Source organism: Sphaeramia orbicularis, chromosome 4 (genome assembly GCF_902148855.1).
Source record: "Sphaeramia orbicularis chromosome 4, fSphaOr1.1, whole genome shotgun sequence".
NCBI lineage: Eukaryota > Metazoa > Chordata > Actinopteri > Kurtiformes > Apogonidae > Sphaeramia > Sphaeramia orbicularis.
The window spans coordinates 53707392-53851570 of NC_043960.1; the positions used below are offsets into that span (position 1 = coordinate 53707392).

The 144179-nt window shown below is 35.9% G+C and overlaps 2 protein-coding genes across 3 annotated transcripts; both read left to right on the forward strand.

The window, feature by feature from the left end:
* The first annotated feature begins 9008 nt into the window (after positions 1–9008).
* On the forward strand, positions 9009–69410 carry adgrl4 (adhesion G protein-coupled receptor L4). Of its 2 annotated transcripts, XM_030133250.1 has the most exons (17): positions 9009–9079; positions 11344–11493; positions 24740–24889; positions 27449–27598; positions 27904–27974; positions 32975–33154; positions 36372–36555; positions 38409–38522; positions 41765–41964; positions 49574–49753; positions 52502–52705; positions 54740–54960; positions 61012–61078; positions 61226–61317; positions 63789–63957; positions 68935–69035; positions 69070–69410. In XM_030133250.1, exons 1-16 carry the CDS (start codon positions 9034–9036, stop codon positions 68995–68997), a joined length of 2241 nt encoding a protein of 746 aa, XP_029989110.1. In that variant the 5' UTR covers positions 9009–9033; the 3' UTR covers positions 68998–69035; positions 69070–69410. The 2 variants fall into 2 exon arrangements, with proteins under 2 accessions (XP_029989110.1, XP_029989109.1); XM_030133249.1 differs by having other exon boundaries at positions 68935–69410.
* An 11080-nt stretch (positions 69411–80490) lies between these two features.
* vtg3 (vitellogenin 3, phosvitinless) lies at positions 80491–119888 on the forward strand. The gene is made up of 26 exons (XM_030131627.1): positions 80491–80530; positions 80752–80772; positions 81532–81683; positions 83487–83738; positions 83826–83987; positions 86934–87079; positions 87160–87319; positions 90308–90465; positions 93756–93921; positions 94005–94124; positions 95684–95902; positions 97771–97988; positions 98070–98167; positions 99008–99132; positions 99227–99328; positions 99425–99544; positions 99630–99804; positions 99926–100001; positions 100919–101104; positions 104122–104242; positions 104340–104475; positions 104969–105069; positions 110650–110850; positions 117559–117689; positions 119553–119691; positions 119796–119888. The coding sequence occupies exons 1-26, from the start codon at positions 80491–80493 to the stop codon at positions 119886–119888; spliced, it is 3618 nt and encodes a 1205-aa protein (XP_029987487.1).
* Positions 119889–144179: the final 24291 nt, after the last annotated feature.

Here is a 144179-nt window from a genome sequence, read left to right on the forward strand (position 1 = left end):
TTTTTTGTTTGGCCAGGTGGATCTGGACGTCCTATTTTCACTTTTTCTTTCGTTAGGACTTATTTTGTGGTTTGTTTTATAGGGTTGGCCTGTCCAGTGCACCGTCCTTATGTTTAGTTTGCCGGTCCACTCTGGTCTTTTCTTTTGTTACTTTGGGCACGGGGTTCTAAAGGTTGTTTTTTTTTTTTTTTTTGCTTAATTAAAAACAGCTTGTTTTCATCAAGAAGTAAATCAACGAAGAACGAAACAAGATAAATCAAATACAATTAAATTTGTTCTTTTGAATTATACCCTTTGACTCCAGTGTCCTTTGTAAATATGTTTCACCTTCAGGTTGTAACAAAGATACTGAATTTTATGAAAGGGTCCACAACTTTTACCTTTCATGGGGTCCACACTTGTTAGCAGTGCCCCTGTTGCTATTGTATGACATGTGCATTTGATTTGTCTGCTTAATGCAAGATACATGAGTTTGTTTGTGTTTTGTGTTTGTCTCCCAAAGTACAATTTAAAACACCCACGCTGACAAAAATGTCTTTAAAAGTTTCTTTTAACTGGTCAGCTACACAGCTTGTAAAAGACCTCTGAAACTGTGGTGATTGGTTGACTTTATAAGAGGATATTCTTGATCCTCTTATCTTCCTCAGACTGAATGCTGACAAATAAAAATGGGGAGAAAAAAAAAAAATTCATTTTCAACCAAAATTGAGTTAGTGCCTTTTCCACTTGGGCTTCCTGACAGGTGTTATTTCAGTTTTCAGGTGGAGTTTTCTGTGTTGTTAAAACAGATCGACCTGCTCTTACAAACACTGTAAATGTTGCAGGTTCTCGACTTAAGCGCAGCAGCCGGCATCTCTGAACCTGAGCACAACGCTTACTTTGTCTTTTAAACTTGGAGCACTGAAATATTCAAGAGCTTCGAGTTTATGAGACAGTTGCTGACATCTGTGCCCCGACGTTCGGTCCTCCTATCACTGCTGAACATAAGGCTAACATCAGAGCAGGTATGCGTGAGAGGTGTCAGAATAAATCTTCCAGTCTACTATATTGCAAATCTCAATATTGCCTGAATAGCATAAACAATGCTCTTCTTTTGCTCTCTATCACACTCGCACACACAAACCCACGCAAAATTCTGCCACTGCGGAGTCAAAATTTCCATATCCATGAGGGAAGGGGAAGGAAAAGAGGAAACATTTACACAAAACTGCCTCCACACAGTTGAAGAGATCTTTTCTCTTAGGTGTCTCTTTTACAATGTCATTGTGGAGCAAGCAAAGCTCCAGTGAGCCTTACGAATTTCTGACTAAATGAGAGATTTCCTGAGACAAAAAAGCGGAGGAGGAAGCGTGCAATCAGTCCAGGTTTGTTCGAGACAACATCACTTCCTTCCTTACCGTAAGGAGAGTGTCAGAGCGAGACATTCAGACGTGGTTTTTCACTGAGCACTTTCCCAGGACAGTTCTAACGGTGTCATTCAAAGCAGCTGCCTTTCTCAGCAATAAACTGAACGCCTTGCCTAAGCAATTCAAACCGCCTCCACAGATTGCAATGCAGTCAACAAAGAACTTATCTTTCAACTGAAACTATTCATCAATGAATGTGTTTGTGTGGCAGAAGTAGAAGGCAGTTGAAAAGGCATCAGCTACACCTGAATGGCTACTTCTCTTTTTCCCTATTGTCGCCACCACTTGCATTTTAATTCACCTGTATCCTAACTGCCACCGCTGCATAATGTCTACCTTAAAACAACAATTGCTTGGATTGATGTTCACGGGGTGTGGTTGAGAAGCAAATTGTACCCATCTGTGCTTGAAATGGGTGGAGGTGGCTTTTAGCAGAGATGAAAAGCTTCAAAACTGACGTGCCAAGAGGTGAGCTGCTCCTTACAACTTTTGCTTTATGTGGGTCCAGAGTCCACCGACTGAAAATAAGCAACATCAAGTGTGCTCGTTTCCTTTATGGAGAGTTAGACCGGGATTGTTGCCAAAGATCTAAAAATAAAACGGGTTGTTTTAAAGTTTATATTCAAAGGGACAATCAGTGTATTATACCACAGCACGAAGGGTCTAAAGCCATAGAGTTTAGATTGTGTTTATCATTTAGTTGCTGGGAAGGGTCCGAACAGCTGCAGGAAGAAGACAAAAAAATTAAATTACAATAATCTACGCCAAACTTATATTTTTGGGTTGGGTAGGTAATTATTACCTCCGCCAAGGAGGTTATGTTTTTGCCGGCGTTGGTTTGTCTGTCTGTCTGTCTGTCTGTCCGTGTGTAAGATCACTCAAAAAGTTATGGACGGATTTGGATGAAAATTTCAGGAAATGTTGATACTGGCACAAGGAACAAGTGATTAAATTTTGGTGGTGATGGGGGGGGACACTGATCTGCCTTGGCGGAGGTCTGCGCTCTTCGAGTGCTTTTCTAGTTACTTAGATTTTCAGGAAAACGCATTTTGAAATGAGAAAAAAGTTGAGTTTTCCTGAGTGTGAATGTTTGTAAAGTGACCCTTTTTTGTGCTGTCATTCTGGGTTCACTTTATAAACTTTCATAAATAAACTACATTTATTCCAAATACACTGATATTTGACTATTATATTATTTATGTCATATTCTAAACACACACTGTTTAAAATTGATAAATGGCTATATCTATGCAAAATACATTTGAAAACAATGTTAATATTATTTGTATGTTGTAAATAAATGTATATTATATAATTAATTAAGATAATTGAAATAAAAAATATTTCATTTGATATTTACTTTTTGGTCCATCCGTGATGCTGCCATTTTTCAAAACTCTTGCTATTTAGGTTTGATCAAATATTTTTTTCCTCTAACCATTATAGAGGGTTTAAGGTTTACACTGAATACATTTGAGGATGAAAATGTCAGAGGAACTTCACTTTGTGTCATGTCTGCCACCAGACGTTAGTCTGGTTTTGTCTGTCTTGTGTGTTTTTGTCTGTCACTTCCTGTTTTATTTTGTTAAGTCCTCCTCATGTGTCTTGTCTGGTGTGTTTACTTCCTTTCACTAATCTTCTCCACCTGTGTGATTACCTGTCCCCGCCCTGATTGGTGCCACCTGTGTCTCATTGTCTTCCCTCCCTCTTGTGTATTTAAGCCCTGTGTTTTCCCCTGTCCTGTGCCAGTTCGTATCGCCTCATGTGTTATTTACCAGTGTTTTTGGATCCTGTTTGTCTGTTTTTGACCTGGATTGTTTTTCAAGACCTCTGCCTTTTGCCCGACCCCTGTCTGTGCCTCTGCTACCGTTGATTCTATGTGTGTTCGACCTACCTGCCTGTTTTACTGCTACGTGAGCTTGTCTGTCCCCCATGTACTGTTGCCTATCCGTTTGCCTTACCGTGTATGACCTGGTCTGTTTACTGACATCCCTCTGCTTTCCCCTAGTCGGATACCCGACGTGTTTTTTCGGTCCGGGCTGTGAGGGTCCGTCTCTGGTCCACTTCACTAACCCCGTGAAGAACCCTGAACTCTGTGACCTCAAGAATCTGTATACAATCACTCTCCAAGACTTGTCTGTTAAACCTGTGTTTAATAAACACTGTAAACTTTTAGGTCTGCTTCTGGGTCTTGCATTTGGGTTCAGTCACCGTACTCAGATCATTACACTTTGGAGAACTTTGGAATTCTGGCAAAAAATAGACGTTAATTTTTTGTCCATCTGTGACGCAGTAGTTTTTAATATCTTTCATTTTGAAAATATTTCAAACTAAATTTTGCTCTTTGAGTCTGTTTAAGATGGCATCTAACCTTTACAATTATGTGGGATATTTGTCTTAAACTTGTCTGGTTCAAAAGTTATGAATCAAACAGTAGTGGGCGGTCCATCCACTGTTAGTACTTGTATTTGGAGTGGTCGTGTTTGAAGGTATTTGGGCGAGTTATCATAGTTGAGTTTGCTGTGGATCCATGTGCATGAGTCTGGCTTAGACCACCTCTAAATGTAAAGTGTCATGAGATAACTTTTGTAATGATTTGACACCATATGAATAAAATTTGATGTTATTTTGTAGTTCGATCAACAACAGTAGATGGAGACACTTTTTTTCACATTCAGTTAAAACATTGAAAAATTCACTTTTTCTTCAGTTTTCTCTGTTTTTGATATAATGATCATCAACGTAACTCAGTGCTTTCATGAACATCTACATAATCAGTGAATTAAACGTAGGAAAACGCCTGATTTTACACTAAAAAACTCAAAATACAGAGGATGATATTGTAATAAATTGTGACAAATCACTTTAGAAGTGTCAAACATGCAGCCCGGGGGCCAAATGCAGTCTGCCAAAGGATCCAATCCAGCCTGTGGGATGAATGCAAAAATACATTTCAGATATTCACAAAAATGTTAGTTCAGGTTCCACATACAGATCAGGAAAATACAATCATAATGACCTATAAATTCTCACAACTCCAAATTTTTCTCTTTGTAAATGTGAATATTTTCATGTCATTTTCCACTAAATGTCCACTAAAACAAACTATCATTTCACAAAAAATGGTGTGTGTATTTGTAGATCCACTGTGATCCGTAAGTTATATGAACATGTGTAAATGACAAACTGAAGCAGAATATTATTAAAGTTGCACTTATTTTTCTTGAGAAATCATAGGTTGTTCATGTTATTCACATTGTTTTAAAGGACAGTTTGTAGATGTAAACATTTTCGTCATGCAAGGAAAGTTCGGACATCATTTATACATAATTATGTTATTATTTTCAGACTGATCTCATGAAATCGCGTTGTGACGCCAGTTTATCACATTTGCTGTGCTATATGTATGCATTTTCATCCTTTTTGTGTGTTATTTAACACCATTTGGTGGCGTGTGAATGCGCTAGCTGCTAATCGCTAACCAACCCCTAACCCTAACACCTAACCACTAATTGTGCAATGGCGTGTTATTTCACGCAGCGTAAATATACACGCCGAAAGCTTATAATGCGTACAGATAAAACACCAATTAAAAGTGGCGTGTTATCTGTATGCAATTCATGATATCGCATCATTATTTTACTGGTCCAGCCCATTTCAGACCAAATTTGGCTGAGTTTGGCCCTTGAACTACAATGAGTTTTGCTTTACAAAAAAAAATCATTTGAAAGTTGTAACAAAAATCATTGTGGCTCTTTAAAGCTTAAAGCTCATGTTAAAAGTCAATCAGTGTATCAAAACCGCAGCACAAAAAGCCTCAAACTTTTTTCTTTCTACACCTCAGATTTTCTGATCGACATACCCTGTAGTTTTAACCTTCTGCATCTGCACTGAACCACAAACAATGGAAGCCTGGAAAGTATTTCAACAGCTTTAAAAAAACATATGGCATATGGTGTGACGTTACATGGTTTTGTTGGCTTTAACCCTATAACGCCAAACGTATCATATTTGATACATGAGTTTTGAAGCCCTCTACATGATCAGTGGGATATTTTTTGTCTTGAAAAACCTGATGTATACAATTAGATACATGCAATACACAGATAATCCACCAGGGGGAGGAATTCATTCACCAGAGGCCTTTCCAGTGACACTATAAGACTGTCATTAATGAGGAAGGAGGAAGAACTGGGACCATTGTTAGACATGGTTGTGTTACATTATGATTTTGTTTGTTCAAAAAATAATAATATTTGAGCACTGAGACCCAATGGATCAAATATGATACAACATTGACACTCATACATGGAAATTAATATTTGAAAAAATTGTTTTTTCAGAAGGACCAATAAAGGCTCCAGTTTCAAAGAACTGGAATTTTCTGTCAATGATTTAATGGTTCAGGCTTTACAGGGTTAAGGCTTAAAGCTTATGTTAAAAGTCAATCAGTGTATTAACACTGCAGCACGAAGGGCCTAAAACTTTTTTTCTTTCTAGACCTCAGATTTTCTGCTAGAAATACCCTGTAGTTTTAACCCTCTGCATCTGCTCTGAACCACAAACAGTGGAAGCCTGGAAAGTATTTCAACAGCTTTAGAAATATCTGGCATATGGTGTGATATGGTTGTGTTGTCTTTAAAAATCTGATTTAGAAAACACGGTGTAAACCAAGGTTATTATCGTCAACGAAAACTAACGAAATGATGAAAACTGGAATTGAAAAAATATTTTCGTTAACTGAAATAAATAAAAACTATAATTAAAAGAAAAAACGATAACTAACTGAAACTGTATTGTGTGTTTACAAAACTAAAACGGATAAAAAATTATGGAAAAAATTCCCTTCGTTTTCATCTTTGTCAATGTCGGATTGATATGTAATCAATTTATTTCACTCGAGCAATTTTAGCTTGTGGCACCTTTTTTTTTTTTCAAGCCTTTATTAACATAATGCAGTATACAAAAGATCAATAGCAGTCAACAGTAATAAACATAACCTGGAAAACATAATGCTCGAGGTGAGACAGGAATAAATTAAATATAAATACATAGATGGGTAAGTAAATTAAATAAATAAATAGATAAAGGAAAAACAACAATTACAACTTAGATTCGTTACATAAGGCTTTAGTTTTTACAGCTTTAGAGTTCGTGCAAAAGTTAAGAGTGTCCAAGTAGGATTGAAAGACCACAAAGTTGGGAGCTAGTGGCACCATACGACACTTCACAGTCCGTCACTTGTGGTTTCCAGTCGTCTTCTGGTCCCCACTCTACCTGGAAACATGGAGACTAAAGCTGGGAGAAAGCAGCAGAGTCCTGTCTGGGATTTATTTGAATACGACGGAGAAGAAGAGAAAAGATACGAAAAAAATAGGACCAATGGCCCTGTAGCTTACCGGCCAAATTAAAAGCTTTGGGAAATGTATCCAGATGCCATTTATTCTCACCCAGTTCTGTGTATTTATTCTATTACAGAAATAGCCCATGTTTTGGTCATATTCCAATCAGATCTGTAAAAAAAATTCCAATTCCAACTTGATATCATTGATACTGATTTATTGGATCAATCCACTTCCTATCTGTTATAATGGGAAAATTTTTTAAAGTGGCACCAAATCCAGAATCAGATCTGGATCGAAATAATTTCAATACCTTGTGTTGACATCATCATACAGAAGCTGTATACCAAGTTTGAAGTCAATCAGAACTGGAGTTTGGGAGAAAAAGACAATTGAATTTTTTCCCTGTAAGAGCCCATGTTAAATTTTCCGTAAGTTCCCGGATCCAGAAGAAGATCCTGATCAGCATGTGGACATTATGTTTTGGTCATCTCCCCATCAGGGCTGGACTGTAGAAATTTACACTGGATATCATTTATATTTACTGAGTTATTGCATCGATCCACTTCCTATCTCTTATAATGGGGAAATTTTTCTTTTTTTTTTTTTTTTTTTCTCTTCTTCTTTCTTTATGGGCTCAGCTGGCTGACAGGCAGCTGTCTGTACCAATAAGGCAGCAGCCGACACCAACTGTACTCCCAGTCAAGATTGCCCATTTTTCTGACACCTTTGCTTGTGTATCCTCTTTTATTTGGACATTTTCCCAGGGAGTATCTCACACTACTTTTTTTTTTTTTTTTTTTTTTCTGCTTGTCTTGTCCAGCGTCCTAACAGAAGAATGGTAGTCTGGTTCCTCCTGGTGCTGAACCAATTTGCTTTGCCAAGGGTAACTTCATCAAGTATATGAAGCGCCCTTTGATATTCTACTGTGTTTATTATGAGTTTTGTTGAACCACATTTCGATGCCGGACCTGACATGGGGGGGGGGGTGTAGAAGAAGGGGAGAGAACAAGAGAGAAGAAGGTGGCGAAGACCCTCACAAGAAAGTATCAACAATACAAACAGGAACAACCATGGTGAGAATTATAATGGTAACAATAACTACAACCACAACTGAGTAAACTGGGCAGAAGAGAGAGAAAAACAACAAAAAACAAAACTACAAAAAAAAACAAAAAAAAATGAAATACATAAGACCTATGAGGAAATTTTTCAAAGTCGCACCAAATCCAGAATCAGATCCGGATCCAAATAATTTCACTAACTTTTGTTGACATCATCTTAAAGAAGCTGTATACCAAGTTTGAAGTCAATCGGAATTGTAGTTTCGGAGAAGAAGACGATTGAAATTTTTGTAACGGACGACAGACGACGGACGCCGCATGACGAAAACTAAAACTAAGCATTTAGAAAAAAAAAGGAAAGCTAATAAAATCTAGTAAACCTACCCTAAAAAATAATTAAAATGAACTGAATTAGAGAAAAAAAAGTCAAAACTAAATAAAACTAAACTACAGTGTCCCATAAGTCTCCATACATAGGAGACATAATACATTCCATACATATATGGTTCTAACATGTATTTCTTTATATTTCTTCTTTATAGTTCTTCAGCGGTGGAGGACACGCATTGAAATGTGTTCCCGACAAAATGGCAGTCATATAGAGCATATTACATAAATAAAAATGGTTTATGTCAAGAAACGTTTATTTTTCCTATGTATGGAGACTTATGGGACACCCTGTAGAATGAAAAATCCAAAACTACTATAACCTTGGTGTAAATAGACAGGAATTCAGTGTCAAGGAAGCGTCCGTCTATCATCCCTAAGTTCAAAAGGCCCGGAGGCTCTGCTTATATTTAAGCCTGAGAGGGAAGACACAGGACTGGAATTTGAGTGTGAGTTTGTGTACAGTCCTGTGCGGAAGGGAGGGGGTCGTCCTTCGGTCCAGTTGGATGGGGTTGTTTTTCAGGCTACTGTTCACATGAGAACAATGAAAGCAAAGGAGGCTTTAAAATCAACAACCACAAACACTAATACATTAATGCTGCTTTTATGTTCGGTTCAATATGGAGATGAATTTAAAAAAAAAAAAAAAAAAAAGTGTTGGAGCAGGAGAGTGGCTGGCAAAGAAAGGGTGTGTGTTTTTGAAACCAGATTAAAGATCAAGACAGGAAGGGCCAGGTTTAGAGAAACAGGAAAACTGATGCAAGGAAACGGTCCACGTCAGCAGCCGGCCCACCACATTGTCTGCTAAAAGTAAAACCCAGACCCAGTGCAAGTATGGAGTCTGTACTGAGGTCACCAATGAAACTTGTACTTTTAACAGGTACGTAATCTTATCTATGCTACAACATGGGGATGGCTTGGGCAGGTTATATTTTTGGATCTTTTGGGATTTTTAGCGATGTATTTGAGTTGGGGTTTGACATACATGGTGTGTTTTCAACATTATTATTAACCCATACAGAGCCAGTGCTACTTCTGTTTCAGTTTCCAAATTAATGTTCCCTCTATTGAACTTTTCTGAAGTGTTTTATCACCATTTATTATAATATTATCCTCTGTATTTTTTACATTTTCAGTGTAAATCATGTATTTTTCCCTATATTTAATTCACTGATCATGTAAATGTTCATGAAAACTCTGTAAATTCAAAGGTTATTATATCAAAACAGAGAAACTTGGAGAGAAAGTGACTTTTTCAGTAAAATCTCTGTCACTGAACATAAACCCAGAAGGTGACAGTGTTTCCACGGTAACTACGGAGCCTCCGAACGTCCAAACGGGTCATATCTGATGACCATGAAAAGATGAAGAACTGTATTTTACACCAAATATTAACATGTATTAATAGGTTTAACCCTTTCATGCATGAATTATGAGAACTTTAATCAATTTTTTTTCTGAATGTTTTTATTCTTCTTTAGAAATGAAAAAAACAATGTGATTGAAATTTTTTATGAACTTATTTTTTATGAAGTTACAAAAATGTCCACTCAGCTGGACAGCATGCATTTAATTTTTGAAGCAACATACTGTGTGGAAAACTATGAAATTAACCCTTTCATGCATTAATTATGACAACCTTAGTTAAGATTTTTCTCTTCATAGGCATGAAAAAACCAATGTGATCTTTTTTTTTTTTTTTTTTTTTTCATGGAGTTACAAAAATGTCCATGCATTTAATTTTTGATGTAAAAGAAACATGTTTAAAACCCAATATCAGAAATTGATATTAAAACAATGAAATAAAATCTGATATCTCACATTTTAATCTCACATTTTAACATATTCTAATGCTAATTATTACTCTTTTCATGGAGATAATATGCAAAAAAAACCAACAAAAAACTTTTTTATCCTTACAAATAACAGTTGATTTACACTGAAACATGTTACTGCAGATCAGGTTTATCAAGAACAGCAAAGTTACAGTAATGGTATGAATTACAGTGTATAGGATGATGCAAAAGTGTCCACTGTGTTTGGCTGATATGGAACTAAAATAACAAAACCCATGAATATACAAGAGAACAGCTGTAGAATAGCTGTCCACTGGAGTGACCATTATGCATGAAAGGGTTAAAACATTTTCAATACACACAAAGATAATATAAAAAAAAAACATCTTTTTCTTTAAAAAAAAAAAACCAAAACTGTTAATTACAGTCTAATAACAATTAGCAATTGATTTACACTCAAATATGTCACTGTAGATCAGGTTTATCAAGAACAGGAAAGTTACAGTAATGGGATGAATGTCAGTGTATGGGATGGTGCGTAATTGTCCACTGTGTTGGCTGATATGGAACTAAAACAACAAAACCCATGAAAATACAAGAGGACAGCTATAGAATAACTGTCCACTGGAGTGACCATTATGCATGAAAGGGTTAATGGATCAACAGGTACAGGGGTTGGAAAAAATAATGGAAACACCTTCACCTCAAGATGATAATGCCCCAATCCATACAGCTAGAATTGTTAAAGAATGGCATGAGGAACATTCTAATGAAGTTGAGCATCTCGTATGGCCGGCACAGTCCCCAGACCTCAACATTATTGAGCATTTATGGTCAGTTTTAGAGATTCAAGTAAGACGTCGATTTCCACCGCCATCGTCTCTAAAAGAGTTGGAGGGTATTCTAACTGAAGAATGGCTTAAAATTCCTTTGGAAACAATTCACAAGTTGTATGAATCAATACCTCGGAGAATTGAGGCTGTAATTGCCGCAAAAGGCGGACCTACACCATATTAAATTATATTTTGTTGATTTTTTTTTAAGGTGTTTCCATTATTTTGTCCAACCCCTGTATTAAACAGTTTAGATCAGTACATGCTTCTGGTCACCAGTGGCTGTTTGGGTTTTTATGGGTTAATAATTCAACATTTTTCTCTCGTACATACACTTTGCCTAACCTTACACCAGACGGAGGATTGTGTGTTGATGTGAACAGAGCGGCTCTAACACAGACACAGTTCTTCAGACTTCAGTTAGCCATCCCAGCAGCAGCGGTGGAAGCGTATCCGTTCAGTGTCAGTGTGGTCGTACCTGCTGCCCTTCATATTTGCTTCTTGTGTCTCTGCAGCGTGGCTCTCCAGTCTGATGGACCCATGCAGCCTCTCTGGCATCTGTGATTCTTGTCACAAACTCGCAACATGCAAGGCCCTGAATGGATCAAATGACGCCTGCTTCTGTAAACAGGGATATACTGGAGATGGAACCACGTTTTGTAACGGTGAATATAAATACACAACACTGTCCATATATTACTGAGCTGTATGGATGAGGATGATGCAAGAACACCAGCAATGCATCCAGATCAGGTGGTTCCCTGAGGCCGCCTCTTATATGAAGAACCTTTACTTTGCCATACAAATAAATCTACCTTACCTTGCCTTTAGCAGTGAGCAAAAGAAAAGTTAACAATGAACATTTTTCATTAAGTGACTTAAAGCAGTATTTTTGGGACTGGTCTGCTTACTGTTTGGCAGATGGAAACGATATTTCAGATTTACAGGTGCTATTTCTTAGCAGAAAAAAATATTAGACCACCTTTGTTTTCTTCAGTTTCTTGTTCATTTTAATGCCTGGTACAACAAGGTCCATTTGTTTGGACAAATATAATACCAATAAAAGTAGCTCATAGTAGTTTAATTTCAGAGCTGATATCCATCCATTTTTCATGTTTTCTTGATAATAACCAAAATCCCTTCAGTTCTTCCATCAACATTTGTCATTGTACTGACAAAAACAGTGCTTTTAGACATTCCATGTTTTCTTTTCTGTCTGTTTTAGTCACATGATACACACAGGAGTTAGGACTGGATTACATGCATTGTTTTTGATGACTTTGGATGGTCTATTAAGTGAACGAGTGAAAATGAAAATATAAAGCATATAAAGTGTGTGTGTGTGTGTGTGTGTGTGTGTGTATAGTTACGAGGTAGAAATAAGTGTCATAAATGTTTCAAATAACTTTTAACTTCGTTCTACTCCTTTTCAGTTGTGTAAATAACCCTAAAATTGTATTTCTTTTGTATAGTAGTGCACATTTATTTATTTATTTATTTATTTATTTAGTTGTCTTATGTTGATCATTTGCTTCAGGCTTTTGCTTTTGTAGGTAGTTGTATAAAACATTAATTCATTCGTATCTTATCTTTTCCTTCAGTGGCTCTTTAAAGTCATTTGAAAAAACTTCTCTTAAACTTCTCTTAAATTATGTTGAAACCTCGACATCTCTGCCTGATTGTGATGACTGAGCCCCCCCCCCCCCTTTTTTTTTTGTTTAAATTTTTTCTCTCGCTCTCCATTTTATTTTAGCTACTTATTTTTCTTAATTAGATGATTGTTGTCTGTATTCTGTGCTGATCACATGTCAATATTGAATTTACATTAAGAATTGTCTTCCTTCGGGTAGGGTGGGATTGTGGGAGGGATAAAAAGAAAGATGAAAGAATGGAAGTCCTTTTTATCACATTGTACTATCATGCTGTTGCCTGTGAAATTGCTTCCAATAAAGAAAGTTAATGATAATAAAAAAACCTTCACTCATATCATACAAACTGTGAACTAATGCAGTGGACCCTCATTGTACCCACGCATTAAGCAAATGGAAGCATTTACTGAGGTCATATTGGTTTGTGTCCAGACTTAAAGTATCATAACTATCAGGGGTTAGTAGAGAGTCTGCATGACCTGAGCAGAAAGACACAAATCATGTGGTAGAACTAGTAAATATTACTCCAGATAGCATGTGGTGTTCATTTAGTTCTGTCTGGATACTAATGTACAAATTAAAACATTTAAAAGTAAATTACATTTGTTCAACTTTTATTTAACAGAAGAAGTTAAATAACATTGAACGCTGACTGAATCCACAGGACCTGTTCCCAGTCTGTGGTTCCCTTATCACACTGAAACGGCCCTGAAAGAGGAACATCTGAAACACAGAAATAATATATTGTATTGGTTAAAGGAAGACGGATTAGTATTTTGTTGGGGGAAAAAGTTCACCAAGCTGATGGAAGTTGTACGTTGGTCATTTCCAGTGAAAAGTTTGATCATAATGTTTCAGACTGATACTGAAAAAATCAAACTGAACAAAAGTCTCTCTATAAAATATATATTAATGTTTAAACAGCTAGCAATTTATAACTAAACATTGCATAATGTGCAATATTTTAAAGTTGTTGCTGTTTTTTTTTTTTTTTTTTTCCACTCGTGGAGATTTTTTCCCTGAGACCCACGAAAGTCAAAGTTTTGGGTGTTTTTACATTCAATAATTTTGTCAATTGGAAACATCATGATGCAACAGTTTTTTCAGATACTTTTTTTTTTTTCATTTCTTTTAATGGAATGTGGTTTACAGTGGACAACATTTTTATGTATTTTTTATGCAAAGCTGTGAAACTCTTGTCCCCTACAGAAAACTAAAATCCATTGCTGGGTCTGAAGAGGTTAAATAAGTAAAATATGATTTCATCAAGACATAACCCATCCTTGGATCCAGTCCAGAGAAAAATAAGCAGCTGTTGGGACACACATACTAATAATCAGATCTGAGCTGGACATACAGCGCACAGTCTGAATTCCAAGTATTTTAATAAGAGGATAAGAGGATTTTTCCAAGACTAGTTTTACCATATAAATTTAACACAAATCAGTTTACAGATATTATTGTCAACTCAATGATGAAAAGATGGCAAATGAGCTTTTGAATACTTGTGTTAATTATACTGAGGTATGACAGCGTATTAGGGCCACAGAAGAAAATAAAAACGCTTGTCACTACAAGAATAAAGTCATTATATAACAAGAATAAAGTTGTAGTTTTAAAAAACTCATTATTTAACGAGAATATAGTCGTAATGTTTCGAGAATAAAGTCATAGTATGATGAGAATAAAGTTGTAGTTTAAAAAATACTCATTTCATGAGAATAAAGTCGCACTTTTAAAAAACTCATTATTTAACGAAAATATAGTTGTCATATTTCGAGAATAAATTCATTATATAACAAGAATAAAGTCGTAGTTTTAAAAAAAGTCATTATTTAACAAGAATAAAGTCGTACTTTTATGAGATTAAAGTCGTAATATTTTGTAATTTCGACAGAGTCTCCGGTTTTACAGCGAACGCAACAAGCAAAGCAGCAACTTTCACTTCTGTTGGAGCAGAATCCTCAGTTTTTTCAGAAACAACAAACCCTACAGTTCTGGTGGAACCACCGGTAGCCCTGCAGACGAACACTTCGTCAGTTTCTCCTCTGCAAAAGAGGCAATTTGTTACAAATCAGTGCGGTTCTTACGACAAAACAAAGCCAAACGTGTGCAAAATGTCTTCAAAGTCCTTCGACTAATGCTAATGTGTTGATGGTGGGCGGGGCAAATAGGCCCAGTATTTGGCATTTGTGCGTAAACCCCAAATGAAAGTAGAACCTCACAAAATGTTCCAAGTTCTCCATTATGTGATGAGTGGGTACAACTTTATTCTCATAATATAAAGACTTTATTCTCGAAATATTAGGACTTTATTCTCGTTAAACAATGACTTCTTTAAAACTACGACTTTATTCTCATAATATAATGACTTTTTTCTTGAAATATTACGACTCTATTCTCGTTAATGACTTTTTTAAAACTATGACTTTATTCTTATTATATAATGACTTTATTCTCGAAAATATTCCGACTTTATTCTCGTTAAATAATGACTTCTTTAAAACTATGACTTTATTCTCATAATATAATGACTTTATACTTGAAATATTACGACTTTATTCTCATAATGACAAGCGTTTTTTTTTCTTATGTGGCCCTAATACGCCGTCGTACGGAGGATAGAAGCTGCAACGTATTTTTAAAACATTTTATTTTGTTTAGATGACATTAATTACACAAGAAGTCATATTATTGGCCTGATTTGTGTTTCTTACAGTGTTTGAGTTTAGACTATAAAGTCCTTGACTGTTAAATATGTTGGTAGGGTGATGTGTTGTCATTTTATGACTTGTCATATAGTAATGCTGTCTTGAAAAAACTTTACTAAGACAGGATTTCCTCACCTTGATGGTTTTTCCACATTATTTTGCTGTTCAATGGATGGAAAACGTGCAGATTTTCAGTTTGATTGTTCACTTTATGGGACATAGTTTGTGTTTGTTGGACACGCTGCAACATAATTTAGATTTAATCAAACCAGTCTAGTTCTAATCATGAGAAAACGCTAATACTTAGTGTGAAAATAAAAAAAAAAATCACCACAATAGAGTTGTATTAGTCATGTTTGAAATGGCCTGAGTTGCCTTTCTGACACCATTGTTGCTTCTGTTATGTTTCTGGGCTGTTTTGAATTCCTGGAACTCTTTCTGTTTCCTGAAAAAATCGTGATCACATTTATTATACGACTTTCATATTGTACTCAAATAGAAACAGAAATGTGAATATAATATAAACACTGCAAGGAATGAGTTTAAACACACAATGGCACAATGAAGCTCAGGGTAAATGAAAGCGATGGGAGAAATTAATTCAGGAGAAAAAAAAACTTATGAAACAGAGAATTAATTGCTTTATGCTGTTTTGTATCATTTGCGACATTAAGGCTATGTTCAGACGCAGGCAAATGTGGTCCAAATCCGATTTTTTCGTCCATTTGTGACTTGTATCCAATCTGTTAAAGACAGTTTGAACAGCACTAATCTGACCCAGACCACTTTCATATGTGGTCCTAAATCTGACCCAGACCACTTTCATATGTGGTCCTAAATCTGACCCAGACCACTTTCATACTGTATGTGGTCCTAAATCCGACCCAGAACACTTTTATATGTGGTCCTAAATCTGACCTGGACCACTTTCATACTGTATGTGGTCCTAAATCTGACCCAGATCACTTTCATATGTGGTCCTAAATCTGACCCAGACCACTTTCATACTGTATGTGGTCCTAAATCTGACCCAGATCACTTTCATATGTGGTCCTAAATCTGACCTGGACCACTTTCATATGTGGTCCTAAATCTGACCCAGCCCACTTTCATATGTGGTCCTACATCTGACCTGGACCACTTTCATATGTGGCCCTAAATCTGACCCCAACCACTTTCATATGTGGTCCTAAATCTGACCCAGACCACTTTCATACTGTATGTGGTCCTAAATCTGACCCAGATCACTTTCATATGTGGTCCTAAATCTGACCCAGACCACTTTCATATGTGGCCCTAAATCCGACCCCGACCACTTTCATATGTGGTCCTAAATCTGACCTGGACCACTTTCATATGTGGTCCTACATCTGACCTGGACCACTTTCATATGTGGCCCTAAATCTGACCCCAACCACTTTCATATGTGGTCCTAAATCTGACCCAGACCACTTTCACACTGTATGTGGTCCTAAATCTGACCCAGATCACTTTCATATGTGGTCCTAAATCTGACCCAGACCACCTTCATATGTGGCCCTAAATCCGACCCCGACCACTTTCATATGTGGTCCTAAATCTGACCCAGACCACTTTCTTAACTGGTCCTAAATCTGACTTCGACCACTTTCATATGTGGTCTTAAATCTGACTTCGACCACTTTCATATGTGGTCTTAAATCTGACCCCAACCACTTTCTTATCTGGTCCTAAATCTGACCCAGACCACTTTCTTGTGTGGTCCTAAATCCGACCCAGACCACTTTCTTAACTGGTCCTAAATCTGACCCAGACCACTTTCATATGTGGTCCTAAATCTGACCCAGACCACTTTCATATGTGGTCCTAAATCTGACCCAGACCACTTTCAGATGTGGTCCTAAATCTGACCCAGACCACTTTCATATGTGGTCCTAAATCTGACCCAGACCACTTTCATATGTGGTCCTAAATCTGACCCAGACCACTTTCAGATGTGGTCCTAAATCTGACCCAGACCACTTTCATATGTGGTCCTAAATCTGACCCAGACCACTTTCAGATGTGGTCCTAAATCTAATACGTTAATGTGGAATATGAACAAACACACAAAAAAAAATCGAATTTCACCCAAAAATCCGATTTGTGCATTAAGACCTGCTGTGTGAACGTAGCCTAAGTTACTGACTAAAAAGAACGTATCTAATGATTATTTTTAATAAACCGGCCCACCAAAGGGTCCGATCCGGCCCATGGATGAATCTGTAAAAAGCAAAAATTACACTGAAGATATTAACAGTGAAGGATTTTAACCCATAAGGACCCAGTGGGACTTTTGTGGCAGTTCCAAAATATTTTTTTCTCTATATTTAACTTTTTAAAAGGGATTTATCACCAATTATTAAAGTATTGTTCTCTCTGTTTTTCTTCTTTTTTTTTTTTTTACTGAGAATAAGGCATTTTCCTATATTTAATTTATTGATCATGTAGATATTCATTAAAGCTCAGATTAAAGTTGATGGTTATTATATTAAAAAACAGAGAAAACTGTTGAAAAAGTGTCTTTTTTAGTAAAATCTGTCATCACCTGAACATAAACCCAGTGTGTCCGTCCACTGTCATTGATCCAACTCCATGGGTTTTACTGGTGAATCAATGTTGTAGAAGATGACGGTGATTCCACGGTAACTACGGAGCCTCTGAACGTCCAAATGGGTCATATCTGATGACCATGAAAAGATGAAGAACTGTATTTTACACCAATTATTGACATGGATTGATAGGATTAGTGGATCACCAGTTTAGGTTAGTAGATGGTTTGGGTTTTTATGGGTTAAAATCATGTTAGTTCAGGTTCCACATACATTTGATCCCAAGTAGATCAGACCAGTAAAATATCATCATAATAACCTCTAAATAATGACAACTACCATTTTTTCTCTTTGCTTTAATGTAAAACAAGTAAAATTACATGAAAATGTTTACATTTACAACTATCCTTTCACCATCACATGTGAATAACCTGAACAAATATGAACCAACTGAAATGTCTTAATAGAAGTAAGTGTAATTTTACCAATGTTCTGCCTGTTATTCAATGTTTTGTGTATTTGTAGATCCACTGAGATCCGTATGTTATAATGCACATGTGGAAACGATAAAATGCCCAGATGAGGAAGAACATGTTTCTTCAGCTTGTTCATGTTACTCACATTTTTAAGCAAACTTTGTATATGTAAACATTTTCATTATGTAATTTTATTTTTCCATTGTTATTATTTTACTGGTCTGACCCAGTTCAGATCATAGTGGGCTGAATGTGGAACCTGAACTAAAGTGAGTCCAACATCCCAGCATTAGGCCAAAGCTATAAAGACCATATTTCTGCATTTTTTTAGTCTCTATATCAAAATACACACAGCTAGAGTATTTAGGAAATATGGAAACAGCATTAAAAACAAAAATTACAGGGAAAAAAGGAACATTATAGAAGCTGTATGATATGTACGCCCTGCACAGACACCAGGGAGAAAAGACAGTTTAAGTCTGAGGAAAAAGGTTGGGATGTTTTGAAGGAAACTTGGTATAACACTGGTCTACAAGTCAAATGCTTCCAAAATAAATGGTGAAATTTTATCACGTGTGAGTCACTGAAAAAGAAAAATCCAGTCCTAAATGCTGGTTGGTTGTAGTTTCACAGATACAGTCTTGGGAAATTCGAGAATTAATGATAGAATGGGTTTAAGTCCAAAAGAATATTAGTGTCAGATCTACACTGTAAAAAATGACTGTAGAATTAACCCTTTCATGCATGAATTATGATTACCGAAATAAAGATTTTTTTCTTGAATGTTTTTATTCCTCTTTAGGCATGAAAAAAACAATGCTATTGAAATTTCTTTATGAAACTATTTTTCATGGAGTTACAAAAATGTCCCCTCAGCTGGACACCATGCATTTAATTTTTGACGGAAAGAAACATGTATTTACTGACATACTGTGTGAAAACTATGAAATAAAATAATTTTTAATGCTGTGAATCTGATGTTTCCTCACATTTTAACATACTATAATACTGGTTATTACTCAATCAGATAATATGCAACAAAAAAAAAAAAAAACTTTTTGTTTTAAAAGGAATTTAATTTACAGTCTAATTAACAATTAGCAATTGATTTAGACTCAATTATGTTACTGCAGATTGGGTTTAGCAAGAACAGGAACAGTAATGGTATGAATTGTAATGTATGGGGTGTTGCAAAAGTGTCCACTGTGTTGGTTGGTATGCAAGTAAAACAACAAAATCCATGACTATACAACAAAACAGTTGTAGAATAACTGTCCACTGTAGTGACCACTATGCATGAAAGGGTTAACACCAAAGCAAACCAAAGTTGTTTATTTGAAAAGATTTTTGTGTTAACAACTGAATTAAATATAGCTGTAGTTTTTCACAGAAAGAGTAAGTTAACAAAACCAGATTTATATGTAGAAATGATGTATTTCTATTGTTTTTAGAAAATAAAACTGTCCATTGAAAAACAGTGTGGTGCCGTTTAAATTGCAAAGACCATAATGTTGAATAACGGCCTATTTGCTTTTTTTTTTTTTTTTAATAAAACAGTTATAAAAAAGTAAACATTTAACAATTTAATATTTTAAATTTGTACATGAATGGGTTGGTGGAGTTGGTAGAGCGGCTCGTCCAGTAACCAAAGGGTTGGTGGTTTGAATCCTGACTCAGGCTACGTTTACACGGCAACACTAAGATCCAATTCCGCAAAGATTTCTCATTTGCGTTATAAAATCATTCCGCGTTAAGACGAAGCCGCTATGATAATGATCTGCGTTCACATGAGTCCGCGAGGACGGCTGAATACGCTGTAGTGGCCATGCCAGACCAGTAGCTGGCGATGTAGAGCTGTAGTGAAACAGTGGCGGTAAAACACGCGCCTGTGCACAAACGATTTCCGGTTTAGACAGCCTTTAAATGAGGAGAAGAAGAATAGGCGGACAACACTATTTACAAACAACAATGGCAAGTGGTAGAACGAAGACACAGGACTTCTTTGTCTGGACAGACGATGAAGTTGGGTTGTTGCCGGATGTGGCCCTGAATTATAAAAGTTAGCAGCACGTATTTTGTTCTGACACCGGCCATTGTTGTTGTGGTTGTTCCTTCTTTTTCCGCAGCTTTATTGTGTCATAGAGGCTGGCAAACCAGCTTGGAGGCGCATTACCGCCACCAACTGGCCTGGAGTGGGTTAACTGGCGGTTCTTGGCTGCACGCGCATGCGGTGACATCATATTTTACCCTGGAACGCTCCGACTCGCGTTAACACGGAGCTGGAATGCGGAGCGTATCGATAACGTTCCACCCTGGACCCTGGTATCAAAAGTTTTCGGATTCAGGCACTCTAGGCACCGTTTCCATGTTAACAGAAGGCTAATCCGCGATGAAATCTTCCCGGAGTCGACTGAATCCGACGCCGTGTAAACAGCCCCTCAGACTGTCCGTGTGTCAAAGTGTCCACAGAAGACACTGAACTCTAAACTGACCTGGTGGCTTTGGACACCATGAAGGTGTATACAATGCACTGAATAAATGCAGTCCATTTACCAGTTAAATCTACATATTTAAAATGTTAAATCTACATGTTAGTCTGTAAATATGTTCACAGTTGGATGTGTTTTTTACAGTGTTGTTCTGGAAACCACAGCTGCCGTTTTTTTTGCGTAAAAACAACAGGATTTTTTTTTTTTTTTACAGTGTACCAGATCTACTTCAAACACTGTCTACACATGACAATACATGGACTTTACAGGTTCTATCAGTGGAACATTTATAAATCTGTTGGATAAATGGACAGAAACCAACACACATGTGGAAGAACACACCATCACATACATGGAAAACAGCAGCAAACCAGCACTTTAGTTATTTGTTTTCAATTAATGTGATTAAAATAAGCAACATTTATACATTTAGGCCCAATCCCAGTTCACCCCTTGGCCCCTCCCCCTTATCCCCCCCCCTCCATTTTGCGCATTCACTTGAAGGGGTAGGGGTAGGGGTGTCCCGATTCTCGTTGAGTCGGAGGGGAAGGGCTAAGGGGGAGGCCTGTTTGACCCTTCAGGACCACACTTCAAATGAAGGGGTAGGAGAAATTTCCCATAATTCTGTTCAAATCATTGGCAAGATGGAGGTCAACACAACAAAAAAGTGCAGCAGTGACAAAAGAAACACACAAATGTACGGATTTTCTTCGTAAACACCTTAATCATTTGATCGACCATTTAATGCTGTTTCAGTGTGTTCTAGATCGCATTTCTGTGGTTTATAGTTGATAAGACGTAAAAAGATGACCAAAGCCCATGGAACAGAGACGGTTCCAGCTACTGACGGCATGGGGAAAACTGTCAGAAACACAGTTGTCGCATTTGTTTATAGCGACATCGATGACTGCTGATGACGTAACAGGTCGTGAAGGGTTGCACCATTTCATAGGAGAATGTTTCAACCCCTAACCCTTACAACTCCAACTCAAGGGGTAGTGCCAAGTACAAGGGCCAAGGGGGTAGGGCTATAAGAAAATATCGGTTCTGCAATATATTGCGATATTTCATTTCACAATACTGTATCGATATTTAAAAGTACTGTATCGATATTTTTAGGTATTTATTCCAATTCAGATATTGTGGAGGTTCATTTTAGTTGTTTCGTTTTTCTTTTTTGTTTTTGTTTTATTTATTATTATTATTTAACACTCTTTTATTCAATAATGTTCATTCCTTTGTTGGGATTGAACTAAAATGTTGTTCTGATGTTAGTTCTGAACTAATAGAACATGAACATTTGAACAGGATCTTAAACTGTAAAGTCTGTAAAACAGAATTTCCGTTTTAACAGGTAAATTTTGTGATATAGCATTAGATGCTGTTGTGATCAAATAACAATGTGTTTAGTATTTGTACAGATTTCTCATGTAAATCTATTCTTCAAGGAAATAATCATTTAACAAAAAAGAAACAAAAAAAAAAATTTGCTTTTTAACAGTATCGTGATATATATGTGATATGATCCTAGTATTGTGATTTGTATCATATCGCCAGATTCTTGCCGATACACACCCCTACAAGGGGGAGGGGCCAAGGGGTGGATTGGGATTGGGCCTTAATCTCTGAGGCGGATAATTTAAAAAAAAAAATTGTAGACCAGTGTAATCTGAATACTTTATTAAACCCCAGGGGCAAATTATTGAAATAAACCAAAAGATTGGTTATGAAAACTTCCAATCCATCTAAGAGAGTTTAAGAAGTCACATTAATTATTCACATTACCTGTAGAAGGCATTTCCATCTGAATGTGCGTGTGTGTGTGTGTGTGTGTGTGTGTGTGTGTGTGTGTGTGTGTGTGTGTGTGTGTGTTTCAATACTGTGCACATATTCCCTGGATTTCCTTGTTTGTTTTTGTTTGTTTGTTTTTGACAAAATGACTGAAAAATAAAATCTTGTAAATGCCTTAAAACCCTGAAAAGAAAAAATCTAAAGGTGACCTGACACTTTTGCACTGAACCATATAAACCACAGGTGCCAAACATGCAGCCCGGGGGCCAAAATCGGCCCGCCAAAGGGTCCAGTCCGGCCCACGGGATGAATTTGTGAAATGCAAAAATTACACTGAAGAAATTAACAATCAAGGATGTTAAAATAATTTTAGCTCAGTTCAGTCTAAAGTGGATCAGACCAGTAAAACACTATCACAATAACCTATAAATAATGAAAACCGCAGTTTTCCTCTTTGTTTTAGTGTAAAAGAAAAAATCAAATTACACAAAAATGTTTATATTTACAGACTAGCCTTTTACGAAAAATGTGAATAACCTGAACAAATATGAACAACCTGAAATCTCTTAAGAGAAGTATGTGTAATTTTACCAATATTCTGTCTGTTATTAAATGTTTTGTGTATTTGTAGATTCACTGTGATCTGTAAGTTATAATGCACATGTATAAATGATAAACTGAGGTGTAATATTGTTGATATTGCACTTACTTTTCTTAAGAATTTTCAGGTTGTTCATTTTTGCTCATGTTGTGTTCAAGTACAGTATGTAGATGCAAACATTTTCATTATGGAATTTTACTTTTTTCCCTCAAAAACATAGAGAAAACTTTGGAGATGACATTATTTCTAAGTTCTTATCCTATTATTTATATTGTTTTACTGGTCCGGCCCACTTTAGATCATATTAGGCTGAATGTGGCCCCTGAACTGAAATGAGTTTGACACCCCTGGTATAAACTGTTTACAACATAGAAACAAGACATCAAAGTAAACATGTGGGCGTGATGTTTGTGCAATAATTCCAGTTCAAGGGTCATGTCTAATCTGGAGGTATTTCCGCTTTCAATACGGTCACCTTCCTCATCAGGACAAAGGATTTCCCCTCCTGGACAGCTTTTTGTGCAAAAGGTACAGAGCAGAGGAAGAGCAGAGCGTCCATCACATCTCCATCGGTGAAAACAACAGTGGAAAGTCTGTTCCAGGTCATTTCCAAAAAGTGGGATGACTTTGAAAATTGATCTAAAACAGGAACATTAGTCACTTTTCCATTGGACATCTGCGCAAAACTTTACCGATATTTATTAAATTAAAAAAAAAAAACAGAAATGCGTATGGTCAGTTTTTCCATTAAATCAAATTAAAGCAACGCCCAAATATCCACCGATTTAAACTGGTCCATAAACAGATGGACTGGTCCCAGTACAAAGATAGAGGGTCCTAATACTGATGTTACATTTATATTCTGTCTTGTTTGGTTTGTTCCTTGTTTTTTCTGTGTTCGTTGATTATGCTTTGTTTGATTGCTGTTGTTGCTTACTTTGTCTTATTGTTTACTTTATTGTATATTCATCTGTGTTGCCTTCAAGGACTTACGTATGCATGTATATACTTATTTAATTATTTACTTTTCTGGTATGTCAATATGGGTGTGTATGCATGTGTATGTGAGGATGATAAGTGAGGTTCATTCCTTACAAAAGATCTAAGGGCCTTGACTCTTCATACATTCTGCTGATAGGAAACTAAACGATAGACTGTTGTATGGAGAAGGGGTGGCTTAAATAAGCTCTACTTCCTCTCACTCTTTCTCGAATGTGCAAATGAAGTCATTTACTGTATATGTATAAGTTTTGTTTTTGTTTTTTTCCATGACTTCTTTCAATCTGTTTTATTTCTAAGGGCTAAGTAAGATTACTTTGTCTTGTTGCATATTTGAAATAAAACAAATAAACAAAATAAATAAATAATTACAAATGCTATGATTTGGTTATTTATTATCACACAAAGTCACGAGAAGTCGTTCCATAAACATGGCAATGAACATAAATATCAGGCTGATTTACAGATATATTCATATTTGTCTAATTTCCAGGTAAATGCTCACATTTCTCTGTTATTTTGAATCTAGAATGTCCGTTACCCTTTATGTTAAAATATTCCATAATCACTTAAAAGTTTGTGTTTTCTTACAGCTGACCCTTTTTGCTTTCTGCTCATCTTCCAGATGACAACGAGTGCCAGAATGTGACCAACATCTGCAGCGACAGAGGAAACTGCACCAACACAGATGGGGGCTACTACTGTACATGTTTATCTGGATACAACTCCACAGGAGCCGTCCACTTCACGCCAAACGATGGCACTGAATGTACAGGTACCGTCCAACACATCTGGATGGACATCAGGACATTTCCTCATTTAACTTCACTTCATGGTCAATCTTATGAAAAAGACCCACAATGCAATTTTTGTCCTCTGTAGGGGACAAGAGATTAACAACTTTAAATAAATAAATAAATAAATCCTACCCACTGCAAAGGACATTTAGAAAAAGTTTGCATCATACTCTTTACAATCAAGGCAATTATTTCAGGTAAAAAAGACAAAACTTTCCCTCTCCTTGGACTCAGGACCATGTACTGTCTGATAAAGTAATGATGTTTAAGGCTGCGTAGAATCTATCATTTCATTTTAGAAGCTGATTTATCGATCAGTCTCTCCAGAAAAACATGATTATGTGATCACATAATTCAATGCATAATCAAGTAAATAACGCAGATTATGCAGGGGTCCACATTTTTTCAAAAAGGGCACATTTCAAAGTCGCACCAAATCCAGAATCAGATCCGGATCCAAATAATTTCACTAACTTTTGTTGACATCATCATAAAGAAGTTGTATACCAAATTTGAAGTCAATTGGAATTGTAGTTTCAGAGAAGAAGATGATTGAAATTTTTGTAACGGACGACAGATGACGACAGATGACGACAGATGCCACATGACGACAATAGTTTACGGCCTGTCGGCCGGTAAGCTAAAACAGCATCAATAATAACCTCATAAACTTATTTAGGAAAATAGCAACATTTTACTCACCAAAAATTCTGATTATTTGTACACAAAATCCATCCTCCTTTCTTTCCTCAAAAAGAGTTCAACTACACTCTTGTACAGATTATCTGTGCGGGTACCGGGGGTACCGGTTAAAGTTAGTGGAGTGAAAGTGATGGACAAATCCTTTTCCTTTTCCTGGTTGTGACCAGTTTACTAGCTTCGGAATTGTCCGACCTTTCTTAATGATGTCCAGCTTTTCTTGAAAAGTCTGTCTTGAAAATGGCTTTGACAATAAATCTGCATCCAAATCCATTTCTTCTCCTCCTTCAGCCGTTGTGTTTTGACAAAACAGCAGTTAAACCAACACAACTGTATTTGTGTTGGCGCAGCTCACTACAGATGCAGTTTGCTAGTTTTGGCTAGTGCGCTCTCTGACTATCCAGTCAAAGGGTGTGAATACGCTGACGTTACCATGCACCTGCAAGAGGGCCTTGGTGTTGCCAACTCCAAATCTGATTGGTTGAAGCAAAAGTTTCATTGACACTCATGCTTTGCTGTAGAGGGCTAGCAGTACTGACTGTGAAAGGCCTCCAGGCAGATTTCTTTGACTTTGACCCTGCCTGGCAACAAATGATGGCTGAAATGTGATTGGTTAAATGCGTTAATATGAAAATACATGTTTGGAAGCAGCACAACCAGGGGAAAAGCTATGAAAGGAAACAGACAGAGTATTTGGAATTACTTAATAAGTATTCATGGACAAAATATAATTAACATTAGACTGTGATTCAGATAATTTTTTAGGCCAGCAGAGAAGGCCTTGCAGGCCCTGACGGCCCACCACTGTACAAAGCAAACTATGGAATCACAATAATAATTAGAGCAAAAAATATGACTTACCACAAAATTATGTTTTCACTCAAATTTTGATGTGTCTGCCTCAAGGCACTACAACTTTCCTTGTGGACTAAGGACTAAACTGAGCATGTGCAGAGTGAATTATGTGAGTCCTAAGTTGTTCTTGATTGGAGCAATTGCAAGTGTTACAACTGACCTGTGTTACAATTGTCCCCGGTCTCCCCTACACTATTAATACCCAGGCATACTTGCAGAATGAAACTGTGAGGTAGACAGGAAGAGCACGGACATGGGTGGGTGTGTGTGTGTGTGTGTGTGTGGGGGGGGGGGGGGGTCCGTGATCTTTGGATGGTGGATTGCTACAAATCAGTTTGGTGCTTTCAACAAACCCAAACGTTTGCAAACTGTCTTCAAAGTCTTTAGACTAGTGATAATGTGTTGATGGTGGGCGGGGCTAATAGGTTCTGTATTTGTGCCATGTGTAAACCCCGAATGAAAGTAGATCGTCACAAAATGTTCCAAGTTCTCCATTATTCGATGGGTGGGTACGACTTTATTCTCATTATATTATGACTTTATTCTCAAAATATTACGACTTTATTCTTGTTAAATAATGAGTTTTTTAAAACTACGACTTTACTCTCTATATATAATGACTTTATTCTCGAAATATTCCGACTTTATTTTCGTAGTGACATGTGTTTTTATTTTCTTACGTGGCCCTAATACACCGTCGTACTATTATGAATACATTACTTGAAATTAGAAATGTTATACTTGTTAAATGAAAAGTTCTATAAATGTTGAAAAATTCTATAAATAAAGTTAGAAAAAAAAAAGATACCGGTGAGATAAAAGCATAATCAGTTTGTCAAACATGCATTTCAGTGACCAAATTATCCTGTGCTTCTCCTAACTCTGCTATTATCTCTTTTTTTTCATATTACTTAGACTAAATGTGTCTTCACTTGTCTTGCATTTACCTTCGACTGAAGTCAATCTTGTTTTGCATCTTTTAGACATAGATGAATGCAAGTCAGGACAGATCTGTGGACCCAACTCCCACTGCCATAATACAAATGGATCCTTCTATTGCACCTGTCAGCGTGATTACATCCCATCCTCAGGCACTAAGCACTTCTATCCAGAGAGAGGTGTAAGATGTAAAGGTCGGTATCAGGATGGAAGAGCACACGTGTGCACCAACAGCATGCACACGCTGCCACTTATGTCCAAGGTCGTACATCTTTTTCTCTTTTCACCCATTTTCCTTCTAACACAAAGACACAATACACAGGGAAGCGCTCGAAGATATGTCTTTATCTTTTTAAACAATGTTGGTGTCAAGTAGCAATGATGTTATTCTCTGTGCAGGTTTCATAATAATCCAGCATCACTGTAACACGTATCCTGGTGAAATTAGAACTGGAGAAATCAAACCGTTGTATTTGTTAATTGTTGTTTTTCTTTTCAGAACATCCCCAAAAACACTGCCATGACAACACCGGGTGCATCACAAAGGCGGTCAACAACACACTTGAATATGTAAGTAAACCTCCAGAGGGTTTGAGCCAAATATGGTGAAAACAGACAGGATGACACTGCCCTCTGTTGGACAGAACTGACATAGACGAGGCATGAAACAGTCTGTATAGAGGCCAGTGAATCGGAGCAAGGACACACAGCGTCAATGATACCAAACATCTGAAAGCAAGGCCATCAAAGAAGTACAGATCTGCAGCACAGCCAGATTAAAAGCAGCACTTTTGGGCTTTCATTTGAGGCAAACATCGAACATAGACAGATGGGCTAATGTGACCCATCTACAGGCAAAGACACGAACAGTTTGAGCAAATATAGGTTACCTGCAGGCAGGAACAGATCAACATTATTTTATACTTCTACTGGTGGTAAATAAATAAATAAATAAATAAATAAATCTAAATCCACAGGGAGCTGTAGCTTCAATGTGTCTGTTACTTTAGACACTGAACACAGGTCAAAGGTCAACTCCCACTTACGGAGAGCCTGCAGGCAGTCGTTCACACAGTACCACAGCCCACAGTTCTACTGAGGCCTCGGTAGGTGGAGGACTGGAACAGTCCGACTTCTGCATCAGGATCAACACAGTCCAAAGGTCAAGGCCTCTAATACACACTCAGAACGAAAGAGGATCTGCATTTAATTCTGGATGAACATGGACCGTTACATGGGCCATTGTGACTCCATCATGACTCCGTTGTGACTCTGTTGTGACTCCGTTCTGACTCCGGTGTGACTCCATCAGGACTCTGTTGTGACTCTGTTGGGACTCCATCATGACTCCATTGTGACTCTGTTGTGACTCCGTTCTGACTCCGGTGTGACTCCATCAGGACTCTGTTGTGACTCTGTTGTGACTCCATTGTGACTCCATCATGACTCAGTTGTGACTCCACCATGACTCCATTGTGACTCTGTTGTGACTCCGTTCTGACTCCATCATGTCTCTGTTGTGACTCCATCAGGACTTTGTTGTGACTCCATCATGACTTCTATGTTTTTGGCCTGTTATTTTTGAGTGTGTTTAGTTGGTTTATTCCTTCAGGGGTGGGGGGTGGGAGGAGTGCACAAAGGAGAACTGCAAAAAGTAAAACCCAGTGTCACTATGTTTGTGCTGTATCTGGATGATTTTCTTTGGTGAAATAAAAAGATATTAAAGAAAGAAAGAAAGAAAGAAAGAAAGAAAGAAAGAAAGAAATCTAGAGGAACACTGTTCTGGGACCTGCCACAGAAGTAGTTCAGGGTCTGTATGTGTTAATGTTGACTTTTTCTAGAAGATGATTGAGTTCTTACACTGAGTCACTGAGTTCAGATTTGTCTTTACTCTGCTGGTTTTGGAAACCTGAGTGTGTACATAGAAATCTGCTGGGGCCAGCAGAGGATACGTGCCAAACGATGACTGGAGTAAGCTTGGATGATCTGGACCACTTGGATGATGTCAGAAAGCTCAGCTCATCGTGTCCTTTGAATAATGGGTTTGTTTTCCTGTCATCATAGAGGAGGTTCTACTGACCTGACTGTGACACAAACACACACACACACACACACACTACTTCAGCTACTGTACTGACTGTGGAAGAAGTGTATAGATGTGTGATAGAAAAATTCTGTGATACACTCTGAGACAAAAGACGGAGTCACTGGATGCTGGAATCAGAAGATTTTACTTGTAAGGAGTCAAGTACATACAGTGAGATGCAGCAGTTGACTGACTAACAACAGGAAGTTTAAGATCTTATGAAAGAACATGAATAGTGATCCAGTTCACCATTGGCTTAGGTATTCAAAACACGGTGATGCATGGGTTCAGTGACTGCGTTTGCACTCTTCTCCCACCTACACTATGGCCTGATCCCCTCATGGGCAGCAGCCTGCTCTGGTCCCAAACTGGATGGACAACAAGTACGCTTTGGTCCCAAACTGGAACAAAACAAGCAGATACCCAAGAAATGGTTTACATATCCTGAGTGGATATGTCCGGGCATTCTTACAGAATATGTCATCATAATCCATCCATGACTCATGCTCTGGACACCTGGTGTTTACAGAATACAGTCTAATAGTCTAATATTATATTTTTCTAACAGTGTGTGTGTTCTGTTTATTGGATGACAAATGGATAACACAGGGTTACAAAAAAATGTTTTTTGCAAGTTGTCTAGGTTTTTTCAACTGAATTAGGACCATTTTGCACCGCTAAATCCAAAAATGACATCTGTTTTTCTCAATCAGGTCAGGTTTTTTTGCTAATTTGATTTTGAAAAATTTGATCTTCTCACAAAATTGATTACATTTTTGTGACTTTATCAGTTGATTTTTTATAAAGTTCTCACCCAAAATAGGTTTTAAAAGAAAAAAAATCATTTTCTAACAGGATTCCTGTTAGGTACAATGGTGTATTCACCGCAGATGTAGCAGAATACGTCAGGCTTATTTTTGCAAGATCTTCTAGTCGAAGCCATTTCATTCACCTGTAATATTAAAAAAAACATTAATCATAAATTGGCAAAAGTAAAATCTTCAGAACTCGTTTATTGCAAGAAATATGAAAGAATTTTGTATCATATGATGTGAAAATGCCCATAAATGTAAGCAAAAATGTTAAAAAGCCAAAATGTAGCATAGTTCAGAAAGTTGACCTGATTGAGCAAAATGAATGTGATTTTTGGATTCAGCACACCAAAATGATCCTAAATCAGCTCAAAAAACTTAAACAATAAATTTGTTGTTGACCAGTGTAATTTAACAGTGCTGTCTTGTCAGTTTGCTGTGTTCAGTATATTTGTGTGTAGTTTTTAACCCTGTCATTCATACTGGTCACTCCAGTGGACAGTAATTCTCCAGCTGTTCTCTTGTATATTCATGGGTTTTGTAGTTTTCGTTCCATATCAGCCAACACAGTGGACACTTATGCACCATCCCATAATACACTGACATTCAAACCATTACTGTAACTTTACTGTTCTTGATAAACCTGATCTACAGTAAAATGTTTTAGTGTAAATCAATTGCTAATTGTTATTAGACTGTAATTAACAGTTTTTGGGGTTTTTTTAAGCAAAAAAGTTTTTTTTTTTTTTTTTGCATACTATCTCCATGAAGTGAATAATAATTAGTATTAGGGTGTGTTAAAATGTGAGAAAACAACTGATTAGCAGCATAAAAAAATGTTTTTATTGCATAGTTTTCCATATCACTTTCTGATATTAGGTTTTAAATACATGTTTCTTTGTTTCATAAATTAAATGCATGGTGTCCAGCTGAGTGGACATTTTTGGAATTCCTTAAAAAAAAAAAAAAAAAACTCAATCACATTGTTTTTTTCATGCCTAAATAGGAATAAAAATACTCAGGAAAATATCTTGACCAAGGTTCTCATAATTCATGTGTGAAAGGGTTAACCCATACAGACCCAAACACCCAAAACCATCTACCAACATACGAAGATTAATACCTGTTGATCCACTAATCCTATCAATACATGTCAATAATTGGTGTAAAATACAGTTCCTCATCTTTTCATGGTCATCAGATATGACCTATTTGGACGTTCAGAGGCTCTGTAGTTACCATGGAAACACCGTCATCTTCTACAACATTGATCCGCCAGTAAAACCCATGGAGTTGGATCAATGACAGTGGATGGACACACTGGGTTTATGTTCAGATAATGACAGATTTACTGAAAAAGTCACTTTTTCTTCAGTTTTTTTTTTTTCTGTTTCTGATTCAGTAGCCCTCAGCTTTAATCAGTGTTTTCATGAACATCTGCACGATCAGTGAATTAAATATTGGAAAATACATTTTTACTGAAATATACAAAATGCACAGGATAATATTATAATAAATGGAGATAAATTACTTTAAAAAAGGGTTAAATATAGAGAAAACTTCATTTGGAAACTGCCACAAAAGTAGCACTGGGTCTGTATGGGTTAAAGTACAAGGAGGAAATAATTATTACTCATGGAAACATAATCACAAATCATTAACCTTCAACATCTACACTTACACTGTACACACCACACAGTTATTGGAACCCCTTTAGCCCTATCAGCCCGCCCACGGGCCGAAAAAATTATATTAATATTCATCTACTTTAAAAATATAATAAATCAGGACAATGGATGTTTTTTTCAACTTTTGCTCAAAGTTTAGACCCTAATGTTAATAAAAGTGCATCAAAAGCATATTTTAGTGCAAACTTTAATGTTCAAACATGATTTTCAATCTTTGTGGAGGTGAAATATACGCTATTAAAAATCTCTGACACGAACAATTAATTTATGCATATCGTCATCAATCCAGCCGAAAAAAAACAGGCGAGGATAAAAAAAATTCTAATTCTTCTTTTAGTTTGTTACAGTTTACTCAGGCATAGTAATAGATACAATATTTTAGACAATGGGAATAGATTCTGTGAGGTCTCTAAATGTCCATAGACACCAAGAACATCCATATGAACCTTATTATTATAAGTATTATAAGTAATTCTTCATTTACTTTGGGTGTGTCTTTTTAGGCGTTTTTCCCCTGAAAATATGGTCAGGGTTAAATAGGTTAATCACCAGTAAACTTAAAAGTTAATCAGTGACAGTGGATGGACACACTGGGTTTATGTTCAATTGTTGATATATTTGCTGAAAAAGTTACTTTTTCTTCATTTTTTTCTGTTTCTGATATTATGACAATGAACTTTAATCTGAGCTTTTATGAATATCTATATGATCAGTGAATTAAATACAGGAAAATATGTGATTTATACTGAAGAAATGCAAAATACAGAATATAATAAGAAAAATTCATTTGGGAACTGACACAAAAGTACCACTGGGTTTTTATGGGTGAAATTCTCATAGGACTGGTTTTAATTGGATGTATAAATGTTGTACTTGTACTTCTGTTCCTCATACATTTTTTTGTTGCGAGTAATTGTAGAGTATACGGCTGCATAAAATCACCAAACATCTCATTAGAAACCCCTGATTTTCTCCTCTCCGCAGATGAGTAACCTGACGGAGCCCCAGAGCCTCCTGAGGGAAATCGCCAGACAGACGTCAGGTGATCTGACTTCGGTGGAAGTGATCGCGTACGTGGAGGCCTTGAGTCAGTCGACGTCGATGCTGGCTGACAGCGAGAAGGATTACACCGTCAAACCATCTGTTATCAACTCGACTCTGACTGTAAGCATTGTTTATTATCGTGGTTTCTGATTTAACTTTTGGAGTTCTGCCCCAATGAAACTGAGGCTTTGAACCGGCTTAAGGAAAACAACCGCAAAATTACGCAAAGTCCACTTTTAGCAGATTCTACAAACAGGGTCGGATTTAGGTACAAACTAAATAAGCAACAGCATAACAGAGCCTCACCATCTGCAGGGGCAAGGCATAATGAGGGTCTTATTATCTACATTTTGCAAATTAATCATCTGTATCCTCCTGAGACCCAGGAAAGTGAAGGTTTTTGTTTTTTTACATTAAACAATTGTCTTGATTGGAAACTGTATAATGCAACAGTTTTTTCAGATACATTTTTAACCCTATAACACCAAATGTATCATATTTGATACATGAGTTTTGAAGCCCTCCACATGATCAGTGTCATATTTTTTTAACTAGCCACACCTAGCCAACAGTTAGCTAGGTATAGTCAGTTAACTTTGAATACACTCTCAACAATGTTACGTCCTCTTGCACTAAATATATAAGATTGTACGTGGTATATGCAAGAATTAAAAAAAAAAAAAAAAGAACTTAACCAAAGAAAACTGATCACTGATTACCTTTCAACATGTGTGCTAGAAAGGAAGAAAGGAAGTTTGGACAACTGAAGAAAGTCAGTGTCACACCACTGCCATCTAGTGGTCAATTATGGGAAGTAAAAAAAAAAATCCATAACCCTATAACGGCAAATTTATCATACTTGATACATAAGTTTTGAAGCCCTCCACATGATCAGTGTCATATTTTTTTAACTAGCTATAACTAGCCGACAGTTAGCTAGGTATAGTCCGTTAACTTTGAATACACTCTCAATAATGTTATATCCTCTTGCACTAAATATATAAGATTGTACGTGGTATATGCAAGAATTAAACAAAACAAAACAAAAAAAAAAAAAACTGTTCACCAAAGAAAACTGATCACTGATTACCTTTCAGCATGTGTGCTAGAAAGGAAGAAAGGAAGTTTGGACATCTGAAGAAAGTCAAAGTCACACCACTGCCATCTAGTGGTCAATTATGGGAAGTAAAAAAAAAATCCATAACCCTATAACGGCAAACTTATCATATTTGACACAGAAGTTTTGAAGCCCTCCACATGATCAGTGTGATATTTTTTTTCTTGAAAAACCTGATGTATACAATTAGATACATGCAATACACAGATAATCCATCAAGGGGAGGAATTCATTCACCAGAGGCCTTTCCAGTGACACTACAAGACTGTCATTAACCCTTTCATGCATACTGGTCACTACAGTGGACAGTTATTCTCCAGCTCTTCTCTTATATATTCATGGGTTTTGTTTTTTTAGTTCCATATCAGCTGACACAGTGGACGCTTATGCATCATCCCATAATACATTGTAATTCATACCATTACTGTAACTTTGCAGACCAGGTTGATGAACCTGATCTGCAGTAACGTGTTAAATCAATTGCTAATATTTATTAGACTGTAATCAACAGTTTTCTTAATCAAAAAGTTTATTTTGCATATTGTCTGCATGAAGGTAGTAATAACTAGTATTAGAGTATGTTAAAATGTGAGAAAACATCAGATTAGCAGCATGAAAAATGTTTTTATTTCATAGTTTTGACGCAGTTTATCACTTTCTAATGATGGGGTTTAAATACATGTTTTTTTGCTTCAAAAATTGGTGTCCAGCTGAGTGGACATTTTTGTAAATCCATGAAAAATAGGTTCATAAAAAAATTTCAATCACATTGTTTTTTTCATGTCTAAAGAGGAATTAAAACACTCAGGAAAAAAACTCAACTAAGGTTCAGGTTCTCATAATTCATGCATGAAAGGAAATGAGGAAGGAGGGAGAACTGGGACCATTTACAAAAGGAATTACCAATTTGTTAGACATGTTTGTGTTATATTATGTTTTTGGTTGTTCAAAAATATTTGAGCATTGAGACCCAGTGGATCAAATATGATACAAAACTGAAAATCATACATGGAAATTGATATTTGAAAAAAAAATGGGGGGTTGTTCAGAAGGACCAATTAAGGCTCCAGTGTCAAAGAATTGGAATTTTATGTCAGTGATTTAATGGTTCAGGCTTACAGGGTTAAAATTATTTGTATTTATTAGTTCAGTGGACAGCATTTTTTAAGTAAAACTGTAAAATGTTTGTCTCCTACAGAGGACAAAAATGCACTGCTGGGTCTCAGGAGGATATTGAATTCTAGGTGACGTGTGATATTTAGTATCAGTGTTCTTTGTGTCAGTCACCTATAGATGATTCATGGAATTATAGTGGATGTGATTGTAAACCTACAATGATCCGCCTGGATGGTTTCTTCTTATTTTGACCATAAAAAGGTCAGAAAATATGCTGTGAGTAAGTCCTTTTTCCCATTTTTCCAGAATCCAATCATCTTTCAAGACAAAGTTTATTGAGTTTTCCCTAATGTGGAAGAAATATTACGAGGATTTCTATGTCTGACGGTTCAAATAGTTCAGGAGAAAAATCATTTTACAGCTAAAGAGAATAAAAAATGAAGTGAGAGCAACTATGTTTCGAGAAAAATGATCTGTTCTTGTCGTCATGTGCATAGAAAGCCAGAAGTTGTGTAGCAAATCATTTGATGACATCATCAATGATATAGCTTTCGCGAAATCAAGAAAGAAAATGTTTTAAGTTGTAACTTAGAGGATTCTCTAATAGAATTTTTGAGATTTTACAACATGATCTTTATTATTGAATATTAATAAAAAGTAAAAGGCAGTATGTTTTGAATTGTTCATATAATTAAAAGGCATATTTTAAAGCTTTCTGGGACCAGCTGGTGTCATTTAAGGTGGGGGGCTCAGGGCTTTATATAGTTAAGGGACCCCCCAAGTCTAAATCCGGCCCTGACTACAAACCACTTCTTTGGTTAAAAAAAAAAAAAACTAGTGAACTCTGTGTTATTGTAAAGTCAGTGAATAGCCTCTAAAAGATCCTTAGAAAATCAAACATTATTGAACTTACAGTTTACATTAAATTAATCAACTGTGAAAAGAAAAGTAATGCAATAATTCTTTTTTTTTTTTTTTTTCGCTGTCTGTGTTCAAAGCGTTCATTAGACCTTGTTTAGGAACATGTGGCGGTACATGTCGTACACAAACACATCAGTTTTTATTTTGATGTCCTGGAGTACTGAATAATCTCCGTCTCAACAGAAATTAGTGAAGGCTGTAAACAACTTGGTGGAGAAGGATGAAGTGGTGGCTTGGAGACGAATCAAAGACGAGCGCAGGGAACGTACCATCACCAAGCTGCTGCACACGGTGGAGGAGAGCGCTCTGAAGTTGGCCGACGGCTTCAGAAATCCAACCCAGCTCCAAATCAAAGCCAGTGAAATGGGTGAGATCATTATGAACAGAGAGAGAGAGAGAGAGGAGAGAGAGAGCACTGACACACACTCAGATCACATGACACCACCCACTGTTCATACTGCACCACCCACCGTTCATATGCCACCACCCACTGTTCATATAACACCACCCACCGTTCATATGACACCACCCACTGTTCATATAACACCACCCACTGTTCATACTGCACCACCCACCGTTCATATGACACTACCCACTGTTCATACTGCACCACCCACCATTCATATGCCACCACCCACTGTTCATATAACACCACCCACCGTTCATATGACACTACCCACTGTTCATACTGCACCACCCACCATTCATATGCCACCACCCACTGTTCATATAACACCACCCACCGTTCATATGACACCACCCACCGTTCATATAACACTACCCACTGTTCATACTGCACCACCCACCGTTCATACTACACCATACACCACCCACCTTTCATATGACACCACCCACTGTACATACTTCACCACCCACCGTTCATATGACACCACCCACTGTACATACTGCACCACTCACCGTTCATGCGACACTACCTACCGTTCATACACCACCCACCATCTACCATTCATACTACACCACCCACCATTCATACTACACCACCTTCCATTCACCGTTCATACTACACCACCAACTGTTCATACTGCACCACCCACCGTTCATACAACACCACCCACCGTTCATACTACACCACCCACCATCCACCGTTCATATGACACCACCCACCGTTCATACTACACCACCCACCACCCACCATTTGTACTGCACCACCCACCGTTCATACTGCACCACCCACCGTTCAGACTACACCACCCACCGTTTATACTACACCATCGACTGTTCCTACTACACCATCCACCGTTCATACTACACCACCCACCATTCATACACCACCAACTATTCATACTACACCACCCACCGTTCATACTACACCACCCACCATCCACCGTTCATATGACACCACCCACCGTTCATACTACACCACCCACCACCCACCATTTGTACTGCACCACCCACCGTTCATACTGCACCACCCACCGTTCAGACTACACCACCCACCGTTTATACTACACCATCGACTGTTCCTACTACACCATCCACCGTTCATACTACACCACCCACCATTCATACACCACCAACTATTCATACTACACCACCCACCGTTCATACTACACCACCCACCATTCATACTACACCACCCACCGTTCATACTACACCATCCACCGTTCATACTACACCATCCACCATTCATACTACACCACCCACTATTCATACTACACCATCCACCGTTCATACTACACCACCCACTATTCATACTACACCACCCACCGTTCATACTATACCATCCACCATTCACACTACAACATCCATCGTTCATACTACACCACCCACCATTCATACACCACCCACTATTCATACTACTCCATCCATCGTTCACACTACACCACCCACCATTCATACACCACCCACTATTCATACTACACCATCCACCGTTCACACTACACCACCCACCATTCATACACCACCCACTATTCATACTACACCACCCACCGTTCATACTACACCACCCACCATTCATACTACACCACCCACCGTTCATACTACACCATCCACCGTTCATACTACACCACCCACCATTCATACACCACCCACCATTCATACTACACCACCCACCATTCATACACCACCCACCGTTCATACTACACCACCCACTATTCATACTACACCACCCACCTGTGGCCACAAAGTGACACTTTAACATCATTTTCTTTCTCATACTTTCAACGTTCTTCTTTTTGTCCTTTTTATCTCAAACCGCAGAATTAAAACTCTTCACCTTTGATGCCCGTCACACAAAAGCCAAACTGTCTGCTTCCATGGGAGGGGATACGATAAACCTGACTCCAAAACTGAAACCAGAGACAGAAAGAAATGGTAAAGTCACCTACAGTTACACTTCCAAATAACAAACGCCTTTTCAGATGTGTTAGCAGGTGTGTGTGTGTGTGTGTGTGTGTGTGTGTGTGTGTGTGGTGCTGAATAAGAAAATGGAGTTTTGACAACGTCAGCCATCTCCACATTTACTGTCATACTTTTTAGATTTATAATTGAATCATAATGAGCGTTTATTCGACCCTGCCTCAGCATCCAGTTTCCTGCAGAAATATTATACAATGGGTCATATCATTATAGTCATGGTGGTAAATTGGACTAATTTTTGTTGAATTTGCTAAATAAATGTTCTCCCTTCAACTTCACACTCATTGGTTGTTCGTCTCTGTATGTTCAGCCCTGTGATGAACTGGTGACATGTCCAGGGTGAACCCCACATTCGCCCATAAGTAGCTGGGATGGGTTCCAGAAACCCCTGTGACCCTAGTAAGGATAAAGGGGGTTCAGAAAATGAATGAATGAATGAATGAATGAATGAACTGAAGACCCACATTAAAACTTACACGTATACACAAGAATAGGTTTTAGATCAATATTTAGAACATGTGCATCTGTGCAAAACAAGAAAAACATGAAAGAAGCAAAGACGGGATATGTAAAAGACTAAAACATTATTTACGAGCATGGTAGATCATCTTTATCTGTAGTACTGGGCTTGTATCTGGGTTCTTCTATGAAACTGGTCCTAAAAATAGGACATGGGGCTAAAAATTCAAACCAGATGTAGACTAATGTTACGAAGCAGGTTTGGAAGCACTTTGGGTCTATTTGAAAAATAAATACTTACTGAGATAAAAGAGAAACTATTTTTCAGATATTTATTTAATACAAAAATCTGCATGTAACACGGGCAAAAGGAAACAAAAATTGCACACTACTATTTTTTTTTTTTTTTTTTTTTTAAATATCTCTTTATTCTCTCACAGGTACATTTTGGGAATTGAACTAATTATTCAAGGCAGAGTGTTTCACAAAAATGACCTCATGTTGCAAAATCATTTATGACTTATTTGTGTTTAAATGTTCAGGTTCTGTATGTAACACCAGTGGACACGATGGGTTCCACACTAAACCTGGAATGAGACTGAGACTGATGAAAAACCCACATGTGTGGATTAGAAAAAACACATTTAACACAGTGTCTTTATAGTCTATAGAAGACCATTTTACACACGTTTTCACATCTAATGCACTGACACCTTGGGAGATTTAATGTCCATATCTGGGTCTTATTTTTGGACCCAATATTTGATTAAAAATTCATCAATTACGATAAGATAAGATGAGATGAGATAAGATGAGATGAGATGAGGTGAGGTGAGGTGAGGTGAGGTGAGGTAAGATAAGATAAGATAAGATAAGATAAGATAAGATAAGATAAGATAAGATAAGATAAGATAAGATAAGATAAGATAAGATAAGATATTCCTTTATTGATCCCACAACGGGGAAATTCAGTGTTGTCAGCAGCAAAAACATACACATAAACATAAAACTAACAGTCATATAAATTTGAATAAAAAAGTATTTAAAAGGAGAGTGCAAATATGGTTTGATATGAATGTAGTGCAAATGGTTAGAAATATTATATACAGGGTGGGGAAGCAAAATTTACAATATTTTGAGGCAGGGATTGAAAGACAGTGTATGACCAGTTAGTTTATTGAAAGTCATGAGAATTTATTTGCCACAAGAACATTTACATAATAGAAAATGTTTTTATTCTATGTGTCCTCCTTCTTTCTCAATAACTGCCTTCACACGCTTCCTGAAACTTGCGCAAGTGTTCCTCAAATATTCGGGTGACAGCTTCTCCCATTCTTCTTTAATAGTATCTTCCAGACTTTCTCGTAATAGTTTTGCTCATAGTCATTCTCTTCTTTCCATTATAAACAGTCTTTATGGACACTCCAACTATTTTTGAAATCTCCTTTGGTGTGACGAGTGCATTCAGCAAATCACACACTCTTTGACGTTTGCTTTCCTGATTACTCATATGGGCAAAAGTTTCTGAAAAGGTATGGATAATAGTGTTAGGTATGATTATGACATCAATATATGTTTGGTTTCAAAACAACTGACGTAGTGCCTGCTGAGAAAAAACAACTAAATGTTCATTGTAAATTTTGCTTCCCCACCCTGTATACATACATATATATATATATATATATATATATATATATATATATATATATATATATATATATATATATATATATATATATATATATATATATAGATAGATAGATAGATAGATAGATAGATAGATATGGATTTGAAAATATACAGATTTGGACAGGTGCAGTTTTAGATATATAAATATGGTGCCTAAAGACATTATGGGATGGCTCAGAGCAGGAGTATAATTTTTTTGCATTTATCTGAGGTCATCATCAGCTCCATCCTGGGGGGAAGTATGTCTACATTTACCTTTTATTACTGGGTCTAAAAAGATGGAAAAGTGTCAGACACTCAAATAAACCCAGTTTCATGGAAGCACCCAAATTTACTTCCAAAACCAGACAAAATGTGAACCACAGTTTTCCTCAGAGGTCACATTGACTCCTTACTCTTATTGCACTTACAGAGACACAGCATGAAGTGTCCCCCCCCACCCCGAGTACTGACAGTGACATAGCAATTTTAAAAGAAAAGTTGGGAATGTTTCCAAGAGTCACTCTGCACTACATGAAATCCTCCACTGAACATTCTAGACAAAATCGGGGTAACACAGACATTTCTCCTCACCTGCAGTTTCATAAACAATACACTGTTGTTCATAAAGTTGGAACGAAATATTTTACCGCTTCTCATGAAATAGTTGTGACAATGTGATTTATTCTTGATAGATTTACTCTTGGGACTCATTATGTAATATTTTTATTACACAGTAACTACGGAGCCACTGATCATCCAAATGGGTCATATCTGATGACCATGAAAAGATGAAGAACTGTATTTTACATCAATTATTTACATGTGTTGATCAGATTAATAGACAGGTATTAAACAGTTTAGATCAGTAGATGGTATTGTTTGCCAGTGGATGTTTGGGTCTTTAAAGGTTAAACTTGGCATGTATCCTGTATCCATGTGTTGTCTGTACAGTTTCACCTCTTTGGAATGTAAGGGAGATGAATTATTCCTTCAGTGAAACCTCCACCTGCATGAAACTGTGTTAATGGACAGATTGAAGTTTATCCGTTGTTGTTCTTGTCCATAAGGAAGCGTGTCGGTGGTGTTTGTGAGATATGACAGCATCCGTGACATCCTGAAGCCCAGCAGCGACCCAGGTGTCACCGACTCCTCGCGCTCTGCAGGAACGGGGGAAATCACTGTCAACTCCCAAGTCATCGCGGCAGCCGTCAAACCTGCTGACGTTTACCAACTTGACCATGTCACCTTCACTCTGGGACACAACCAGGTAAAGACTTTACAAAGTGCTACGCTGCTTTTCACCTCTACTTCTTTTTTTTTTTACATATACCATCGACTACATATGTTGAGAAACTGCACAAAAGCACTGCTCCATCTGTTCTACTGTTGAACATATGACATTACAGAAATAACATATTTATAGTCAATATTCTGCTCTGAACTGAGTTTTAACCCTTTATCAGGCAAGTGACTATTTTTGGTAATTTCTACAAATATTAAAGTGTGATCAAGACGCATGTTTTTATTTTTTTATAGAATTTTTGAAGCTGTAAATAGGAATATGAGTGATTTTTGTCTGTTTATGACCTCATAACAGTTGTTTTATTGCATGTGTTTACTTTTTAGCAAGTGTTACTGGGACGTTTTATGGCAAAAGGAGGGAGACTGTTGTCCAAAAACACACTAAAGTTGAAATTTACAATTTCAGAGTATTTCAATGAGTGCCCTATAAAGGGTTAATGCTTAACCCTATAACACCAAACGCACCATATTTGATCCATGAGTTTTGAAGCTCCCTACATGATCAGTGTGATATTTTTGTCTTGAAAAACCTGATGTATACAATTAGATACATGCAATACACAGATAATCCACCAGGGGGAGGAATTCATTCACCAGAGGCCTTTCCAGTGACACTACAAGACTGTCATTAACGCTGTAAAGCCTGAACCATTAAATCATTGACAGAAAATTCCAGTTCTTTGAAACTGGAGCCTTTATTGGTCCTTCTAAACAACCCAATTATTTTTTTTTCTCAAATATCAGTTTCCATGTATGACTTTCAATTTTGTATCATATTTGATCCATCAGGTCTCAATGCTCAAATATTATTATTTTTGAACAAACAAAAACATAATATAACACGAACATGTCTAACAAATTGGTAATTCCTTTTCTAAATGGTCCCAGTTCTTCCTCCTTCCCCATTAATGTCAGTCTTGTAGTGTCACTGGAAAGGCCTCTGGTGAATGAATTCCTCCCCCTGGTGGATTATCTGTGTATTGCATGTATCTAATTGTATACATCAGGTTTTTCAAGACAAAAAATATCACAGTGATCATGTAGAGGGCTTCAAAACTCATGTATCAAATATGATACATTTGGTGTTATAGGGTTAAGGACATGTACTGGTCTCTTATCTGTTTGGATGTATTTTCTAAATAGGTGTGTGTGTGTGTGTGTGTGTGTGTGTGTGTGTGTGTGTGTGTGTGTGTGTGTGTGTGTGTCAGTCAAATGCATAATAGTGTCTCTAAAATCCTTTTGGTCCATGTATGACTCAGTTACTGCAATAAAACAGTCAGATCCATCATCTCCAAATGGATCCTTTATCCTGATCATGTCTGTAAAACTAAGTCTGGAATTCTGTTAGATTCATAGGGACATGACTGACTCAACTGGAAAGGAGTTCCATTAAATTCTGATCAGAGGAACAACAAACTTTAGTAAATCAGACATGTTTAGGTGATCAGTTGGATGGTCCATTCACTCCTATATGGAATAGATCAGTGTTCAACCTTCTTAGTTGTTCTTCAAATTGAACATCTGTCCCTCCTCATAGATTCTACAGCTGATATATTTGATGGATAAATATAGTGCGCTGTGTGGTCACCCAGAGCTGCAACAGCCCAAAAAATTATCCACTATAAAAAAAACCCGAGATTGTGATTTATTTAAAAAGAGGTATCTGAAAAATAAATGTATCTCTTAAATAAAAATACACTTGCGTGGAAAAAAAAATCTCCTGAAAAAAAACAAACAACTTTTAATAAAAAATCTATTTGTAAAAGAAATAAAATAAACTCATGTTTTGTTTTGTTTTTTAAATAAAACAATCCCTATAAAAAAAAACTTATACAAAAAAAGTGTCACAAAATAAAACTGAGCAAATTCAAAAATTATGTTTATCAAAAAAAGAGTGTTTGAAAATATAAAACTTCATATGTCTAAAAAAGAAAACCCCTTCACTTTAAAAAAGGTTCATCAAAAGAAAGAAAGAAAGAAAGAAAGAAAGAAAGAAAGAAAGAAAGATCACCCAGTTTTTCAGTTAAGTGGGCACTGTTTACCTGAAAGGTCTCTTGGTTTAAAATTAAGGACACCACAAAAATAAATCAGTGGGGTTAAACTGTTTAAGGCCTTCAGCTAATGTGGCTAATGCTACAGAAGTAACCCACCGGAGGTGGAGGTCGGTACGCTAAAAATAAAGTTACCTGAAAAATATTTACATTAATATAGTTTGCAAAGCGGTTAAAAGATTAAATAAGGTCTCCGTGTCCGCTTAAGGTCAGGTCTGGGTGTTAAATGGTTAAAGTTAGGGTTAGGGTATGGGTGGGGTTAGTTTTCATCAGTAAATGGTCCTGGTGTGCACTGTGTGAAGCTCCGTTGCTAAGCTAATGCTAACGCTAAAAGTTGACTGCAATTTCGTGAACTACCAGTGTGAGTAAGCAATTGTGTGATTACGGTGTTGAATTGTTCAACTGCCTGGCATTTAATATTATTTTGATGAATACTAACCGCAAGAAGTTTTAAAATTATTGTGTTTTGAGAGGAGGAGAAGTGGAGCGTCCTGTGGAGCTGCACTATCATGGCATCAAACAAACATTCAGCTGATTCTGAGTAATGCTGCGTTCCAGGCAACCCGTAACTCGAGTTTTTCCAACTTTCTACCGGTGAAAGGGCACTGGAATGTCAGTCAAACCTGTGACTTCCCACCCGTGAACTCGTACTAGATCTTTTTTTGTTTGTTTGTTTGTTTTTTTAACTTTATTAACAACTAGTGATGGGTAGCATGAAGCGTTTCGACACATTGCCAAACTGTATTGATACTGTGTCGATACTGTGTCACTTAATACTGACACCTGCTGGACCTTAAAAATCCCTACAGGCAACCTGGTTGACAGACTCAACTGACACTGATTTGATGACCTAGTATATACAATAATACAGGGGTTGGACAAAATAATGGAAACACCTTAAAAAAATCAACAAAACATAATTTAATATGGTGTAGGTCCGCCTTTTGCGGCAATTACAGCCTCAATTCTCCGAGGTATTGATTCATACAACTTGTGAATTGTTTCCAAAGGAATTTTAAGCCATTCTTCAGTTAGAATACCCTCCAACTCTTTTAGAGACGATGGCGGTGGAAATCGACGTCTTACTTGAATCTCTAAAACTGACCATAAATGCTCAATAATGTTGAGGTCTGGGGACTGTGCCGGCCATACGAGATGCTCAACTTCATTAGAATGTTCCTCATGCCATTCTTTAACAATTCTAGCTGTATGGATTGGGGCATTTTCATCTTGAGGTGAAGGTGTTTCCATTATTTTGTCCAACCCCTGTATAATTTAAGTCATTGTATTTTATATTGTATTATTTCACATCTTCATTTAAATTTAAAAACATCTTTGATATTTTTAGATACAGTCAATAAATAATGTGAACATGGATCATAACATGAAAATCTAAGTGAACGTGTTGTGAATGAGGATGCTTGTGGACTGGGATTTTTTTTTTTTTTTTTTTTTTTTACAAATTTTTATTTAAAAAAAAAGTTTTTCCAACATTTTGAGCTTGATGGTTAAAAATGAAGTAAAGAATAAATTAAAAGGAATTAATTATCAATAAAGCAACTGTGAGTCAGTTGTAGAATGGCTGTATAGCTGAGTTTATCCTGGTGGATCTGGACTTCATTCTCATGCCTGGCCCTAGAATGCCTCAGCACTGAGGAGGTGCTTTTGTTTAAATAGGAAAGTTCTGTCCAAAAAATGCCACATTTAACCTGCAGAAAATAATGTGAATAATAAACTAAGAGTCACTTTGAAATGAATTTGAATTCAGATAGATCAAGTGGAAACTCTGAGAGGAACAGGATGAAACAACAAGGAATTTCAAACAAATACCTCATTTTCTGATATGAGATCCAAATGGTCCCACACAGCGGAAACCTTTCTTTTGGTTTGAGGCTTCTCCAGAATTCTTGATGAATTTGATGATGAGCTGCAAAGATCAGAGATTCTTTTGGCAGATGCATCCCGTTGACAGATGCGCTTCCTTGTAAACACAGTTTGGCGCCTCAGTGTCAGTTCCAAACACTTCCTGTATCGGTCATGTGACTTTCTTGAAGCGATACGCGCACCGACACGGGGTTTTGCTCTATGAGCTCGACACATGCACTGACGCATCGGTGTTGCCGGACCCATCACTATCAACAACATTTGAGCATACAGTACAAAATTTTAAACAAACATCAAGATGTCAAAAGGGGAAAAAGCATTTGAACACAGAAGTTTAAGAAAATAATGCATAGATTTAAAAATACAAAGCATAATATACAAATAATAATAATAATAAAAAAAGTAAATAAGTAAATAAATAAAAATAATAAATCTGACAAATATAAATAAATAAATGCAACAGAGTTCATTCAGTAAAAAAACTGTTTATAAATAGCCAATGTGTTAGTGCTTTTTTATTATTATAAATGAATTCTAAAGATTTAATATAATTTTCAAATTCTAACAGGAAGATTTTAAATTTGGGTTGTGTTTTAGTATATTTGTTTTTATGTATATGAAATTTTCCAAATAAAATAAACACATTTACAATAAATTTTAGATTGTTAGTATCATGTTTAAAATAAGTAATTACATTTTGGGATGTCATATTTATTTTATTGTTACTTTTAGATATGATATAATTTTCAATTTTGGACCAAAAATTAGAAGAATGTTAACTCGTACTAGATCAATGTACCCCCAGTTCCAAGTTCTGACGTCACGTTGCAATGGCAGCCCCCATGGATGTGGTGTTTATTCAGATTGTTTATTAAAACAAGGTATTGCTCTGACATTGTTTATCTATAAATGTTCTGCATAATCAGCAGCTAGTCTAGTGTTAGCTAGTTTTCAGTCCGTTGAGTGCAAGAATAAATTAATACCAACTACATATCCAAATATACAAATAACATAAAAGGTAGAACAGCTTCTCTTGTCTTTTTCCTCCTCTGTTTCCCTCAAATAAGCAAAGAACAAACACCTTTGGCGATAGAAATGATTGTAAATGAACATAACGTACAGTCCACCATGCTGGTTTGTTTACATCTAGCTCCCACAATCCCTTGCGCTCAGACAGTTTGGCGTGACTTGCCAGGAACGTTACAAAGTCGTGAGTAGAAATCGTGACTTACGGGCAAAAAAAAAAATGGCCCGGAACGCAGCATCAGTCTCTGACAGTGGGATAGGAAGGACACACAGCCTTAGTTAATTCATGAATTCCCTTATTTCCACTTTGGCGTTAAAACTTGAAAATCTGCACCTTTTTTTCCCCACTAAAGTCATATTTGAACAAACTCACACAGGAGGAACAGTTCAGCTTTATGAAATCTTCCAAATTTGCTCCATGTGTTTCTGCTGTGACCTATTAGTTCCAAAGGAAACGGCAGCGGAAAAAGGTGAGCAGATGATGAAAGAAGACAGGTAATGAGGGAAATAACCCTAAAAGTTAATGTACTGGTGTTTTTGGTTAACAAAATGAAACTGTATGAGATGGTGAAATCATTATTTTTGTTGGACCCTTGAGGCTTAAGGCTTTTACAAAGGAGCTGTTGATTTATGTCAAGCAATGAAATTCCACATAAATTGCCTTTTTAAGTACAACATTCGCTGACCCGGGCTTCACTGCAGTGCAGGCTCTTTTATTTCGTAGGCGTGTGGAAGCTGTTCACCTCATTTTTATGAACAATGTAAACATACAAATAAAATGTACTGCCCTGTAGTAGCTATAAAGATATACATTTAAATACAGATGTTGATACCTTCCACTTTTAAGTTTTGACCTAATTCACATTTACTGGTGATTTCACATTTTTTATGTATCATTAAAACATGTGATCACTATCAACAAAACAACATCAAAACAACTAAATAACAAAATAAAAAACATCTTATAGTGCTGGGTAGATTTATAGTTTGTTTATTTTGAATTAGCATTAAAACCAAAAACAAAAGGATTATATAAAAGAAAGTACAACATTCAAAAAGGAGCAGGATGAAGTTTAATTTATAATTTCCCGCCCCATTACCCCATCCTTCAATCTACCCTAAATTCCTCTGTCAGATCCCATAAGTAACTCAAAAATCCTACACCTGTCAGACTAAATTCTGACCAAACACATAACACAAAATTGCTGTAAATATCAGGGACCAACTGTCCATTTTGCAACAGCATTTCTCATTAGTTGCAATATTTAAGTTAATGTGCCCTAAAATAATTCTTCAGGTTCTGTCTTTACTAGATTTCTTAGTTTAAATGGATGTCACTGCAAAAATCTAAATGTTACCAAGTGTATTTTTCTCATTTCTTGTCCAAATATCTCATCATACTCAAAATAAGACAAAATCACCTAAAGAGGAACTTTTCAGTGAGATATAAGAACTGATTTATAGACAATAGGTCTGGAAAATCTGATTTCAAGAAATCTTACCAAGATGATTTTCACTTGTTCCATTGGCAGATTTTTTTGTTTAATTCAAGAATTTTGTTTGGGTTTTTTTTTGTTTTGTTTTGTTTTTTGTTTTGTTTTTTTGCTTAATTCAAGCAAAAACAATTGTCAATGGAACAAATGAAAATTATCTTGGTAAGATTTGTTAATTCAAGATTTTCCAGATCTATTGTCTTCAAATCAGTTCTTATATCTCACTGAAAAGTTACTCTTTAGGTGAGTGTCTTATTTTAAGTGTGATGAGATATTTGGACTAGAAATGAGAAAAATACACTTGCTCAGATTTAGATTTTTGCAGTGCTTCATACGTACAGTTGTACATCATTACTAACAGCACATTTCAGTGCTCGGTTTCCTGTATATTCCTGGCAGCATCTTTGTGCAGCTGATTATTTGTCAAAACCTGATAAGATTCTTTGCCAAGAAAAAAACCCTGTGTCCACTCTACCTTTTATTTTGACCAAACTCAGTAAATTATTTAATAGTGACTTCATATTTTCATACACTGTAAAAAATTAGGTGATCACTAGTTAGCTCAGAAAAAGCTCATACAGTATTCACGTCTTCATTAAACTACTAAATCTCTAGGTAAAATTAAATTAAATTAAATACACTTACTAATATAGCCTATTTAAATATTTTTATTTTATTAACAAAAAAATTCAAGCAGTTTATAGTTGTCAATTTAATAGTAGTTATTAGTTATCAGTCACATGCAGCAAAAACATGCAAAACATGTAAAAACAATTATTGAAACCAATGACTTTAACACGAATGCAATAAATATATTTGTGTATGATAAGTGTGTGTGTGTGTGTGTGTGTGGTGCTTTTACTTATTTAGAATTAATTAATTACAGTATCCAGTAAATACAAAACAAAGCAGGATTTTGTGAAAACAGTCTAAAATGGTCTCAGTTCTGCTCTCTAATTTTTAAATATTATTACTGTCATGTCATGTACTTGGTCATTTATCTCCAGCCTCTGTTTTCCAGCCCTTGGTGACATGTTCCCCAAAGCGCTGCAGTAAAAACCTCCTCCAACACTCACTCCGACGTGAACTCACAGTCCGTTTGTTCCTGTTTTCTCCGCAGCCCATTGACATTAAAGCTGATGTGGTAAAGTGTGCGTTCTGGGAGTACGAGGCCGACAGCCTCCAGGGCCGCTGGGCCACCCATGGGTGTACGAGCGTCCACGTCAGCAGCAACGCCACCACCTGCTCCTGCACACACCTCACACACTTCGCCATCCTCATGTCTTCGGGCCGAGCCAACGTGAGTGAGCCCACACCACAAATAAAACAGTTTTATATTACTATTCAGGACTTTTTATGTAAACTGTAAATGTCATTTGTCATTATATTGTCACTTTTATTTAAATGCTTGCAGTCATCCAGAGCAAAACTTCTTTTCACCTGAAGATGATAATGTTACCTTTTATTTGTACTCTGAAAGGATTATCTCCCTTTAAACTCAAACTGAATTTCAGAAAAACAAAAGATGTTCTGTTTAACCTCCTAAGAACCAGGAAATGTCCGCCAAGTACAAGCTTTTTTTTTTGTTTTCTGTTAAATAAGTGCCTATATTGGAAACATCATGATGCAACAGTTTTTTCAAATGCAGTTTTTAAAATTTTTGTTGTGGTGGATAGTTTTCTTTCGTTTTTTTTTTTTTTTTTGTATAAAGTTGTGAAACTCTTGTCCATAAATGTGGACAGAAAACCCATAGCTGGGTCTCAGGAGGTTACTGACAACATACACAGGATTGAGCCTCATATTGATTATTCCAATTTTAAGTATAATTATATTTCTCTTAACCACATATCTGGGTCAGAAACTATTGAATATTTCTACATTAATATTTCATAATGTTTGAGTTTTGAGATAATATGTTGTAAAAGTGTACCTCACTGTATACTGGTAATTTTGCAAAATGTCAAGTTGTTTATTTATTTCAAGGAAATTCTTTCATGCATTGTTATTAGAGTCTGAATGCAGCATCAAGGCTGTTGCATCTGTAAAGATTTTATCAATCTATCTATCTATCTATCTATCTATCTATCTATCTATCTATCTATCTATCTATCTATCTATCTATCTATCTATCTATCTATCTGTCTGTCTGTCTGTCTGTCTGTCTGTCTGTCTGTCTGTCTGTCTGTCTGTCTGTCTGTCTGTCTGTCTGTCTGTCTGTCTGTCTGTCTGTCTGTCTGTCTATCTATTTCAATCAATCAGTCAGTCAATCAATCTAATTGTATTTATGTAGCACCAAATCAAAACAAAAGTTATCTCATGACTACATTTAGAGCTGGTCCAAACCTGACTCAAGCCAGTTTACAGAAACAACAGAATCCTCCAGGAGTAAAGACTTGGCGACAGTAGAAGGAAAAAGTACCTTTAACAGGTAGAAACCTGGAGGATGGACATCTGACAGGACCAGTTAGGGTTAAAGAGAGAGGGTAAAGGAAGAGGAAGAGAGAGAGATTTGTTTTGATTGTTTATTTATTTATTTATTTATTTATTTATTTATTATCTATATTACTATAATTTTTATTATTATGTAAAAAGGATGTATCAGTGAGTTACTAAATAAGCAGACTCAATAAAAGGTAAAACTGAATATTGTATGGGTTTTAAATGGGCAATGAACACACTTAATGGTACCTCTGTAAATATTTCAAATCAAGCCCCTGCATTATCTTTAACCTACATATAACAGATTTGGTAAATATGTGTTCTAAGCCCACATCCATAGCCCTGTCCCCACTGATTTGGAATGTGCAGGTATCAAATTCAAAATGAGTGAATATTTGTAAAAAGCAATAAAGTTTATTAGTTTCAACATCATATCATTTATATATATGTGTATATATATATATATATATATATATATATATATATATATATATATATATATCTTGTCATTGTAGTGAATTCAGTTGAATTTGGGTGCTTCTATGAAACTGGGTTTATTTTAGTATCTGTCACTTTTCCATGTTTTTAGACCCAATAATGAAAGGTAAATGCAGACATATATCCCCCCAGGATGGACCTAATGATGACCTCAGATAAATGCACAAAAATGATACCCTTGCTCTGAGCCATCCCATAATTAATGAATATTTAATCAAATATTGAGGGCAAAAATAGGACCCAAATATGGACATTAAATCTCCCTAGGTGTCAGTGCATTAGATGTGAAAACGTGTGTAAATGGTCTACTGTAGACTGTAAATAAAGACACTGTGTTAAATGTGTCGATCCTAGGGGTTTTTCTAATCCACACATGTGGGGTTTTCATCAATCTCAATCTCATTCCAGGTTTGGTGTGGAACCCATCGTGTCCATTGGTGTTACATACAGAACCTGAACATTTAAACATAAATAAATCACGAATGATTTTGCAACAGAGGTCATTTTTGTGAAACACCCTGCCTTGAATAATTAGTTCAATTCCCAAAATGTACCTGTGAGAGAATAAAGACATATTAAAAAAAAAAATAGCAGTGCATAATTTTCGTGTCCTTTTGACCGTGTTACATGTGGATTTTTGTATTAAACATAATGTAAAATAATATAAAAATGTGTTTTATGTGAAAAATAGTTTCTCTTTTATCTCAGTAAGTATTTATTTTTTAAATAGACCCAAAGTGCTTCCAAACCTGCTTCATAACATTAGTCTACATCTGGGTTGAATTGTTAGCCCCCACATCCTGTTTCATAGAAGAACCCATATCGGTCAAAAAGGATTTTAAAAACATGTTATTATGTTTTTATTTAGACAACATCCCAACCTGTGTGGAGTTGTGGTTGTATTTATTTTTGTATTTAATGTATTTCTGACCTTTTTAATGTGCTGACAGGACTGTCAGACATAGGCCAGTATGTCTGCTACATACATTCAACATACGGTTCAGTCTGATTTGATAAACCAAAGGATCCAGGGCAGAAAACACAACAGATTACAGGTTCAGCATACCATGAAACTGTGAATGAAACACCTCCTTTTCCATTTGCTTCTCAGCTGGCGGCGCACTATACCATCCTGACCCGGATCACCCAGCTGGGGATGATCATCTCCCTCATCTGCCTGTCCATGTGCATCTTCACCTTCTGGTTCTTCAGCGAAATCCAGAGCACCAGAACCACCATCCACAAGAACCTGTGCTGCAGCCTCTTCATGGCCGAGTTCATCTTCCTGGTGGGGATCAACATGAACAGCCATAAGGTAAGAGTGGATGAAACAAAGAAAACAGTCATCTGCTGACACGTAAACAAACACTGACCTCATCTGAAACAGGAAAGAACAACAGCGTATTAGAGCCACAGAAGAAAATAAAAACACCTTTCACTACGAGAAAAAAGTCGTAAAATATCGAGATTTTATGAGAATAAAGTCGAATACAAAAAAAGTAATAATTTTATGACAATGAAGTTGGAATATTATGAGAATAACATCGTAATTTAAAAACAGTCTGGAAAAATAAGGCTAATGACATTCATTTTGTCTTCTGTTAATGTAATTATACTTTTCTTTTTTTCTTTTCTTCAGACAAGGTATCGCTTTTAGATGTCTTGACAGTTTCGACTGTCAAGCAGGTAACATCTAAAAACTAGACTTTGTCTGAACAAAAGAAAAAAGAAAAGTATAAGGCAGGAAAAAACATTAACATTAATAAAGTCGTACAATATTGAGATGAAACCCATAATTTTATGAGAATAAAGTCGAATACAAAATGAGTCATAATTTTATGAGAATGAAGACGTAACATTATGAGAATAACATTGTAATTTAAAAACAGGTGGGAAAAGTATCAAATATACGAGAATAAAGTCATACCCACTCGTCACAAAATGGAGAACTTGGAACATTTTGTGAGGTTCTACTTTCATTTGGGGTTTACGCACAAAGGCCAAATACTGAGCCTATTAGCCCCGCCCACCATCAACACATTAGCATTGGTCAAAGGACTGTGAAGAGAGTTTGCACTCGTTTGGGTTTGTTTTCGTCATAAGAGCTGAACAGATTTGGAGGAAATTGTCTCTTTTGTGGAGGAGGAACTGACTCTAAGTGGTCGACTGCAGAACTAGCACTGTAACCGCAAACTGTCATCAAGGCTTAAGGCTTACTGTTGTTTGAAATCTTTATTTCAAACATGTGGACAGTGAAGTCACAACAAAACCAACAAAATATCAGTAATGATACATAACAGGCTAATAAGTAAACAAAAAAGAAAAGAGAAAAAAAAATTAAATTAAAACAAAATTAAACATGCTCAAAAAGGAGTAGGAAGAAGAAAAAAAAAACCCAATCTCTATTCCTTATGATCTCTACATAAATAATGGCAATTATTATTTTATATGAGTATCAATAATAATAATAATAATAATAATAATAATAATAATAATAATAATAATAATCATGATCATAATAATCATAATAATCATAACAACAACAATGCAACAATACAACACATCCTTATTCCTGTATACACTAATATAATAATACCCATTTACAAATGATCATACCAGTATCAGCACTCTCAGATATTAATAAAAACTAAAAAACAAACAAAACCAAAAACACATATGCATATATTATATAAATACATATAATATTCTATATTATCCTATATAGTACTATTGTAATAATATGTTCATATGTCCATATTTAAACTAGATATTATCAACATATATGTGGCAAAGCCCCACTCTGAAAACAACTGGACCCCCCCCCCCCCCAAGCCCTTTCCTCTCTGTATTTTGCAAAAATCATTTGTTTGTATTTATTTTTAAACTGTTTCTAAATTATGACTTTTTATCGCACTATTGCCAATTTATTTTCAAAATATCACAACTTTAATCTCATAAAAGTACTACATTATTTTTGTCAAATTATGAGTTTCTTTTAAACTATGATGTTTTTCTCAGAATATTATGGTTTTATTCTTGAAATATTACAACTTTATTCTCGTAGTGACAAGTATTTTTATTTTTCCTGTGCTGCCCTAATACTCCGCTGAAGGAAGCACTAGAGAAGTTCCGTTACAATAAAATGCAGTGCGGTTGTCTAAGTGAATCCAACAGCCAGTTCTTAGCGTTATGCAGATTATTTAAATGGATGTTTTTAATGCGACACAGCTCCTCATGCATTAGAGTAAACAGACCTGATTGGAATGCACATCTGACTCTGGGACTTTGTAAATGTGCTCAAACCTGCCTCCCTCACTCCCTGTCCTTGTGTCTGGTGTTTTCTTGGCAGCTCTTCTGCTCAGTTATTGCAGGGCTGCTACACTATTTCTTCCTGGCGGCCTTTGCCTGGATGTGCATCGAGGGCATCCATCTGTACTTAATAGTGGTTGGCGTCATCTACAACAAAGGCTTCCTGCACCGCAATTTTTACATCTTTGGTTATGGAAGTCCAGCAGTGGTGGTGGCCATCTCAGCAACACTGGGGTCCAAGTATTATGGCACTGATAAAGTGTGAGTATAAAATATATGTGTGTGTGTGTGGGGGGGGGGGTTACATAAATCTGTTTCTACAGTCAGTTGAAGGGACGGAAAAAAACTGCATAATATAAATCACTACATGTGAGTGTTAAGAGTTTGTTTTATTGTTTAACTAGTGCGTTGACCTGTGGGAATCCATGGTTCTAGAAGCAGTAAAATGATAAAATGGTGGGTTGAGCTACTTTTACTGGTGGAACACACAGATTAGGAACAAATAGAATGGACTCATTTAGTTTAGTGCCCACATGGACGTGGACCACAGACTTTGGACTGAGCATGACGGTTTATTGGACCCACTACCTGTCCTGTGTGTGGATCTGCTGAACTACGGTCCGTCTGATCGGAGTCTGCACAGAACGGTCTGTCACAGTGCTACAGCAAGGGGGGGCTCCAGAGGGGGACATTAACAGACTGGGTCTAACCAGGGAGTTTGTTAGTGTGTGATCACAGCCGGACCTGGTTCTACCGTCGTGTCCCAGCAGTTTTGTTGATCTGGATCCAGCCCCCCCCCCTCCTCCTCCTCCTGGTCTGTGGCTGTGAATGGACCTGCAAACCCATTCTAATTTTAAAAACAACTAATAACTCCGAAAGTACTGGTCGTATCAATCAGCTGTTTGGTCCTGTCTGATCCTTTACCTAAAATACTGAAGTACTGGAAAAGACAAAGGTTAAATCTGTCCAGTTTATCAGTTAAAAAGCAGACATACACACATAAACACACACACACACACACAGAGGCCACTGGGCTTTTATAATATAGATATGAGCAGAGGGGAAAGAAATTAAATACAAACAAGTGGTTCCTGGCACAACAAACCCCGCCCCTCACACATATCGTAGCTTATTTTGGCATAGACAAATTTTGCCCATTAAAAATAAATGGAAAAAAAAAGATTTTAAAAATTCATAAAAAATTTGAACCTTGACCTACTTTTCCTAAAATGTAATCACATCTATTCTGGGTCACTGGCAATCTATAAACCCAATTTGGTATGAATTCAACCAATAGTTTTGCTGCTAAAGTGTAAACAAACAAACAAATAAACCAAACCAAAAAAAAAATAGGACCAATGGCCCTGTAGCTTACCAGCACTTCCTATGTCTTATAATGGGGAAATTCTTCAAAGTCACACCAAATCCAGAATCAGCCGGATCCAAATAATTTCACTAAGTTTTGTTGACATTATCATAAAGAAGCTGTATACCAAGTTTGAAGTCAATTGGAATTGTAGTTTTGGAGAAGAAGACAATTGAAAGTTTTGTAATGGACGACAGACGACGACGACAGACGACGACGACAGACGACGACGACAGACGACGACGACAGACGACGACGACAGACGACGACGACAGACGACGATGCCGGAGGCCGCATGATGACAATAGCTTACAGCCTATCGGCCGGTAAGCTAACAATGCCTGGGGTAACAACATGGGGGGAAAATTTAAGGAGATTTCTCCATGGGGGAATTTTTTTTTTTTTGGCTCAACAACACATAGAAAAGTGGACCCCTTAGTGCAGGGGTGACAAACATGCAGCCCACAGGCCAAAACCGGCCCTCCAAAGGTTCCAGTCTGGCCCACAGGATGAATTTGCAAAGTACAAAAATGACACTGAAGATATTAACTGTCAAGGGTGTTGAACTCATTTTAGTTTGTTCCACATACAGACCAATTGTGAGCTCAAGTAAAATAATATAATAACTCATAAATAGAGTCCAAATTTTCTTCTTAGTTTAATGTGACAAAAATATTATTACATTATGCCTATACATAATGTCAACTCCAAGTTTTTCTCTTGGTTTTAGTGCAAAAATATCATTAAATTATTAAAATATTTACATTTACAAGCTACGCTTTAACAACTAGAAGCACTCGGAGAGCGCAGACCTCCGCCAAGGCTGATCAGTGGCCCCCCCCGTGGGCCCCCCCACCCCCGATCACCACCAAAATTTAATCATTTCTTCCTTATCCCATTTCCAACAAACCCTGAAAATTTCATCAAAATCTGTCCATAACTTTTTGAGTTATGTTGCACACTAACGGACAGACAGACAAACAGACAGACAGACAAACAAACCCTGGCAAAAACATAACCTCCTTGGCCGAGGTAATAAAATGTGAATAACCTGAACAAATATGAAAAACCTGAAATGTCTAAAGAAAATTAAGTGCAATTTTGCCAAAATAATGCCTGTTAATAAATGTTTACCTCCGCCAAGGAGGTTATGTTTTTGCCAGGGTTTGTTTGTCTGTCTGTCTGTCTGGTTGTTTATTTTTCTGTCCGTTAGTGTGCAACATAACTCAAAAAGTTCAGGACAGATTTTGATGAAATTTTCAGGGTTTGTTGGAAATGGGATAAGGAAGACATGATTAAATTTTGTTGGTGATCGGGGGTGGGGGGGCCCACGCGGGGGGGGTGGGGGTGGGGGGGGGCGCACAGACCAGAAAATCTCATCAAAATCTGTCCATAACTTTTTGAGTTATGTTGCACACTAACGGACAGACAAACAGACAGACAAACAAACCCTGGCAAAAACATAACCTCCTTGGCGTGGGGGGGCCCACGGGGGGGGGGGGGGCCACTGATCAGCCTTGGCGGAGGTCTGTGCTCTCCGAGTGCTTCTAGTTTGGGTTTTTTTCTTACCTTTGTAGAGCCAGTCCACAATGCACATGTATACATAATAAGTTGAGGCATAATATTGTTAAAATTGTACTTTCAAATTTCAGTTTTTTCAGGTTAGTTTGAATATGTAAATATTTTCAGAATTCAATGTCATATTTTCACACTAAAATAAAGTGAAAAATATGGATTTATCATTATTTATAGTTTATTATACTATTATTTTACTGGTCCGGCCCACTTGAGATCAAATTGGTGTGAATGTGGCCCCTGAAAGTTAAGAGTTTGACGGCCCTGCCTCAGTGCACAGAGCGCAAACATGTTCTGTGACAGGAAGATGCAGTTTTTACTGACTGCGAATGTTAGAGCTTGTACTTTTGTACTTTTACCTGAGTAATGAAGTTGAATCAGTGCTTTTTGACAGTTGTACTACTGTTGGAGTAAATAATATGTGGATTTAGATCATCCATGTAGGGTAGCATTAGGATCAGCTTCCAGTAAGGAGGTAATGGGTGTTCTGATGTCTCAGTGGTCGTAACTGTCCAATCAGAGCAGGGCGCTGTTCCAGTTCACAAACCTCATGTTGGACCACAAACACACTGCCAGGCCAGTAAAGGACTAATTCACTGTGACACGCTTTATGCCTTGCCATGCAAAGCTTATGCAGTAACAGAATAAATGCAAAAACATTCATTTCAATTTCAAATTTTATTGCATTAATGTTATATTTCATCAATCTTGTATTGATGGTGGAGAACCTTCACATCCCAAAGTTTCTCACTGATGTTCCGGTCTAGACTCTGGTGGTCAATCCATGTGTGAAAATGATCCCATGTCCCATCACTCTTTCACTGTTTGATCATTCCTGTTATTGTCCAGGTTTAATGCTCTCTAGTAAACTGATGGTTGTTTAAGAAATGAGAAGCTACACACTGAATCGGTTTAGTTTAAAGGACTTTTGTAGCTGAAACATAAAACCTGTAGTAAATATTAACTAGTAACTACTTGCTTAGTAAAACCTGGATTGATTGATTGTTTAGTTTATTTCGAATATAACATTAAAATCAAAACAACAAGAACATTTTATATTTGAAAAAAAAAAAAACATTCAAAACAAAGCAGGATGAAGTTTAACTTATACAAACTTCATGAAGAGGAGGAGCCTTTATTTTGGTGGGTCAGTGTAATTTAGTTCTGAATTTGTAAACTTTGGTTTCCAACTGAAACCAACAAATAGCAGGATTTCCCTTGACGTGAAAGCAGCGTCTGCCTGTCATCACAAATCTTTTTCAAATGTGTCCAACTCCAGTCATATCCTAATTAACATTAATCCATTAGTCTTTCTGTGTTTATGCACCCGAATCACTTCCCTCGGCTTTGAAGATGACTTCATCATAAACACAGACCACTAGTTTACAGAACAAACCCAGTAGTTCATAAGAGCAGATCTAATTACATCCACCCACTCTGCTTTTACAAATTTGAAAAAAAAAATTGTGATAAAAGTCATACGCTTCATTAAGTGTAACCTAATATGTGAATAACCTGAACAAATATGAGCAACCTGAAATGTCTTAAGAAAATTATGCATATACTTTGTAATAAAATATGTAAAAATATAATTTTTAAAAAATGAAAATTATGTGCAATTGTACCAATATTCTGCCTGTTACTAAATGTTTTATGTATTTGTAGGTCCACTGTGACCTGTAAGTTGTGTTAAAAATAAACTGTGATGTAATATTGTAGAAATTGTTTTGAAAGTAAGTGGAAAAAAATAACATTTACAAACTATCCTTTCACCATAAAATCCACATAAATATATAAATAAAAACAAATATGAACAACCTGAAATATGCAATTTTAACAATATTCTGCCTGTTACTAAATGTTTTGTGCATTTATAGATCCACGTGACCCGTAAGTTGTGATGTAATATTGTAGAAATTGTTCTTATTTTAGTTCCAAACTCCAAAATTTTAACAATATCCTGTCTATCCTGTAACCACGTTTGTGTAACATTGTGTGTAATGCACATGTATAAATGATAAGTTGAGGCAGAATATTGTTAACCCATAAAGACCCAAACATCGACCACAGACCAAAACCATCTACTGATTTAAACTGTTTAATACCTGTTGATCCACTAATCCTATCAATACGTGTAAATAACTGGTGTAAAATACAGTTCTTCATCTTTTCATGGTCATCAGATATGACCCATTTGGATGTTCGGAGGCTCTGTAGTTACCGTGGAAACACCATCATCTTCTACAACATTGATTCACCAGTAAAACCCATGGAGTTGGATCAATGACAGTGGACGGACACATTGGGTTTATGTTCAAATAATGACATTTTACTGAAAAAGTCACTTTTTCTGCAGTTTTCTCTGTTTTTTGATATATAAACCCAACTTCAATCTGAGCTTTTATGAACATCTTTATGATCACTAGATTAAAAAATACATGATTTATACCGATAAAGTACAAAATACAGAGGAAAATATTATAAGTAAATGATGATGAATCACTTAAGAAAGGTTAAATATAGAGAAAATTTCATTTGGGAACTGACATAAAAGTAGTGCTGGGTGTTTATGGGTTACAGTTGCACTTATTTTTCTTACAAAATTGAAGTTTTGTTCAGTTTCATAATACAACATTTTTATTGAACTAAAACAAAGTGGAAAAGTTGCCATTGTTTATAGATTATTATGTTATTATTTTTCTGGTTCGGCCCAATTGAGATCAAATTGGGCTGAATATGGAACCTGAACTAAAATGACTTTGACAGTCCTGGTCCAGAGGCTCCAGCCCACTGGCCCTACTGAATTAGGAAAAGGTTAAATGGACAACTGGAATTTCCCTGAGGCGACAATAGAGCAGGCAAAAAAAAAACAAAACAAAAACCAGATGTCTCCTAAACGCATGGAAATCCAACCTTGTGTTTGTTTTCTATTTGTTAAAGTCTTATTCTTACACTCATTCAGCATTTCTTTCAGGGAGCCAGACAAACAAATGACATTAATTATAAATACAAGAGGACAGATTAAATTTGGCCACAGGGACATGAAGGAAGTTTTACACGCTACAGGCTAGAGGATAAGTTAATAAGTGAATTTGTACAAAACAATACCTGAAAGGTTTAGGACCGTGGAGAATTTAGGTAGGAAATTAAAAATAGAGGTCTGTTGTTTATGAATACAAAACACCATTAAGACCGAGGTTATTCAGGGGCACGGTTGCACAGTTCATTATTAAAGAAGTGAATAAGTGAACAACAGTTGGGCCCAACCTTTACAGCATAATTAAACCATAAAAGATATTAGTGGAAAAAACAGATTCTAAAATCCATATGAATTGTTAAAAGTGTTGCTTTAACAGTGCTTTGTTTTCTAGCTGTTGGCTGAGCACTGAAAACCATTTCATCTGGAGTTTCATTGGACCTGCATGTTTGATCATTCTGGTAAGATCCATGATCAGATGTCTGTTCAGCACATGAAAACCACTTCTGAGGCATTCAGCATAATCATCAAATAGGGATTGTTTCACAGATAAATATTCATGTGATCTTGTTTGTCTGTGGTGTTTGTTTTCTTCCATTTCGTCTAAGGTTAATCTCTTGGCTTTTGGTGTAATCATCTACAAAGTGTACCGGCACACCGCTGTGAAAAAGCCTGAGATCAGCCACTACGAAAACATCAGGTGGGATTATCGGCGCCGTCGGATATTCACAACCATGTTGAAAGTTTCTCACCTAGTGGGTTATTGGGGTGTTTACATCATTAGTCGCTTTTCCATAGACCCCCAAATTACCTGAATATAACTTACACATAAAAATGTTCCTAATGGAAAAATGACAATTTTGCCAAAACTTTCATTTTTTTGATGAAAATTTTTTTGCGCTTGCAAGAGGTTTGAAATTGGTATATCGCGCAAAACTCAGAATCAGAATCAGTTCATTTGCCATTTGCAGAAAAACTGCATTGGAAACGAGTTGCAAGAGCTCAGCATAAAGATACATGAAAGACAGTAACAAGATAAAAAAAAAAAAAACAATGGAAAAGTTACATGAATAAGAGTAGTAAGAAGACAGGTGCCGCCATAGATCAACCGACACTCATTTGGACAAAGCGCATGAATATAAAGTGCGTTATTTATACACAAGTACAAATATAAAACATACACCATACATTGTTAAGTATATGATATCGAGTTGTTAAGGCTTCGCACAGTACTGGGAAAGAAACTGTTGGTAGACTGAGAAGTAGAACATTTGATAGAACGATTGCGTCTGCTGGATGGAAGAAGAACAAAAACACCAGACCATAAACTGCAACGGAAAGACCTTTTTGTGCAACTAGAGTCACATGAACCAAAAAAAAAAAGGATGTTGATGGATGTTACAGCAAGAGAAGAAGAGGAGTTTGAAACAAAAATGTGTCGGTATGTGTGGACACACCAGGAAACCTAATCATTTTTTAATTTCGTACAAGACAGAGGGGTAAGAGAGCATACTAGACTCAAAACAACAGATATTTATAAGAAAAACTTCTTTAAAAATTCATGGGAAGGAATGCTTCTCGGACCAAAAAAAAGTTTGTTCAAGGTGCTCTTTGGAAAAAGGGATTCAAAAAGTAAATATCAAACTGGAAGAAAAATCCAAGGCACTCTCTTTAAACATTAAAATGCCTTTATTAACATGGCACGCTCATATCTAGACCCAAAAAACACTTCTATGCAAGAAGGGCCACTTTTAGTAAACAAAACTGGTGCTGTGGGATGAACCAAACGCCGGGTTAAGGCGCCCGATGTTTATGCGTAGAAGTGTTTTTTGGGTCTAGATATGACCATGCCATGTTAATGACGGCATTTTAATGTTTAAAGAGAGTACCTTGGATTTTTCTTCCAGTCTGATATATACAGATATTTATGTTCATCGATAGTTTTTGGGATGACTTCTACTGACATCTCGTGATAATAAATAAACAAATCATTGCATTTGTAATTTCATGGAAAAACCGCCATTATGCACTTTACTGTAAGCCCGGAATTTGCATTTACTAAAATGCTTTAATTACAATGCACTTAAATGATTTAAGTTTTATGATGTTACTATAAAATGTTCAGTATATTCTACTAATTTGTAGACATAGTTGAAAGTACGAAAAAGTTTAAGTTGAATGGAATTAAATCACTAAGTTTTAGTCATGACCATCATAAAACTTAAATCATTTAAGTGCATTGTAATTAAAGCATTTTAGTAAATACAAATTCCGGGCTTACAGTGTACCTTTTTATCTTCGCATTGCATTGTGGGTATTGGGCATGTTGTTGAAAATGTGTTCTTTTTCTGTGCAGGGGTTCAGCGGGGTTGTGGTGTTAGTGTTAATTTGGATTTAATGTGCGTATGGCAGTGTTTATTGGCCTTTTTGTGTTTGTTTTTGTATTTTTGTAGAGCTGCACCGTGAGTCAGAGCCAGAGGAAGAACTATGGCTTTACTGTTCATTTAAGACTGTTATTGTACAATGGAAATCTTAATGTTTTGTTAAATTAAAAGCACTTCTTGTACTGATGAATGATGTTGAGCTAATTTCCATTCATGCTGCAATATTTTAAGTTGAATAATTTCATAACTATTGTAATCAGGAATAGGATTATGAGTTTGATTGTCTTAAAAAAAGTTGTTTAATCAATGCTAAATTAATCTGGCTGCAATTGAGAAAATTAGTCAGTGTAACCTAAAAGGCTGAGTTGAATGTTTGGATAGTGGGGTTGATTTTACAACAGATTTAAAGCACAAATAACTTGTCTTTTAGTGTTTTCTACTTGATAGTTTAAGTTCAATACTTATAGCATTAAAGTTGAACCTACTTAAACCAGTTTATTAGTCGATCATTACTCAAATCATTTAAGTGCAATCACTTGCCTCAAATTTTTTGAGTAAACTCTATTTATCCGGGCTTACAGTGTTCTGTTTTTCTACATTTAGTAAATATCGGTAGAGTTTTGCTTCCCTTTTATAACATAAATTTTCTTTGTAATTTTATATTCGCTCTATTTTTTAATTCTGTAGTTCTGGTGTTTTGTTAATATTGTTGCACTGACTGGAGGAGCACAATGACAATAAAGGCTATTCTATTCTATTCTATTCTATTCTATTCTACCCCCCTTAGGTCCTGTGCTCGTGGTGCTTTGGCCCTGCTCTTCGTGCTCGGTGCCACCTGGACGTTGGGGGTGCTGCACATCCTAAATGAGACCACCCTCACCGCCTACCTGTTCACCATCGCCAACACCTTCCAGGGGATGTTCATCTTCATCTTCCTCTGTGTGCTGTCCAGAAAGGTAACACAGTTTCACCACCCAATCTTCAAACTCGGCCTCTTCGTCATGAAAACCTGCCGTTTATTTTCAGCAGTTTTCAATGTGCAGGATACCAGGTACAAGTCATGTGACGTCATTAACCCGTAAAGACCCAAGCATCCACCGCTGACCAAAAACACCTACTGATCGAAACAGTTAAATAGACATGACCCACTGGGATGTTCAGAGGCTCTGTAGTTACCGTGGAAACACCGTCATCTTCTACAACACTGACTCACCAGTAAAACCCATGGTGTTGGATCAATGACAGTGAATGGACACACAAAATGACCAAAACAGCCAATGTGATCAATAAAATGAACAAAACTGAATCCATCCATCCATTATCTTCCGCTTATCCGGGGCCGGGTCGCGGGGGTAACAGTCTAAGCAGGGATGCCCAGACTTCCCTCTCCCCAGACACTTCCTCTAATTTTTTTTTGTTGCTTTATTATTCAGTTTTAGGGACAAAACTGAATAATAAAGCAAAAAAATTAGAAGTTACATGGACATTATAAGCCACAAAATGGAAGAAAAATTAATCAGACGCTAGAAAAATAAACTAAATAACTACCAAAATTAACAAACAGAGATAAAATAATAAATAAAATGAATAAAAATAAACAAAATTAATTAAGAAGTTACTAAATAAGTGACCCATTTGGATATTCAGAGGATCTGTCGTTACTGTGGAAACACCGTCATCTTCTACAACACTGACTCACCAGTAAAACCCATGGTGTTGGATCAATGACAGTGAATGGACACACAAAATGACCAAAACAGCCAACATGATCAGTAAAATGAACAAAAGTGAATAATAAAGATACAAAATTATAAGTTACATGGACATAATAAACTACAAAATGAACAAAATGGGAGAAAAATTAATAAAAGAGTTGACAAAATGTAGAAAAATAAACAAAATGTCAAACAAATGTAACAAAAACAAATAAGATAATAAATAAGCTCAATAAAAATGAACAAAATTAATTGAAAATTTGCTAAATAAGTGACCCTTTTGGACTTTCAAAGGATCTGTAGTGAACGTGGAAACACCGTCATCTTCTACAACACTGATTCACCAGTAAAACCCATGGAGTTTAATAAATTACAGTTTTAAGACACAAAATGACCAAAACAGTGAACATGATCAATAAAATGAACACAATTGAATAATAAAGCAACAAAACTAGCTGTTACGTGGACATAATAAGGCACAAAATGGGAGAAAAATTAACAAAATGTCTAACAAATTTAGCAAAAACAAATAAGATTCCAAATAAAATGAATAAAAATGAACAAAATTAATTGAAAATTTACTAAATAAGTCACCCTTTTAGATGTTCAAAGGATCTGTAGTGAACGTGGAAACACCGTCATCTTCTACAACATTGATTCACCAGTAAAACCCATGGAGTTTAATAAATGACAGTGGATGGACACACTGGGTTTATGGTCAGTTAATGAGAGATTTTGAAGAAAACTTTTTTCTTTTTTTTTTTTGTTCCATCTAATAACCTTCGAATTTTTTCAAAGCTTTTATGGACATCCACATGACCAGTAAATCAAATAATAATAATAATAATAATAATAATAATAATAATAATAATAATAATATCATAATAAATGGTGATACATCACTTGGGAAAGACGAAAAAAAAAGTATTTGGAAGTTGTGACAGAAATAGTTGTGGGTCTTTAAGGGTAAAAATAGGAAAACCCTGAGTTTGTGGACGTGCACATTTGTCACATCTGTCACATTTCATGCTGTTTATTTTTGCACTTTCTCTCTTTTTCTTCTTTATTTTAGGCCTTCCCCAAACTTTTTTTTTTTTTTTCCTAACCTTAACCAAGCTGTTTCTATGCCTAAACTACATCAAAGTTTAACCAGGGGATTGGGAAACTGAAGAATGTAAAAGACCTTTCAAGACACAAAAGTAATGTAAAAGACATGGAAACCACTGAAAAGATGAAAGAAAACAGAAACAACAAAATGAACCAAAACAATCTAAAAGATGACTGAGTCCAGAGGAAACATAAACCAGGTCATCTGGGTTCTGAGCTCAACAAATTTGGTGACCATTGGTATAGACCAGGGGTGTCAAAAACCAAACCCCCTAAAGGTTCATATCCGACCCACAGGATGAACGTGCAAAAATGACCCTGAAGACATTAACAGTCATGGCTGTCCAAATCATTATAGTTCAGGCCAATGTGAACTGAAGTAAAATAGTAACAGAATAGTTTCCAAACTCTGGCACAAAAATATCAATTTGAGAAACATGATTTTTTCCGTTATCTTCAAATGAGAGACTATTATAAAGGGGAAATACAGGTGGGACCCTCCATGGAAGAGAGCGACGTGGTTCAAATCATGACTAAAGCATATAAAGACAGCACTATTAGGATAATCTCAGCATTATATAAAGCCTTAATAAATCATAATAAAATAATAATAATAATAATAATAATAATAATAATAATAATAATAATAAAACAACTTACTATGTAAAAGTAAAATGGGAAAGAGAATTTGACATAGAAATTGATGATATAGATTGGCTAAACATGTGGAAATTCCATCATACAACTACTAGCTCTTAGACATGGAGGGAATTTGCCTGGAAAAACCTTATAAGATTTTTTATTCCACCCAAGTTTAAAAGTAAACAGTTCCAGAGGCATCAGGAAAGTTGGAGAGAATGTGGGGAGATGGATGTGGACCATTCTCATGTTTTTTTGGAAATGTTCGAAACTTACGGAATATTGGGAAATGATCTACAATGTCCTATGTCAAGTATTAGGGTACACAATTCCAAAGAAACCTGAAATTCTTTATTTGTGCAACTTTGGTGACGGCACTATATGTGAATACGATAAATATTTGGTAAAGCTGATGTTGATAGCTGCAAAAAAAATGTATAACAAGGAATTGGGGGAAGATGAACGTGCCATCAAAGAATCAATGGATAAATACGATCGAGGACGTATTTCTAATGGAAAAACTAACACAGATTGAGACTACAAGAACCACAAATGAACAAAAAGTGGAAAAAATGGACATTATATAAGCAAAATAATTGGTAAGACTGTGCTACCCAGACTTATTCACGTTGTTGTGTTTTCATTTTATTGTTGTTCTTTTAAAACTAATAAAATATAAGTTACACAAACAAAAAATAACATAATAACCAATATATAATGACAACTACAAATTTTCTTTTTTAAAAATTATGTGGAAAAAATGTGAGTAAGTGGAAAAAAATAACATTTAATAACATTCACATTTACAAACTATCCTTTCACAATAAAATGCAAATAAATACATAAATAACTAGAAGCACTCAGAGAGCGCAGACCTCCACCAAGGCAGATCAGTGACCCCCCCCCAGATCACCACCAAAATTTAATCATTTGTTCCTTGTACCAGTATCAACATTTCCTGAAATTGTCATCCAAATCCGTCCATAACTTTTTGAGTTATCTTGCACACAGACAGACAGACAAACCAACGCCAGCAACAACATAACCTCCTTGGTGGAAGTAAAAAATAAATATGAACCTGAAATGTGCAATTTTAACAATATTCTATCTGTTACTAAATGTTTTGTGCATTTATAGATCCGCTGTGATCCCTAAGTTGTGATATAATATTGTAGAAATTGTTCTTATTTTAGTTCCAAACTCAATTTTTTATAATACTCTGCCTGTTACCAAATGTGTAACATCATGTGTAATGTACATGTATAAATGATGTATTCAACCACTAAAGTATAGACACTTTTATTTGCACTATTTCGTACATTGCACTGCATACATCAGCACTGGTGTGTGTGTGACGTATTGCTGTGTGATAAATGAAGAAGTCTGATGTGTGAGGAAATGAATGAATGGATGTTGATATGTGAGTGATGCATATTTTGTTTTTATTATATATTTTTGTAGTTATAGTTTTTATAGTTATTATTACTATTTATTACTATTACTATTTATGAGTCCACATCCTGATAGTGCACCTAAATTTCATTGTACATTTTGGATAATGACAATAAAGTATCTTATCTTAATAAGTCGAGGCTTTATATTGTTAAACTTGCACTGATTTTTGTATGGAAACTTAAGATTTTTCAGGTCATTCACATCTTTTTTGTCAAACGTAAATATTTTCATAATTTACTGTTATTTTTTTGTACTGAAACAAGAGAAAAATTTTGATGTGTCATTATTCATAGTCTATAATGTTATTATTTTACTGGTCCAGCCCACTGCAGATCAAACTGGGCTGAATATGAAACCTGAACTAAAATGAGTTTGATAGTCCTGGTTTAGACGATTGAACAAAGAGGCTTTAACGACACTCTGGTTCCCTGAGCATCAACATGCGACCTCGACCAAACACCAGCATGTGACCAGTGAACATGTGTAGTTCAATGTCTGCAGCATCTTATGGCAGCAAAGGACTTTTTTGTGCCAGTTGATGTACACTAGTCAACATTTGCTAGGGATCAGGACTATAACTTTGCTATATTTGGGGGTGTAATTCTGGAAACTTGAAAATTTACTTTCCCAGTGGAGTACAGCCTGCGGATGCGGATGGTGGCCACACACATTATTGACATCACATCGTATGTGTTTCAGAACATTCTGAGTGGTTTCACTGAAAAAAAAATTGGAAGCGTAATTGTTGTGAACTCTAATTTCTAGGGTTGTATCACCCTTTTGCCAGAAAGTGCAATAAAAATGTATGGTTTTTTTTACCTTTTGGTCCATTTTTCTTTACATGACTAGCCAAAGTACACACATAATATATGAAGTCACCCAAAATATTATACAACATCAATTATTGTGCAAATATAAAACTGATCCCTAGCAAATGTTGACTAGTATATTTTGAACAGTATGATATGAAATGATGTAATACGACAGTGTGTATTGTTGTTGTGTGTGTCCTTGCAGATCCAGGAGGAGTACTACAGGCTCTTTAAAAACGTCCCCTGTTGTTTCGAATGCCTGAGATGAAATCATGCACTGGAACCGGATCACCTGCACTTGTATAGGAACACTTGACTCTACAGCTTCGTCATATCTTGTGACTGGTGTTTTTCCATTTTTGAAAATGCTGTGGGAGGAAATGTGTTGTACAGACGTCTAATAAAAATGACCAAATGTAGCATTTACATGATCATCCACTGCATATATGTACATTGTATTTGGATCAAAATCCAAAGTCAAAATGCAAAACCCGATTCTTCACATTTGAGACAAAATGTAAGAGAGTATTATAATAGTATGGGACTCAAAGTTTTCTGTTTTATTTAATGCAGTTATCAACATTACACACAAATTAACCCATGTGATCTGTCGTCCCTGTTGGATCATTTCATGTGTTTAAACTGATTTGTAAATTATTACAATAAATGTGGTAAACTAGCGTAAACCTTTCCTCCTCGTCTTATTTTCATGTCCAGAAACAGTATTATTTATTGTGCTTGTTCACCAAGGTTATTACACTGGTCAACAACAAATTTATTGTTTAAGTTTTTTGAGCTGATTTAGGATCATTTTGGTGTGCTGAATCCAAAAATCACATTAATTTTGCTCAATCAGGTCAACTTTCTGAACTATGCTACATATTGGCTTTTTAACATATTTGCTTACATTTATGGGCATTTTCACATCATATGATACAAATATTATTCTTCCATATTTCTTGCAATAAACGAGTTCTGAAGATTTTACTTTTGCCAATTTATGATTAATGTTTTTTTTAATATTACAGGTGAATGAAATGGCTTCGACTGGAAGATCTTGCAAAAATAAGCCTGACGTATTCTGCTACATCTGCGGTGAATACACCATTGTACCTAACAGGAATCAAGTCACAAGTTTCATAAAGTGTGCTTACCAATCTTATTTTGGTATTAATTATTATATTTTATGAGAAGATCAAATTTTTCAAAATCAAATTAGCAAAAAAACCTGACCTGATTGAGAAAAACAGATGTCATTTTTGGATTTAGCGGTGCAAAATGGTCCGAATTCAGTTGAAAAAACCTAGACAACTTGCAAAAAACATTTTTTTGTAACCCAGTGTTATCGTTAACAAAACCTAACAAAATGATGAAAACTAGAATTGTAAAAGCATTTTCGTAAACTGAAATACATGAAAACTATAATTAAAAGAAAAAAAAAAAAGATAACTAACTGAAACTGTATTGTGTGTTTACAAAACTAACTAAAACGTATAAAAATTCTGGATAAAATTCCCTTCGTTTTCGTCTTTGTCAGTGTCGGATTGATATAAAATCGATTTATTTCCCTCAATCAATTTTAGCTGCTGGCACCATATGATATTTAACAGTCATGGAGACTAAAGTTGGGAGAAAGCAGCAGAGTCTTGTCTGGGATTTATTTGAATATGACAGCGAAGAAGAAAAAAGATATAAAGAAACTAAAACTAAGCATTTAAAAAATAACAAAAAAATAATAAAAACTAACAAACCTGCCATAAAAACTAATTAAAACTAACTGAATTATAGAAAAAAAAGTCCAAACTAAATAAAACTAAACTATAATGAAAAATCCAAAACTGTTATAACCTTGTTGTTCATCCTCATCTCTTGAATATCACACTGTGAAATGTGTGTATCGTTCACATTTTTCACCCAGGACGATGGCTCCATCTACTGGTCATTATGAAGAACTGGGATCACTTCAACCCCAATAACTTTTCCTTATTTCACATAAATGTTACTTTTACATATTTTTCACGTGTCTGTGTCGGTGCTGTGTGGTCAGTCTGCAGACACACATGTGACAGGTTAAAGTGCCTTGTTTTCTTGTAGGTTTAAAAGTGCATTATTTTTGTGAAATGTTCTCCATGGGTCATTGGGAAGTCTATTTGTTCTCAGGTATTATTACAGCTTTAGATATATATATGTGGACTCCGGCGGCTGTGGCACCTTCCTTCACTGGGGTCTGCTCCTTTCTGGTGGGTGGGGGTCCCAGTTGCCCCTCTCCCACTGGTTGGGATGCAGTGCTGTGTGGCTGGTGCCTGGTTGCCGGGGTCGGCGGCTGCCTCCTGGTGCGGAGGGTTCCCTGAGACAGAACCTCCTGTTTTACTTCTACTTTCTGGGCCTCTCGTGCTCAGTCAGTCTTTTTAAGTGTATGTGTACTTGTGTGTGTGTGTGTGTGTGTGTGTGTGTGTGTGTGTGTGTGTGTGTGTGTGTGTGAGTAGGTGGGTGGTTGGGTGGTACTGATTTTTAAACTTATATGTAAAGCACTTTGTACTACATCCTCAGTGTATGAAAAGTGCTATAGAAATAAAGATTGATTGATTGATTGATATTAAAGCAGTTTTTTCCATTAGCCTTGCGGAGATTTTATTCTGAAAGGAGGCCGTTTCCGCCCTCGCCTCACAACCGCTCTTGAATCAGTCGTAACAATCAGTCGTAACGTTTTTAGATTTCAGCTCACGGGTTTTATTTTATTTGTTTATTTTATTTTAATTTATTTTATTTTATTATTGTTATTTTTAGATTTCAGCTCACGAGTTTTATTTTATTTCAGTTTATTTTATTTCAATTTATTGTATTTTATTTTTATTCTTTTTTAGATTTCAGCTCACAAGTTTTATTTTATCTAAATTTATTTTATTTTATTCTAATTAATTTCATTTTATTATTATTCTTTTTAGATTTCAGCTCATGAGTTTTATTTTATTTCAGTTTATTTTATTTTAATGTAATTTTTTTACATGTTTTTTTTTTTATTTTGTTTTGATTTCTTTTCTTGTTTTTGTCTTTTTCTTTAGATTTCAGCTCACATTAGTTTTATTTTATTTTATTTTATTTTATTTTATTTTATTTTATTTTATTTTATTTTATTTTATTTTATTTTGTTTAGTTTTATTTTATTTTATTTTATTTTATTTTATTTTATTTCATCTTTCCGTCTCAGTGATGCTGTGAGGCTGGTCCACAGTGGTAAAGCTGTGGAATAGGATGGTCAGAGCCCTCTGCTGGCTGTTGCTTTAATTTCATAAAACAGAAGACAGTCAGGTGAACGGCACCTGGAAATAGAGAAGCCCTGATAGCTGACAGAATCAGAACACAGACAGTAGAACAGGCGCTGATTGCTGACTGGTGTCGTCATTCTCCAACTGCACGGAAACACAGGCCTGTTTTTGCAGCTCAGATTTTACAAATCAGCGTGAAGAGCGGCAGTTCACCATTGACTGATTTTTGTGTGTGTGTATATTTGGGCTGAGAGCTTTGTGATGTCTAGGGACAGAGTTTCGTGTCTGAAGTTGAACACCAGGGGATCCGCTGATGTTCAACAAGTACCAGCAGTGGCGGCGTACATGAGAATGAGTCCCACCGAGCCCACGCCTTCGCTCAGCTGTGAAGAACTTGTTTACTACTCTGAGTGATTAAAAAAGAGGTTTTCGCTTTGATAGTTTTTAAAATACTCATAAGAACTTCAGCTGTGCCTTCCATGTTTGTGTAATAAACAGCAGAGTATGTTTGGAACATGGTAACACCACCAGTTCCAGTCAGTAAAATGGAATAAATCTGACTTATGTGATCTTTTCACTGTTCACTGTGTTCATTACAGTCTGTTTTTTTGGCTCATTCTATATTTTACTACTTATGGAGCTGCACATAATACCATGTGACTTGTCTTAGATGAAATGAGTCATTTTTCAGGTAAAATGTGATTTATGTTTCACCTGTTCATTTCAGACTGCTTTGCTAATGCAGCAGATAAATACTGGCTGATGGGTTTGTATGTTTGACACATCCCATCACATACAACTACCTGAGAATACTTATTTGAATCATTTTGCCAACACATGCCTACATTTTGTCATGTTTGTCTACATTTTTGTTTTTGTAAAGGAAAACGTGTCACCAGTGATGCTGACGTTCATGGCTGGTGATAAACTAGTCACTTTTCCATTGACCCTCAAATTGCACAAATATAAATATAATATAAAATAATATTTGACTAATGTAAAAACAACAATTTGGCCAAAACTTGTTTTTCGATGAAAAGTTTTTATGCTTGTAAGAGGTGGTTTTTCGGGCATAGCAGAACTGATATATTGCGCAAAACTGCAGTGGAAAGACCTTTTTACGCAACTAGAGTCACATGAATAAAAAACAGATGTTGATGGACGTTACCACAGACAAAGAGGAAGAGTTTAAAACAAACATGGCACCGTATGCGTGCACACTAGGGCTGGGAATCTTAGCTGTCAGGCCGATACGATACGCATCTCAATACAGTATCTCCGATCCGATATATTAAAGATACATGTGTGGCATCTTGCGATGCGATACGATAAGATTTACACCCAAATCACAACACAGAGTGATTAAACACATTCTGATTCAACACATTCATTCTGGTTAAAAAAAAAAAAAGTAGTACAATTCAATGAGCTGATTATTTATTTATCAAATAAGACCATGACTTTTCACAAAGTGGATTTAGTTCAGTTTCAGAACATGTTTCACATACAGTCAATGAAAAAGTTGGAACTTTGTTTCCAAAGTCGTTTCTCTGCACATTTCTAACATTCAACTTCTTGCTCCCACACCGAATCACTTTGTAATATTATGTATTTGTAATGTAGGTAAAACAGAAAAAGGTTCAGTCACTTTAGGAGACACCTGTGTAAGGTATTCTGGGATGTGCTGTTAGATATGTAAGTCACTGTTTAAGGAAGTACCTCTGGTGTGTACAGTAGTATTCACTACAGTTCAATGGTAAAAAGTACACGTTCAGAAACAGTGGCGGCTGCTCGTCTTTCACAGAGGGGAAGCTCATTGTCGGCTTACATCAAAAAAAATTGTCAAATTATTTAAACATAAATTCGGTCCTCCGTTCCTTTTTAAGAAAATGGTCAGTGACCTTATCGTACCAAGTAGGCGTGTTTTCCAGGGACTTGATAGCTAGTTCACTCCGACCTAGCCAACAGTGTGATAGATTTAACTATCTACAAAATAATATTATACTCGAACAAGAAATGATTAAATTATGTAACTGAGACAAGAAAACATTGAAATTATGTCAAATTGAAACAAGGAAGTACCGTGAGTGTGTTTTATTTACAGTGCAAGAAATGAACAAGTAATTTGGTAGTGGTTTCTCTGATTTCACAGCAGAATGTGTGACGGTATTAAACTGAACTGTGTCAGTGAAGGAGCAGATCTGAAAACAGCTGTCAATCAAATGGGATTCAGCCTTTCGACTGATCCTCCAATCAGCACGTGGAAGCCCAGCGTCAAGCCCAGCTGAGCTCCGCCCACAGCTCCATTCACCCCCAGACACTGAGCGTTTGGGGGCGGGACAACATCGTGGCATTTATCCAATTACCGTCCAGTTTTGAGGCAATGAAAAAAACTGTTCCACTCAGTCCCATTGAAGTGCATGGACGCTGAGCGTCTACGGACAAATGCACTGAGCAGAGATCGAATGAGAAAACAGAGACACGGGAATGGAGGAGAAGTGAACAACATGGAGTCTGCTGATTTGTGATAAAGCTGATTCTGAACGAACTCGTCTGAGAGATGAACGTGTTCTAACACATTTGTAGTTAATGAAATGTCAACACAACCGAACAGATTTAACCGTTTAGTTTTCGTAATTTTAGGGGAAGCTGAGCTTCCCTTGCAGTCTGTGAGAAATCACCTCTGATCATAAACCACATGTGGTCACCTCCTTCTGAGTCTGTCAGATTCACATCCACACATTACAGTATTCATCTGCGTTGCTCGTGCCACAGTCCATCCACGGAGCTCAGACTGTTAGTGTACAGTGTACACATCTGTGAATTTGCAGCGCACATTAACGTGGGTCTGAAGAAAATAAAAACTTCACTCACATAAATAGTAACACTTAAATGCAAGTAAAAGTATATTCTACTGAACGGATCAAATTTTATCGATACAAATATTCAGTAACCGATACATCATGATATCATTCCAAACTTTTCATTCACTCACAACATTTATTTCATTATTTGTTTGTTTGTTTTTTGTTCTTTTTGTGATGACAGGTGAGGCTCCACCCCCCTAAGCACACATCACTGGTCTCCACTGACCGTCCTAAATGAAGCTTTTTGGTGAAACAGACAGGATGTAAAACTCCCACTCGTATTCTCTCTGAAACATTCTGTCACAAACCTGATGACCAGTCCTGGCATTGTCCAATCTTTTTGACATTAAAACATGAGAGGACACTGACTGCAGTTAGAGTTAAATAAACAGCCTGGGAAAAAAAAAAAAAACCCTGCCTGGATTGAACTAAGTAAATAGTTCAGATCCTTCCAGGGGTCAGTACAGCAGTGGTTAATAATGTTTCAGCTGGAACAGGTTATTGAACTGGAACTGATGCAGTCAGCATCTTCTCCTGTTTTTAGCGTCTAGAAGACTGGACAGTGGTAGACGATCAGAGTCATCATTTTCACACATGGATTAGCCTCCATGAAGTCCAGACTCTAAGGCTCTGCTCACACAGCAGGTCTGAACGCACAACTTGGATTTTTGGGAGGAATCTGATTTTTTGGTGTGTTGGTTCATATGCCACGTTAAATGCAGCTTCTATCAGTTTTGAGTCTGAACTGAATGTGACCCTGAAGTGACCCACATGCACTAAAGAGGTCCTGAAGTGACCCACATGCACTAAAGAGGTCCTGAAGTGACCCACATGCACTAAAGAGGTCCTGAAGTGACCCACATGCACTAAAGAGGTCCTGAAGTGACCCACATGCACTAAAGAGGTCCTGAAGTGACCCACATGCACTAAAGAGGTCCTGAAGTGACCCACATGCACTAAAGAGGTCCTGACAGAATACATGACCACGCAGACACACACTGTGTTTACAGAAGGAAATGTGTTTTTCTGCTGCTCCTCCTCCTGGGACGCAGAATTGTAACGTTTGTCGCATTCCAATGATGTAAATGTCGGATAAATGCGACCTGGCCGTTCAGACTGAAGTCGCATTGTAAAATATCAGATATGTATCAGATTTAGAACCACATATGAAAGTGGACTGGGTCAGATTTAGGACCACATATGAAAGTGGTCTGGGTCAGATTTAGGACCACATATGAAAGTGGTCTGGGCCAGATTTAGGACCACATATGAAAGTGGTCTGGGCCAGATTTAGGACCACATATGAAAGTGGACTGGGTCAGATTTAGGACCACATATGAAAGTGGTCTGGGCCAGATTTAGGACCACATATGAAAGTGGTCTGGGCCAGATTTAGGACCACATATGAAAGTGGACTGGGTCAGATTTAGGACCACATATGAAAGTGGTCTGGGCTGGATTTAGGACCACATATGAAAGCGGTCTGGGTCGGATTTAGGACCACATATGAAAGTGGATTGGGTCGGATTTAGGACCACATATGAAAGTGGACTGGGTCGGATTTAGGACCACATATGAAAGTGGACTGGGCCAGATTTAGGACCACATGTGAAAGCGGTCTGGGTCAGATTTAGGACCACATGTGAAAGCGGTCTGGGTCGGATTAGTGCTGTTCAAACCATCTTTAACAGATCGGATATGGGTAACATATGGTGTTATGTTCTGACGCACTTCTATTTTTCCCCCTTTGTCTTTTGTGGGTTTTGTTATAATTCTTACTTGACACTTTTGGGTAAATATTGCTCTGTTATTTTTTTTGCCTTGATAACATTTTTGGGAAAATAGTATGTATTTAGTGTTTCTTTAATAGATGGCCAATTGGTTTTCCCGCCGGCTGAGCCTATAAATTGGACCAGTGCTGGGCTCTCGCTGTCTCTCGCCTCCTGCTCTCTCCACCTCCTCGCAGCGATGCCGGCGTCCGGAGCGCGCACGTTGAGGCGCGCATCCGCTCCACTCCTCCACGCAGGTTGCTCCATGCCAGCGGGGTTTTTGTTAGCTTTTTGTTAGCTTATCCTTTTGTTTGACCAGGTGGATCCGGACGTCCTGTTTTCGCTTTTCCTTTCGTTAGGGCTTATTTTTGCAGTTTGCTTTATTTGATAGGGTAGCGGTGCGCTGGCAGCTTCTACGGCCCTGTACAGGGTTGGCCTGTCCAGCGCACCGTCCTTATGTTTAGTTTGCCGGTCCACTCTGGTCTTTTCTTTTGTTACTTTGGGCACAGGGTTTAAAAGGGGTTCTTAGAGTCTGCTTCATTAAAACCAGGTTGGGTACAAACGAAGAGAATAGCAGAAGAACAAAAAAACTAACTGCAAATAAATAAAAAAAGTTTTTCGAATTATACTCCTTGACTCCTGGTGTCCTTTGTAAATATGTTTCACCCTTCGGGTTGTAACATATGGGTAAAAACATTGAATTTGAGCCACATTTGTCTGTAGTCTGAACGGACCCTAATTTGGGATGTGATAAAGACTTGATGCAGCGGTCCGATTCTGCATCATTAGAAAAAACAATTAATACAACTATGGATGGAACAAATATTATGAAGCTTATTGTGACATCAGCATTATGTGGTAAAAAGATAGTGACAGTGAATGTCTCCTGGAATCCAAACCAAAGGAGGTGCAGACAAATATTGCATGTGTGACTTTTTTTTTTTGGCTGACCAGTGTTTTTTTCTGTGTTCTACAGTGGATCAAGTATGGGTTTATGAAATCTGAAAATCATTGCATTCTGTGCTTATTTACAAGTTACACAACATTCTAACTTTCTCTGGGCATGGGGTTGTAAATCCTCAACCACAGATACCTGACAGATCCAGTATTTGTGCTTCATTTCCTCCCACATCTGAGTTAGGGTGGAACACATGATGGGGCGACTTTGAATTTGACGTGAATTCAAGATGTCTGTAACACTTAAGTAATGTTAAACTGGTGTAAGTTTATCAGTTTCACCGTTTGACATCTGTAGCTCACTAATTAACCCATACAGACCCAAACAGCCACCTTTAACCAAAACCATCTACTGATCTAAACTGTTTCATACCTGTGGATCCACTAATCCTATCAATACATGGAAATAATTGGTGTAAAATACAGTTCTTCATCTTTTCATGGTCATCAGATATGACCCATTTGGACGTTCAGAGGCTCCGTAGTTACCATGGAAACACCATCATCTTCTACAACATTGATTCACCAGTAAAACCCATGGAGTTGGATCAATGACAGTGGATGGACACACTGGGTTTATGTTCAGATAATGACAGATCGGACGGAAAAAGTCACTTTCTTCATTTTTCTCTGTTTTTGATATAATGTTTGAATTCATGCTGACTTTTCATGAACATCTGTATTAGATATAGGAAATTAAATACAGAAATATAGATGATTCACAAGGAAAAATGCAAAAATATAAAGGATAATATTGTAGTAAATAGTGATAAATTGCTTCAGAAAGGTTAAATCTACAATCAAATTTCATTTGGGAGCTGCCACAGAAGTAGCATTAGGTGTTTATGGGTTAAACACAGAGCAGATACCTTTGCTGAAAAAGTCATGTTTTCTTCAGTTTTCTGTTTTTAATATAATAACCCTCAACTTTAATCTGAGCTTTTATGAACATCTACATGATCAGTGAATTAAATACAGGAAAATACATGATTTACACTGAAAAAACGAAAAATAAGACAGACAATATTACAATCAGTGGTCATAAATTACTTAAGAAAGTCTAAATATAGAGGAAAATTCATTGGGGAACTGCCACAAAAGTAGCACTGGGTCTTTGTGACTTAAGTAAGATTCAGGTGCTGAAGCAAAAAGATGTTAAAACGATTACTCTAGAGCCATACCTGTTATTAATAAGGCTGGTTACTATGAACATACTAATGAATTGTTTATGAAATCCCATATTATGAAATTTAAAGATTTGGTTTACTATAAAATAATGCAAATAGTGTATAAATCAAAATTAAAGTTACTTCTTTGTCTGTGTACAAAGGTTCTTCTCAACACATGAGTCTAAATAGGATTTGTGAGATGTTTGTAAATTTGTTGCACAAAAAGCTAGAAAAGAGACGAAAAAAAGATGTATATCTGTTGTAGGAGTAAAACTCTGGAATGAGGCCAGCATGGATTTAAGAATGTGGAGCTCATTTTTGATATTTAAAAAATGGTACGAAGGGCAATTTTTGAAGGTTACAACCGTTAAGTAAGTAATAAGTAAATAATTTATTTTTGACTCTACATTAAATCACCATTAACTTGGTTGGTTAAGTTTTCTATTTTTCTGGTTTAGTTACACTTTTTTATGTTTTTGCTTGTTTGTTTGGTTGTATGTATTGTCGTGTTTTTTCTTTTTCTTATATTGAATGCTGGGTAGCTGAATTTGTTCTGTAGGACAGGCATTAATAGAAGCATTCTGCTTCTGCCTGGGCCTGTTCAGTCACTAACCTGTTGGTAATGTTTGTAGTGTGGACACTGGTTACCTCCTCCAGGAGGTATTGTGATGACTTTGCTTTGTTTGTTTGTTTGTTTGTTTGTTTGTTTGTTGGCAAGATAACTCAAGAAGTTATGGATGGATTTTCATGACATTTTCAGGAAATGTTGATACTGGCACAAGGAACAAATGATTAAGTTTTGGCGGTGATCGGGGGGGGGGGGGGGGGTCTGCACTCTCCGAGTGCTTTTCTTGTGTTTTCATTGGGGTTTGTTTGTCTGTTAGCAAGATAACTCAAAAAGTTATGGATAGATTTGGATGAAATTCTCAGGAAATGTTGATACTGACACAAGGAACAAATGATGAACTTTTGGTGGTGATCAGGGTGGGGTGGGGGGGTGATCTGTGCTCTCAGAGTGCTTTTCTAGTTTCTGCATGTAAAGTACCCCCTCAAAGTGGAAGATGTGTTTAACTGCTGTGATCATACCGACAGTCTTAATATCTTAAATACGATCACTGGGGAATGTGTGTTCTTTTGTATAGTTGGTTCAGTTTTTGGTAAATCAGATGTTTTGTCCTGTTATGTTTTGGTTTGTACGGCGGTCTCACTGTAGTTTTTACTTTTTGAACCCTATCTCTCATGTTTTTTTGTTTTTTTTTTCTTTTTGGGTGACACTGACCTGGCTTAGCTTGCAAGATTTATCGTCTCCCTAATGCTATGAGACTGTAACCCTGTAATTGTGTGTGTGTGTGTGGGGGGGGGGGGGATCTGCCTTGGCGGAGGTCTGCGCTCTCCGAGTGCTTTTCTAGTTGTATTATGTGATGACTGAATAAAGAATTTCATCATCTAGTAACATAAAGTTACAAACTATATCAGATCAACTTATTTTCAGAATAAAGTCATGTGTTTCACAATCACAGAGGCTTCATTTGCTTTTTTATTAGACCAAACACTTTATGTAACTTTTATATCGGTGTTTGTTGACGGTCATGTCGTTCTGACAATGTCAGCGGTCAGCATGGCTCTGGGGCAGACGGGAGGTGTTTACTTTAAAGGCAACAGGATGACCAAAGGACAACGCCCATGGGTGTATATATAGAAGTGAAGTGAACAGTAGTGTCCTCACCTTCACCATGAGGGCACTCATCCTCTGCTGCCTTGTGGCCCTGACCAGTAAGTGTTCATAGGCTGATGCGGACAATTTGACTTGTAAAAACGGTAGTTTCAGGTCCTGGTTGCATATTGTTTCTGTGACTTTTTGAAACAATGTGATAATTGTTTACATTTGGCAAAAAAAGACAATTTGCTCAAAGTTTCTTGTATACTTAGGTTATTGCTGTTGTTATTATTAATACACTTTCAGGACTGACTATGTTTGGTTTTTATTCTCACAGCGTGTCAGACCAGCCGCTATGGTAAGTTTGGTTACTTGCACAAAATTAAAACATCAAAAATAATCTTCATCATTTATATTACTTTTATATTTTGAAAATTCTACCCTTTCGTACAATATATCTCTAATTTGCACAAATGTAGATTGCAAACTATTTATATTTTTTTCTAAATATACGTCTCTATCTTAATGTGTTATTGACATTTATTAATTATTTGCATGTTATTATTATGACAACAAAGCCTATTCTATTCTATTCTATTCTATTATTATTATTATTATTATTATTATTATTATTATTATCATTATTATTATTATAAGTCTTGCTACCGTTTGATTGGGGATTAAAGGGGAGGGATTAAATGAGTCAGACTTCCTCTCACTCATTTTCCAATATGTGAATGAAGTCATATTTTGTTTTCATGTATATGTTTAACTTTTCTTGTTTTCTTTCAATCCATTTCAAAAAACTAAAGTAGGATTATTTTGTTTGTTTGTTGCATATTTGAAATAAACTGACGCGAATCGTTACAATTGAAGTTTCATATTGAAAACGATTTATTTTGCCAGAAAAAAAGAATATAGACACTGAAAATGGTTAAAGTATGTGAATATAACTACATTTCTCACTGGGGATCAATAAAGTTCATCTGTATCTCTTAAAATAATAATAATAATAATAATAATAATAATAATAATAATAATAATAATAATAATAATAATAATCTTCATCAAATATTGTGTAATTATCTGAACATTATGGGAACAAAATCCGTTTCAGATCTCATCCTGAATCCCAGTAAAACCTATGAGTACCAGTATGAGGGGACTGTGAACTTTGGCCTCGGCGATCCCAGGTTCGTTGAGTCTGGTGTGAAAATGGTGTGCAAGGTCAAGATCGCAGGTGTTTCCGACCACACATTTTCTCTTCAGGTAAAGATGCTAAAAGCCATTCGGTTACCATTTAACCCTTTCATGCATGAATTATGAGAACCTTAATCAAGATTTTTTTCCTGAGTGTTTTTATTCCTCTTTACGAATGAAAAAAATATATGACTGAAATTTTTTTATGAACCTGTTTTTCATAGAGTTGCAAAAATGTCCACTCAGCTGGACACCATGCATTTAATTTTTGAATCAAAGAAACATGTATTGACTGACATACTATGTGAAAACTAGGGAATAATTTTTTTTTTTTTTAACCTGTCTTGTCCAGCATCCTAACAGCAGAATGGTAGTCTGCCTGCCTTTTTCTGCTGAACAAATTTGCTTTGCCAAGGGAAACTTCAATGAGGCTCCCCTTGATATTCTACTGTCTTTATTATGAGTTTTGCTGAATCACATTTCAATGCCGGACCAGACAACAAAACATGTATTTACTGACATACTGTGTGAAAACTATGATTTTTTTTTTTTAAACCCTTTCATGCACAGTGGTCACTCCAGTGGACAGTTCTTCTCCAGCTGTTTTCTTGTATATTCATGAGTTTGGTTGTTTTAGTTCCATATCAGCCAACACAGTGGACACTAATGCACCATCCCATAATACACTGACATTCATACAATTATTGTAACGTTGCTGTTCATGATAAACCTGATCTGCAGTAACATGTTTGAGTGTAAATCAGTCGCTAATTGTTGTTAGACTGTAATTAACAGTTTTCTAAAAATATATATATATATTTTTTTTTTTTTTTTTTTTTTTTTTGCATATCCTCCTGAGACCCTGAAATGCCTTTTGTCCTCTGTAAGGGAAAAAAGTTTGACAGTTTAACTTAAAAAATGCTGTACATTACAAAGGACATTCCATTAAAAAGTCAATCAATAAATAAAATTTATTTTTTAAAATGTATCTGACGAAACTGTTGCATTATGCACTTTCCAATCAAGACAATTTTTTCATGTAAAAAAGCTAAAACTGTCAAATTCCTGGGTCTCAGAAGGATTTTATCTCCATGACATGAGTAATAACTAATATTAGAGTACGATCAAATGTGAGAAAATGTTAGTGATTTAGCAATTAGAGGCATTAAAAATGTTTTTATTTCATAGTTTTCACACAGTTTATCACTTTCTGTTGATGAGTTATAGATACACATTTCTTTGCTTCAGAAATTAAATACATGGTGTCCAGCTGAGTGGACATTTTTGTAACTCCATGAAAAATAGGTTCATAAAAAAAAAAAAATCATTTGCATTATTTTTTTCATGCCTAAAGAGGAATAAAAACACTCAAGAAAAAAATATTGACTAAGGTTCTCATAATTCATGCATGAAAGGGTTAAATGCTGCTAATCTGATGTTTTGTCATTTGAACATAGTCTAATACTAGTTATTACTCACTTTATGGAGATAATATGCAAAAAAAATGGTTTAAAAAAACTGTTAGTTATAGTCTAATAATAATAAAAAGCAATTGATTTACACTCAAACATGTTACTGCAGATCAGGTTTACAAAGAACAGCAAAATTACAGTAATTGTATGAATATCAGCTGATTTGCAACTAAATTAATACAATCCATAAATATACAAGAGAACAGCTGTAGTATAGCTGTCCACTGGAGTGACCACTATGCATGAAAGGGTTAATATCTGAACAGCTGAAAGGTAAAGTCGAAGCAGTGGCCTTAGTTGTTTTATGTCTAATGGATAAAGCACAACAGACTAATACACAGATACACTTCATAATAACACACTCTAAACTGGAACTCTTGTTTCATTCTTGGGTTCATAGGTTTCAGATTTGAGCTATGAGGAGTTCAACGGCATCCAGGGTAGGGACAGATTTATCAAATCAGCTGGAATCACCAACCTGATCACCGCCCAGCTCGCCAAGCCCTTCATGTTTGACTACGCTGGTGGACACGTCAACAACATCTACGCTTCAGCCGATGTATCTGAAACTGTTGTCAACATCATAAGAGGGATACTCAGTTTCTTCCAAGTCACTGTTAAGACTACGGAGAAGATCTACGACCTTGAAGAGGTAAGTCATCACTGACCGACAGCTCTTCCCATTCTGCCCTTCTCTTCATAAAGCAACACCACAGATTCAAACTAAATTCCATTTTAGATTGGCATCCATGGCAAGTGTCAGAGTAACTACGCTGTTGAAGAAGACACGAAGACAACGGAGTACAGAATCACTCAGGTCGTCGATGTCAGTAACTGTCGGGAGAAAGCAGCCCTCTTCACTGGAATAGCTACAGCTGTGCTCGACGACGTTTCCAAACAGGTCTGTTCATCTATCGAGACGACAAAAATAACATCTACACTGTAAAAAAAAATCTGTAATTTCACAGAATTTTCACTGTTTATTTTACAGATTTTTCCTGTATTTTCAAGATACAGGAAAATATCAATGAAGTGACAAAAACAGACTGTGATTTTACGCATCAAATGTAAAATAACACGAAAAAACTGTAACTGTGAAAAACCATAAAATTTCCATTTTTTAAAAGAATTTTTTTCTTTTTTCACAGAAAAATACAGTTAAAATACATTTGCAAATGTATCGTAATTTCACAAATATTTCTTCTATGAGATTACATTGTTAATTTAAAGTTTAATACTGTAAAAAATAAATAAATTAAATAAAGTGAGGTAAAATTACTGACAATTAACCGTAAAAGAAGTATTTGTTCGGTAAGTTTAACAAGACTTGTTTGTTAATTGACAAATATCTCGTGTAATTACAGGAGGTTTCACAACAAAAATGTTGAATAAATGTATTTTTGTGAATGTATAACATGTATAAGCACTGATAAACTGTCCAAATACAGTTTTTATCAGTGGATCGTACAACTGAGTCTCACTGAAAAGTATTTATATATATATTTGTAGGTAATTTGATTGTTTTAATACATGAAAATATTCTTTATTAAAAATTAAAAAGCAAAAAAAATATGCAAAATTTCATGTAAAGTTAGGGCAAAAAAACTGTATTTTAATTATGGAAAATTACAATATTTTTATGAGATGGTTATTTTCCATTATTTAACAGTATTTTTTCAGCACCCCTGCTGCCGGAATATTACCGTTTTTTTATGTTTTTGTTTTTTTTTTTTGTTTTTTTTTACAGTGTAATTCCCCCATTTTGAATTAACCCTGTAAAGCCTGAACCATTAAATTATTCACCGACTATTCCAGTTCTTTGAAACTGGAGTTTTTACTGGTCCTACTGAACAACTCAAAATTTTACAAATATCAGTTTCCATGTATGATTTAAATTTTGTATCATATTTGATACATCAGGTCTCAGTGCTCAAATATTATTATTTTTGAACAAAGAAAAACATAATATAACGCAAACATGTCTAACAAATTGGATTTTTTTTTTCTAAATGGTCCCAGTTCTTCCTTCTTCCTCATTAATGACAGTCTTGTAGTGTCACTGGAAAGGCCTCTGGTGAACGAATGAATGAATGAATGTTTTTTTATTATTGTGTCTTGCATAAAAAAAAAAAAAAACATGCCCAGCCCTTACATGGGCTTACAAGACACCAAAACCACAAACTAGAAATCAAATGCCAGAAAAAAGACACAATAGACATGAACAAAACAAAGCACTGACCTATTTAAACAAACACATCAGCCACGTTTTCCAGGCGTTACAAACAAATGATGCTAATTTAAATACATTTGAACTAAACAACCATTTCATCTTGTCATCATCAGTGCTCCAGAACATATCAGGATTTCAGATAAACATGTCATCAAACAAAGAGGCTCTCAGTTCATCATACAGAGCAGAGGTGTCAAACTCATTTTAGTTCAGTTCCACATTCAGCTAGATTTAATCTGAAGTGGGCCGAACCAGTAAAATAATAACATAATAATATATAACTAATGTCAACTCCAAACTTTTCTCTATGTTTTACAGCGAAAAAAATAAAACTACATAATGAAAATGTTTATATTTACAAACTATCCTTTAATACAATGTGAATAACATGAACAAACGTTGTAATTTTAACACTATTCTGCCCCAGTTTATCATTTCTACATGTACATTATAACTTACAGATCACAGTGGGTCTACAGATAAACACAATATTTAGTAACAGGTGGAATATTATTAAAACTGCACTTCTCTGAAGACATTTCAGGTGGTTCATATTTGTTCAGGTTATTGTGACATTATATTTTGTTTTAGTGTAAATACATGAAAACATTCACACTTACAAAGAGAAAAATTGGAGTTGTGAGTGTTTATAGGTTATCATGAGACTGAATTGGTCTGAATGTGGAATCTGAACTCAAATGTTTGTTAATATCTTAGTGTAATTTTTGCATTTCACAAATTCATCCCAGGGGCCGGACTGGACCTTTTGGTGGGCTGGATTTGGCCCCCGGGCCGCATGTTTAACACCTGTGATATAGAGGACAATACAAAAGAAAATGTGAATGTGTGTGTGAATGAACTCCTCCCCCTGGTGGATTATCTGTGTATTGCATGTATCTAATTGTCAGGTTTTTCAAGGAAAAAAAATATCACACTGATTACACTGGGTTACAAAAAAATGTTTTTTGCAAGTTGTCTAGGTTTTTTCAACTGAATTAGGACCATTTTGCACCGCTAAATCCAAAAATGACATCTGTTTTTCTCAATCAGGTCAGGTTTTTTTGCTAATTTGATTTTGAAAAATTTGATCTTCTCACAAAATATAATAATGAATACCAAAATAAGATTGGTAAGCACACTTTATGAAACTTGTGACTTGATTCCTGTTAGGTACAATGGTGTATTCACCGCAGATGTAGCAGAATACGTCAGGCTTATTTTTGCAAGATCTTCTAGTCCAAGCCATTTCATTCACCTGTAATATTAAAAAAAACATTAATCATAAATTGGCAAAAGTAAAATCTTCAGAACTTGTTTATTGCAAGAAATATGAAAGAATTTTGTATCATATGATGTGAAAATGCCCATAAATGTAAGCAAAAATGTTAAAAAGCCAATATGTAGCATAGTTCAGAAAGTTGACCTGATTGAGCAAAATGAATGTGATTTTTGGATTCAGCACACCAAAATGATCCTAAATCAGCTCAAAAAACTTAAACAATAAATTTGTTGTTGACCAGTGTTATGTCAAAGGCTTCAAAACTCATGTATCAAATATGATACGTTTGGCGTTATAGGGTTAAACAGCCCAAACTCTTTTTGCATCCTTCTATCTAGAGAGGCGAGTCCATCTTCTCAACAGTCAGATACATTTACAACATCAAGCCAGAACATGGAGGACACGTCACCAGAGCTGAAGCCCTGGAGCAAGAATTCTTCACTCCCTTCAACGTGATGGGCGGCAACTTCAGAATGAAATCAAAGTACGATGAATATGAAAATAAGTCTGCTCATATTCAACATCAGTCTGAACATGAACCGCTTTCAATGTCGTGTTCTTCAGGAAGGAAATCGTGTTGGTTAGTGTGGTTCAGAGCGCAGCTAGAGGAGCCGTGGGAGGTCAAGATTCGATGGAAAGCAGAGGCAACATTGTTTTCAAGTTTGGCAATGTAGGAACCAACGTCCCCATCATGATGAAGAAGGTGAACGACCCTGTACAAGAGGTAATGATGTACTACTGCTGCGGAACGTTTCCACAGTCAGCCATGTTGTTTACACCCATAGCATATGCATAGGTCGACCTTACCTCGATATATGATATTAACCAGTGTGGTGCAAGTTACTTCCAAACTGTAGTCCATTACAGATTACTTGTTACTGTTATTTCAAAGTAGTTTCTTACCTTATGTTGAAGAAAAATCACAAAACGTGGTTCAAAGTTTGCTGCGATGAGTGTAGGTTTATTTAGTGTTCTGGAGCACGGCGAGAGTACCGATGCAGACAGTATTTATACAGTTACTTCAAAGCAGTCAACAGAAAACAAAAGACAAACAAAGTAATAAAGAAAAAGGGGTTGTACTTCAGAAAGGAGACAAGAGAATTTACATTCAAGGGAAAGGGGAGGAGGGGGGGGGGGGTTTCACACCAAGGGAAGAGAGGGTAAGTCTCTCAGACCTGATGGAGGCATCTTAATATTTTATCATAACATCACTGGTTAATGCTAAACAGGTTAGGTCGGCAGGGAACATGAAACAAAAGGGTGCCGTCTATGTTCTCAAATCACAAATTTTCTTCCTCACTTACAATATTACTGTCTCAAAATTGTAATGCGTTCCATGACTCCTGTATTACTTTTGAAATTCAAGTTTTTATTGAAGTTTTCAAAGGTTTGGTACATGGCAAACTTTATATGTTTCTCCATACAAGAACAGGTAGTATATAATTAACAATTAACTCTGGTAACAGACTCGACATACTCTTTATCTCATAAACATAAAAGATCAAAAATTTAATTAATTAATTAATTAATTAATTAATTAATAAAAGACAGGCAGCAGATACAAAAGAAGGTGGATACATAATAATATCAATTAATAATTATCTGTATACACACACACACACACCTGTGCATGCATTCATACATTCATACATGCAGACCTATCTACCTTTATGTAATCCCAAAACGTGTCGCAGAGGGTCACCCCCTCCCCTCTGTCATCTCTGTTGGGTTTCTGTAAATTGGCTTAGAGTCTGGTTTTGACCAACTCTATATATAAAGTGTCATGACATAACTTTTTTGTTGTGATCTGGCGCTATATAAATAAAATTTGATTGACTGAGAGATTTGATTGGTTTTCCCCTGTAAATCGCTTTGGAAAAAAGCGTCTGCCAAATGCATGAACATAAACATAAACACTTAATCTACTAAACACAGATTCATAGGATGCACTTTCAGTCATTGCACAGACCCATTCTTTCATCTGTGCAGTTTCTGATGTTTTCCAATGTCTTAGAATGATTCGACAAGCTGTTGTTGCACCCACTGAAATTACCCAAAAGTTACATGTGGTTATACTGGGTAACTGAGATTTATCCCCCAGTAAACAGAGCTCTGGGTTTGAGGAGATTTCTGCTTCGAGCCAGTTACTTAAAATATTTAGAATTTGAGTCCAGAAGGGTCTGATTAAAACACATTCCCACATACAATGAAGCACAGTTCCAGTTTTCTCTTGGCATTTCCAACATAAATCATCAGCCAATAGTTTCTTCCTATACAATCTAGATGGTGTGTAATAGTATCTATGCCATCTATTATATTGTGTAGGTTTACCCCTTGCCTCTCTCACATATTTACCACAATCAGCCACAATTATTGCCCATTTATCACTTTCAATCTCTCCACCAAGGTCCCTCTGCCAAATCATCTTTAACTGGTATTACTGTATAACTGTGTTACTTTTGCGTTACATACAGCCTCACCTCATACAACAGACAGGAGGGCCTTTGGACGCATACATTTGTTCCCTTTAGTACGTGTGAACTGATAGCTCAGTAAGTAATGTTATAGTCTACGATGTTCGAATCCCAGCAGAAACGCTTGCATTTTTTAAAACATTATACATGTTCAAACAGGGGGCGGGGCCAAGGATGCTGATAGATAAATCTGCAATTGATGAAGAATTTTAACTAGTCCTAGAAACGTTAGCTGACCTTGTCATTGCTGACCACAGGGGTCATGCTAATGCTAACGAGCTTCTGTAAAGCAGGGTTAGGGTTAGTAATGAGCATACGTCCATGTGGACAATGGACTGTCTTCTGCCGTCTTCACCCATTGGCTGAACACCAACAGGAAATAGAACTTTACTGACGCATTTTTAATTCCTTAAGGTCTCTCCATCTTGCTGTTCTTTTGTTTTTGTTTTTTCATTTGAGTGATTAAATTATGGTTAAAAAGTCTGTTGTAACACAAGTGCAACTGAACATGTACTGATTAAAAAGAAAGAAAAGACAAATAATAATAATAATTTAAAATATAAATATCTAAGAAAAAAAAAATCAGAGAGTAAATTCAGTCCATTTTAAAGAATTCTTTATAAATTGTCAGAGTGTTTGTGCTTTTCATGTTAAAGATAAATTCCAGTGATTTAATATATTTTTCAAATTCAATCATAAAGACTTTAAATTTTGGGCGTGTTTTGGCATATTTACTTTTGTGTGTGTGAAATTTTCCAAAATGAAACGATCAAATTTATAATAAATTCAAAATTACTTATGTCAGTTTATGAAGCTGATCATTAGCTCACCCATCCCTGTTTGGACTTCAGTCATTCTCAGCATTGGTCTTAACGTGCTCATTTCTAGTCCTTAAGAGCCAACATGGCGTCAGTTTTACAGGTGATCACATGGTCCCTCCATCCACTTCTTATGGTCCTACATGAAAGTTACAACACATTCACCTGTGACTTCATGAAGGTCTCTGTTGAATATCATCTTGTTTGTATGTGTGAACAACCAAGAAACGACTGCATGGATATTACCATCTGGGTGCAAAATATAATATATACCAAAAAAAAAAAAGACATAATTAGTGTCACTTATTTACCAACAATAAAAGAATAATGACTTGACTCTTCTACTACTATTATATTTTCATTTTGATAGATTCAGATGACATGCAGTATTTTATATCTATCTTCTATGTATTTTTACAGGCCGTGGATTTGATTGAACGTCTGGCTCAAGTGCATCTTAAACAGGTCGACAATGCAAATACTGAGCAGGTCATCAGACTGTATCAGCTTATGCGAATGGTCCCTATTGAGGGAATGAAGGCAATGTGGAATAGGTTTAAAGAACAACGAGAGAAAAGGTGAGTACGACCAACAGGTGACTATCGCTGTGTAAATCAAATTAAACGTAATTATATAAGAAATTTACAAAATGGCACAGATCTTTAGCAACCCTAATAACAGAAGTCGCTTTTCCATTGACCCTCAAATTGCGTGAATATAACTTTCGCATAAAAATTTAACTAATGGAAAAAGGACAATTTCGCCAAAACTCTCGTTTTTGGATGAAAGGTTTTTGTGCTTGCAAGAGGTGGTTTTTCAGGCATAGCGAAATTGGTATACAGCGATCCCTTGCCAATTCGCACTTTAAGTTCCGCGGTTTTAGTTATTCGCAGATTTTTTTTGGAGTCTAATGTAAGTGTTATTTTATATAAAAATGTTAAAAGAGAGAGAGAGAGAGAGAGCGAGCGAGAGAGAAAATGTAGAAATGTCAGTTCATGCATGCCCATGTACGTGTGTTTGCGTGTGTTGATGCTCGAGACCAAAGAGAGAGAGAGAGAGAGAGAGAGAGAGAGAACTAATTCGTTTCTTGTGCGTATGAGAGGAAAAGAGAGCTGGGAGTAGATGTGCGTGTGTTCGTGTGTACGTATACGATGGATAAGCGTCACGAGTGAAGAGAGGAGAGAGTACGTATCAGCTGTTAGTAGGTATGCACATGTGTGTGTTTTGTTTACTTATTCATAAAATATATTTATTTATATGTAATTTCTTTTATGTAATTTATACATGTAGTACGTATTATCATTTGTATACATGTACATTAAATTTATGTATATATTTTTGTGCATGTACATGTACATATCCGACTGACATTTTCTTGTGTTATTAATCATTCTTTTCTTTCAGATGTTTTACAGTACGTACATGTACATGTATCCGATCTATATATATATGCATGTATACATGTACTAATCATTGTTTTCTTTTATAAATATCTCATTTATTTCATAATTATTACATTTGCAGTACTTATATACTATTTATAGATACATACATGTACCTAGGTGTAGGATAGGCTCGGGGGGCTCCGGCTCCAGTTCGCGGATTTTCGATTTTCGCGGGGGGCGCTGGTCCCCATTAACCGCGAAAAATAAAGGATCACTGTATTGTGTAAGACTTCGATGGAAAAAAACTTTTTGTGCAACTAGAGTCACTTGAACAAAAAAAAAAAAAAAAAGGTTGATGGATGTTACAACAAGAGAAGAAGAAGAGTTTAACCCTTTCATGGACAGTGGTCACTACGGTGGACAGTTCTTCTACAGCTGTTCTCTTGTATATTCATGGGTTTTGTTGTTTTAGTTGCATATCAGCCAACACAATACACAATACACTGCAATTGATAACATTACTGTAATTTGGCTGTTCTTGATAAACCTGATCTGCACAAACATGTTTAAGTATTTTTTTATATATTTTTTGTATTATCTCCATGAAGTGAGTAATAGCTAGTATTAGAGTATGACCCCTAAGGGTTAAAATGAGAGAAAACATCAGATTAGCTGCAATAAAATTATTTTTATTTCATAGATTTCACACAGCAAGTCAGTTTTTGATATTGCGTTTTAAATACATGTTTCTTTGCTTCCAAATTAAACACATGGTGGACATTTTTGTAACTCAATGAAAAATAGGTTCGTTTAAAAAAAATTCAATTGCATTGTTTTTTTGTTCAGGCCTAAAGAGGAATAAAAACAGAAAAAAAAATGTGACTAAGGTTCTCATAATTCGTGCATGAAAGGGTTAAAACAAACATGGCGCAGTATGTGTGGACACACCAGGAAACCCAATCATTTTTTAATTTAGTACGGGATAGAGGGGTAACCAGCATTCTAGATTCAAAACAACAGATAATTATTTTGGAGTTCAAAAAAAATCTGCATTAACGTGAGATTTCAAAAAATATTCCAAGGCATACTGTAGGATTTGTGTAAAAATAAAATGCCTTTATTATTCTATGGCAATCATTTGGCTGTATTTTAAATGACTGACCATGGGGTAATAAAGGTGTTTTATTTTTACACAAATCCTACAGTATGCCTTGGAATATTTTTTGAAATCTCACATGTTAAAGCAGATTTTTTTTGATTCCAAATAGTCAGACACAGTACAAGTTTCCAAAGAGCACCTGTGGATAATCACCAAGAAGACCCAGCAGCACTTCCACTGTGTTAGTTTAGACAACAGATAATTATGTTCATGTTTATGGAATGACTTCTCGTGACATCTCATGATAATAAATAAACAAATCATCGCATTTGTGATTTAATGGAAAAACCGAATTTACGCACTTCTGTTTTTTTGACATTTAGTAAATATTGCTAAATTTTTGCGCAAATGGAAAAGTGACGAATGACTTTACTTCAAAAGAAAGACTTTAGAACCACTGAAAAAAGGAATTAGAATTGGAAGTGAAACTCGTAAAAGCCAAATTGAAAGATGATTTGCAAATAGTCCAAAGTACCCTGTCATTTAGTTTAGGGAAAGGCACAGACTGATGCAACTTCATTGATCAATCATTAATTAGAATGTGTAATTTGCTGATAGAGAGGCGATGACTGAAAGACTGACCTCGTTCATTAAGGTTAACCCTTCACTCATCGAAATACTCTGGAATTCTAAATGTCAACCCTAGCGTTATTAGAGGACACAACAAGACTTTATTACTTTAGTGACATTTTTCAAAAAAATTTTTTATTGTTATGTAGAAAATCAAGGAAGTTACCATATTTGGTTCCTTACCCATAAGTGTCAAAAAATTAAAAAAAAAAAAAAAAAAAAAAATAATAATAATAATAATAATAATAATAATAATAATAATACAAGAAGAAAATATAACAAATACAAGAAAAATACACGTAAGGTGGAAAGAACATCACTTTTGTCCCATTAGACCCCCATGTGTGCTGGTACAGACCCCTGTCCACATCCACATGATCCCTTTGAACATCATTCCTTACATTAGTTCCATTACTTCATGGAACCAAACAAAGCAGGTCCACTCACTGTTCCTGCAGAGGTGGACCTTACACACCCTGGAGACCACACTGGACCCTACAGTCCCTGGAGACCGCATTGGACCTCAGATTAGGGACTCACTGTCCTCACTGGAACTGTTACTGTCACTGTCTTGTAATGTGTGTGGAAATGACAAAAAATAGTCACTTGCTCAATAAAGGGTTCGGGCTGCCGTTCACTACCTGAGGTTCAGATTCCACATGTTCTAAATGATCATGTGGTCTCTTTGTTTAACCATTTGTAGCTGTTCTTTAGATTTCAAAGGGTACCTGACTAATCCACTTTCTTTTCTTAGACACTGGTTTTTGATCACAGCTGTTGAAGCCAACAATGACACAATCCTGAAGTTCCTGAAAGAAAGGTTCAATGCCAATGATCTGGAACCATTTGAGGCTCTATTCACTGTTTTATTGACATTTAACCATCTGGAAGCTTCAGCGGAGATGGTTGAGATGGCTAAAGTAAGTTCGATATTTAGGTGTAAGTATGTACACTCTACTTTTATTCCTTCATAATATCAAACATTTTGTGTCTCACATTCCAGGAGTTTCTGGGATTTCCCATTTCTAATGAGTATGTAAGGAACACTGTGGTGATGGCCTATGGTTCTCTGGTGAATAAGCACTGTGCTTATAATACTCCATGTCCAGATGCTGCTGTTCAGGTAATCAAACTAACAAATTTAACAAATTTAACAGCTACTTTTTTCATTTTACAAACATCAGCAAACATCACCATGCATTTAACATGGTGTTTATTGCCCCCCCACCCCCCCAAAGGGGAGGCAAGGGGTTTTTGGTTTGTTTTGTTTCTTTGTTTGTTTGTTTGTTAACACTTTAGCAGCAAAAGTATAGGTTGAATTCATACCAAATTGGGTTTATAGATTGCCTGTGACCCAGAATAGATGTGATTACATTTTGGGAAAAGTAGGTCAAAGTTAAAAATTTTTATGAATTTTGAAAATCTTTTTTTTTTTTTTCCATTTACTTATAATGGGCAAAATTTCAAATGTCTTTAACCTCCTAAGACCCAGGAAATGTCAGCAAAGTACCAGCTTTTTTTGTTTTTTATTAAATAAGTGCCTATATTGGAAACATCATGATGCAACAGTTTTTTCAGATGCTGTTTTTATGGAATGTCCTTTGTGGTGGACAGTTTTCTTCATAGCTGAGTCTTAGGAGGTTAAAACATTAATTTTGTTTCAATTGACTTCAAACTTGGCACATATATAGGCAAGTCATATGCATCACTCTGACATAAAGCTAAGGCATATGTATTTTTTCTCATTTTGGGTAAATTTTTTTCCAATTTTTTTCCCTATCATTTACCTATTAGTGTTGTACTCTGCCATTACAAAGTATAGGGAAATCAGTCAAATAAAAGCATCCATAAATTCATCATTTCTAATAAACTCACTCTGACATTATGACGACATCAGCTTTATCGATGCCAAAATAAGCTACAGTGCATGCAAGGGGCGGGGTTTGTTGTGCCTGGCACCACTTGTTATTTATGACATGTTTGGTTCAAATGTAACCCTAACCCTAGTCCTAACCCTTAAATACATCACCAGTGAATTATAGAATGTTAACAGTTTTTAACTAGTTTTTATAAAATAAAGTAAAAATGCTTTAACAGGGTTCCAACGGGGTCTTAAAATGTCTTAAAAGTCTTAAACTTACAAATCTGCATTTAATACCTTAAAAAAGTCTTTAAAAGGCATTAAATTCGATTTGGCAGGTCTTCAGTCATGTTGTTAAAAATGTGTTTGCTGTATTGTGTTTACATGTGTCTGTTAAATGTCCAAGCTGTAAAGAAAGTAACGTTAGTCGACTCAGTTCAACCATTCAAACCTGATAATTTACATTGAAATTAGGAACCAGTTATCGCTACCTTTGCAGCCCCCAGTGAGAAATGACTGGGAACAGTGGGAATCAAGGCATTGGAGTACATAAATACATTTTCCTAAATTCTAGGAGTCACAAATTTTTTTTGCCAGTATGAAATAGGCTGTGAAACGGGGATTGAATTCTGTTCTAAATACTCTTTAAAAGGTCTTAAAAAGTCTTAAGTTCAACTTGTGTAAACCTGTAGGAACCCTGTTAAACATTTTGTGGTAAAACATGAAAGTCCTCATTTAATGTTACGATTTACTCCACATTTATATTTGTAGTTTGATCAATAATAATAATAATAATTGCATTATGTTGTCATTTGCACTAGCCCCTGTTGGAGATGGCTAACAAGGCTCTGGTGGCCAAGAACAACAAAGACATGGTCCTGGTTCTGAAAGCTCTGGGGAACGCAGGTCATCCAGGAAGCATTAAAACTATCATGAAGTTCCTTCCCGGGGTGGCCGCCAACCCTGTGGATCTGCCGCCCTCGGTGCTCTCTGCTGCCGTGCAGGCTATGAGACTCATCGCTGCCAGGGACCCTCATCATGTAAGAAGCAAATATTATGTACCAGAATTATACGGAATACAGTAGTAGGGATGTGTGATTGCAGAATTCTGAGTTGATACCGATACCAGTATTTATCCCTTCAAGACTCAAACAGCCACCGGCAACTGAAACCATCTACTGATCTAAACTGTTTAATAACCTCTGATCCACTAATCCTATCAATCCATGTAAATAATTGGTGTAAAATACAGTTCTTCATCTTTTCATGGTCATCAGATATGACCCATTTGGGCTCTTCAGAGGCTCCGTAGTTACCATGGAAACACCGTCATCTTCTACAACAGGGGTGTCAAACTCATTTTCTTCCAGGGGCCATATTCAGCCCAATTTAAACTGAAGTGGGCCGGACCAGTAAAATAATAGCATGAATACCACATAAACCAATAATTAATGACAATTCCAAATTGTTTTCGTGCAAAAAAACCCAACAAAACGTTCAGTTATGCCAATGTTTACATTTACAAACTATCCAAACAAAAAGAATATGAATAACCTGAAAGAAACAGAATTTGTTGAGTTATATTAGGACAATTTTATCAATATTATGCCTTGACTTATCATTTATACATATTCACAAAACATTTAATAAAAGGCAGAAAATTGTTAAAATTGCTCTCCAAACCGAGATTTTCCGGCACCACACTAAAAACGCAGAGGTAGGAGAAATCTGTCAGAATTCTGTTCAAGTCATCGGCAAGATGGAGGTAAACACAACAAAAAAGTGCAGCAGTGACGAAAGAAACACACAAATGTATGTATTTTCTTTGTCAACAACTTAATCATTTGATCGACCATTTAATGCCGTTTCAGTGTGTTATAGATCGCATTTTTGCGGTTTGATAGAAAAGATGCCCAAAGCCCACAGAACAGAGACGGTTACAGCTGCTGACAGCATGGGGAGTTCTTTCGCATAGTTGTTACATCTGTTTATCAACGACTGCCGATGACGTAACAGGTCTTGAAGGGTTGTTCCATTTCATAGAAGAATGTTTCAAACTCTACCCCTTGCAACTCTGTTCAGTACCAAGTAGGGGGTAGTGCCAGGTGCAAGGGCCAAGGGGTAGGGGTAAGGGGTGAACTGGGATTGGGCCAGTGTCTCTTGTGCTAAAAAGAGAAGCATCACCATTACCATCATCATCCTCCATCCTACTATATAATGCACGTTCTGTGTCCGTCCGTCTGATCGATGTCCCGATGTTGCAGCACGGGAAGGCGTTTGTACGAGTTTTCCTCAGCCTTCACAGGCCCGATCGCCGTCAAACTCACCAAATGAATAGAATCATTACCTGACTATCTACCAGGGGCAGCCATGGCTCAGGTGGTAGAGCGGGTCGTCCAAATACCAAAGGGCTGGAGGTTCAAATCCCACTCCGTCCATGTGCTGTTGTGTCCTTGGGCAAGACACTTCACCCTCCTTGCCTCCAGTGCCACTCACACTGGTGTATGAATGCGTATGAATGTTTGGTGGGGGCCAGAGGGGCCGTAGGCACAAATTGGCAGCCACGCTTCTGTCAGTCTGCCCCAGGGCAACTGTGGCTACAGATGTAGTTTACCACCACCAGAGGGAGAATGTGAGAGCGAATGAATAATGGATCAATAATGTAAAGCGCTTTGGGTGTCTAGAAAAGTGCTATATAAAATCCAATCCATTATTATTATTATTATTATTATTATTATTATTATTATTATTATTATTATTATTACCAGGCACAATTTTATGTCCATATTCAAATGTTGTGAGGTATGCTGGGCGATTTTAGCCTCTCATGCTATCGTACAATGGCACCACGGGTACAATGCCGCTAGTTCTAGTTATCGACTCTTTACAACAGTAATTGTCCTTTCAGGTGCAAGACATTTCAGTGGAGCTGTTCTTCAATAAGAACCTTTCCAGTGAGATCCGAATGCTGGCCTTCATAATGCTGGTTGACACTAAGCCCTCCATGGCTCTGGTGTCCACAGTGACTACCCACCTGATGGAGGACACGGACCTACATGTTGGTAGCTTTGCATACTCCTATTTATACAGCTTAGCCAAATCCAAAACTCCTGAGAATCACTTCCTGTAAGTATAACTGCACATGTTATGTTATGTTATCATTGGTTTTGTATTCAAACACTGACAGTCCTTCACTCTCTGCTCTAGCTCTACTGCCTGCACCACGGCCATGAAAATCCTGGCCCCTAAATTTGGCCGGCTCGGCTATTATTACAGCAAAGCAGCACGCATGGACGTGTTTAATGGTAGGTTTAACCCTTTCATGCATCGTGTTCACTCCAGTGGACAGTTAATTCTACAGCTGTTCTCTTGTGTATTCACAGGTTTTGTTGTTTTAGTTACAAAATCAGCCAACACAGTGGACACTGATGCACCATTCAATACACTGACATTCAAACCATTACTGTAACTTTGCTGTTCTTGATAAATCTGATCTGCAGTGACATGTTTGACTTTAAATCAATTGTTAATTGTTAGATTGTAATTAAGTTTTTTTTGTTTTTTTTTTAATGTTTGTGGGGGGTTTTGCGTATTATCTCCATGAACTAGGAACATTATTACTGTTATTAATTATTTAAGGAGAAGGAATGGGATTTTATAAGTTATGCTTCTTCTCACTCCTTATCGAATATGTATTGTATGTCTTATGTTTAAGTGTTTTGTTTATTTATTTTCTTCTGTTTTGACATTCATATTCGAAATAAATACATCAATCAATTAAATCAATCAATCAAGTGAGTCATAACTAGTATTAGAGTATGTTAAAATGTGAGAAAACATCAGATTAGTAGCACTAAAAATGTTATTATTTCATTGTATTCATATCACTTTCTGATACTGCATTTTAAATACATGTTTCTGTGCTTCAAGAATAAAATGCATGGTGTAGCCAAGTAGAAATGTTTGTAAATCCATGAAAAAAAAAACCTCAATAGCATTGTTTTTTCATGCCTAATGAGATATAAAAACACTCAAGAAAAGATCTCGACAAAGGTTCTAATAATTCATGCATGAAAGGGTTAAATACGGCTAAGCTCATCTTATTTTCACCACTGAACTGACAGTTTATCATTTTTCCAATGCAGACAAATACCTACTTGGTTTAGCAGCAGAAGGCTTCATGCTCAAAAATGAACCCTACGTTATGCCCAGTGAAATGAGGATGAGAGGAAAACTGTTTTTCATTGGTAGAATTCTGCAGACAATCGAGGTAACGTGTCCTTATACGTACCTGTTGATTTCTTATTTGAATCTTGTGATGTTTGATTAAATTTGATAAACCCCCTTTTCTGTCATTACTAAAGTTTGGTATCCGTAATGAGGGAATTAAGGAACTGTTCGGCAAAGAAATCCCTGGATTTAAAGGAGATTTCAGTTTCGGTGACTTCCTGGCTATTTTAAATATCGTGAGTATCTCAGATGTCAAGTTAAAAATAAATGTACCCATATTTATTTGCTTCCATTATGTTTCTTGGACTGAAAAAGTACACTGATATTTGCAGCTTAAAAAGTGGGAACATTCACCGGACAATAAGCCAATCTTCTCTGCCTCCACACGTTTATCTGGACAAGAATGGTTCTTCACTGACATCAACAAAGACTTCATTCGGAATATTATCAACGTGAGACAAATAATGACATATGAGTACATGAATGATATGTCTACAAAGCCTGTTACATCCTAGTCTTCTGTGATTTTCTTTGCAGATGATCTATTCACCAGGAGAAGGAAACTTGCTTGACATATTTTCAAAGGGGATTTCCTGGCATAAGGCCATGCCACTCTTAATGGCTGACGCTCGTTACATCAAAGCTTCCTGCGTTGGTCTCCCAGTGGAGATTAGCAAATATTATCAAGTACTGAATGGACTTAGTGTTAATGGTAAGAAATCACAATTACAGCAAAGAAAGGCAGTTCAATCACTACTGACAAGTCTTTGAAATATAAACTACTACAATTCAAATGCATGTTTATTTGTTTGTTTGTTTGTTTGTTTGTTTAGCCATGGCTGAAGTAAATCCACCACAGACTGGAATCATGGATTCTGAAGTCTTACTGAAGACAGAGGGGTTCATCGGGTAAGTCCAGCCAAATGTTATATGTCAAGTGTGAATTTTCAAACAAAAAAAAAAAAAAAACAGTTTCCAGAATTGACTTAAAGGTATTTTTTGCTTAAAGCAGGGGTCTCAAGCTCATTTTCTTTCAGGGGCCACATGTAGCCCAATTTGATCTCCAGTGGGCCGGACCAGTAAAATAATAGCATAATAACCTATAAATAATGACAACTCCAAATATTTGTCTTTGTTTTAGTGAAAAAACAAACAAACATTAAATTATGAAAATACTTACTTTTATAAACTATCCAAACACAAAAGATGTGAATAATCTGAAAAAACTGAAATTTCTTAAGAAAAATAAGTGCAGTTTTAACAATATTAAACTTCAACTCATCATTTATACACATGCATTATGGATCAGATCTACAAAGACACTAAACACTGAGGAACAGGCAGAAAATTGTTAAACTTATGCTTAATTTTCTTTAGACATTTCAGGTTGTTCATATTTGTTCAGATTATTCACATTTTATTGTTACAGGATAGTTTGTAAATGTAAATATTTTCATAATTTTATGTTATTTTTTGCACTAAAACAAAGACAAATATTTGAAGTTGTCATTATTTATAGACATAGTGTAATATTTTTTTCACATCAAACCAAGAAGAAAATCTGGAGTCATTCTTTTCTGTCGGTTATTCTGCTGTTATTATTTGACTGTAGATCATATTGGTCTGTCTGTGGAACCTGAACTAAAATGAGTTCCACAGCTTTGACTGTGGAATTTTTGCACTTTGTAAATTCATCCCACGGGCCAAATTGGAACCTTTGGCGGGACGCATTTGGCCCCCGGGCCGCATGTTTGACACCCCTGACTTAAAGCACACAAAATGATTTGGAAATGGTTCTTATTAAACTGGTCTCTTCTTTTTCTTAGTTACACAAAGGATCTTTGGCTTTTCTATGGGATCAACACAAAGCTGTTCCAGTCTGGTGCTGAGCTCAAGGCAAAAAGTCCGATCAGTTTTCCTTGGAAATTTGATGCAACGGTCAACATCAAGGAAAAGAAATATTCACTTGAATTCATCCCATCCAGCAACGAAGTTGAATTCTTTTCATTCAGGTACAGTAAATTTACATGAATTCTAAAATTCTTTCTAACTGAGAAGCATTTCCGAAATAATTCCTACTTTTCCATAACAACGTTTAAAACCACTCATAATATCGTAGCATGTCAGCACTGAAATAGAAAAAGGAAGAAAGGTGCAGTAGAGCTCTGGGTGGTGTTTTGCACATGTAGCAAGACTAGATGTAAAGATAAATGAATCTGATGATACCAAAATTAATTTTTCTAAGTGTCTGGAGTTGCTTTTCCACTGACTCTCAAACTGTGCGAATATAACTTGCACATAAAAATTTGCCTAATGGAAAAAAACGACAATTTCGGCAAAAGTTTTGGAGCTTGCTAGGGGTGGTTTTTCAGGTGTAGCAAAATTGGTATATTGTGCAAAACTGTAATGGAAACACCTTTTTGCGCAACTAGAGTCACTTGAACAAAAAAAACAGATTTTGATGGATGTTACAAGAGAAGAAGAATTTTAAAGCAAACATGGTGTGGTATGTGTGGACACACGAGAAAACCCGATCATTTTTTAATTTAGTACAAGATAGAGGGGTAACGAGCATTCTAGATTCAAAACAACAGAGAAATGCAAACATTTTCCAGGACCTAGAGGGAGCTATGAGGGAAATATGAATATATCTGTAAATCAACGTGATATTTATGTTTGTCGCCATGTTTATGAAGTGACTTCTCCTGACATCTTACGATAATAAGTGATTTAATGGAAAAACTGACATTACACACTTTGGTTTTTTCGACATTTAGTAAATATCAGTAAAGTTTTGCGCAGATGTCCAATGGAAAAGTGACTAGTGTCAAATGTTGTGGTAGATCAGGATCATGGGCAAGCAGGTCTGAAAAATGATTAGTAATTAGAGAACAGTCACATTATAATACACAATCGTTTCTTTCTTTCTTTCTTTCTTTGTACTAAGCTGATTATAAAAGTGACTGTATGTGTGGTAGAGCTCAGAGGCATAGGGGTAAACACTTCCACCTCACAGGTAGACTTTTCCGTGTTCGATTCCCAGTCGTCTTTGGGCCTTTCTCTGTTGTCTGTCTGTTCTCTCCTCCAGTATTTTTCTGTTCTTCTTCAGAGGTGTACCTTGGTTAATGTTCCCGAAATTGCCGTTGACCAGTGCACTGATGAAAACCTGGAGTGAATCCCCTTCAGTGGCAGTTCACTGCTCCTAATGCACTAAATGCTAATGCTAATGCTAATGCTAGGTGTTGGTTTAGGTGTGTATTAGGATGGGTAAAATGCAGATATTTAATATTGACAACAAAGTGAGCCATTCACTTTTAATTAACCCCCCAAAGATATCTATAAGTGGCAAAAACCTCCCATCACTAACAAATTCAGAGTAAATTTTTTTGAAGCTGTAAACAAAGTCCAGAGAATGTGGCAGAATATATTAGCACTTGAATTACAGTAAACTTAAATGTAATTATAGGATTTTACCCAGTGATGTCAAAAACTATTCCGTGCTATGGTTTTAACAAGTTGGAGTCCCAGCCTTCATTTAGCATTTTGTTAGCCTCATAGCATAATCGCTTAACTCATCTATATAGACAAAAATATGTGGACATGTTGAGTTCAGGTGTTTCTTTTCTAACAGGGGTGTGGGATGCAAAACAATAATGATTAATGTCAAAATGTAGGGTTAAATTGTGATTAATATCATATTGATTATTAGTATTGATGTTTAGATGTAAAAACCTCATGATCAGGACATCCTACAACTGTAGACATGATGTGTCCCAATATTTATGTCCATATAGTTTGGAAATGCTAATATTTCCTTTTTAAGTTTAATGGGAGGTTTTTGTTCCTTAGTAAGATGTGAAGAAAGTAGATGGTTAGGAAATTATTATTGATAGTCAGAGCAGGAAAAATATTTGAGAACATTTAAAATCATAGTCATGGATAAAAAATAAATCAATGTTGAGAGAAATTTTGTCAAAATCATCTCCGAGGCATTTTAGAAGCAAAGATAATAATAAAACTAACCAATGCAATGATATTTATCCCGTAATATAAAACTATATTCTGACATTAGTCATTATTGTTTTGTATCCCAGACCCCTGTTAGAAAAGAAATAGCTGAATTCAATGTGTCCACAGACTTTTGTCCATATAGTGGGTGACTTGGGCTATTATACTATGAGCACTGTAAAAAAAAATCTGTAATTTAACAGAATTTTCACTCTTTATTTTACAGATTTTTCCTGTATTTTTAAGATACAGGAAAATATCAATGAAATTCCAAAAACAGACTGTGATTTTACACGTCAAATGTAAAATAACACAAAAAAACTGTAACTGTGAATAACCAAAACATTTCCATTTTTTAAAAGAATTTTTTTCTTTTTTCACAGAAAAATACAGTTAAAATACATTTGCAAATGTGTCGTAATTTCACAAATATTTCTTTTCCATTTATGAGAGTAAACTGTTAATTTAAAGTTTAATACTGTAAAAAAAAAAATAAAATAAATAAACGAGATAAAATTACTGACAATTAACCGTAAAAGAAGTATTTATTCTGTAAGTTTAACAAGACTTGTTTGTTAATTGACAAATATCTTGTGTAATTACGGGAGGTTTCACAACAAAAATGTTGAATAAGTGTATTTTTGTGAATGTATAACATGTATAAGCACTGATAAACGGTCCAAATACAGTTTTTATCAGTGGATTGGACAACTTAGTCTCATTGAAAATTATTTATATATATATATATTTATAGGTAATTTGATTGTTTTAATACATGTAAATATGTATACAAAAATATGCAAAATCTCATGTAAAGTTAGGGCAAAAAACTGTATTTTAATTATGGAAAATTACTGTACTGTTATGAGATGGTTATTTTCTATTAAACAGTATTTTTTTGGCGCCCCAGCTGCTGGAATATTACCATTTTTTTTTTGCGTTTTTTTTTTTTTTAACAGTGAGGCTAACGATTTGCGTCAACATAACAAATGAATAAAGTGTTCATTTCATTTCTAAACAGGTCTGATGTATATGCAGTCTCCAGGAACATTGAAGATGAAGGTAAAACGACCCCGATGATCCCCAGCAGTGGTGAAGCAGCCAACAGCACCACCTGGAGTGTGATGCGAAACCCACAGGAGGTGCAGTCACCGCGCTAACACACACGTTGCTTAAATATTTGACTGCACTTCAATCTCACAGATCAATTCCTTGTGATTTTTTTTTTTTTTTTTTGAGCAGATATGCGCTGAGAGTGATGCTTATGGAATAGGTGTTTGCCTGGAGTCAGAGTTCAGGAAAGAGTATCGGCCTGAGCAGTACCCCCTGTACTATTTACTGGGATACACCCGGTTTGGCCTCAAAGTCAAAAAAGGTATTTGTATGACTGTAACCACCATCATACTTTAACCCTTTCATGCATGACATTGTTTCAGCTCACTGTCCAAAGGGTTCTAAAGGTAATTTTCTCCAAACCACATGGGGGCAGTCTGTATAGACCCAAAGCAATACAATGAGCAGAAGGATCATCTTAGTTTTAGAATGTGGATTGATCTGTCACCTCCTAAAGCACAGGTGTCAAACATGCGGCCCGGGGGCCAAATCCGGCCCGCCAAAGGGTCCAATCTGGCCCGTAGGATGGATTTGTGAAATACAAAAATTACACTGAAGAGATGAAGAACTGTATTTTACACCAATTATTTCAACGTATCGGTTGGTTTAGTGGCTCAGAAGTTGTTAAATACTTTATATCAGTAGATGGTTTTGGTCACCAGTGGCTGTTTGGGTCTGTATGGGTTCAAATGTGACTCTTCCAACATGAACCTGTGTACATTCAGTGTCTTGTCTTGTCCATCTTCTTCTTTCAGCCCAGGCAGCCAGAGCTGTTGACAGAATCCGCTTTGAGGTGAATGGCACTAATCCAATGGGCATGTGCCAACTCTTCAACACTCAGACCAAGTTGTTCCAGGTATTTCGCTTCCATTTCAGTGTTATCGTTGCAGCACCACGTTTAGAAAATGTAATTCTCCTGCTCCTTAAGTGGGTTTACGGCAGTGGTTGTCACTCTCTTTCTGTGGGCCCCCCTTAGGAGGATGATAAACCTCCAGCACCCCCTCAACCCCAACAACATTATAACAGTGGTGCAATTATAACTTTTATTGAAAGAAACGTCAATATTGTATCAATACTTTTTGCTTTTCCTTGAATAATTTTTTGTTCAAATTTAAAATAACTTAGATTTTTGTTTGAATAATACAAATGAACTCAACCAGAATGCTCCGAGACAATATTTATCCAAATAAAAATAGAAAATTATTTACAACTATGACAATACAGTTCCTTTTTTTAGACCAACAAACACATGTTGGTTCCACAGATGAACATGTGACCAAGGTTAAAATAGTTTTGGATTTTTCATTATAGTTTAGTTTAATTTAGTTTTGACTTTTTTTTTCCCTCTAATTCAGTTCATTTTCATTTGTTTTTAGAGCAGGTTTGCTAGTTTTTATTAGTTTTCATTTTCTTCTAAATGCTTAGTTTTAGTTTAGTTTTAGTATTAGTATTAATTTTAGTTTTTTCATCTTTTCTCTTCCTCGTTGTCGCATTCACATAAATCCCGTACAGGACGCTGCTGCTTTAGTCTCCATGTTTCCAGGTAGAGTTTGGACCAGAAGACAACTGTAAATGATAAGTGACGAGAAGCGCTGCTTGCTAAAATTGCTAGAGCGAAATAAATTGATTTCGTATCAATCCTACATTGACAAAGATGAAAATGAAGCGACTTTTATCCATAATTTTTATACGTTTTAGTTACTTTTGTAAACACACAATACAGTTTCAGTTAGTTGTCATTTTTTTCTTTTAATTACAGTTTTTATTTATTTCAGTTATCGAAAATGTTTTTTTAATTCTAGTTTTCATCATTTTGTTTTCGATAACAATAATAACCTTGCATGTGACCAATATCAGTGGGTCAGTGAGCCCGTTTCCATTGGACATCTGAGAACATTCAAGTCCAAACTGTCTAAACTGGTCCAAAACACAAACCTGTGTGTCCATGTGTCTTTTCCAGTCCAGTCCTTGTCCGTTGTCCAAACCTAAACTCTTTGTCTAGTCTAGTGACAGATCACCATGACAGTAGATTGGTTCGGTGGACGTCCATAAAATGAGTCCAGGGTGCTCCAACCATCAAACATTAGTTCCACCTGATACATATTCGAACCTGAAGAACAAAAAAACACCCAGGAGTGATCCCATGACCCCCCTGGAAAGCCTTCACACCCCCCCTGAGTCCGCCCCACAGTTTGACAAACCCTGGTTTACAGGAAGCCGTCTGTCGAGAAACTGTGCCTTCTGATTCTGCATCAGTCCGATAGAATTTCCTTTAGTTCGTTATTTGTGATCTCCCTCCAGACAGTCACATGTTGGGACTGGAGCTACTTTCCACTTACACTTTTGACACTGACCATAATTTAGATTAGATTACTAAACTTGTTCAAATCCAAATTCAAAAAACTATTTTGGCTGCTTCCCTGGACCGCAAAATTACAAACACAGCCAAATTGCTATAAGATGTATACTTTTTCTGTAGTCACTCATAAACGATCAAAACAATGATGAATAAATGTCGTTTGTTGCCTGATTTCCATTCAAGTCAAACCATTAAAACAGAGATGGAGGTGCAGCTGGATCTGCTCTGGTCCAGGCATTTTTCCATCACATCTGGGTGTTTGTCAAACACACTCAGATCCTTACGCTGTTCCCCTTTGGCAGTGGTGGAATGTAACAAAGTATTTGTACTTTGTTGCTGTACTTAAGTAAATTTTTACATATCTTTACTTTACTTAAGTACAAATAATAATGCATACTTCAGGTGGCTCTACACTGGAAAAAATCTAAATCTTACCAAGTGTATTTTTCTCATTTCTTGTCAAAATATTTCATCACCCTTAAAATAAGAAATAATCACATAAAGAGTAACTTTTCAGTGAGATACAAGAAATTATTTTTAGACAGTAGATCTGGAAAATCTGATTTCAAGAAATCTTACCAAGATAATTTGCACTTGTTCCATTGGCAGATTTTTTTTTTTTTTTTTTTTTTTTTTTGCTTGAATTACACTGGGGAACAATTTGAAAAAAAAAATTCTATTGAGTTAGCTTTTTATGCTGATTTAAACTAAAATTGGCATGCTGATTCCAAAATTGCAGTCAGTTTTTTTCTAGCACATCAAGTTTTTCCTCCACAGCTTACCCTCCAGATAAGCAAAATTCCACTGATGAGCTGTAGTCAGACTTGCCAGCTGATTACGACTGGACTCATCTACAGCTACGTGGCAACTTGTCTGTGCGGTCACAGTTGAGACAGTACTATCAATATCTGCAAACAGAAAGCTAGCATAGTAGGAATTAAGAGGATTTGTGCTGGCTTTTCTCTTAACCTTGTAACCATGGGCATACCGTCGTAAGTTCTATTTCGTTTTATGCTGTTTTTTTAGTTTTCAAAGCTTGTAACTATTCCATCTTAGTGTTTTATTTACATAGGTACAGGGTGGGGAAGCAAAATTTACAATGAACATTTAGTTGTTTTTTCTCAGCAGGCACTACGTCAGTTGTTTTGAAACCAAACATATATTGATGTCATAATCATACCTAACACTATTATCCATACCTTTTCAGAAACTTTTGCCCATATGAGTAATCAGGAAAGCAAACGTCAAAGAGTGTGTGATTTGCTGAATGCACTCGTCACACCAAAGGAGATTTCAAAAATAGTTGGAGTGTCCATAAAGACTGTTTATAATGGAAAGAAGAGAATGACTATGAGCAAAACTATTAAAGTAAAGTTAAAGTCTGGAAGTGGAGGAAGCAACAAAAAACGTACCAAAGCTTTTATTAAAGCTCTCAAATCCAAAATCCTAAAGGATCCAACCAAATCCATGAGAAAAATGCCAATTGAACTTGAGGTAGACAACAAGACCGTTAGAAATGCAGTAAAATATGATTTGAAGTTAAAATCTTACACAAGAACACCAAAACACTTGTTGACAACAGCTATGAAGGAAAAGAGATTGGAAAGGTGCAAGAAAATTATTACATGGTTCAAGAAAAAGTCCTCCATTGTAACAATCTTTTCAGATGAAAAGATCTTCACTGTCGATGCTGTTCTGAACCGCAGAAATGACAGATTTATCGCAAAATCTCCTTTGGTGTGACGAGTGCATTCAGCAAATCACACACTCTTTGACGTTTGCTTTCCTGATTACTCATATGGGCAAAAGTTTCTGAAAAGGTATGGATAATAGTGTTAGGTATGATTATGACATCAACATATGTTTGGTTTCAAAACAATCGACGTAGTGCCTGCTGAGAAAAAACAACTAAATGTTCATTGTAAATTTTGCTTCCCCACCCTGTATATATTTCGTTTGTTGCAGATCATGTCTGCTCCTGCTACTTCTCGTCGTAAATGCCTAAACAACCCTGACTCCTTTTGCTCTATTTGTGGTAGTTTCACCATTCCAAGTCAGAGGGCAAACATCAGTGCATTTGTCAAACAAGCATATTTTGCATATTTTAAAGTAAAACTCGGTGATCAAGACAAGCCATGGGCCCCTCACGAAGTGTACAAGCAGTTGGCATTTGGTATCCCTATGGTTTGGCGAGAGCAAAAAGACTGCACAGACTGTTACTTTTGTTTAGTGAAAACATCAGGATTTAACAAGAAAAATAAAAGTAAAATAGAATATCCTAATCTACCATCAGCTATAAGACCAATGCCTCATTCAGCTGAAATTCCACTGCCAGTTTTCGAATAACTACCTCGTCTAGAAGATCTGAGTGATGTTGAAGAACGCAGTGACAGCAATGATGCAGATTTTGAAATTCACGAGGATTCAGTTCGTAGGGGATTTGATATTTCATTGTATGTCAATATTTGAAAATTTTTATAAAACAAGCACATATCTGTTAAGTACGGTATTTTTCATATTTTTTAAGAAAATGGGGATCCTATAGTTCAAAAACTTGACGTGATAGAGAAAAACTGAAATCAGTTTTGGATTCCGCACCCAAAAATTAGTTAAAAACAGCTGTCAGACCTAACTCAACAAAGACTGTGTTCCCCAGCGTTATGTACGCTAAGTGTAGTCCTTAAAAAGTACATAAAAAGTGTAGTCCTTTACATCTGGATTTAGATCCCACCTGACATCCATTAAACCGCTTCAGCACAAAAACTTTTCAGCGTCTTAGTTGATTTGAGATATAACTGAGGGTTCATCCTTGTTAGGAGCATAAATGTTTAAGAAAGTCAGTGTTGTCTCATTAATGACACCAGTAATCAATATGAATCTTCCATCTGAGTCTTTAACGATCTAATCTGAGATAAATGGAACCAGTTTTCTTCAGTAACATACATACTCCTCTTCTATTTGATTTGGATGAAGAAAAATAAACCTGACCCACACAGTCTTACTTTGATTTAATATGTACTGTTTGTATGTTATGTAAGACTGTTGATGTAGTACTTTACTTTTACTTGAGTATATATTTTGCAGGATATTTGAACTTTTACTCAAGGTCATCATGGATGGACCGCCCACTACTTTTTGATTCATAACTTTTGAACCAGACAAGTTTAAGACAAATATTCCACATAATTGTAAAGGTCTAAATACCATCTTAAACAGACTCAAAGGGCAAAATTTAGTTTCAAATGTTTTTAAATGAAAAATATCTAAAACTACTGCATCACAGATGGACAAAAAAATAACGTCTATTTTTTGCAAGAATTCCAAAGTTCTCCAAAGTGAAGTTCCTCTGACATTTTCATTCTCATGTATTCAGTGTAAACCTTAAACCCTCTATTTTACAACTGAATAATCAGTTATGGAGGAGAAAATATTTGATCAGACCTAAATAGAAAGAGTTTAGACAAATGGCAGCGTCACAGGTGGACAACAAAAGTAAACATCAAATTAAACATTTTTTATTTCAATTATCAATATCATACACATTTATTTACAATATTTACAACATACAAATAATATTAAAAATATATTTAAATGCATTTTGCATAGATGTATGCATTCATTAATTTTAAACATTGTGTGTTTAGAATGTGACATAAATAATATAATAGTCAAATATCAATGTATTTGGAATAAATGTAGTTTATTTATGAGAGATTAAAAAATGAACCCAGAATGACAGCACAAAACTGTCACTTTACAAACATTCAAACTCAGAAAATTCTTCAAATATTTTTGGACCCTTTTTTTCTCAATTCAAAACATTTTCCTGAAAATCTAAGTAATTACCAACCCAAAAAATATAAGTTTGGTGTAGATTATTTTAGGTTTACTTCAGTTTTTTTGACCAGATGTTTGACTTCACCCTTACGTCCTAAACTTCAGTACTTCCTGCTCCACTGCCCTTGGACCAGTTTATTGAGATCCTCAGTGTTGTTACCACTTCACCTGTCAATGATCTGTGTACAATAACGGAGTTTCATCAGTCTAATAAATGTCTTTATCTATTTAATTCCTCAGGAGGAGGTAACGTCGGAATCTTGCACCATTGTCAAAGCAGTTTCCATGAATGCCAATGAGGTTTCTGATGGTTATGAGGCACAAATGGTCTACAAGTACACTGACTCCCAATCCATCGGTCAAATGGTTGTATCCCAAGCCAGAGAAGACAGCAACTGGAAGATGAGCGCTGAGACCACTATGAATGTGGCAGACACTAAGGTACAGTACATGAACAAAATGGGCAGCTGAGGTCAGAGCCATAGAGAGAGAGAGTTGTGACACGCTTTGATGTCGCCGCTACGGTGGTCAGGTGGTTCATGTAAGCCTCAGTAGTTCCAAACAAACAGCGCCCTGTCATGTTCTTCTATGGGACAGACAGCAGTGAGTGCATTAGTGCAGGTAAATCCACAAATAAACCACACACTAGTCTGTTGTTGCATCTACTGTATATATTGGCTAAAATTTACTTAGGGGGTCAAATGAGTGGCCATATTTGTCAAAAAAAAAAAGTTGTAAGAAATGCATTGAACTGTGTTGAAATAATGCTAATCCATTTGTGCACAGACTACTGATATTATTTGACAGTAGAAGCTCTATTTTCAGAAATATTGGATTTTAAATAGCACGTGTATGTGAAAACTTTTGCTGGTGGACGGACGTGACATTACCCATGATGCTCTGGTCAGTACCAGTACTTTATTAGTAATAAACTTATATACTTACTAGGGCTAATTATCCTCTTATTTATAAATGTTAGTATTGTGGATCTAAAACAATAACAGCTGACACAAAAACACAAAATGTGGCAGTGGACGGATGTGACATGGTTGTTGTGGATCCCATCATACTGATGCTCTGCAGCCATGTCACTGTTTACACTAATGATCCCTGTGCAAAAACTAGGATCAGAATTATTTATTGTATAGTTTATCATCATACTAAAGAGTAAATAACAATATAGAATTGTTATTTCTTTATAAAAATGCTTATTATTAGAAAACTGTTGATTTAAAAAGTGACGTGTGACATTCTTCATGTATGTATTGGTGTAACATAAGCAGGATGGATCAGCACCATACTCCATATTGAACCTGTAAAAATAAAACATGTGATATGTAGGAGAGAATCTGGTAAGAAAAACTGGGGAATCTAAAAGAATAGAATATTTGTTTTTCTGGTAAATTCAGTTCAAATAGAACTTGGCCATTTGTGACATGAAAATATAGCATTAATTGTGATGAAATTGGACATTTTTGACCTGAAAACATAGTTCATATGAGCATCAACATGTTGAACAGAACTGAAATCCTGTACATTTGCATAACTTGCATTTACCAACACAATACACTTATATTGATTTCTTATGCACAAAGACATAAATAAGACCTCTAAGCACATTTTAGCCGATATGTTAGTGTCAGTTGGGCTTTTGAGTAGTGGAGTTGACCACTGAAAGGACAGACTTTAGTACTGTCAACAGGTTTAGATTCATAACCATAGCAAGTAGGTTTAAGAAATGAGTGCAGGACAAACAAAACTACTGACAGGCATCACATGAAACCATTATGAAACCTTCATAAATGACACATAGAATAAAATAAGTGTCAAAGTGGACCCATATTTGTACCACAGTAAATGACACTAATGATCACATGACCTCAGCTGACAAACTATGGAGAGACATTTGTTTCTTTGTTCATCAATAGTAAGAACCGTGACGTTATGGTACCGCGGGTACCATGCATCATTAATGTTTTTAATCCCTATGTTGTAAACTCCTCCCTTTAACTCACTCACTCACTCCATACTCTGCTCAGGCTGTGAATGTACAGGCTGTAGCCGACGCTATTTACTGTAATTCGTTACTTATGAAATACATTTCAATTTCAAAGAGCAGCAGACTATAAACTGACCTCCCAGTAACATTAACTCAAAAGAGAAGTGGGTTTAATGCGGAAGCTGTAGCCAGCGCTGAAGCCAGGTCAAACCCACCAATAGAAACTCTTCTCTCATCCATCAGCGTAGGCCCCGCCCATTAAGTGCAGTTAAATTCGCGAGCAAAACTAGTGAAGATGCAAACAAAAGTTTTTAACTCACAAGCAAAGAGGACTGATTTATAAGGAAAATGATCTTGTTTTTTTGTTTGTTTTTTTTTTATGCCACTTACTGTCTTTTGCTCTAAAATCTCTTTTGGTTGCAAATCCATTCTTTTTGATTGATGAATAAAGAAAAAGATGTCTCTCCATAACAAACTGAACCCAACACCACCAGGTTCAGCAAAACAGCTCTATTAAAACCCACTGAGAACCACATTTGGACTAACAGTACCTTACCTTAAACATGCCATCATTTATTTATTTTTTATTTTTATTTTTTGACAGGGACAATGCAGTCAAACATAGTTGCAGCTGATGTGATGCATACAGAGTTTACAGCTTGTGCTAATTCTCAGCTCCAGTCCCCAGTTGGGCTCTTCCACAACAGTACAATATAAAATATACATCATTTAAAAACAATTATACAATACAATTCAATAATCCAGTGTTGCATTTATATGATATGAGGCATTCATTCTCACTTTTCCACACAATATACACAATATTTCCAGATGAGAACAGTTGTGTTTTGTCTTTAACCAGGTTTTGGTTCTGGTGGTGAACATCTTAAACTCTGAGATGGATTTTATTTCTGATGGCAGTGAGTTCCACACTGTAATACTGTTACAGGAGAAGGAGGACTGTCCGAACATTGTCCTACAGAATGTGGGATTTTGTAATTGAGGTTTGAGGAGCTTCTGGTGACTCTGTTGCTGTTTTGTTTCTCAACAAATTGACTGAGTGGTTCAAGTTTTTTATAAATTTGAAAATTAACATTAATTTGTAGTTCTAGTGGTTCAATGTGAACAGCTGGACCAGTCCAACTATCTAACTATAGGACTGCAGCTGAAAATCCAACAGAACAGTCGGATCAGATAGAAATGTATGGGACACGGTAAAAAGGTTTGTACGCTAACACAGACTAAAGAAAACAGAATTTATAACAGAAATGTCACTAATACAGGAAATACACTGGATCATTTGAAAGATGACCATATTTTTTTTAACTTAGCACTGGAGTTGATAGATCAGCAGAAATAGAAATGACTGCATTCCAACGCCACCATACTCAATGTTTGGAACTATTGGGCTTCCATAACCAGGAAGTAGGTCCATATTTGGTCCACCATTTTTTAAAGTGGGAGTGTATGAAAGTGTTGTAACTCTGTTTTTTCTACCGCTCTGGGTGAGGTATTCATTTAGTTACAGTTTAGTTTAGTTTAGTTTAGTATAGTTTAGTTTAGTTTAGTTTAGTTTAGTTTAGACATAAACATAATCCAAAACGTAGGGGAAAAAGTAAATAAAACAAAAATAAAAAACTAGAATAATAGAAAAGGGAACAACTGTTAGCTGTGAAAGCTTTTTCCTTTTTTACTATGTTAGTATTTTATTATGGGTAAAACTGTGCAGTATTTTCTTTATTTCTTATGCTGTTCCATCGTTTTGTCAAAACTACCCAAACAGGGGGATTTATGTCTCAAACACTGTCCACATGATCACAGTCACTTATATTTACAACTGCTTTTTCAATTGTGTGAGAGTTACTGCAGTTTACGCTCAAGGATTTGGAAGTTTGAAAAGTTCAGATAAAAAATAAACAGCTAGATAGAGTCACCATGGGGCAAATAAAGACAGTAAATAAATAAAATAGGCTAGAGGGATACATTTAGGTAATCTATCACTGTATCTGTATGTAGGATGGTACGGATTTATTTAATACAATTTCAGTAGAAAAAAAAACAAGAATATAATGTTAAGTAAAAAAAAAGTTATTGTTAGTCATTTTATAGTCATTTGTTTCAGTTATTTTTTATTTATGCTTTGCTTCACGTACCTTCTTGCAAATTTCATAAACTAAAATTATTTAAATGAATCTAACTGAATTTTACCAAGACATTGAGTAAAGACAGAAATGTGCAGGTATTTAGTAAATGGGAGATAAACATTGTGAAATGTTTCGTAAAGCATAAGTCACAGTTCAGTTTGCATCCCGTGGTTCACAGTATAATACAAGATGGTAAAATATAGAAAATAAAAAAATCCCAAATGCACTTATCAGTAAATGACTTTCATTATAAGGTGGTTATTTTGTAAATCAATAACTTCAGTTAACTCAGTGATGCCAGAATACTAGTGAGGTGTTTCTATGAAACTGGGTTTATTTTAGTATCTGACACTTTTCCATCTTTTTAGACCCAATAATAAAAGGTAAATGTAGACATATTTCCCCTCAGGATGGACCTAATGATGACCTCAGAGAAATGCAAAAAAAAGTATACTCCTGCTCGGAGCCATCCCATAATTAATGAATTTTTAATAAAATATTGGGTCCAAAAATTGGACCCAAATATGGACATTAAATCTCCCTAGGTGTCAGTGCATTAGATGTGAAAACATGTGTGTAAATGGTCTACTGTAGACTATAAATAAAGACACTGTGTTAAATGTGTCGATCCTAGTGGTTTTTCTAATCCACACATGTGGGTTTTTCATCAGTCTCAGTCTCATTCCAGGTTTAGTGTGGAACCCATCGTGTCCACTTGTGTTACATACAGAACCTGAAAATTTAAACATGAATAACTCACAAATGATTTTGCAACAGCAGTCATTTTAGTCAAACACTCTGCCTTGAATAAAAAAGTTCAATTCCCAAAATGTACCCATGAGAGAATAAAGAGATATTAAACGAAATAGTAGCACATAATTTTCGTGTCCTTTTGACCGTGTTACATACAGATTTTGGTATTAAATATAATGTAAAATAATATAAAAATGTGTTTTATCTGAAAAATAGTTTCTCTCTTATCTCATTAAGTATTTCTTTTTAAAATAGACCCAAAGTGCCTCCAAATCTGCTTCATAACATTAGCCTACATCTGGTTTGAATGTTTAGTCCCATGTCCTGTTTTTAGGACCAGTTTCAGAGAAGCACCCAGTTACATCCTGTGTAGTTTTACTGGTGCCTAGATGGTAAAAAAATAAATAAATAAATAAAAATAACTCGATGGATAGCAACTTCTCTGTTGGTGCCTATTTTGGACAAGAGGCAGTTGAACTACACTCAACCGTATATGTGAGGATAAAACCCAGTACTTAGTGGTGGTGTTCTGGCGGTTTGATCATATCAGATCTTAGATTGCACATATACAGTTGCAGAAAAAATTATTAGACCACCCTTGTTTTCTTCATTTTCTTGTTCATTTTAATGCCTGGTCCAACTAAAGGTCCATTTGTTTGGACAAATATAATGATAGCAACAAAAATAGCTCATAGTAGTTTAATTTCAGAGCTGATATCTATCCATTTAACATGTTTTCTTGATAACAACCAAAATCACTTCAGTTCTTCCATCAATATCTGTGGCATTGTACTGACAAATACAGTGCTTTTAGACATCCCATGTTTTCTTTTCTGTCTGTTTTGGTCACATGAAACACACAGGAGTTAGTACTGGATTGCATAGCCATTGTTTTTGATGACTTTGGATGGTCTAATAATTTTTTCTGCGACTGTAGGTCACATCATTTGGTTGCATGATGACTGAACAAATAAATAAGTGCAACAAAAGAAAAAATCTGTTTGCATTTGGGAAACCGCTCATTTTGTCATACCCTTGTATCATAAAGCCTAAGCCTTGAAACGATTCGATTTTTTACAAGGAGTTTGTTCCTTAACCCTTTAATGCATGAATTATTAGAACCTTAATCAAGATTTTTTTTTTCCTGAGTGTTTTTATTCCTCTTTAGGCATGAAAAAAAACAATATGATTGATTTTTTTTTTTTTTTTTTTTTTTTAAATCAACCTGTTTTTCATGGAGTTACAAAAATGTCCACTCAGCTACACCATGAATTTTATTCTTGAATCAAAGAAACATGTATTTAAAACCCAATATCATAAAGTGATATGAAAACAGTGAAATGAAACCATGTTTAATGCAGCTAATCTGATGTTTTCTCACATTTTAATATATTCTAATACTAGTTATTACTCAATTCATGAAGATAATATGCAAAAAATAAATATTAACAATTGATTTCCACTCAAGAACCAATCAAGAACAGCAAAGTTACAACTAGAAGCACTCGGAGAGCGCAGACCTCCGCCAAGGCTGATCAGTGCCCCCCCCCCCCAATCACCACCAAAATTTAATCATTTCTTCCTTATCCCATTTCCAACAAACCCTGAAAATTTCATCCAAATCTGTCCATAACTTTTTGAGTTATGTTGCACACTAACGGACAGACAAACAAACAGACAGACAAACAAACAAACAGACAGACAAACAGACAGACAGACAAACAAACCCTGGCAAAAACATAACCTCCTTGGCGGAGGTAATAATGGTATGAATTGGAGTTTATGAGATGATGCGTAAGTGTCCACTGTGTTGGTTGATATAGAACTAAAACAACAAAACCCATGAATATACAAGAGTAAAGCTGTAGAGTAACTGTCCACTGTAGTGACCACTATGCATGAAAGGGTTAAAATGAAAGGACAGAATTTTTTTTTCCAATATTTTTATTGAAGAAAAATAGAACACTTCCAATCACAGAATTACAATTTGCTTTCCCTTTTTTTCCAAGTATAAACATATGAGACGCATTTACATTTATACATACACGCATGCATACAAAACAGCAAAAACAACAAATAAAATAGCACTGTAATTAACTGTAATGTAGCAAAAAATAAATAAAATGAATAAAAGTAAATGTATAATGAAATAAACAAATAGATTGAAATGTATATTGTGCAAATAGCAAAGCTGAGCCTTTTGTTTGTGGACGTTGTGTTGATGTTTCCACTCGTCCTGTGTGTTCGGTCCAGGCTGTTCTGAAGTGGGGAGTCGACTGTAAACCTTATGAAGTATCAGTGGAGACCAGCTCTACAAAGGAGAGGCTCAACGCCATGTTGGCCTGGAAGGTGCTGCCAGATACGCTGGCCGAGGCGGGCCAAATGTGAGTATCAGCAAAAACACCAGAGCGTTTTGTAAAGGAAGAGAAGCAGCGAGGAGGAAGAGGAGGAGGAGAAGGTGGTGAAGAATAACTTCAGTGTACTGCAGGGCTGTCAAACTCATTTTAGTTCAGGTTCCACATTCAGTCCAATATGACCTGAAATGGGCCGGAGCAGGAAAAGAATAACAGCAGAAAAGGTTAAATTACATTATAATGATGTTTACATCTACAAAGTTTTATTAAAAATGGGAATAACATGAACAACCCGAAATGTCTTAAGAAATATAAGTGCAACTATTTTTTGTTTTTGTTTTTTTTGGGGGGCATCAATTTTTTATTTATTTTCATTGTGCATCTCCAAAAGTACAGAAAAAGAGAATGAAATTCACATTTTATGATACAAGATTTTGTGACACACAAAGTACCCCCACCCCCCCACCCAAAACTGATGGTGACCCCCATACCAATCCAACCTGGATCTGAAAATGCGAAAACCGCTAATAAAAATATAGGTGCAGTTTTAACCATATTATGCATCTGTTTATCATTTACACATGTACATTAGACATTTAATAACAGACAGAATGTTGGTAAAATGACATTTACTTCTCTAAAGACATTTCAGGTTGTTTGTATTTGTTCAGATTATTAACATTTTATGTGAATGGATAGTTTGTAAATGTAAACATTTTCAAGTAATTTTATTTTTTATACTGAAACAAAGAGAAACATTTGGAATTGTCATTATTTATAGGTTATTATGATAGTATTTTACTGGTCTGATCCACTTTAGATCATATTGGTCTGTATGTGGAACCTGAACTACACTGTAAAAAAAAATCTGTAATTTAACAGAATTTTCACTGTTTATTTTACAGATTTTTCCTGTACTTTTAAGATACAGGAAAATATCAATGAAATTACAAAAATTAACTGTGATTTTACATGTCAAATGGAAAATAACACAAAAAAAAACTGTAACTGTGAATAACCATAAAATTTCTATTTTTTTTTTAAAGAAATTTTTTATTTTTTTCCCAGAAAAATACAGTTAAAATACATTTGCAAATGTATCGTAATTTCACAAATATTTATTTTCTATTCATGAGATTAAACTGTTAATTTAAAGTTTAATACTGTAAAAAGAATAATAAAACAAGATAAAAATTACTGACAATTAACTGTAAAAGAAGTATTTGTTTTGTAAGTTTAAAAAGACGTGTTTGTTAATTGACAAATATCTTGTGTAATTACGAGAGGTTTCACAACAAAAATGTTGAATAAATTTGTTTTTGTGAATGTATAACCTGTATAAGCACTGATAAACTGTCCAAATACAGTTTTTATCAGTGGATTGGACAACTTGATTAAAAATTATGTATATATATATTTATTGGTAATTTGATTGTTTTAATATGTGTGAATATTCTTTATTAAACATTAAAAAGTCCAAAAAAAATGCAAAATCTCATGTAAAGTTAGGGCAAAAAACTGTATTGTAAGTATGGAAAATTACCGTATTTCTATAAGATGGTCATTTTCCGTCATTTAACAGTATTTTTCCGGCACCCCTGCTGCCGGAATAATACCGTTTTTGTTTTGTTTTTTTGTTTTTTACAGTGTAAAGTGTTTTTGACATCCTTTAGTGTTAATATGTTCAGTGTAATTTTGCATTTCATAAATTCATCCCATGGACCAGACTGGATCCTTTGGTGGCCCAGTTTTGGCCCACGGCCCGTATGTTTGACACCAGTGGTTTCCAGTTTTCTACCAACTTTCCTCACAGAGCATGTTGAGTGCAGAGTGTTTTTAACTGTGACACACACACACATAGCTGTTGTTAAATGAGCTCCTTACTATTTCCAGAATTGGAAGATTCATCCGACACTTGGCGTTCTTTTTTGGCTTCAACTGGGAACTTGAAACGAACACAGAAAAGCAGCTCACAGCATCAGTTGTTGGGACTTCAGCAAACTACTACAACGTGGAGATGAAATTCCCAGAGGTGCTGCAACAAACATCCTCTACCTTGATTTTTATGCAAAACTTCTGAATCTTATCCTGACTGCTGTATTTACACGGATGTGGTTTCCTGTGTTTTGCCTGCAGTATTCACTGAACCGACAGGATATTCCTTTTCCACTTCCATATCCCAGTTTGGAGACACCTTACCCCATGAACGAGACTTTAAACCACGTTTGACAAGCATACGAACATGTGAGTCATTTAAACCAGTTCACTGAGTTTAATACATCTGTTAGGCCAGGGGTTCCCAAAGTGGGGTACCTGTACCCCCCAGGGGCACTTGCCATTTTTTTGGAAAAATCCATTAAATCAGTCATCATGTACTGAAAACAAAATAATAATGAGAAATATAAAGCACTATAAATACATTCATATAATAGTTTCATTGTCAATCATCTTGTTTAATCTTTGGTAACATTTGAAGAACATTTATGTTTAATATTATTGAAAATGTGTTTACTTGAGTAATTACTTTTTGTTGATAAAAGGTTCATTTATTCATTAATGGCCAATTTATTTATTTTTCTTATCAATGAAAGAGGGTACTTTTCAGTTTATATTTTGCACAGCATTTACTTAAAACAAAGTGTTTATATATATATATATATATATATATATATATATATATATATATATATATATATATATATATATATATATATATATATATTACAGTTAAATGTATGATGTTTGTTTGCAAAGTTTTGAAAATATAAACAGATACCTTTGGCACAGGAACAAATTTGGCCTAATTGTTTTTTCAATCAAAAAATGCTGAAGTGAGAGTTGGGGGTACTTGGATAAAAAAATGTCTATTTCAGGGGTACTCCACTGTAAAAAGTGTATTTCAGGGGTTACTCCACTGTAAAAAGTATATTTCAGCGGTTAGTCCACAGTAAAAAGTGTATTTCAGGGGTTACTCCACTGTAAAAAGTATATTTCAGCGAGTACTCCACAGTAAAAAGTGTATTTCAGGGGGTACTCCACTGTAAAAAGTATATTTCAGGGGGTACTCCACTGTAAAAAGTGTATATCAGGGGTTACTCCACTATAAAAAGTATATTTCAGGGGGTACTCCACTGTAAAAAGTTGGAGAACCACTGTTAAGCAAATGCACCTACTTTTCTCTGTCTCTTTGTGTCATTTTGCGTCACAGTGGATTGGTTTGATATGTAAGTGCGAAGCAAAAACCAAAGAGCTGTTCTATTTATTTCTATGTCGTTTAATCAAATCTCTTTTCTATTTCAGCCCAGATGGGAGCTGAGCCAGATGCATCTTTTCACAGATAACTCGACAACCAACATCTCCCACCACAATGAAAGTGTAGATCATTAAAGATGTATCAGTAAACCATCTGGTGATTTATTCATTTCCCAGTGTGTTCATATACGTACATGCTATTTGGGGAAAAAAAAAAACATCCTGTAAATGAATTGTTAATGTTCAAATATTGTATCTTCATATAATGGATTTGTCAAACTGTGTCTACACATAGTCTTTCCTTTCCAGTGCCCCTCATTAAAATGCAAATCAACATTTGTTTTTCTTCTGCTTTTCTTTATTTAATTATTAATATACCACGATTACATTTAACAAATCTCCACTAAATTCATCACTTTTTAACTATGGATTCCAAAACACTGAATCACAAACAGTTGGGACAGTACGGAACATGTAAACTGCAGTTTTTCTGGGTTTCATAAACACTTTTCCTAAACCTTCCAAATCAACCTACAAACACATTTCATAGACCAGGGCTGTCAAATTCATTTAAGTTCAGGTTCCACATTCAGCCCAGACCAGTGAAATAATAACATAATAACCGATAAATAATGACAACTTTAGTTCAATAAAAAAAATTTGAAAATAATTCCATTTACAAGCTTTCACAAAAAATGTGAATAACCTGAAAAAAAATGAAATTTTATAAGAAAAATCAGTGCAATTTTTACAACATTCTGCCTAAACTTATCATTTGTGCATTAGACACAATGATAGACAAACATGTGGTTACAGCTAGAACATTTTTTAAATTAAATAATTTTTTGGGTTTTGGAACTAAAATAAGAACAATTTCTACAACATTACATCACAGCTTATTTTAAACCCAACGTACAGATCCCAGTGGATCTACAAATGCATAAAACATTTAATAACAGACAGAATATTGGTACTATTACACAGGATGTTCATTAGACAGTTCAGGTTGTTCATATTTGTTCAAGTTATTCACATTTTATTGTTAAAGAATAGTTTGTAAATGTAAATATTTTCATAGTGTCGTGTTATTTTTTTCACATTAAATCAAGAAGAAAATGTGTAGTTGTCATTATTCATAGATGATATTATTATTTTACTAGATCACATTGGTCTGTATGTGGAACCAGAACTAAAACCAGTTTGACGCCCATGACTGTTAATACCTTCAGTGGAATTTTTACACTTTGCAAATTCATTCTATGGGCCTGAGTGGACCCTTTGGTGGGCCGGCTTTGGCCCATGGGCCGCATGTTTGACACCCCTGGTATAAACTATTTTTTTAGCACATGAATCAACTGTTGGTTTAAAATTCTAACACAAACTGTTGCATAATATGTTCATGTACACCATATTGGCTTTCAGTGTCAGTATTTCATCACAACATAAAACACTGATCACACAGTTAAAGGTGGGGTCTGAGATGTTTTCCTGGAGCATTTTTTACTATATTCCTTAAAATCTCCTTCACACCCCGATTACAACTATTTAATTAAATGCTCTGAAACAAAAATAAAAAAACAGTCACCTGTGGAATGGACAGGACTGAAAAAACACCATCCAATCATTTTGAGCGCCCACTCGAAATGATTGAACGGTGATATGTCTATTAACCCTTTCATGCATAGTGGTCACTACAGTGGACAGCTATTCTACAGTTGTTCTCTTGTATATTCATGGATTTTGTTGTTCTTTTTGTTGTTTTGTTTTTGGTTTTTTTACACATATCTTTATTAAAGTTTCAAGACGCTACAAGTCTTTTCTGACATGAATTGGTAACATTGTGTAGATCTCTCCTGAGGATAAACCCCCAGAATCACAAGCTTTCCCCACAGTTTTCACACAATTATCAGTAAATACATGTTTCTGTGTGTCAAAAATTAAACGTGTGGTGTCCAGCTGAGTGGATATTTTTGCAACTTCATAAAAAATAGGTTCATAAGAATTTTTTTTGTCATTATTACTTTTTTTATGTATTAAAAATAATATATTATTTTAATTTTATTTTTTTATTTAGAAAATTTTCTATCACATTGTTTTTTTTCATGCCTAAAGAGGAATAAAAACACTCAGGAAAAAATTTTGATTAAGGTTCTCATAATTCGTGCATGAAAGAGTTAAACTCAACTGTCATTCCCCCCTCCCCCCTCTGTGGTACCCCTCTTTGTGCATGAATCGCACATTCCCAGAGGCTGGAAGCGCTTGTACAGGAAGTGAAGCCAGAACCTGGTTATATTAGTTCTATTAGGATGGAAAGTTCACCGGTAAACTGTTTAGTCATGAGCATAAGTCCGTAGTAAATGTACCGTTAGTCACATAGGTCTGAACTGGGGCTGTTCTGGAGGAGTGGGGCTGTTGGAGGAAAATGAATGAGGTATGGGTGGATACGCCAGCCGGAGCCTCAGCCGGAGCCTCAGCCGGAGCCTCAGCCGGAGCCTCAGCCGGAGCCTCAGCCGGGGCCATAGTCGGCGTCAGAGCCTGAGGCAGGGCCGCAAGGGACCGGAGCCAGGGACGGAGCCTCAGGGGGTCGAAGACGGAGCCGGGGCCAGGCCCGGGCCGGACCGGACCGGACCATAAACGGCATCGGAGCCCAAGCTGAGGCCGGAGCCGGGAACGGGGCAGAGCCTCAGCTGGCGGATTGTTGCTGTGCAGCGCTGGTGAACCCTCGGAAACAAGCATTGTGCGTGCCAGTACTCTGGAGGCGTGGCTTCAGAGGGATGTCTGAAGAAAGGGGTGTGGACTTTTGAACTGAGTATTTTAGGTTAGGTTAGTTTATTTCAGACACAGACATAATACAAAACATATGGAACAAAAATTTAAAAAATAATAATAATAATAAACAATACACAAATAAAAAATCTAACAATAGAAAAATAATAATAATAATAATAATAATAATAATAATAATAATAATAATAATAATAATAAACAACAATATACAAAAAAATCAAATAATAGAAAAAAAAAAAAGAACTGTTGTGCCAGAAAGGGAGTAGGAAGAAGCCACTGTTTATCCAGTCCTACCCATGATTCCAGTCCTCAGACTGGTAGTTCTGAATGACATGATTAACATAAGATTGTGATTATCTATAAACACACCCCTACCAACCTGTACACACATACAGTCACATACACACATACAGTCACATACACACATACAGTCACATACACACATACATACACACATACAGTCACATACACACATACATACACACATACAGTCACATACACACATACAATCACATACACACATACAGTCACATACACACATACAGTCACATACACACATACAGTCACATGCACACATACATACACACATACAGTCACATACACACATACATACACACATACAGTCACATACACACATACATACACACATACAGTCACATACACACATACAGTCACATACACACATACATACACACATACAGTCACATACACACATACATACACACATACAGTCACATACACACATACAGTCACATACACACATACATACACACATACAGTCACATACACACATACAATCACATACACGCATACAGTCACATACACATATACATACACACATACAGTCACATACACACATACAGTCACATACACACATACATACACACATACAGTCACATACACATATACATACACACATACAGTCACATACACACATACAGTCAAATACACACATATAGTCACATACACACATACATACACACATACAGTCACATACACACATACAGTCACATACACACATACATACACACATACAGTCACATACACACATACAGTCACATACACACATACAGTCACATACACACATACATACACACATACAGTCACATACACACATACAATCACATACACGCATACAGTCACATACACACATACATACACACATACAGTCACATACACACATACATACACACATACAGTCACATACACACATACAGTCACATACACACATACAGTCACATACACACATACATACACACATACAGTCACATACACACATACATACACACATACAGTCACATACACATCTACATACACACATACAGTCACATACACATATACATACACACATACAGTCACATACACACATACATACACACATACAGTCACATACACATCTACATACACACATACAGTCACATACACACATACATACACACATACAGTCACATACACATATACATACACACATACAGTCACATACACACATACATACACACATACAGTCACATACACACATACATACACACATACAGTCACACACACATACATACACACATACAGTCACATACACACATACATACACACATACAGTCACATACACATCTACATACACACATACAGTCACATACACACATACATACACACATACAGTCACATACACACATACATACACACATACAGTCACATACACACATACATACACACATACAGTCACACACACATACATACACACATACAGTCACACACACATACATACACACATACAGTCACATACACACATACATACACACATACAGTCACATACACACATACATACACACATACAGTCACACACACATACATACACACATACATACACACATACAGTCACACACACACACATACATACACACATACAGTCACACACACATACATACACACATACAGTCACATACACACATACATACACACATACAGTCACATACACATCTACATACACACATACAGTCACACACACATACATACACACATACAGTCACATACACACATACATACACACATACAGTCACATACACACATACAGTCACATACACACATACATACACACATACAGTCACATACACATCTACATACACACATACAGTCACATACACACATACATACACACATACAGTCACATACACACATACATACACACATACAGTCACACACACATACATACACACATACAGTCACATACACATCTACATACACACATACAGTCACATACACACATACATACACACATACAGTCACATACACATCTACATACACACATACAGTCACATACATACACACATACAGTCACATACACACATATAGTCACCTACAGTCACATACACACATACAGTCACATACACACATATAGTCACATACAGTCACATACACACATACAGTCACATACACACATACATACACACATACAGTCACATACACATCTACATACACACATACAGTCACATACATACACACATACAGTCACATACACACATACATACACACATACAGTCACATACACATCTACATACACACATACAGTCACATACACACATACATACACACATACAGTCACATACACACATACATACACACATACAGTCACACACACATACATACACACATACAGTCACATACACATCTACATACACACATACAGTCACATACACACATACATACACACATACAGTCACATACACATCTACATACACACATACAGTCACATACATACACACATACAGTCACATACACATCTACATACACACATACAGTCACATACATACACACATACAGTCACATACACACATATAGTCACCTACAGTCACATACACACATACAGTCACATACACACATATAGTCACATACAGTCACATACACACATACAGTCACATACACACATACATACACACATACAGTCACATACACATCTACATACACACATACAGTCACATACATACACACATACAGTCACATACACACATACAGTCACATACACACATATAGTCACATACAGTCACATACACACATACAGTCACATACACACATACATACACATACATTTTCAAAAAGTACCTGCCCAAACTGTTTTTCTCAGATCTCAGACCCCACCTTTAACTCTGCTGACTTTCTCCCTTCACAGTTACTGTTGTTTCATTTGTCCAGCTTTGTCTTGTAGTCTGTCCCTGTAGGGCAGGGGTGTCAAACATGCGGCCCGGGGGCCAAATGCGGCCCACCAAAGGTTCCAATCCGGCCCATGGGATGAATTTACAAAGTGCAAAAATTCCACAGTCAAGGCTGTGGAACTCATTTTAGTTCAGGTTCCACATACAGACCAATATGATCTACAGTCAAATAATAACAACCTCCAAAAATAATGACTACATATTTTCTTTTCGGTTTGATGTGAAAAAATAATATTACACTATAGCTATAAATAATGACAACTTCAAATTTTTGTCTTTGTTTTAGTGCAAAAAAATGACATTAAATTATTATATTTATAGCGCTGTGATGAAGTGGTGACTTGTTCAGGGTGTACCCCGCCTTCACCCTTATAGGATAGCCTGGGATAGGCTCCAAGTGACCCCTGTGAAGTGGGTTCAGAAAATGAATGAATGAATGAATTTTATATTTACATTTAAAAACTATCATTTCACCATAAAATGTGAACAACCTGAAATGTCTAAAGAAAATTAAGCACAATTTCAACAATTTTTTGACTGTTACTAAGAGTTCAGTGTCTTTGTAGATGCGATCCATAAGCTGAGGCATAATATTGTTAAAATTGCACTTATTTTCATAAGAAATTTCAGTTTTTTCAGGGTATTCACATCTTTTTTGTTTGGATAGTTTATAAAAGCAAGTATTTTCATTATTTAATGGGGGGTTTTGCCCTAAAACACAGACAAAAATTTGGAGTTGTCATTATTTATAGGTTATTATGTTATTATTTTACTGGTCCAGCCCACATGAGATCAAATCAGGCTGAATGTGGCCCCTGATATAAAATGAGTTTGAGACCCCTGTTCTAGGGCTTTTTCAGTGTCTGCTTACATGGTCATCAGTACCTGGATACTAAAAGGCAGTGGTGTCAAACTGGTGTCAAATTCAAAATTAACAGTGGACTCTAAACAAAATGGATATTTATTTAACCCATAAAGACCCGCTTTTATGTCAGTTCCCAAGTGAAAATTTCTCTATATTTAGCCTTTCTTAAATGATTGATCATGATTAATTTCAAATATTATCCTCAGTACTTTGTACTTTATCAGTATAAACCATGTATTTTCTTGTATTTCATTCACTGATCATTTAGATGTTCATTAAAGCTCAGATTAAAGTCAAGGGTTATTATATTAAAAAACAAGAAAAAGTGACTTTTAGTGCTTATATTTACCTAAATTATTTATAGTCAAGTATTTTCCAAGTGTGGTATTAGTATTTCCAACACTAAAATAAATATATCCTTTGTACCAGGGAGACCAATTTTATTAGTTCATTTGATTTTAAATTGAATATTTAACCCATAATGAGCCGATTCTACTTTTGTCACACTTCCCAAATGAAGTTTTCACCATATGTAACCTTTCTTAACTGATTTATCACCATTTATTGCAATATTATATTCTTTATTTAGCTTTTTTTTTCAGTGAAAATCAGGTATTTTCTTGTATTCAATTCACGGATCATGTAGATGTTCATTAAAGCTCAGATTATAGCTGATGGTTATTATATCAAAAAACAGAGAAAACTGATGAAAAAGTGTCTTTTTCAGTAAATCTCTCATTAACTGAACATAAACCCCGTGTGTCCATCCACTGTCATTGATCCAACTCCATGGGCTTTACTGGTGAACCAGTGTTGTAGAAGATGACGGTGTTTCCATGGTAACTATGGAGCCTCTGAACATCCAAATGGGTCATATCTGATGACCATGAAAAGATAAAGAACTGTATTTTACACCAGTTATTTACATGTGTTGATAGGATTAGTGGATCAGCAGGTATTAAACAGTTTACATCAGTAGATGGTTTTGGTTAAAGGTGGATATTTGGGTCTTTATGCGTTAAAATGAGACAGTTTGTCTTTTCAGATGTATTCTCAATAACCACTCATACAGAAATATGAATATTACTTTTTCAAAGCCATGATAAAGAATTCAGAAGAAAACCAAGGTTGCTGATTAAAGAAGATATGAGAATAATTTCAAATAAAAGACTCATCAGTTTTTTTGTAACAATTGGGAGATTTACGCTGATTTATTTCAAGTGAAAATGTTTTGGTTTTTTCCTTCACAAATTCAAAACAGATTTAAAACAATATTAATAATGAAAATAAAATACATAATCAGATTTAAAACAACTGTTCAATAATAATATCAGTGATATTTTTTGATAATCAATCAACTGAAAATATACAAATATTTCGGACATTTAACTTTTAACACACAACACACCCTGTCAATGTTTGTTTGTTTGTTGATTTTAAATATCAACATTTAAAACCAATACAACAAGGAGAAACAATATAAAAATAACAGAAAAACATATTTGGAAAGGAGCAGGATGAGGTTCAACTTATATAGTATATTGTATATACCCGATCTTTTTTACTGACCTTAAATTCCCACGTCAGCTCCGTAAGTAACTAAACAAATCTGATACATAAAATTCTGACTAAGCCTGCACAAAACACAAAAATGTTATATATATGTATATATATATACAGGGTGGGGAAGCAAAATTTACAATGAACATTTAGTTGTTTTTTCTCAGCAGGCACTACGTCAGTTGTTTTGAAACCAAACATATATTGATGTCATAATCATACCTAACACTATTATCCATACCTTTTCAGAAACTTTTGCCCATATGAGTAATCAGGAAAGCAAACGTCAAAGAGTGTGTGATTTGCTGAATGCACTCGTCACACCAAAGGAGATTTCAAAAATAGTTGGAGTGTCCATAAAGACTGTTTATAATGGAAAGAAGAGAATGACTATGAGCAAAACTATTACGAGAAAGTCTGGAAGATACTATTAACGAAGAATGGGAGAAGTTGTCACCCGAATATTTGAGGAACACTTGCACAAGTTTCAGGAAGCGTGTGAAGGCAGTTATTGAGAAAGAAGGAGGACACATAGAATAAAAACATTTTCTATTATGTCAGTTTTCTTGTGGCAAATAAATTGTCATGACTTTCAATAAACTAATTGGTCATACACTGTCTTTCAATCCCTGCCTCAAAATATTGTAAATTTTGCTTCCCCGTCCACCCTGTATGTATATATATATATATATATATATATATATATATATATATATATATATATATATATATATATAATATAAAATACTGTCCATTTCATAGGTATAATACACATATCAAATCATAGCAAATTAAATCTCCATCAGCCATACCCCATACCATCCATCCATCCATCCATCCATCCATACCATCCATCCATCCATCCTGGATACCTATGGGTGTTGTTGGGGGTACATCCTGGATAACAGGTCTAACATATACAGATGAACAACATTCAGCCATTCACATTCACACCTAGGGCTGCTTTATATTGACCAGCTGAATACAGGCTTCTGGATGTTATGAAATGATGATTTTTTTGGCATTTTTCCAGCATTTTGCTAATTACTTCATTTTTTTCTTTTCTTCAATGATTTCTTCACTTTTATGTCACATTTCAAGGGGTTTTTTTTGGTTTTTTTTCTTTTTTCTTTTATCTTTCAAGTATTTTGTTCATTTTATTCTCATTTTCCTAGATTTGTACATTTTACCCTATTAATAACTGAGATAAAACTACATTTTACACCAGTTATTGACATGTATTGATAGGATTAGTGGATCAACATGTATTAAACAGTTTATATTAGTAGGTGATTTTGAAATCTGAACTAAATCATACCATGGCATATCATAATTTTAAATCAAAATTCAAATTAAAAGCAACAACCCTGTCTGATGCTACTTTACAGCACAGTGTACTTTTGTAGTTCACAGCGCATGACATTAAATCTGTCAAATCTAAATTTAAATAAAGTATATTAGACAAAATCTACTAAACACAACCCAAATGGCAGGTTTGACTAAAGCTCCGGCCCAGCTGGCAGTGCAGCAGCTCTTGTCATGCTCTAAATATTCCATTTGATTGTGGAAATACTGAATGATGTAAGATGTTTGTGAATTCAGTCAGATGGATCATAATTTTTTTTTTTTTTTTTAGGTGCTGGACTGAGACAGAGTTTAACAAGGTCTATGTGACCTGTTCCATTTGTTTGTTCAACTGACCCAACAGGACTGTTTGCACATCATCAGTACGCAATGTCACCGAGCACAGCAAAGTTCACCGCAACACAAAGCAGTGTGTGCCCTTTGGAAACGTTGTCCACTGATGACACGACAACTGGACTCCAGTCATTTGTTATTCACTCAAATCAGGGGGATCAGACTCATTTTCTATCAGGGGCCACATTCAGCCTGATTTGATCTCAAGTGGGCTGGACCAGTAAAAAATATAGCATCATAACCTATAAATAATGACAACTCCAAACGTTTGTCTGTGTTTTAGTGCAAAAAAAACTCATTAAATTATGAGAATACTTACTTTTATAAACTATCCAAACAAAAAAGTTGTGAATACCCTGAAAAAACAGAAATTTCTTCGGAAAAATAAGCGCGATTTTAACAATATTTGTGCAGGACACAGCGTTATAAAAACAGCGTTGTTCCTGTCGCTGTCAATGAGTTCAATAAGTAATAGTGACATTGCACTTCATTTACTTATTTTAGTTATTTATCCTATTTCTTTGCTCTATTACCTCCGCCAAGGAGGTTATGTTTTTGCCAGGGTTTGTTTGTTTGTTTGTTTGTTTGTTTGTTTGTCTGTCTGTCTGTTTGTCTGTCCGTTAGTGTGCAACATAACTCAAAAAGTTATGGACAGATTTTGATGAAATTTTCAGGGTTTGTTGGAAATGGGATAAGGAAGAAATGATTAACTTTTGGGGGTGATCCGGAAGAAATCCTGGATTCTGGATCACTTTGAAATTTTCGTTAACATTGTGGTAAATGGGGCCAAAATTTTCGTTTCCCAATATCTCGCTTAATTATTGATCAAAACTCATGAAATTTAACTCAGGAATTGACAATGTGGTCCTCTATCACATTTCAAAGGCTGATCCGGATCTGATCCAGGAGGTGGATTTTATTTTAAAAAATAAATGTAGGATTTGTATCACCGATTATGTGGGGAATTTTTGCGCTTGGCGGAGGTCTGCGCTCTCCGAGTGCTTTTCTAGTTTGTTTGTTTGTTTGTTTGTCTGTCCGTTAGTGTGCAACATAACTCAAAAAGTTATGGACAGATTTTGATGAAATTTTCAGGGTTTGTTGGAAATGGGATAAGGAAGAAATGATTAAATTTTGGTGGTGATCGGGGGTGGGGGGGCGCACGGGGGGGCCCATTTCCAACAAACCCTGAAAATTTCATCAAAATCTGTCCATAACTTTTTGAGTTATGTTGCACACTAACGGACAGACAAACAGACAGACAGACAGACAAACAAACAAACAAACAAACAAACCCTGGCAAAAACATAACCTCCTTGGCGTGGGGGGGCCCCACGGGGGGGGCCACTGATCAGCCTTGGCGGAGGTCTGCGCTCTCCGAGTGCTTCTAGTTATTATTGTGACTTCTAATTTTTTAATTTTATGTTCTTATCCTGGTTTTTATCCCAGAGACTGTTTTAATCTTCTTGGGGTTTTTATTGTGTTTTATTGCATCTTGTTTTTATTTATTTGATTTTATTTATTTATTTTATTCTTTTACCTATCCATGTAGCTATACTGATGAATGGTGGAACACTGAGCACTTTTTGTCTGGTCTGGACGCTCGATCAAGTACCTGCCTGGCAGGTTCAATGTATGTTTTGTTGTAATGCCAAAAGTAATCACTATATCTGCAAAACAAATCTACCCACAGGTATAAATAAAGTAACCTTGAAGCTTGAATGTTCTGCTTCAACTTATCATTTCTACATGTGCATTATGGATCAGATCTACAAAGACACTAAACACTTAGTAACAAGCAGAAAATTGTTAAAATGGTGTTTAATCTTAAAACACCAAACGTATTACATTTGACACATGAGTTTTGAAGCCCTCTACATGATCACTGTGATATTTTTTTTGTCTTGAAAAACCTGATGTATATAATTAGATACATGCAGTACACAGATAATCCACTAGGGGGAGGAGTTCATTCACCAGAGGCCTTTCCAGTGACACTACAAGACTGTCATTAATGAGGAAGAACTGGGACCATTTAGAAAAGGAACTAACAATTTGTTAGACATGTTTGTGTTATATTATGTTTTTGTTTGTTCAAAAATAATAATATTTCAGCAAGGCAAGGCAAGGCAAGTTTATTTGTATAGCACATTTCAGCAACAAGGCAATTCAAGGTGCTTCACACAGGACATTGAAATAAAAGAAACAAAAAGAAACACATTTAAAACATTATAAAAGAAACATGTAAAAGGTGATTAAAAACGGCGAGTAATAAAACAACACATAGAATAAAAAAAAAAAAAATAGAATAAAATAAAAAATAAAAACACACACATATTAAAGTAAGAGTTGCAGTGCAGAGTTTCAAAGAGAATATAAAGTTTAAAAAGTCAAAAGCCTTTTAGTCAAAGGCAGCAGTGAACAGGTGAGTCTTTAACCTGGACTTAAAAGAACTCAGACTCTCAGCAGACCTGATATTTTCTGGTAGTTTGTTCCAGATATACGGAGCATAGAAACTGAACGCTGATTCTCCATGTTTAGTTCTGACTTCCTTTGAAACCCGATGTGTCAAATATGATACACAATTGAAACTAATACATGGAAAGTGATAATTGAAAAAAAAAAAAAAAAAAAAAACAATTTTGGTTGTTCAGAAGGACCAATAAGGGCTCCAGTTTCAAAGAAGTGGAATTTTCTGTCACTGAAAGTTCAGACTTTACAGGGTTAATTTTCTTTAGACATTTCAGGTTATTCACATTTTATTGTTAAACAATAGTTTGTAAATTTAAATATTTTCATAATTTAATGTTATTTTGGCACTAAAACAAAGACAAAATGTGAAGTTGTCATTATTTATTGGCATAATGTAATATTTTTTTCCACATCAAACCGAGAGGAGAATATATAGTCATTATTTGTTGGAGGTTTTTACTTTTTTACTGTAGATCATATTGAACTTGAACTAAAATGAGTTAGTTCGACGGCCTTGACGGTGGAATTTTTGCACTTTGTAAATTCATCCCACAGGCCGGATTGGAATCTTTGGTAGGCCGCATCTGGCCCCTGGGCCGCATGTTTGAGACGCCTGATTTAAATAATAAAAAGTGATCTGAAAAGGGAGATTCAGCTTCATGAAAGGGTGAAAGACTTGATGAACATTAATTGGCGCTCAGAAATATAATGACATGAACCTGGATGTTGAGTTGTAACAAATGGAATGTGTCACTATCCAAAGATAATGACTGCATCTGAACCAAAGACTGCTTGTCCAAACTCCTTCTGGCTCCACTTCCCCTGCCTACACTTATTTATCCAGATGGTGTTGAACTGCAGAGGAAAAGACATTGCCATCAAAGACTCAACGGAATGAGCACAATTATAACGGTATTATTATGTTCCATTTACATCTCTAATATCCTGCGGGCTTTCAAGTGCCCGTTGAAAAGCTGAATGCAAATATGTTCTACAGACGTCAAACATCCGTATCAGCTGTTGTGTCAGGGAAGTTCAGGACACTCTGACCTTTTGTTGACACAACATCACCAGGTGAAATCAGCTGGTGAGGACGAGGAAGGTACTGACAGACTGATCCGGTCATGTGCAGACGGAGGGATGGGCCGTCCTCTGGTTTTTACTGCTGCTCCCTCTGACTGGAACGAGCCTCATTAGGCAGACGACACTGGTCCATCTGAAGGTAGCTGCTGATAGAACCACACATGCACACATTTGTGTTCAGTTTACCTTCTGTTCCATGTTTTGTGTGTTCCATTCCATGGTGGATTTACCTACCGGTGCCCTCAGTGCTGCACTCCCCCCGTTTGAACATGTATAATGATGAAATGATGAAAATACTGTGGCCTAATCCCAATTCACCCCTTGGCTCCTCCCCCTTACCCCTACCCCTTGACCCTTGCACTTGGCACTACCCCTTGAAATGAAGTTGTAAGGGGTAGAGGTTGTGTTGTCGTTTGTTTCACAAATGCTGCGTTTCCACTACGTGGTATCGGCTCGACTTAACTCGACTCAGCCTTTTTGTGTTTCCATTATGAAAAAGGACCCGGAGTCCGGTACCCAGTACTAGTTTTTTGGTATCACCTCCGCCGAGGTTCCAGGACTGGGGACCAGATACTAAAATGTGACGTGTAAACACTGCAGACCACTGATTGGTCAGAGAGTCGTCTCTGTGACCCGCCAGGTCTGCGCTCTCCGAGTGCTTTTCTAGTTTGGAATGTAATAGAATCCAATGCCATACCTGAGTCCAGCCTTATTAAAACCAACTCTTTGCTTTAGTTCATAAACTGGACACATTAGTGAGGTTACATTATATTCATTTTATTAGTTGAGTTTATTTATTTGTCATTGTAAAAACAAATTACAATGAAATTAAGGGTTGCTCTCCTTCAGTGTAGGTACAATGTATAAAAATATATATAATATATATAAACAAATGATTAAAAAACACAATACATAAAACACCACAGCAGCAGGAAATACTTTAAGAGAACAGACTTTAAAACAGCTCTGCTCGTTTATAAGTCTGTCCATGGTCTAGCACTAAAGTACATCTGTGACATGTTGGTCCCATATGAACCATCTCAGACCCTGAGAACCTCATGGACTGGTCTTCTGCTGGTGCCCAGAGTCAGGACTAAACAGGTGAAGCTGTGTTTCAGTTCTATGTGTTTCAGTTCTATGCAGCTAAACTCTGGAACAGTCTTCCTGATGACATCAGACAGACTTCTACTGTGACAATGTTTAAGTAAAACAGCTGTTCAACTGTGCATAGAACAACTGAAAGGGTTCTGTCTGACCTCTGACCTTTTACTTTGTTTTAACTGATTATTATTTATGTTTTATTGATTATGTTTTAATTGTAATTGTGTGTTTTTAATCTGCCTGTGAATTGCCCTGTGTATGAATTGTGCTATACAAATAAATCTGCCTTGCCTTTAAAAAGTGCTGGCAGTATAAGTGCATGTGCATTAATAAAAAAATAAATAAGTGGAAGTGGCCGATCATGTGTATGTGTTAAGTGTCCTGATGGTTAGTGTATGATAATAGATAAAATTCAGTTTGATTTGTGATTTGAAGCAAACCAACCAGGGTTCTGACCCTGCACCCCCCCCCCCACACACACACACACACACACACACACACACACACACACACACCAACACACCAAGGTTCTAATAGTTTTGGATTTTTCATTATAGTTTAGTTTTATTTAGTTTTGACTTTTTTTTTCTCTAATTCAGTTTATTTCATTTTTAGAGCAGGTTTGCTGGTTTTTATTAGTTTTTGTTATTTTCTAAATGCTTAGTTTTAGTTTAGTTTTAGTTTTTTTTTTCATATCTTTTCTTTTCTTCGCCGTTGTATTCAAATAAATCCCAGACAGGACTCTGCTGCTTTCTCCAAACTTTAGTCTCCATGTTTCCAGGTAGAGTGGGGACCAGAAGACGACTGGAAACCACAAGTGACCAGAAGTGACAGACCGTTAAATATTATATGGTGTTGCTAGATAAAATTGTTAGAGGGAAATAAATTGATTTCATATCAATCCAACATTGACAAAGACGAAAACGAAGGGAATTTTATCCATAATTTTTATACGTTTTAGTTAGTTTTGTAAACACACAATACAGTTTCAGTTAGTTATCATTTTTTCTTTTTTTATTATTGTTTTTATTTATTTCAGTTAACGAAAAATGTTTTTACAATCCTAGTTTTCATCATTTCCTTAGTTTTCGTTAATGAAAATAACCTTGAGTTACACCATGTTTTCTAAATCAGATTTTTAAAGACAACAAAACCGTACAACATCACACCATATGCCCTATATTTATAAAGCTGTTGAAATACTTTCCAGGCTTCCATTGTTTGTGGTTCTGTGCAGATGCAAAGGGTTAAAACTACAGGGTATTTGTATCAGAAAACACACCAACTTTTTTCTGCAGCTGGAAATAAAATCCACGATTGTCACCACCATCTGCTATTAGAACCTAAAAGGAGTGAATAGAAAAAAAATGAAGATGTGTTGATTAAATCTGCGTAAATGTGTAAGTGTTTGCAGTTTGACTCTGAGAAGAGGAAGCACAGGCCTGCGTGTGTGTACGTGTGTGTGCGTGTGTGTGCGCGTGTGTGTGTTTGAGTGTGTGTGTGTGTGTGTTTGAGTGTGAGCACTAGAGGACAGTGTTTACCAGACTTTAAAATATGCCTGGCACACAGCACTGGAGGCCTGGAACAAGTGTTTGCTCAGTTCAAACAGAGGGCACCACAGCGGATGTTGACATTTTCAGGATGAATAAACATATGTCTTGGAGCAGTCAAAGGGCTCCAGCAACCCATGGGCTCATTTTCATTTTAATGTAAAAATAAAAAGCTAAACACTTGGGGCATTACAAAGTGATAACAGATGAGTAACCACTATACAGTCCACCTCATATTTTTATATTATATTATTGTCACGCTTTATATTGTGGTAATTATGTTTTATTTTAATTCACCAGGTCACGTGCAACCCCTTCTCACATGATATCTGGTCTCACTTTTCTTCTGTTATGAGCCTAACCATAAAACTTTTCACACTCCATGAAAAGAGTGGATGTTGAAAGGTTAACACCTATAGCAGAGATGCTAAACATACGGCCTGTGGGCCAAAACCGCCCCGCCAAAGGGTCCAATCTGGTCCAAGGGAGAAATTTGTGAAATGCCAAAATTATACAGAGATTAACAGTCAGAGGTGTGAAAACTATTTTAGTGCAGGAGCCACACACTGGCCAAAGTCAATATCAGGTGAAAATACTATCATAACAATGTATAAATAATGACAACTCAGAATTTATTTCCTCCTTGTTTTAGGTCAAAAAAGAAAAATAACATGAAAACCTTTACAATAACCTGAACAAATGGGTTCTTCTGTGAAACTGGGTTATTTTAGTATCTGACACTTTTCCAGCTTTTTAGACCCAATAATAAAAGGTAAATGTAGACATATTTCCCCTCAGGATGGACCTAATGATGACCTCAGATAAAAGCAAAAGAAATTATCCTCTTGCTCTGAGCCATCCCATAATTAATGAATTTATAATCAACTAGAAGCACTCGGAGAGCGCAGACATCCGCCAAGGCTGATCAGTGCCCCCCCACGTGGGCCCCCCCACCCCCGATCACCACCAAAATTTAATCATTTCTTCCTTATCCCATTTCCAACAAACCCTGAAAATTTCATCCAAATCTGTCCATAACTTTTTGAGTTATGTTGCACACTAACGGACAGACAAACAAACAGACAGACAGACAGACAGACAGACAAACAAACCCTGGCAAAAACATAACCTCCTTGGCGGAGGTAAATATTGAGTCCAAAAATTGGACCCAAATATGGACATTAAATCTCCCGAGGTGTCAGTGCATTAGATGTGAAAACGTGTGTAAATGGTCTTCTATAGACTCTAAATAAAGACACTGTGTTAAATGTGTCGATCCTAGTGGTTTTTCTAATCCACACATGTGGGTTTTTCACCAACCTCAGTCTCATTCCAGGTTTGGTGTGGAACCCATCGTGTCCACTGGTGTTACATACAGAACCTGCCCAGTTAAACGCATATAAATTGCAAATGATTTTTGGAACAGCTGTCATTTTTGTGAAACACTCTGTCTTGAATAACTAGTTCAATTCCCAAAATGTACCTGTGAGAGAACAAAGAAATATTTGAAAAAATAGTAATGTATAATTTTTGTGTCTTTTTGATTGTGTTACATGTGGATTTTTGTATTAAATATAATGTAAAATAATGTAAAAATGTGTTTTATCTGAAAAATAGTTTCTCTCTTATCTCAGTAAGTATTTATTTTTCAAACAGACCCAAAGTGCTTTCAAACTTGCTTCATATTATTCGTCTACATCTGGTTTGAATGTTTCGCCCCATGTCCTGTTTTTAGGACCAGTTTCAGAGAAGAACCCAAATATGAACAACCTGAAATGTCTTAAGAAAAGTTAAGTGTATTTTGACCAATATTCTGCCTGTTATCAAATGTTTTGTGTATTTGTAGATCCACTGTGATCTGTACATTATAATGTACATGTGTAAATGATAAACTGAGACAGAATATTGGTAAAATTGCACTTATTCTTCTTAAGAAATTCCAGGTTGTTGATGTTTGTTCAGGTTTTTCACATTTTTTAAACTATAGTTCATAGACTCTCACATTTTCATAATGTGATTTTACTTTTTGACTCAAAAACAGAGAAGTTAAGAGATGACATTCTTTATAGGTTATTATGTTATTATTTTACTGCTCTGACCCACTTCAGATCATACTGGGCTGAAGGTGGAACCTGAACTAAACTGAGTTTGACACCTTTGATCTACAGCAGCGGTTTCCAAAGTGTGAGGAGTGCCTCCCCTGGGGGGCGCCAGAGGACCTCAGGGGAGGCGCAGTGTGAGGAAAAAATAAACCTGAACAAAAAAGAAAAAAAGTGTAAACATCTGTTCAGCTAACTACAGTACATGCGAGAGACAAAATACATCGATTTTCAGTACCTCAAGTGAACGTGAGAGAGGACACAGAGTCTGGGGCGAGCAAAAAATGGAGGAAGTATGATCCTGATTAACCAAAAACATACACGGATATTAAAAGGTATTTAAAAAGATGGTAAAACACACATAGATGTTAAAATTAGTTTTAAAAAAAGATGGTATAAATACACAATGTTAAAATGAGTTTTAAAAAATGTAAAAAAAAAAAAAAAAAAAAAGTAAAAAAAAAAAAAAAAAAAGAACAGATATTAAAATGTATTTAAAAAGATGTTAAAACATACACAGATGTTAAAATGTATGTAAAATATGGTAAAACACACAAAGATGTTAAAATTTGTTTAAAGAAAGATGGCAAAAACACAAAGATGTTAAAATGTGTAAAAAAAAAAAAAAAAAAAAAAAAAAAACATACACAGATGTTAAAATGTATTTAATAAGATGTTAAAACACACAAAGATGTTAAAATGTGTATAAAAAAAAAAAAAAAAAAAAAAAAAATGTAAAAAAAGAAAAAACATACACGGATATTAAAAGGTATTTAAAAAGATGTTAAAACACACATAGATGTTAAAATTTGTTTTACAAAAGATGGTATAAATACACAATGTTAAAATGAGTTTTAAAGAATGTAAAAAAAAAAAAAAAAAAAAAAAAAAACATACACAGATGTTAAAATGTATTTAAAAAGATGTTAAACACACAAAGATGTTAAAATGTGTAAAAAAAAAAAAAAAAAAAACTCAAAAATGTTAAAATGTGTTTTTAAAAAAATGTAAAAAAAAAAAATATATATATATATATATATATACACGGATATTAAAAGGTATTTAAAAAGATGTTAAACCACACAAAGATGTTAAAATTAGTTTTAAAAAAGATGGTATAAATACACAATGTTAAAATGAGTTTTAAAAAATGTTAAAAAAAAATAAAAATGAACAGATATTAAAATGTATTTAAAAAGATGTTAAAACATACACAGATGTTAAAATGTATGTAAAATATGGTAAAACACACAAAGAGGTTAAAATTTGTTTAAAGAAAGATGGCAAAAACACACAAAGATGTTAAAATGTGTAAAAAAAAAAAAAAAAAAAGCACACACAGATGTTAAAATGTATTTAAAAAGATGTTAAAACATACACAGATGTTAAAATGTATGTAAAATATGGTAAAACACACAAAGATGTTAAAATTTGTTTAAAGAAAGATGGCAAAAACACACGAAGATGTTAAAATGTGTAAAAAAAAAAAAACAAACACACACACAGATGTTAAAATGTATTTAAAAATATGTTAAAACACACAAAGATGTTAAAATGTGTAAAAAAAAAAAAAAAAAAAAAAAAACACACGTTAAAATATATTTAAAAAGATGTTAAAACACACAAAGATGTTAAAATGTGTAAAAAAAAAAAAAAAAAAAAACATACACGGATATTAAAAGGTATTTAAAAAGATGTTAAAACACACATAGATGTTAAAATTTGTTTTAAAAAAGATGGAATAAATACACAATGTTAAAATGAGTTTTAAAGAATGTAAAAAAAAAAAAAAAAAAAACATACACACATTAAAATGTATTTAAAAAATTGTTAAAACACACAAAGATGTTAAAATGTGTAAAAAAAAAAAAAAAAAAAACATACACAGATGTTACAATGTATTTAAAAAGATGTTAAAACACACAAAGATGTTAAAATTTGTTTAAAGAAAGATGGCAAAAACACTCAAAGATGTTAAAATGTGTAAAAAAAAATAAAAAATACACATACACAGATGTTAAAATGTATTTTAAAAGATGTTAAACACACAAAGATGTTAAAATGTGTAAAACAAAAATGTAAAAAAAAAAAAAAAAAAAAAAAAAAAACATACACAGATGATAAAATGTATTTAAAAAGATGTTCAAACACAAAGATGTTAAAATTTGTTTCAGAAAAGATGGTAAAACACACAAAGATGTTAAAATGTGTGTTAAAAAATGTAAAAAAAAAAAACAAAAAAAATATACACAGTTGTTAAAATTTGTTTTAAAATAGATGGTAAAAACACACAAAGATGTTAAAATTTGTTTTAAAAAATGTAAAAAAAAAACCAAAACAACAACAACAACAAAAACAGATATTAAAACGTATTTTAAAAGATGTTAAAACACAAAGATGTTAAAATGTGTAAAAAAAAAAAAAAAAAATGTTAAAAAAAAAAACTAACACAGATGATAAAATGTATTTAAAAAGGTGTTCAAACACACAAAGATGTTAAAATTTGTTTCAGAAAAGATGGTAAAAACACACAAACATGTTAAAATGTGTTTTAAAAAGATAATTAAGCCCATACACAGATAAAGATGTTGCAAATGTTTTTTAAAAATACGTTTGAGAACATACACATGTATAAGATGTTTAAAAAACAAAGATGTTTATAAAATCTATTCTTGAAGCTATTTTTTTAACCCTGCATGGAACATACAAAGTAACAACAATAACAGTAATAATACTAATTACCTTTCGGCTCGGTCCCTAATAATAATGGGGGGGGGGGGGGGGGGTTCTCTTAGGGGAGGCTCAGTATCCCACACTATGAAAACCCCTGATCTACAGAAAAGCCAAAGACAGGAAAGAACAAATGATAGTATGAGGAAGAGGTGTGAGACAGTATTATGGCCGATCAGCTGATTTTAGGATCGGTCAAAGGTTCTGCGGTTTGAGGTTCGTAGAAACAGTGTTTGTGTGCAGTGGGAGGTGTGAGTGGGCCTGACTCATTCTTTCACTGACATGGTCTCTGGCCTTCTTCAGGTGAGAACACCTGGTCACAGATCCTTGGCGACTCCTCCAGAGCGCTCTGAATGTGACACCTCGTCTGTTGGTGACACTCCTGCTGTGCTCACATCATCATTTCACCTGTACGTGTTATCTTAGTTCACACATTTCTACATGTTGGGATTGTTTTTTCTAAACTCTTAACACAGTAAAGCATCGACATTGCGTAATTAACAGCTGTTTAGTTTTTTCCTGCTCCGTGTCTTCGTTGGGGTGTTGGTTATTCATTAAGGACGCACGATAAATGTTTTTTTTACACCCAATACCGATAACCGACAACTTACTGCTTCTCGTAACTGATACCGATACCAAACACCAGTAGTTCCCGTTCTTCAGATTCTTTTCTTCTTTTTTCCAGTCAGTGTTAAACTCTGTCAATAGTCCAATAAAGGCTTCTGCAGAACCTAAAGCCTACGTCTGCTTCACATGGACAACAGACCCAAAGGAAAAGGCTGAACGTGGACCACATCCATTAAACTGGGGTTGGGTTTTTAGCAGAGGTAGAAGTGTGTCCACACCTACTTTGGTGCTGATTGGTCACTGTTCTGGGACATTAAGCTACAATCAGCTGTTTGGACGTTCAGCGTTTTCGAATGTCCCTCTTCTTCTGCTGTTGTCAGAACAAAACAGACAAATAACCACTGGATCTGGATCTGGATCTGGATCTGGATCTGGATCTGGATCTTCCTCTGGGTCTGGATCTTCCTCTTGGTCTGGATCTTCCTCTTGGTCTGGATCTTCATCTGGGTTTGGATCTTCCTCTGGGTCTAGATCTTCCTCTGGTCTGGATCTTCTTGGTCTGGATCTTCCTATGGTCTAGATCTTCCTCTTGGTTTGGATCTTCTTCTTGGTCTGGATCTTCCTCCTGGTCTGGATCTTCCTCTGGTCTGGATCTTCTTCTTGGTCTGGATCTTCCTCTGGTCTGGATCTTCTTCTTGGTCTGCATCTTCCTCTGGTCTGGATCTTCTTCTTGGTCTGGATCTTCCTCTGGTCTGGATCTTCTTCTTGGTCTGGACCTTCCTCCTGGTCTGGATCTTCCTCTTGGTTTGGATCTTCTTCTTGGTCTGGATCTTCCTCCTGGTCTGGATCTTCCTCTTGGTCTGCATCTTCCTCTGGTCTGGATCTTCCTCCTGGTCTGGATCTTCCTCTTGGTCTGCATCTTCCTCTGGTCTGGATCTTCCTCTGGTCTGGATCTTCTTCTTGGTCTGGATCTTCCTCTGGTCTGGATCTTCTTCTTGGTCTGGATCTTCCTCTTGGTTTGGATCTTCTTCTTGGTCTGGATCTTCCTCTGGTCTGGATCTTCTTCTTGGTCTGGACCTTCCTCCTGGTCTGGATCTTCCTCTTGGTTTGGATCTTCTTCTTGGTCTGGATCTTCCTCCTGGTCTGGATCTTCCTCTTGGTCTGCATCTTCCTCTGGTCTGGATCTTCCTCTGGTCTGGATCTTCTTCTTGGTCTGCAACTTCCTCTGGTCTGGATCTTCTTCTTGGTCTGGATCTTCCTCTGGGCTGGATCTTCCTCTTGGTCTGGATCTTCTTCTTGGTCTGGATCTTCCTCTGGTCTGGATCTTCCTCTGGTCTGGATCTTCCTCTTGGTCTGGATCTTCCTCTTGGTCTGGATCTTCCTCTGGTCTGGATCTTCCTCTTGGTCTGGATCTTCCTCTTGGTCTGGATCTTCCTCTGGTCTGGATCTTCCTCTTGGTCTGGATCTTCCTCTTGGTCTGGATCTTCTTCTTGGTCTGAATCTTCTTCTTGATCTTACAGCTGCACCAGACTAAGGAACTGAAAACCCTTTGACTGACA

Coding starts and splice junctions, on each gene's coding strand:
- adgrl4 (XM_030133249.1), top strand. CDS start 9,034: ATGGAGTCTGTACTGAGGTCACCAATGAAACTTGTACTTTTAACAG. Junction 24,890..27,448: donor CGATGGCACTGAATGTACAG/GTACCGTCCAAC, acceptor TGCATCTTTTAG/ACATAGATGAATGCAAGTCA. Junction 33,155..36,371: donor TTATCAACTCGACTCTGACT/GTAAGCATTGTT, acceptor CCGTCTCAACAG/AAATTAGTGAAGGCTGTAAA.
- vtg3 (XM_030131627.1), top strand. CDS start 80,491: ATGAGGGCACTCATCCTCTGCTGCCTTGTGGCCCTGACCA. Junction 87,320..90,307: donor TGAACGACCCTGTACAAGAG/GTAATGATGTAC, acceptor GTATTTTTACAG/GCCGTGGATTTGATTGAACG. Junction 99,805..99,925: donor GAATGGACTTAGTGTTAATG/GTAAGAAATCAC, acceptor TTGTTTGTTTAG/CCATGGCTGAAGTAAATCCA.